Source organism: Podarcis gaigeae (assembly GCF_964106915.1).
Source record: "Podarcis gaigeae genome assembly, chromosome: 5".
NCBI lineage: Eukaryota > Metazoa > Chordata > Lepidosauria > Squamata > Lacertidae > Podarcis > Podarcis gaigeae.
The window spans coordinates 49,770,671-49,914,849 of record NC_139681.1 but is presented as its reverse complement, the minus strand read 5'-3'; the positions used below and the strand labels follow the sequence as shown (position 1 = coordinate 49,914,849).

At 41.6% G+C, this 144,179-nt stretch overlaps 2 protein-coding genes across 12 annotated transcripts; one reads left to right on the top strand and one right to left on the bottom strand.

The window, feature by feature from the left end:
* Positions 1–23,237: 23,237 nt before the first annotated feature.
* ENO4 (enolase 4) lies at positions 23,238–50,190 on the top strand. Of its 7 annotated transcripts, none has more exons than XM_083741373.1 (14): positions 23,252–23,817; positions 25,573–25,701; positions 29,633–29,823; positions 30,755–30,897; positions 34,545–34,714; positions 35,346–35,477; positions 38,713–38,778; positions 39,573–39,629; positions 42,280–42,447; positions 42,726–42,851; positions 45,839–46,028; positions 46,803–46,870; positions 47,878–47,995; positions 49,655–50,190. In XM_083741373.1, the coding sequence occupies exons 1-14, from the start codon at positions 23,626–23,628 to the stop codon at positions 49,765–49,767; spliced, it is 1,863 nt and encodes a 620-aa protein (XP_083597499.1). In that variant the 5' UTR covers positions 23,252–23,625; the 3' UTR covers positions 49,768–50,190. The 7 variants fall into 7 exon arrangements, 6 of the variants coding, with proteins under 6 accessions (XP_083597501.1, XP_083597499.1, XP_083597502.1 ...); XM_083741377.1 differs by lacking the exon at positions 23,252–23,817 and adding an exon at positions 23,930–24,078; XM_083741374.1 differs by lacking the exon at positions 23,252–23,817 and adding an exon at positions 23,930–24,139.
* Positions 50,191–51,023: 833 nt separating this feature from the next.
* SHTN1 (shootin 1) lies at positions 51,024–120,224 on the bottom strand. Of its 5 annotated transcripts, none has more exons than XM_083741380.1 (17): positions 120,091–120,224; positions 112,664–112,716; positions 106,569–106,629; positions 97,762–97,856; positions 90,931–91,099; positions 89,903–90,000; positions 88,585–88,666; positions 87,005–87,099; positions 83,001–83,147; positions 79,265–79,418; positions 76,264–76,369; positions 71,300–71,382; positions 69,966–70,072; positions 69,068–69,121; positions 66,776–66,896; positions 65,935–66,106; positions 51,024–57,196 (listed from the first exon to the last, which is right to left on the bottom strand). In XM_083741380.1, exons 1-17 carry the CDS (start codon positions 120,146–120,148, stop codon positions 56,992–56,994), a joined length of 1,860 nt encoding a protein of 619 aa, XP_083597506.1. In that variant the 5' UTR covers positions 120,149–120,224; the 3' UTR covers positions 51,024–56,991. The 5 variants fall into 5 exon arrangements, with proteins under 5 accessions (XP_083597506.1, XP_083597510.1, XP_083597507.1 ...); XM_083741384.1 differs by lacking the exon at positions 120,091–120,224 and adding an exon at positions 119,722–119,815; XM_083741381.1 differs by lacking the exon at positions 120,091–120,224 and adding an exon at positions 119,529–119,626.
* Positions 120,225–144,179: the final 23,955 nt, after the last annotated feature.

Below are 144,179 nucleotides of genomic sequence, written 5' to 3'. Positions count from 1 at the left end.
TTAAGATCAGTTCTTCAGCTAGCATCCAGGAAAGGGTGAAACATTTAGAACTCCAACGCTCCAATGTTCACATCCTCCCAAAAGTTTCAAGAAGAAATTATGAAACAGATTTTTCTAAGCTGACCTTTAGGTGGATCTTTTTATGAATAATTAATTAGGAAAAAGGAATCTCGTCTTTACATCAGTGCTGTGTTTTTAATTACCGTATTTTTTTCATCTATAAGACGCCCCCATGTATAAGACGCCCCCTATTTTGGGGGACTCTGATTTAAGAAAATGGGGGGATATGGCCCCCGTGTAAAAGACGCCCCCAAATTTTGGACATTATTTTTGGTCTTATACACGGAAAAATACGGTACAGGTTCTTCATTACAAGGATTGGTTTTATCAAACCAAAACGAAATATCTGGCTCCTACAGCCTTTCTTTTATGCTAACTAATGGGAGGCGTAGAGAAATATTTCCTGCACCTACTCACAGTAACATTGTTTTAACATGGCCATTTCTCCTAAGCCACTGCTATAAAAGCCATTGCTATATAAAAAAGTAAAGGTGAGATAAAACAAAATGATCTTGCAACCCAAGCCACTGTATTCTGAAGCAGAAGGCAGCTTTGTGTTCATCAAGGTTAGTGCCTGGACTCAGAGTGGGGGTGTGGGGGTGGAATTGGGCTCTCAGCACAAGACCCCGCTAAAAGGACGTAATTTCTTCTCTCAGCTGGAAACCAAGTGTTAACTGCTTGGACCCCACCCTCTAAAAAAAGCCCTCTGCTCCGCTGCTCTCAGTGATTCTGCAAGCCTCACCCTGCAGGGAACACTACCACCCATCTGTTTCTACCCTGAGCCTGGGAAAATTCTGGTTCTTTATCCCCAATGCATGCATCCCACCACCCTTTGCTTGAGTGGCAGGCTGTGGTCTCAGACATTCTAATTGATCTTTTGGCAGCAGTATACTGTAATTTGTATGGAAATGTGCATGTGTCAGCTCAGGCTGTCTTGCAGTGGACTGTGCACAGTCGTATCGTTTAAGAAGAGCACTTCCTGATCCATAATTTTCTCTGTGTAATTTGCACCTCTGCTTTACAGGCACACGAAGGACATTTCTATATACACACACAGAGGTGATGGGCTGTCAAAACATGAAGCTTTTGAGAATATTCTATATTGACTCAAACTCGGAGCACTTAACAACCCTCCTTCAAGCAGAATAAATGAGTTGTAGGCTGTTTCCTACCTAGGCTGATGTAGTAACTGAATTTGCATATGTTGCTCTTTGTGCCTTGCACTAATTCAAAGTAAATGGCCAGAGATATGTGCATTATGTTATGTGCAAGAACATCATTTTTTAGTGGGATTTAGATAGTTGTGGGGCATTCTACTCAAGGCATAGCATTTAAAGGTCTGGATTCTGACTCATCTGCAAGCTGTAGCTCAGCCTAGACTTTAATGTCCTGAATATTGTGATACCAGTGTGTTTTTTCCCTACTTGTGATTGCCCTTTCAGCTCAATCTTTGTAGATCTAAATTCATTTAGAAAATGGCTTTTATTCCATATTTATATCTGCACCAAGTACTGAAAAATTTAACTAATAAAGGATTGCAGTTTAGAAAACAGGAAAAGGAGAAGAGAAAATAAAATAAAATAATAAAATAAAATAAAATAATAAAATAAAATAAAATAATAAAATGGCTTTATGATGAAAGGGACACATTTCACATAGTACAACATTGTTAATCACTTCATACTTTCCCTCTGTTAGCCTGCTGATCTTTCTTTCATTGTGTCTCCTCGGTGAAATTGCGTGTTCATTTCTCCACTTCTGCGGTTTTTTTTGCACGTAGGTGGGTCAGCGTTATGAGCCTATCACATATTGATGGAGGAGGGAACTGAATTGTTCTTAGCCATTTAAAACTGCATAACTATTTAAGAGGGAGGGAGGGAGCAATAGTGTGAGAAAGTGTGCCACACTGAGGATGAAGGGACGGGGTGGATATGCCACAAATACAATCCTCTAGAGCAGTGTGGCCCCCCAGCCATTATTTGACTCCAGCGCCCATGAGTTCCAGTCAGCTTGGACAATGGTAAGAGATGATGGGAACTGTAGTGCAGCAACTTCTGGAAGGCTACAGGTTCTCTGCCTCTGCTCAAGGGCCTTGAATGTGGCACATGTGATATACAGTATATCTATATTTTAAAGTGTGGGATGATTTTTTTTTAATGCTTTTGTGGCATCTAATTGAAGAGGCACCACCACCACAGATGCTTTCATCCAGTACGGGCCTACCATCCAAGGCCTGTGAGAGGGAAGGGTGCATTGTCCATGACCAAGATGGGTGGTAGCATGTGTGTAGCCAGTATTTTTGTTAGTGGGGGGGGGGAGGACTTGGTTGGTGGAGCAGAAGCAACGTGATTGGTCAGTTAGTTAAGTATTTCTATTGCTTTACTTGATCTGGGGGGGGGGGCAGCTGCCCCCCTGGCTACGCCCATGGGTGGTAGATCATAGAAAATACATTGGAGTGGTTTCAGCCATAAGCTATAAGTAGCAACAAATGTGGTTATGTTTCCTAGCTATCTCTGGCCCCCCAAAGGGAAGTCTGCTGTGTATACAAAGCTAAAGCACTCCTGATTGAATTGTAAATGGCAGTTGCCTCGGAAATCTGATTTTAGGCTACCATTTTCAAGAGCAGTGAAGCAAAATTTAAACTCCATCCACCTGCCGTTTAGATTTGTTATTCCTATTTTACGGGGTATTCTACAAGTACTGTGCTTTTTTCTTTACTTTTCTTTTCTTGTGACTGTAATGGCTTAAACTCTGGTGCATTTAGGTCTCGCAGATGATTGACAGGGATTTGTTAAGGATCTTGACGTAAGAGGTAAACAATGAGAAAAGCCCATTGCCCACCTAGTTTTGCTGAAAGCTATTTAATGTGTGTTCCTATGCAACAAAAATTAAGTGTCTGTGTAGGTGTTCCTTGTTTTTACAAGCTCTACTCATCAGTTGTTATAAGATAAAAAAAAAACCCACCACAATTTTCACCCTCAGTAAATGCTTCCTTTTGGAGAGAAAAAAACCCACTGGAAAAGCATAATTCATCTGCCCACTTACAGCCTCTATTTTCTTCCTGGCAGTGAAGCATCTTTGACTGTGATTGTTGTTTTCCCTTTAAAGAAGCCAATGTTGAACAAGTGACAGATAAGACAATTTCCTACCTTCCCGTGACCATACAGATCAATTGTTCATTTAAACTGAAGCTGGATTTTGTAGAAAGAGGGGAGGGAGAGACCCTACAAAGCAGCCAATGCATTGCAGTGAGGATTCTGCTTGGCAAATTATCCTTCTAAACCCGGAACATTTAATGGGTGCTCTCATTAAACCAGCAGGGAGTTTAAAGGCAGCTTTAGTTCTCACGTACATACTGTATGTGGTGGTTGTGAGGTTGTTTTTTTAAAAGCATTCAGTGATTTCCCCCCTTGCGCTGAATCATTTTATTTTCTCTGCAATCTTTCGAAACTGTTTGGAAATATTGTGCATCTTTAGCTGGGAATAATAGAATAGAAAAGAAATGCATTCCTGCAGAATGCTGTAAATCTTTCTGAGGATAAAAATCTATGGAGATAGGGGAGGTGAACATGGTCTAGTTAATGCTGTGCTGTGACCCAACGTATTTTCACTCTTCTTACACTTGTTCGTATGTTTTTGTAAGTGAACACCGTGTGTATACAACAAATACAGGTATGCTGAATTCTCATAGGATCATCTTGCAAAATGTACATGTCAGGTAAAAAATGTTTCATTGAAATCTGTCCCCGTCCCAAAATGAGCTAGCAGAGGCACTTACTTGTAAGTAAGAAAGAGATCCTTCTTCAGATAGGTAACAGTATGGGCCCAGCAGAAAACACAGGGCTCAGGAGCCTTAGTTCAGGAGTTCAAGAGCAGGGCAAGAAGTTCAGAACCAGATGGAAGCAATGAAGATATCCCAACAGGTTTCCATGCCCCACTCACCAAGCTGTTAAAGGCGAGAAGTGACCTGCTGACTCATGAGGTTTGTGGTAATGTCAGGATTGCTGATGCATGCTCAGTCAGGATGGGTGGGTCATTGCTCACCTGTGAAGGCATTGCTTGATTCAAGGCAACAAGATTGCACCCTCCTGTTCAGGCTCCTGTTCAGTCACTACTGCCTCCTGCTCCCACCTCCATGGCCCTCCACTGAGGCTCTCTGCTCTGCAAGAAGGGAGGGAGGGAGGGAGGCAGCACCCCTGCTCCCCCTTCCAAAGCTGCTGATGTCAGGTTGGAAAATGGTGATCCCTGTTCCTTCCCATAATTCTCCCTCCCCCTCCAGTGTTGGAACCTGGCTCAGTGTTGGAACCATTTGAACATTATAGGTATATCGAGCCATCTGTTACACTTGATTAGACTCTGCTATTCTTCAGCATAGCTGCTCTGAGCTTCAGTGAGAATCTTCCACACCGAATATGCCAACTAGTGAGCATGGCTGGGGCAGGCTTTGCAGCCAAGGAAACTCTGAACACTCCACGGATTTTTGCTGCTCAGATGGCATTGCTGGATGGGGGCCTAAAAGTCGGTGTGGCAATCAGTATTGTCACTCTGTCCAGGTGCTTGTGAAATGCAAAGTTATAGGACAAACCGGGCCTTTATTTTTGGATGCAGTTTCCTTTTGAACGATGGAGGGCTGGGCTGGTAGAGGGTATTTGATAAGTGCAGGCATGACTAACAATATTAGCTTTGGTTTCTAATGTGGCTTAAACACAGCTCATGGGGTGGCTGGGCTCTGCCACCTTCCATGTTCATTCATCTCATCTGGCTTCAGATTCACAATGTGAAGTGGGTGGCTCTGCATTGTTTCTGCCCCAACGCCTCTGGATTTATTAGCAAAGGAAGAGGATTGCTGCTAATGACCTCCCAGGGGGGGGGGGGGGGAGGGAAACTCCTGATTTAGCGAAGGCCATTCTTGACCTTGACACAAGATGGGACAGGCAAGGGGAAGGACTCAAAATAGAGCAAATAAAAGAAAGGGAGATCAAACAAGAGCTTGAGGCTGGCCACATCCCCTCACCCCCCATTCAGCTAACACCTGGCTCAGTTAGAAAACATGACCGGTCCAACCTTCCCCTTGCAGCCAATTGAAGCTGTCATCTCCCAGCTTGTCACCCGCTGTATCTGGAGGCCCCCAGGCTACCCCAAGAGCTCTAATTAGGCCGAAATAGTCCTTCTGCAACTGACCTGCTAAGACCTTTGGCAAAGCATTTAACATCATTAGTTAACATTTTTTTCTTTTTCTTTTTTCTTTTTTTAAAAGTGTGAATGTAAATGAACAGCCAGAGTATTTCAATAGGGAATGTCAGTGGCATCGTCCCCCACACCACCTCACACAGGCATAATTTTTTCATGAATAGTTTGCTTGTACTCACAAAAGTTGGGGGAGCAGGGACAGCGGGATGTGTGTGCAGCAGAGAGGGATCCACCAGCCGATCCAGACACATGCAGAGCAAAAGCAAGGCCAGACATGATAACCTTCCTGCCCTTTGGAGATGAAAGGAGAGGGGTGGGAATCAACAGTAACTTAAAAGATAGCACCACTCCTTCTGCGAAGTCAAAACCAGTGTTTTCCCAAGAGTTAAGTCTGTTCATCACACATGGAATTACATGTGGAGGGACAGGGAGGGAGAATAGGAGTTAGTGCAGTTTTTACGTCAGTATCTGCTGTAGCATGTGTAAATACTTGAAGGATGACCATGAAGTAAACATATTGAACTCTGCACCTGTGTAAACATGTTATACATATGCAGTGCTTTTTTTCTAAAAAAAAAAATGTTTTGTGCTACTCTCATTTTAACTCAAGAAAATCACCATTTTATAGTTCAAATCAGGGAAAATAAATACAGTAAATCGACAAAAGTACAAAGATTCACAAAATTTTTAGGGGTATGTGTACCCCTGCCTACCCCCAGAAAAAAGCACTGCACATATGCCTCCAAAATAGATGGCCAAGGCTGCACTTGAACTACTGTTGATGTAGTTCATGCACAGGTTCATGTCAGTATCTGTTTCTTAACTTGTATCATTTGGGTCCAAAGGGGAGATTCTTATAATTCTACTTTTCCCCTGCAGGTATTTTGATGAGTCATGCAGAAGACATGTCAGGATGTGTACATATTTTTAGTGTGGAAATGTGTAGAAATGAGCCTGCAAGGTACAACCAGAAAATTACCCTGCACCATTTCTAGTCCTTACACATCTAACAACTACGCTCATGCTTGCTATGCCTATGATATATCGCAGTAAGAGCTGGCGCAGTCTGCATTCTGCTAGTCATGATGGCTATATTCTGTCTTCATTTTTGGAGGTAGTAACCTCTGAATATCAGCTGCTGGGAAGCACATGCAGGGAGATTACCACATGTACTCTGGTCCCACTTGCAGGTTTTCCATGGCCATCTAGTTGGTCACTGTGAGAACAGGATGATACACTGGATATAGGCCTTTGGCCTGATCCAAGAGGGCTCTCTTGATCATCCCTATTCACTTTCCTTCAAAAAAGTGAGCACCCAATATATTCATTTTCTCTCCAGATCCCTTGGGTTGTTTGGACAGATTTTCAAGGGAACATTAAGAGTGCCATTCATTCATATTAATTGCCCAAAATTGGAAAAATCAAAACACCCCAGCAATTAGAGATTGGCAAATAAAATTATTTGAATTTGTTGAACTAGCAAAAATGACACAAAAAATCAGAAACCAAAAAAGTACAAAGTTTATTAGCGACTGGAGTAAATTTATGATATATATTGAAGGGAATTATAGAAACCTAAAAACTATAGCAGGTTCGATATAGCTCTTACGATGTGTAAATCATTAACAATTATCAGCTGCAGGAGAAAGAAATTATTTACACTAAGAAGCCTGAAATCGGGAGGGATGGAGGTCAATAGGTGTGTAGAGGAATGATGTAAGCATTCAAAGATATAAAGATTTAAGTGTGAAGACAAATTACTGTAACGGTGTTACAAACTGTTATTTTTATGTTATGTTCGGATATTTTTTTCTTTTTTTGTAACTGTTGATTTGTTTTCCCTTTTGGTTATTTAAGTGAAACTCAATAAAAAGAAATAAAAAAAATAAAATAAGAGTGCCATTCATTCATTCAAACAGGCATTTAATCTTCAATTAAAAATCCCTGGTGCAACTACAAAAAACCCCCAGTGCAACTAACAACTAACATATGGGAAACAGTTGTATTAAAAAGAAATTTCCAAACAATCCTCTCAAACAAAACATCACCATCATAACTAACTGAACAACGAAACCTAACAAACCTGGTCTATCACCCAGAAATTGAAGTGTCTCAGAAAGTGTTTTGGGAAACAACAGCAGTTCCATAAGTGTCCAACAGAGATGGACCAGAACATCTCCCACAGCCTTTGGACCACTTGTGAGAAGGTCCCTCCATGACAATGGGCTATAGCCTTCCAGGATGGAAGAAGTGGGGCTGTGGGGGGCTAGAATCCTCTGTGTGATTGGAGGTGTGACACTGAACATTCCCGGGGATGATCTGGCAAAAAAGACTGTCATTGCAGGCAATGCTAATTTGTAAAGAAGGGGAAGAGGTGCAACTTGTTTTCTAGGAACCAAAAGACAACTGAAGTGTCTTCCTCGCTGTGCCTTGGGAGCAGAGCTGAGGTCATGGAGGGTGAGAGAGCCCCCAACTAGCCTAAGGGGGAACTGTGTCCTCTCCTCATGCAAATTCAGAATGTAGTGTTGATTGTGTCCCCATCCCATGGGATTATCAGTAATGTTCCACACAAAATTGTAACCTAATGGGGCAATGATCTAAAAATATGGTTACTGGCTGATTGAAGAAATTTTAGTTGATTAATCATAGAATTGTAGAATTTGAAGGGACTCTAAGGGTCATCTAGTCCAACCCCCTGCAATGCAGAAGTCTTCAGCTAAAGCATCCATGACAGATGGCTGTCCAACCTTTGCTTAAAAACCCCCAAAGCAGGAGAGTCCACAACCTATTAGTTGATTAATTCATTAGCCAATTGATCAAATCTGCATAAGTTTGCATAATAAGACTATAAATTCAACACTTCTAAAGAAAAATGTGGTTTCTTTGTTTTCAAATGATGTTGTGTTACAGCAAACTTTGTCATATAAGAGCCATGTCTTCATCAGTTCATGGGAGGAGCTGCTTTTAATACAGTTGGTAAGTACTTGTCCTAAAAATAATAATATCCACCACTTAGGAAATTGGGTGTTTTTTGTTTTTCAAATTTTTTTATTGGGTTTTCACAAAATTAAGAAACAGTTTCGTTTCAATGCAAATCATTTTAACGGTTTTCCAAATCAAAGTTCTTAAAATCTTAACTTAATCCCTTAACATCAGTCAATCTTCCCATTTAGCATTAAACATAATAATTCCTCACATTGCTTATTTAAATCCTAGGCCTAGTTGGTAATTGCAAGCTTTTTCCAAATATTTTAACTTTATGTATTTAGCTAAATAGTCATTAAATTTCTTCCATTCTTCCTGATACTCCTCCTCATTTTGATCGCGGACTCTTCCGGTCAAGGCGGCTAGCTCCAAAAAGTCCATCATCTTCACCTGCCATTCTTTTACAGAAATTGGATGTTTTTTGATATAATTGATGAACTTGCTAAATATTTCAGTCCTAAGGAAAATACTTTTAAAAATGTCTTGGCATGTCACTCACACCGGAATCTTAATTTTCCCAGCCATTAACCAAAGTATTCAGTAGCAGGTGCTTATATAGATGTGTCTTAAAAAGATAATGCCTGCAAATCTCTGCTTTCAAGATAATCCAAAGAAGGCTTGTTGTGTCTGTGCTTTGCAAACTGGGTAAATAAAAGGGATGCCTTATTTTGACTCTGCATGCAAATGACTGGCTGACAGAGATAACATTCCCATTGGCCTTCCCAGGGGGGAATTGTCAACAGAAATTCTGCAAGATACACTTAGGGGTGATGATTGGAGGGTGGGGTAACCATGGAGAATATAAGAAGCCCATCATAAAGGAGCATTTAGTGCTTTAAAGCTAAATACCTCAAGCATTTAAAGCAAAGAAGAAAAAACAGTGAAGGGAAGCCAGTAACCTTAAGCACAGAGTACTTGGGAAGTCAATGGTGCTCAGGTGCCTAACCCCTTTCCCATCACAGACCCGTCCCAACCCAGCCATTTAGGGGGCAGCCCTCCAGCTGGGAAGCTCATTGAAAAGCTCTGGCTCCCTGCCTTGCTTTAGCACATTTGCGCAAGAGCCTCCCACTGTGGCCACAATGGGCTCTGGGAGAGATGAATCAAACCTGTCAACAGCTGCAGGAGGTAAGCCTGCAGCATTGTCTTAAAGGGCCAGCCTTGTTAAACGCAACCCTAAGCACTATGGCTCAGGCACCTGCTAACAAGATGAAGCTCCCTCATCTTCCCCACACGGTGGGCATATCTTGTCTTTGTGTAATGATTTAGCCTGATCGGCTTTCCTTCCTTTCACTGCTGCAGATAAAGGGGAAGGGAGACAGGGCTGCTCCAATGACCAGATAAAGCAATTCCCTGTGAAACATTGCTTTGCAACAACTGTTCCTGGAAATGTCGCAGTGACTGGGAAGCTCTTAGGGCAGTTCAAGAGCAAGGTTGCTTAAAAAAAGATGTTTCTGCATATGGATGATATGTCTCCTTTGTGCATTTGCCGGGAATAACAGTGAAGTTGTTTTCAGCTTTCCCTGAGCATTCCCTCCGCAAATCAGGAATTTCCATAGGATATAAAGACAAGAATTTTAAGGAAAGAATTTAAGGAAGGGGAAATCATCATCATCATCATCATTATTCTGCTACCAGGAAATAAGTCCTACTAAACACAGTGGGACTTGCTTATGAGAAAACGTGTAGAATCAAACTGTTAATGTACATTAATGCTGCTTAATTCAGGGTACATGAATCCTGGAAGAAGACCATGGCTGCAATCTTGTGCATATTTACTGGGGTGTAAGTCTCATTGCACTCAGTGGGACTTTAGCGTATACACACGTAGGATTGAAGTTACATTGCCAGATTCAGGAATGGAAGCAACCGGTGTAGTGGAACAGGAACTAGGAACCAGGAGACCAGGGTTCAAATCCCCATTCAGATATGAAGCTTGTTGGGTGGCCTTGGGCCAGTCATTCACTCTCAGCCTAACCTACCTTACAGGGTTGTTGTGGGGATTAATGAGGAGGGGGAGAAGAAGCATGTATGCTGCCTTGAGCTCCTTGGGAAAAAAGTGGGACACAAATGCAATATATATATCTAAATAAACAAAGCATCCTAACCAGGATTGTAAGCTTTAGGCTGCAATCCTAGCCACTGAATTAGCTATTCCCTTCAATTTCAAGATTTAACATGCATACACAGTCAAGGAGATTTTTGGTATTGGTGCCCGCTTATAGAACTCTGTCCTAGGGATGGAGAATACACTGGTTCAGTTCACATTTAAAGGCAAAGCTCTAAGCGAACCGAAACACAGCTGTCCTTCAAAATGAGCACTTCTCTGAAAAGTACAGTGCGGTTCTCCAGCCAAGCGAGGTGCACAAAAATGCATATACCAGGGTAAAATGTGCACGTACATGGTGAACGTAGCATACAAAAATGCATGCCCCTCGGAAAAACAGTATGCAAAACTGATTATATATATGTGTGTGTGTGTGTGTGTGTGTGTGTGTAATATATATATGAAATATCACGCATATATAGGAAGTATCCTGCCTGGTGCCTGTACCTGACATCCAAAGACAACCAGAGTCTGTCAACACCATCCCCTGCCTCCATATCAAACATTTGGGTCTGCAAGGTTCTACTTTCAGTTTTCCAGTGCCCAGGAGTTATGCTACACTGAGCATTGTGGGAAATGAAAATAGCCGCTCCCAGCCATCCTGGGCGCCCTTCTGCCAGTGTCAGGTAAAAATGAAGTGACCTTTAATGGTAGGTTAAGAGGCCACGCCAGTGGGTAATCTGGACAAGGACTTCACTCTCTCTCTTAAGCAAGACAGAACAGCTACAGGAAACTCTTGATCTCACTCAGATACACCTACGCACAGCACCACCTAGTGACTAAGCTGTATGATGGCATTATCCACATAGTGCTCATTAGTGTGAGCAGAGGCATAAGAGGGCACTTTGCTCAGGGTCACCTTAAAGCTTGAGCAAGCCCTGGGATACAACAGAGAAAAACTTGGAAAAGAGCAAACAGAAATTTCAGATACTGCTTGCTGCTCTGCACTATCAAGATCCTATGAAGTCCTCCCTGCCCGTCACTTGGTGGCAGCACTGACACACAAGACGCCAAAATCCCACAGCAAATCTCCAGTTTTACAGAGATTTGCTCAGTAGCTATAGGCAACCACCATTTCCTGAGGAATATTATGTGAGCCAACAAGTTATTCAAATCAAATTTCATCTTGTTAATAGCTAATTATTACACCACAGGTGTGAAAAAGAACAGAATTGGCGAGAGCTACCATTTCATGCCTAACCTTTCTTCAGACTGAAGAGATTTTGCAAAAAAACAACAACCCAAAAACTGAAACAAAACACCAACTTAGCTGTTGCAATTTTAAACAGGATTCCCAGCTCAATATTTGTTTATTTAAAAATGAAAAACATTATACAATAGCAGTAACATTTACTCTACAAAGAGGGGTTGTTCTTTTAACAGAGGGGAAATGCTAGAATATCTGCAGAAATGTCTGAGCATTCAGAATATTGGTTGATTCCCTGCTGGGATTTTTAATATTTCATATATTTAGCTCTGACTTCTTACTTTTGACAGCTGGGTTCAGAGGGCACAAGAGCTTTGCAACAGAGGAAACATGAATGGCATTGGGATTAGCTTGATTTTTGTGTGTGCAGCTGGCTTGCTAATGGGTTTAGATCACGAGTGGAGAATCAGCGGCCCAGAAGTCCTATGCAGACCAACTCCATCCAGACATCCAGACTCCCACTCTTTCCCCCTGAGAATAGCTTCCTTTTCTGCACTGTGTTTCAAAGATGGTTAGAGATGTGGCTGCCAATGTCCCCCAAAAAGGAGAAGGGGTTCAAGGAAGAAATAGAGTGGTGGGAGGGGGAAAATCAGAAACGGGCAGAACCAAAACATAAGGAAAATTGTGGCAGGGGGAGGGGAACTCACTGCAAGCGATCAGTTCCAATCTGTGTTAATGAAGGGGGCAAAAAAGGGGAGAGCTAAAATGTTTAAAGAGGTGTGGAGTCGGGAAGAGAAAGGGGGAGGGAGAGAGAGAGATGCCAGCACTATGAAATCGCATAATGCTGAAAATTATACTCATCTTTGGCTCTGTCTGTGTCTTTTTGCTCTCCCCACCACAGAGATACAACCCCAAACAATTCCTCCTGAGGGAATGTAGATTGCAACTGGGAGCGAGGAGTCTCCTTCACCACAGTTTGCATTATGAACTCCAGTTTGTGCGTTTGGATTTTGGTTTTATGGTTTTTACTTTTGGTATCTTGGGATTTATTTATTTTTTAAAAATTCAGTGTATAAATAATAATAAGTCTTCCTTCCTGCTCTTGAAGTCTTCACCTCTGAGATGCATGGCCTGCTCTAGAAAAGAAAAGTCGCATAAACATCCTCTTTGCAATGTTCATGTTGGCTCCATGGAATTGGCTAAGCCAATTATTTCATGTACGGCAGTGTACATGCTTGTCCCCACTTCATGTTATCTGTGATGTAGATTAGGCCGAGAGAAAGTGGCCTTAGGTAAGCATTTTGGTTGACTGAGAATTTTGAATTTGTGTCTCCTTAATCCTTTCCTTTAAAAAGCTCAAAGTGGCTAATAATACATTAAAACAAAAACAAAAGCACTAAAAAGCAGCAGAATGCAAAAAGATACAAAGCCATTGTTACAACAAGGAGACTCCCCCCCCCCCCCGCAATAAAGACACTTCACTGCTGTTCACCTCTTGAACCTAAGGACTAAGATACAAAACCTCTCGGACCACTTGGAGCAACTCTGTTGGACAACTCAGAGCAGGTACAATGGTGGCAGAAAATAAAACATCATCACTGTTACCACAGAACAATGTTTTAAGATGTTCAGCAGCATATGTTTGATTGAATTCGTCACTAGACTTTCTGCCACAGTCTAGTTGTCACCCTTGCCATATTGTTGCTGCCACACCCTTGGACCACCAAGGAGCTAGCATAGCATGAACAGGAAAAGGATGTTCAGGAGTGATCCTATTAAGTGCCTGAGTTGTTTCCTTATTTCAGAGGTCAACCAGGGCTTCAACAGGGTTGTAAATTGAGTGACAGAAAAAACCCCCAAGATTCATCATGAAACCATCTGGATTCATCAATCTTCTGGAATGGACCATCTTAATGGGACCACTATCTCAGCAGACACTGGTAATTTCAAACCAAATCAGGTAAGAATCTGACATGAGGAAAGAACTATACTAAAGGTTATATCCAATGAAGTTGCCCTGTTAGTTTAAGGACTTAAGTGGGTCTACTCTGAGGATGACTAACAATGGATAGCATCTCCTGATAGTTGCTCATTTTCCATCATTCTTTGTTGTCTGTCAATTTTGGCATATGCCAAGAGGGGGAATAAAGGGCAAAGACAAGTTAAATTCCTTTGATATTTAGTGTTGGGAGTTTTTTGTTTGTTTTTTAGGTTTTTTTACTATAGCAATATATTCACTTGTCATGTTCTTTTCTTCCCTTCTTGTATGTAACCATTTCCTAGAATTGCATAAAATGTTACTTAAACTTTTCACATGAACTCTCTGTGTATTGGGAGTTCAAGCAAAGGCCAGTTTGTTCCAAAAATAGACAGCAGTGGCAGCTTATTGACACCAGCTCCTTCTCTTCAGATGTGTTAGGATTGGGGGTTGTTTTTGTTATTTTTACCTTTCATGTAAAATGTCTCTCCAGAGCCCTAGTCATTTCCACTCCTATCACACTGCTAAAATTGAAGTAGATACCTATTTTTTTGTCCCAAGTTACCTAATGACCTGCGATAGTGAAGTTATTGTTTCTTTGCCAAATTTCCTCTATATAAAGTATACAAATATTATACAATATAATAAATCAGCAGTGCATCTGTTTTTCCCCCCAGTGTGGAATTTTCAACTACAGAAGAAACAAGGTGCTTTTTAAAGTGGATTACCTCTTCAGTTAGTGATAGTTGCAATGCCAAAACTACTAATGGACAACAAATTCAAAACAAATTTGATTGCAGCTATAGAGAGTGAAGCTAGTTACTAATACAATTGTTATAGTCACTATAAATATTGAATTAAACAACACGTCATAGTTGTAGTCATCGAAGAACACAATATCTATCTCAGCTTTTTTATATATTAAAAAATACAGTCTTTGTTGTTTAGTCGTTTAGTCGTGTCCGACTCTTCGTGACCCCATGGACCAGAGCATGCCAGGCACCCCTGTCTTCCACTGCCTCCCGCAGCTTGGTCAGACTCATGTTTGTCACTTCAAGAACACTGTCCAACATCTCATCCTCTGTCGTCCCCTTCTCCTTGTGCCCTCCATCTTTCCCAACATCAGGGTCTTTTCCAGGGAGTCTTCTCTTCTCATGAGGTGGCCAAAGTATTGGAGCCTCAGCTTCACGATCTGTCCTTCCAGTGAGCACCCAGGGCCAATTTCCTTAAGAATGGATGCGTTTGATCTTCTTGCAGTCCATGGGACTCTCAAGAGTCTCCTCCAGCACCATAATTCAAAAGCATCAATTCTTCGGCGATCAGCCTTCTTTATGGTCCAGCTCTCACTTCCATACATTACTACTGAGAAAACCATGGCTTTAACTATACGGACCTTTGTTGGCAAGGTGACGTCTCTGCTTTTTAAGATGCTGTCTAAGTTTGCCATCACCTTTCTCCCAAGGAGCAGGCGTCTTTTAATTTTGTGACTGCTGTCACCAACTCCATGGACAAAGGCAACAGGCAATACAGTCTTTATTTTCCTTAAAAGTTAAAGAAAATAAGGGAATATTATACCCCAGATGGGCGGGGTATAAATAAATCACTATTATTACCGTATTATTATTATTATTTAACTGTCATATTTTAAAATATTTACTGTGAGGATGCCAATACAGATAACTTCCCAGTAAACCTCTCCATTTGTTTAAATGAAACATTTATTTTTTCCCTTATTATTTGGGGAATAGAAAAAACACTGAGACATTAACACCATGCAAAATTAACATCATATGCTTTTTAAAAAAGTTTTGTTCACTGAGTCAAATATGCTAAATCATATCTCAACTGAGTTAGGATATCAGAATATCTTTAGATTCAAAATGTTCCAGAAAACCAACATTTCCCAGCGGAAGTAATAGTCTATTGGAGATCTTAGGACTTGTATCAAGTCCCATGCCAGTCACCAATTTCAATATTATCATAGTTGGGTTACAATAAGCACAACTCCTAGGTGTGTCTTCTCAGAAGCAAGCTCTGCTGAGTTCTGTGGGGCTTTGTCCCAGGTAAGTGAATGATGAATTGCAGCCTACCATTATTTTAAATGGCTATTCAAACCTTTAGAATATATATTAACATCATCTGGTTCCAAAACCACAGTACGAATAATTCAGGATGCAAAATATTTTATTGTCTTTACCTTAATGTAGCATGAGTTCACTTGAAAAAAACAGTGTGGATTTTGCCAAACACCCACATTCGTTACTGCTTGTATCTTAATATTTCATCATAGCATTGTCAAAAAGTTTTGTCATTCTATTAAGCTAAACTTGATCTTCCATTTTGAAATTGTGATTAAATTATGAGTTTTGCATAGGCATAGCAATAGCTGATATAGAAACAAACACACATGCACAAAATGTAGATTTTGTGCTTATAGTCTGCAAGCCCATTAACGCAACAAATGACAACATTGCCAAGAGAGTCATTATAGTCTATTGTGTCAATGATCCTTGAACTAATAAGTCTTTAAGTAAGCCTTGACATGATAGCTTACAACAGCTCCTTCATAATGTCAGTACAATAGAATCCTAGTGAGACCTGAGATCAATCTCTTACTATGTAAATAACCTATATTGTACAGCACATACGAATGTACACACTACAGTCTCCAAATGGATTAGGGGGAAATTGCTACTGGTTTCCCATAAGCTAAGAAGTTCGTGATGGGAGTTGTACTGAACACTAAGCAATTATGTTTGAGTTTTTTTGTATCCCAGAGTATTAATCCAGCTAGAAGGCCATCTCATATTCTTTAAATACCCCTTATTCCTGATAACATTTTATGGAGAAATGCTATGAAGAATCAAAGTTAAAACCATCCCCATGTTATAAATTTTATGTAGTCATCATTTTTAAAAAGAACACTAAAGGCAACAGCACAGGTATGACTACTCTGTAGCTGGTGAGCCTTGAGCTGTTTCTGTGCAGTTTAAGTGCAACTTCATTTTCTTGAGAAAACAAATCAAAATGCTGCTGTCTAGGTATTAGTCATACAGTAAGAGGTTACACCTTTTCCTCAAACACATGCAGGCATCAAAGGGGAAGAGAGCAGTAGTGCAGTCCCCCAGCCTGCAGATTATTGGATTTTCCAGACCAGTTTGGCTGGAAGGGAAGAAACTGAACTGACTAGAGAACATCAAATGGTGTCAGGGACTGGTTGGACACAGAGGAATGATGGGGGGAATGGGACCAGCTGGGGAATACTAAAGGGAAGAAGGCTCAGAGCCTGGGGAATGGTGGTGGGATGACAGTGAGTGGTCAGAGGGAGAAGACTGGAAATAGAAGGTGTCGGAAGCTGAAGAGGTAACAGGGCTTAGTGAGCAGGGAGAGTCTGTGGCAGAGAGAAGTCTAGAAGAAGAAGCAGGAGAGTGGGATGAGGGAAGTCAAGAGGCAGAAATGAGTGAAGAGGCACATATGGTTTCCCCTCCTGCAGTGACAAGCTGCCCATGTCTCCCAGAACCAGGAGAGACATGAAGATGGCAGAGGAGAAATTAGTGTCACACGTGTGCAGTCTCACATTGCTTGGCTGCCCCATTATAAGAAATGTAACTTTGAAATGAAATTCCCAATGGGAAGCATAACAGTTCCTTCCAAACTGCAATTCAATGTGAATTCCATATAATTGGAATTGGGGATCTAGCAGGAATTTAAGGATAACCCAATTTAGAGGAAATGAAACTAACCAAAGTTTGAGACAGTCACTTTATCTGGACACATATGGAACTGAAAGTGTTGTCGCAGGAGACTTTCCCACAATTTAGCCAGATCTCATGGGATGTAGAAATACACTGCAATCACAATCGCACGGCCTTTAAGGAATGTCTTTTCAATTTAGAAACTTCTTTGGTGAATACAGAGACACGAGGAGGGATTAACTCCCTGGAGAGATACTGTGATATTTCAGAAAGGATGTGAAAGGAAAAGAAAATGATTCAGTGAAGATTTTTCTTCATTACTTCCCAGCCCACCAAAGTGAGCACACAATGAGGGAGGTTCACAAACATTGATTTTAGATCTGAGGAAGTATACAGCTAACAGCATTTTAAGTGTATCCATTTTCAGTTAGTTCAACAACATTACGAATGAAAAAAGAAACAAAGTGAAAGTTTTTATGGGAAATTGCAGGCTAAAAGTGATCATTTAGATTGTGAAATGTTTCTTTTCATGAAAAGTAAAGGGTTTTTAAATACAGAAGTAAAGTCAGGTGGGCCTTTTGCTTGCTTTATCCTTCCTAGACATTTTGCAAGCTGTAATCTGTGTCCCTTTCAGGATGGTAATCTTCAGCAATTTTGTTGCTCAAAGAGTCTTTTTTTGATCCTAAGAGGTACTTGCTAGAAAATTTATAGCAATAAAGATCATAACCAACCTTTGAGAAGTCTTGAGAAACAGTACATTCTGTGTTCAAAAATAAAAAAGGCCGTACACATCTCTAACCAAACTATGCCTAAAGCTTTCTGCAATAAGCAGTTTATACAAAAAAGAGCAGTTTAAAGCTTGCTTATGAATATTGTCAAGCTTCATAAATAAGTATAACCCTGGATTTTTCTGTAGCCCTTCTTGTATGCAACAATAAATAGTCCTTACGAAGTTATTCCCATTTTATAGATGGAAATGTTTAAAATGGCAGAAGTTCAAGTAAATGGTCTAAGGAAGGCAATGCATCAAGGTTCAATGACAACACAGAAGAAAGAACTAACCATTTTCATATGAAAACATTACAGTGCCTAATTTATTGTGATGTGTATAAACAGCTGCAAATGTTCAAATACAGATATAGCATACCTCTTTGCACAGTTGAACCAAAGAGCAAATGTAGAAAGGGACATAGTAAAACAAATTACATATTATGGCTGTGTTTGAACATTGTAGTAAACCATGACTTATCATGATGAGAATGAACCACAGAAAGCCTTGGGTTTAAGTGTATTCCCCTCCTTATGCCTCTGTGGGTATCTGCAAATAGTTCTGTTTTTGATTAACTGCAGTTCATCATTTCATCTCAACCTGACAAACAAATAAATCTGTTTATTCTTAACTTGCAGCACTGAAGTGACCTCCCCGGGGTACAAGCCTGGGCAGTGTGATGGAGGGCCTGGGCTGCCCAGATGACAAGAACCTTGGCCTCATTGATGTGGCTCAAAGGAAAGCAGAGCAGTGTGTTTGGCACCACCTTGGCTGCAGGAATTGCCAGAAGGAGACGTACAAGGCACCATCCAACCCTTTGAGGGACTTCTCTTCAGATTTGTGTAGGGTTTACCATATTTTTTGCCCTATAGGATGCACCGGCCCATAGGACGCACCTAGATTGGGGGGGGGGATAAAGGAAAAAAATTATTCCCCCCCCAGGCGTGGGGCTGGGGCGGGGAAAGCCCGAGCTTCCCCCTCCCCCAGCCCCCAGAACGCGACCCAGAGCATGCCGAAGCTGTGTGTAGCTTTGGCATTGCTCTGGGAGCTTGCAGGGCTGGGGGAGGGGGAAGCCCGAGCTTCCCCCTTCCCAAGCCCCCAGAACGGGACCCAGAGTGATGCTGAAGCTGCGTGCAGCTTTGACATCCCTCTGGGAGCTTGCAGGGCTGGAGGAGGGGGAAGCCCTCCGCCAGCCTTCTAAGTAAGTCGGGGGACAGCGGGAAAGGCGCGCTGCGCCTCCCCGCTGTCCCCCAGCTTGTGGGGCTTGCAGTGGGGCTCTCCTGAAGTCTGGAGAGCGAGAGGGGTCGGTGCGCACTGACCCCTCTCGCTCTCCAGGCTTCAGCGAAAGCCTGCATTCGCCCCATAGGACGCACACACATTTCCCCTTCATTTTTGGAGGGGAAAAAGTGTGTCCTATAGGGCGAAAAATACGGTACTTCTTAGCCTTTTCTTCTCCCAAAAGAGACTGCAAGACAGTGGAGGTTTAGGATCACAGTTTTCCTTCTCCTAGATGTGCTACTTTCTCAGGTTGACAAGCCCTTACAGCACTTGCAGAAACTGCCTTCTTGACTGTTGGACCCACTATTGATCTCATCTACTCAATCTGCCACTTCACATTCAAGGGAAGTCCCTAGCTCTTTGAAGGTTTGAGACCCATTGGCTACTCTGACCTTGTTTAGCCAGTCAAAGCTATTCCTGATGTGGCCACTGTCGCATGCTGACAGCTTCTAGGAGCCACAGGTGAGAGCTGAGTGCAGGGTGGAGATCAAAGGTAGATAAACTACTCCAGAAGGAGCACAGTGTGTCTCCCACCTCTCCCAACATCCCTTATTAACTATGGTTTGTTTAAAATAGGCCAAATTCAAACCATGATTTATGAAGTGAGCTTATCAAAACTGGAAGTGAAAGCTTCTGATCTTTTTGTAGCTCTGCTAGAGGAGAGCGAGGAGCAAATGAGTCCAAGACTCACAGCAGTTTGTATAATAAACTATGGTTTGTCATGATGTGTGAATGAAGCCAGATCCTATTGTGGGAAATTTTCTTTCTTAATAGGCATCTGTCCAACTAATCCAACTGTCGCATGGATCACTGTGGCCAGATCAGGGGCTCAGTTAGTGCCTGCGCCTTCTGTCAAGAGTTTGGGTGTAACCTTTGACGCCTCCCTTTCTATGGAGAGCAGGTTGCAGCCACAGCAAAGATGGCATTTTCCCATCTCTGCTGTATTAAGCAGTTGGTCCCTTATCTTTCTCGCCCTGATCTGGCCACAGTGATCCATGCGACAGTCACCTCCAGGCTTGATTATTGTAACTCGCTCTACGCGGGGCTGCCCTTGAAACTGACCCAGAAACTCCAGCGGGTGCAGAATGCTGTGGCAAGGCTCCTTATGGGGTCCTTGCCGTGGGATCACATTCATCCAGTGCTTTACCAGCTGCACTGGCTCTCGGTGGAGTACAGGGTCAGGTTTAAGGGGCTTTAAAGCCCTATGTGGCCTAGGACCCTCATACCTCTCCTGGTACGCCCCGCAGAGGACCTTAAGGTCCATAAAAAACACTTTGGAGGTCCCGAGCCTCAAGGAGGTTAGATTGGTCTCAACTAGCGCTAGGGCCTTTTCAGCACTGGCCCCGACTTGGTGGAACACTCTGTCACAAGAGACCAGGGCCCTGCGGGATTTGACATCTTTCCACAGGGAAGATGGAGCTGTTCCACCTGACCTTCGCCTTAGACTCACTCTGACACCTTATATGGGATTTGGTATATAAATTTTCCCTTGGCTTTTTTGCTGGCCCATGTAGTACCAGCATGGATAGCTGGCTCGGGTGAATATCTGGTGTTTCCTCCCTTTATGGTCTTGATTTATGGGCTACTACAAAAATAAGGCTGCATTTTAAGCTGTATTTTAAGTCATATTTTAATTAGCTGTTTTTCCCCCCTTGTTTTTTTCTATTACGTTTTATTGTAATTTATATTTGGTGTTAGCCACCCTGAGCCCGACCCTGGCTGGGGAGTGCGGGGTATAAATAAAAATGTATTAATAATAATAATAATAATAATAATAATAATAATAATCTGATCCTTTCTTTGGGAAATTGGAGTGGGCCACTTATCATTTTTGGAAGCTGAGCTGCAGGAGGGCTTTCATGATACAAGTGAACCACTTCTTCTGTTTTCAAACTTTTTTTTAAGACAAAACACCATCCCTGCATAAAAGGGCATATTAGGAGGTATGACGAAACCCAAAGGTTTTGCAGAAGGACAAAAAATATTTAGGAAAAAGCCAAAGGTGAAAAACCTCCAAAATACCAAAAAAACCCCCAAAAACATTCAGTAGCTATGGGATGCTGACCGGGGGGGCGGAGGAATGGAAAACCAGCAGAAGTGAAATGGAATGGAGTTTCATGAAGGCAGGTATGGTTGGCTGCTGCTCAGCACATGTGAGTGACTCAACCAGAACAGGAGGGGTTTGCTTCTGCTTCTCTCTTACCCTCTGGATGGCCTAGTGGGGAAACATGTGGCTTGTGGTGCTGTGCAAAGACAAGAGGAACAAACAAGAGCAAGGCCTCTGCCAGCTTTTTTGACATCTCTCGGGGTGACGAGGCTGGATACGATGGCACTGCTGAGTTAATGGCAGTAAAAGCCGTTGCCTATTCTGGTTTTTACTTTAGTCTCAGCAGCATGGAGAATTAAGCCCACTGAGCCTAATCAAGGCTGTTTCACCACCCAAAGGGAAAGCACAGGAGACAAAGAGAGGTCAAGCTGAGACTGCTCCTGTCTTGGACCACCTTTCCTTGTGGAAACTGCAGCAAGGACCATAGGGCTCACTGAGCCGCCTCTGAGTGGCTGTGTCACCCAAAGGAAGAGAGCAGGTAAGAAGCCTTGCGGGACCAGCTGGCACCTGTCTGGCTTGCTCAGTGTCTCTAAATGAGTGACAGGGAGCCTGTGGTCTTGCAGATATCAGTGGGGAGTCCATTCCCATGAGCCTCAGGCTGCATGGCTAATGGTGAGGAATGACAGAACAGCTTGTGTGACAGCAGCTGCAGGTGGCTGTATCACTGGCTGAGCAGCTGACATGGGTAGCACATGCAGGTACTGGGAAATTCCCCCCATTAAGGATTCCCTTATTCAGGTTGAAAACTGCAATGGCTTAGCTGCTGGTAATAAACAATGCTGCCCAATACCAGGTATGTTAGGCTGGCCAGCAGCAGAAGCAAGCAAGGTAACAGCTAGAGGGGATGCAGTAAAACCAGAAAATTCATGGGTGGAAGATGATGTCATGTCTACAAGGCCCCTTGCACTTGGGATGCAGTATCCTCCTCTGAAAGGAGCTCTGTAGCACACGTGTCCATGTAGGAGGCCCCTTGAAAGGACATCAGGAAGCTCTCCCATATAATAATAATAATAATAATAATAATAATAATAATAAAAATAAAAAATTTTATTTATATCCCGCCCTCCCCAGCCGAAGCTGGGCTCAAAATAATCCAACATTCTAAAAACATTCATTATAAAATTAATTAAAATCAAATTGATGGCAACCATTAAGCAAATTTCTGTGCAGATTGCCAGAGGAGGGGGTCAGGCTGCGCCCTGACCAAAGGCCTGGTGGAACAGCTCTGTCTTGCAGGCCCTGCGGAAAGATGTCAGGTCCCGCAGGGCCCTAGTCTCTTGTGACAGAGAGTTCCACCAGATTGGAGCCGCGGCCGAGAAAGCCCTGGCTCTAGTTGAGGCCAGCCTAACCTCTCTGTGCCCTCTGCAATGCTGGAAAAGATTTCAACAGGCAAAGACACACTTGTGTGCTGCGGTGATAGCAGAAACAGCCAAAGAATGTCCAGAGCTGGGTGCAGAGCTCTTAACTGCCATTTTGTCTGCCGCTCCCCTATCACCCCCAAGTCCAAGTGGGGCTCCATTGGTACAGCAATGCCTGGCAGTGCCTGGAATGAAAGGAAGAAGGCATGGGCTGCAAGCACTGATGAAAGAAGGCATGAGTCCCAGACAAATCAGCACTGAGGCAAGGGAGGGAAAATAGGGCTAAATAAGGGAAACAAGTGTTTTTGGGTTTTTTTAAGTTAGGAAAAACAACACAGGAGCAAGCAAAGGGAAAAGCGACACACATACGAAAACAGAATCAGAGGCAAAATCAGCAGTTGAAAAATTGGTCAAAAGGCCACAGAATTGGTTGGGGGGGCCCAAAATGCAATCACAAGCCTGAGCAGAATGACAGGAGGGTCTCTCTCTCTCTCTCTCTCTCTCTCTCTCTCTCTCTCTCTCACACACACACACACACACACACACACACACATGCGCACAGAGGTGTCTGTCCCAGGTGAAGACAGGGAACCGGCTGAGCTGACAAAGACTCGACTGCGCTTCCCGCCTTTGGGCACCAGGTGGCGCTACAACCCGCCCTGTCCCAAGTTTATTCAATCTCCAGCGGAACCTAATCAGCCGGCGCTGCGCCCGAGACGTTAACAGCGCTCAGCAGGAACCTCCTCGTCGTCGCCCTCCCTCAGAAGTCGGGGCTGACGGATTCCGAATGGGCTCTGCTAAACTGTTCGGCACAGGACCGAAGCCCGAAGGAAAGAACTTGAGGAGAGGAGAAACGGGAGGAAAGCGATCCCGCGAGAACACGGTAATCTCGGGGCGGGAGGCGCGCGTGCCCCGTCTCCTAGCAACGGAGCCTCGGCGCTTCTACGGGAAGACATGGAGTATTGCGGGAACCGGGCTGCGGGCGAGCAGCAGCAGCAGCAGCAGCAGCAGCAGCGGCGGTTCACCATTACTGATCTCAAACACCAGGCTGCGGAGTATTACCGCAGCAACGAAGTGCCGCAGCGCCTGGAGGAGGTGCTCAACGCCATGTTCTACCAGCGCCCAGAAGACTTCTACGGGCACCTGGTAAGCCGGACCCCCGTGTAACGGCACCCCCTCTTGCGCATGCGCCTTTGGCTCCAACCGGAGGACGGTGCGATGTGTGCCTGGTGCGCACGCGCACCGGGAGTGTGGAGGTGGGGGGAAGACGCCTTAGGTGTGGGACCGGCTGGGTGGGAGTGCAGAACTCCCAATGACCTTAATGCATGTCGTGTGTTGCTGCTGTGTGCATCTGCATGGTAGTATTTTGGCTCTTTACAGGGAGAGCTTCTCCATGACATTTCCGAGGCAAGCCCCACTGAGCTGCTGTGTGTCCCCATTCAATCCAACGAGAGTTACTCCTAGCAAAGTGGGTACCGTATATAGAGGTTGTAAATTTACTGTTTAAGTAAACGACAACCGAGAGTCTTGACAGCACCTTAAACACCAACATATTTATTTCATGGATTAAAATCTGCATCATCAAATGTGAAGAGTGCACTCTGGTACATGAAAACCCGTGCCATAATAAATTTGTTAGCAGAGCAATCCTATGCAGGTCAACATAGAAGTAAATTGGGCAGGGAATGGTTAGCATAACCCTGAATTCTCGGCATGTAAAAGGCTTTGATTCTTACTAATGTACATAATTTTCTCTCAACTAGCAACACTGAGAACCTGGTTCTAGCTTTTCTTATTCTGGCCTCTCAGTGTGGATGACTGGCACTTGGTACATCAGAATTAACTGTAAGATTATTAAAATGATTTAATAAATAACTCTTAAAATAGGAACTGACCTGTATTTTGTCTTCTATTTTTTCTGCTCCTACAGCCCTCCAATAAACTTACATTGCTACATATCAGTATAATTTGTATTGTTACCTGCATTATGATGAGCAAGGCACACTTAGGAGGTAGAAGGGTTCTCATCCTGTACAATATGGAAGGCTATTGTAAAGAGGACGTTCATGAGATTCATGCCACATAACTGTATAGGTTGGCAGAGTATACTTACATGGTGTATAATCTTATGTACTTCTTCTGAACAACATACTGTAGCATATACAGTAAATGTCATGATCTGCCTTAGTTTCCCATTGGTAAAATGGTAATCTTATGACATAATCTCAGTGTTGATTCAGATGTTAATAAGACAAGGGTTATAATGCACTAAGCCCACTAGAAAATGTGATTTAAATGATTGGTAATAAAAGAGGGAACTAGAAAATGCGAACATATCTTTTTATGATACCATATGTCATTGGAAGCAGAAATAGTATTATATGTCATAGCAAGCTCACATTTGGGCAGGCTACCAAGACCTCTGAAATTCAACCACCAGTACAAAACACCATAGTGCCTTTTGGAGTACTTCCTGATAGATCATTTCTCCTGATTGCCAGGCAGTATGCCCTATACTAGCATGTGCCAGGGAAAATGCTGGTCCCTGTATTACTTCTTGCAAAGGGCAGGCTAGGATCCTGTAAAATCAATGCCAGTGGCACAATCCAAGAACTTATTGTGATCCATCCTTGATTTCATCACAGATGAACAGGTATCATTACAGTTTACCATACTCCAGAAGATTTAGTGAAAGCCAAGAGGGTACCATTAGGATTTTAAAAAGAAAGGAGATAATATTGTTAGTAATAGGTATGATCCCAAGCCATGGGTGCAGGAACTACTAAATGAGCAGTCTGATAAATGTCAGGGAAAAGTTTCACTGCAGAGACTGTGTACTAGGAGAATAGAAATCTCATTTTAAATATATGGGAAATAATTGCTATAATTGTTATCTTCCAGGCAAACTACTTCTCTGAATTATCAAAGCCTCCAGTGATAACCAAATTAGTTGGGAAAAAGGTGCTTGATGGGATCGGTCGGCCAACGTTAGAAGTGGAAGTGTCATGCCGAGTTAGGAACTGTGTCAAGGTATGAACTGTTACGTGCTTAATTCTCTATTTGATCCAGAGATATCTGACTGCCAGACTGAGGGCTGCAACCTGCAAATAACATTGTCTGTGAGCTTATATGGACACTGGTCAACTCCTGCCAATTTTGCCTCAATATGATGAAACCAAAAGGCCCAAAGTAGGTTTGATGTTAAAATGTGTCAAGGCATTTAACATATCTAAGTGTTTTCCCCCTTAACTAGCTGCTGTGTGTTATGTGTGTGTCAGGATTCGAACCATGGTGCTTCGAGAAGGGTTTCCAATACTTCTTTTATTCCTTGATGAAAATCCCCCCTTATGCTATTAATGTGAACAGAATCTAATTAATGTGTCCTAGGGCTGGTAGCAATTCTCGTGAAACGTTTCTTCAGGACCACTGCATGGTAGAAAGTGGTAATGTTTCCTTTCCCTGTGCACCATGATCCTGAGTGTAAAAAAAGTTTAGGGGCAAATTAGACATCATACTATCACCCTTTTGAAATTTGGAAGGGTCTTGTCTGCTGTGACTTTTTATAAAATGTCTTCACTAGGGTTGAGGGATAAGGATAAGGATGAGACACCCAACAGTGAAGTAAACACAGGGCTGGCCCAAGGCATTTTGCTGTCTGAGGTGAAGCAGAAAATGGCATGCCCCTGGGAATTGTGGTTTGTTAAGAGTGCTGGGTTAGGGCATGGGCAGGGAATATTAGGCTCAGAGACCAAATGCAGCCCTCTAGGCCTTTCTGTTGAGATCCAGGCCAGTCCTCTTCAGTCCTGCTTTGCATCCTCTTTGAGGTGTTTTTGTGTGTGTGTTTGTTTGTTTTGGTTAACTGAAATGTGTTTTTGGATGGACAGAAGGTGCTGTGGTTGTGGGATAGGGTTCACTGCACCCCCCTTTCTTACCCCCTCAAAGCCCACTGCCTCTTTCCATTCTGCTGTCTGACCTCTGCCTTGCCTTTGAACCATGACTTACTAGCTCTTGCAAAGCTGGGAGCTTGTCCATCAGGAGGCAGGTGCGCATGCAGCGTGGCACTTGAGCAGGACTCTGTGGGTTAGTGGCTTGATAGATTTACGGAAAAGAAGACGTCAAAAAAACAAAACACGTCTCCCACCTGGTGCTCAGCCATCTTGTTGTTGCAACCATCCTCTGCTACCACTTGTTTGTCTGCAAGCCCCCTCCATAGAGGCTGGCCCCTTTCACTGTCCTCGGAGCTTGCTTACCGGTAACCTCCTCTGGCTGATATCCAGACAGACCATAGGCGACATTTTCCCAAGCGTGGGTAAAATGCACAACCCCTCCCTCCTGCTACCGCAGGGGAAAGAAAATAAGTCAGAATTCTATTTACATGATGTTTATTTCTGACATTACAGCACTAGAGAAAAACATGTCCTTTCAGTTCAGTTCTTCTAGCAAGTCTGACAAACTTCCTGAGCATGCACAGTCGGAAGGTTTAAAGTTACACTCTTCACAAAGACTTATCCAGCCTGTGAACGTCCTGGGAAATTCTTCTTTCCCACAGATAGGCGCATCATGTGATGTCAACAATCTGGCTGTTTGCAGCTGTGATGTTTCCATATACTGACAGTGAAATGGGGAAGAGAAGTGCTGTGGTGAAGCAAGGGGGACTAAATGCAAATGGATAACGGGTGGGAGGAGAGGGAAACGGGAATGCCAGAAACAAGGGAGGGTGAACTAGAGAAGGAAAGAGCAGGGAAGGAGAGGGAAAGCAGGGAAGCCAGAAAACAAGTATGATCTGGAGAATGAAAGTGTGGGGTGGGGGACTTTTCTGCATTCCTGAAGAAATTGCTCCATGGAGGAAGCTGGGAGGTGTGGACTGTACCTTGATGCAAATTTGCCACCCCTCAGAGAGTGCCACTTGAGATCATGGGAGGGGTAGCCCCAAGTTTACACTTCCATGAGTACATACCCCTCACATTGGGTAACAGAAATGGATTGAATGGAAGAATGAAACCACCCAGTATTTCTATGTTTTTGCTCTTGAAAAATGTATATTAAGGTGTATTCAATATTAAGGTATATTCAATAGAGAATCAAAGGATAAATAACTGTTAGATGGATTTGTAGCTGGTTGATTGACCGAACCAAAAGAGCACTCATTAATGGTTCCTCGTCACCCTGGAAAAAAGTGACAAGTGGGGTGCCGCAGGGTTCTGTCTTGGGGCCGTTGTTGTTCAGCATCTTTATAAACAACTGATGAAGAAATTGGTTGGGGGGAAGAATCATAGGCATAGCCGGGGGGGCAGCTGCCCCTCTATAATCCTCAAAAATTATTGAAAAGCATAAAAAATACTCAATTAACTGCCCCCTAACTAAAGCTTGGGGGACGCGGGTGGCGCTGTGGGTAAAACCTCAGCGCCTAGGACTTGCCGATTGCATGGTCAGCGGTTCGAATCCCCGCGGTGGGGTGAGCTCCCGTCGTTCGGTCCCAGCTCCTGACCACCTAGCAGTTCGAAAGCTCCCTTAAGTGCAAGTAGATAAATAGGTACCGCTGTATAGCAGGAAGGTAAACGGCGTTTCCGTGTGCTGCTCTGGTGCCGGTTCGCCGGAGCAGCTTCGTCACGCTGACCACGTGACCCGGAAGTGTCTGCGGACAGCGCTTGCTCCCAGCCTCTAGAGTGAGATGAGCGCACAACCCTAGAGTCTGTCAAGACTGGCCTGTACGGGCAGGGGTACCTTTACCTTTTAACTAAAGCTTGCCCCCTGTAATGCCTTCTTTTAGGGGGAATTTTAGCCATGATCTCACCAAAAAAGCTCAGTAACTTTTTGGGACCCCCATAACAAAAAATGTGGCTATGCCCATGGGGGGGTGCTAATCAAATCTGCAGATGACACCAAACTGGGAGGGGTAGCTAATGCCACAGAAGATAGAATCAGGATTCAAAATGATTTTAACAGATTGGAGAACTGGGTCTAAACTAACAAAATGAATTTCAGTAGGGACAAATGTAAGGTTCTGCACTTAGCCAGAAAGAACCAGATGCACAAATAAATATAAGATGGGGGACACTTGGCTTACTAGTAGTACATGTGAAAAGGATCTTGGGGTCTTAGTGGACCACCACCAATAGTGTGATGCAGCAATAGAAGTATAGTATCCAGATCAAGGGAAGTAATAGTACTGTTCTCTTCTGCCTCGGTCACACCACACCTAGAATTCTGGGCACCACAAGGGATATTGACAAGCTGGAACATGTGCAGAGGAGGGTAACTAATATGATCATGCGTCTGGAAACCAAGCCTTATGAGGAATGGTTGAAGGAGCTGGGTATGTTTAGCCTGAAAAAGAGGAGAGTGAGAGGAGATATGATAGCCATCTTCAACTATCTAAAGAGCTGTCACATGGAAGAGGAAACAAGCTTGTTTTCTGATGCTCTGGATTGTAGGACTCGAACCAATGGCTTCAAATTACAATAAAGGAGATTCCAACTTAACATCAGGAAGAGCTTTTGGACAGTAGGAGCTGTTTGACAGTGGAGCGGTCTCCCTTGGGAGGTTGTGAACTCTTCTTCATTGGAGGTTTCTAAGCAGAGGTTGGATGTCTATGGATGCTTTAGTTGAGATTCCTGTATTGCAGGGGGTTGGAATAATACTGTAATATAACCTAGAGGCATTTGCATTATTCAGAAGTTCATATAAACAGTGTAGTTTACATCGTCAAAGAAGCATATGGACTAAACAAAATTGAAATGAAAGGAGCTGTGAAGAATTCTACTCTAGCAATAAAATTCTTTTAAATACCTTGTCAAAAGATTTGATATGTGGAGTTTATAACATTTGACAGTGAAAGTGATAACCCTCTCCATACATCGAAAATAAAGCTTAAATAAACCTTTAGCACAAAATGATTTCAATGTAGTGTTTATTATGTGAAATTTCAATGGTGAATCTATTTTTAAATGCTGTTCTGCAGAGGATTTGTTCCAGCATGATCTCTTCTCATGCTGAAATTCTTGAAAATGCTTCACCAGAAGCAATTGATGCTGATGAAAGGGAAAGAGAGGAATCTATAAAGATAGCAATTGAATGGATAAATGAATCACTGAATGAAATGTTCATAGGCCTTCAACCTACTGACCAGCATAAAGCTGATGAACTTCTAGGGTAAGTTTCACATATTTATTCTGCATGTTATATAGCAATTCTTTTCTTTTGAAAATCCATTATGTTGCACTTACAAGACTGTAATTTAGGCTGCAATTCTATACTTGAGAGTAAGCCCTTTTGGACTCAGTGGAACTTACTTTTGAGCAGACTTGTATTGGATTGTACTTGTGCTTACCAGCATGTGGCATACTTGAGGATTTGAAATGGCTGTGCTTCAACCATAACAGTCTGGTGGTCTGGAGGCAGATTATGATTGAGTTTAAGCTTAGTCTGTAAATAAAATTATCATCTACCTTGGAGGATACCAGCCTGGAACCCATGAAAAACTTTACTGTGTCAGAGCCTGTTGCCATTTTATTTTAAATAAAAAAGTAAGTCTCTGAGCCCTCCTAGAAAGTTAAGCAAAATGTGCAGGTACCCTTCTAAGCAATTCTAGTGAAATGATCACTCATGGGCTAAAACCACTGATAGGTAGGAGTAAAATCAGAGCTGTGATAGATGAGTTGCTTGGACACCAGGCAATGGGAATACCTTGGGTCCGAAAGAGTTGCTGTTTCCCTTTCATGTCCTTTATCTTCTTCTGCCTTATTTTCTAGTAGTCCTTAGAATCTCCATAGTTTTCCCTTCCTTTTTACCTAGCAACCAGGAAACATCTTCCCCTTGGTGGGTTTCTCTGAGTTCATGTACTCCCTAGAAGTTATTTTCTGCAAATATAACTACACAGTAAGTGTGAGTGGGGAGGTTAAAGACCCCCCCCCCGGCAAATACAAAATACCTCTCTAATTTTGTGTTATGTGTTTTATCAGAAATGTATTACTATTTATAGAAGTGAAGGTAACAAATTTCAGTGTACCCTGACTTGCATGTGTCAAGAAGTTTCTTGAAGTACTAAAGCAACCAGCGGTTACTGCGCTTCCTTTTATTACAGTGAATATTTTGCAAAGAAAGCAGAAGCAGATGAAGAAAGAAGGGAAGCTGAAAAGGAGAAAGAGAAAGAAATCCAGGAAGCAGAGGCTTCTGGTGCTTCAGCTGCTCCAGCTCCTTCTGGAAAAAAAAAGCCTAACAAAGCAGGTTATAGAATAGACCTTGTATCTATAAAGTAGATAGCATCCCGTTCCATTTAGCAAATGGGTATCATGGCTCTCAGGCTTGTATCCAATGAAGTTGCCCCGTTCTTACAACTTCTGGTTGTGTAATGGAACTTCCCCTCCGTCTTCTCTTCCTACATGCCCCTTGCACACCCACCCACCCACCCACCCTTTCTCTGGAGGGTTGGCGGAACTCCCAGAACAGATTTGGGAGGCCACCTGGGGAGGAGAGCATGATGAAGTTATATTTGGCAAGTAGGAGTCCTTTCTGGGATAAAGACCCACATTTACTTTCTTACCTAAACTTGTGGAAGGGAAGGGTAGTTCAAAGCATGCTTCTGCTATCACATTTTTATGAAATGTTATCAATGTTGCATTTTTATTGTTTTTGAGTAAGCCACTTATTATTATAGGAAGGGGTATAAAATGTTATACATAAATAAATAAATGAAACTTTTGCACATATCCCGTTATGCTTTCCTGGATTCTCCACCCTTCAACATATCCCCATATCACTCTGCATACTGGACTTAATGATCCCAAGTAAAGTCATGGCAGTTGTAGATTGAGGTGTGGGTGGGTGGCTTGCTTGCCATTGTTGCTATGTGATGCTTCAAAATGGGAATCACACAGGCAAAACAAAAGAAAAAGATTGGGAAACACTTGATCTGGATACCTAGCTCTCTTTTCTTGGGCAATGCCTTATCTGAGTATCAGACTGCATTATTTGTCTTGACATGTGAATATGCACTCCATTGTCTCATGTTGATTTGTTAATTTTATTAGGAATCAGTTTAATAGAGGGACATGGAACAGCACACCTGCTGTGAAGTTTATGTTTGTTTAATGGGATCTGGCAGGGCAGGAAAACAGCACAGTGGAAGGGGGCTAGGGTGTCTCCTAGCCACACCCTTTGGCTTTAAATTGAACTGCTAGCTGATCTAGTTGCCAGCCAGGGCCATGCCACTTGTTATCTGTAACGTTCAGTAACGTTCCACTAATGGAAACAACATCCAGATCATACTGATCCTTAAGAGCAAGAGTCTTAAGGATGCAACACCCATTGACTGTTTAACTCGAGGGAAATGTGTCGAATGTTTCTCCTCTTATTGGCTTTTTGCATAATTGCAGTGACCTGTTCATGATAAGAAGAAAATGTTCTTTTTTGTATACTCTTTAACATTTTGTATCTTTCATGATTCTCGCAGTGCTTTTTTGTCTGACAGTACTCACCAGTATGGAGTACCATCACCCCTTTTGTAGCAGCTCATGACAGCCATTTTATGCCAGCATCCATGGCATTTTTATGAAGATTATGAGTACTGGCACCCCATTTTGTACCAAAAACACTGCTCAGAGTTAAATTTGCTTAAAAGTAGTACTGTAGCAGAAGTTTGTATTGCTGCATTTGCCTCACTGATAATTTTAATTGCCATTCTTGATTTCTTAGAAAATATAACAAAATCATTTTTACTTTTCTGGGAGAAAATATTTAATTACTGGAATTTCAGTAGTCTCAATAGAAGCCGTTATAGAGAAGTTGAACTTCTGAAGAGTAGGCTTTGTCATTTGATGGAGAATAAAGGTGATTTTTGAGAAATTTTGGAGAACAGCCTGTTGCTTCAAGCCTGACACCTCACTCATAATGCACTCATTGCTGTGCATTCCAGACCTAAGGAAGATCAAATATATGATGTGCTTCAAATATATGATGTGCTTCAAACACTTAAGTTGGGTGTCTGCATAGAGTTCCATAGCTGCACTTGACAGCTTTCATGTTCTGCTGTTCGAAAGTTCTGTTAAGTGCTTGGATTAAAAGGTCAGGTTTTCAAAGGCACTCGGCACCTACAACTAGTGCTGGATTTTCAAAAGATGCCAGCTCCTATTTTAGATTCAAAGCAAGCCATTGGATGATAAGAATTTGAGGACTTGAGGACATAAATGTCACAGTGGGAGTTTATGGTTGCTAAGCTCTGTGCTTCAAAAATCCAGCCATTATTAAGGTGTCCAAGTGAGAGCCAAGTAATTTTCAAAATCTACTCTGGATTCTTAAGTTTTGTGCATATAAAACGCTCTTTGGAAAGTCTGGATCTAAGGGTGCTGGTAGATGAAGGGCATAATAATAAGCAATGGAAGAGAAAAGGAAATAAAAGAGAAGGGTTCTATCTGAGACTGAAACAAGCCTTCATTGCAGAGGTCAACATATCAGATTATTATGTCTAATAACAGATGTGATTTAAGCCTAAAGGTTAGGTGTGACAGCATGGGTTATAGCCTGCATCATGAGAGGGAAAGAAGGCAAGCCAACCAGCCAAACCAACCCCACCTTCCTCTCACCATTGCCACTGTGGATGACGTTTATTCTTCTCTGACTCCCTGACTAAACAACAGCTTCAACTTTCTGTTGGACCACTTTAAGCGGTCCAGCTCCTGTCTACATTGGGAGGAGTGGTATTTAATTAATTGGTTTATAAACTGCTCCTATATTCAGTAGTGTGGAAATGGTGTAGAGAAATAAATATAAAGCAGATAAAAAAACATAAATTTTATTTATTGAAAACTGCAGACATATACTAATTTGGGACGGGCTGGGCGAAAAGTTTTTGACATGACAACATGGAGGCTTGTTTCCCATCTGTGGAAGATGAATTCCAGACAACTGGTGCCACAGTTCTCAGAGCATGTGCCTAAGTCACAGCATGGTTTACATGCTTTGCTATAAACACCAACAGATCTCTATTCCCAGATCTAAGTCTCCAGCATGGGATGTAGGGGGGAGAGGTGGTTTCTTAGATGCAGAACTGCACTGGCAATTACCGTTTCCACAGCTGTTGTATTCTGGGTCAAAGCACGTGTCTGCGGAGCACACATAAGCCTGCCCTGTTCTGCCCCCATTCCTCCCTCTTCTGGGTGCAAAAGACCTGTGCGTCGGTGAGTGCTAATTGGACATGCGTAAATGGTCTCCACCTGTATAGGGATTCTTATACCAGTAGCAAAGTCGTGAATCTAGCTTGGTAGCAAATTGGCAGGGGTGAGTTGAATAACAAGGTCTCAGACCAAATTCCCTGCTCCCGAATAAGCTATGCTTTAATTAAAGGTATCAAGTTAAACACTTTTGGGGGAAATTATTTTAGAAAAAAAGTTAATTTTACAGTTTAATTCAAGCCCCCTTTCTTTCTTGCAACTCTTCAACTTTTATATGGAATATTTTAACTACCCCCTCCCATTGAGGACAAGAGTCTTGGTTAGGTTTCTGTTTCTCCTTAATTACCAGGTTCCCGTGCAAAACTTCCCGAACTAGTATCCCTTGCATGTTTCACCTTCCTGCAATTTTTTGAACCCTATATACACGAGTTTTCAACATAAAGGGCAACCAATTTACAGTCTAATTACAAACAAAATGCTGTTCCATCACAACAGGAGATTAGAAGAAGTGTCTTAATATAAGGGGTTAAGATGGCAGTCCTCAAAACACCTATCTCTGGAGCAGTGTATTTGACGCCAATAGAATTGATCTAGAATAAGAAGTCCAGATTCTTTGTTTTAATTGACTTCATAGCCATATTTTACTTAACTCTATGATGTTGATATTGTCAATAGAAAACTATAAACATGTTTTTGTTTTCTCAGCAAAGAAGTTGTCTGTGCTGGAGAAGCCAATCCCTCCTGCAGAACCCACGGAACCTGTAGTTATGGGTAGCATGGCTATTGGGTGTACATCTCTTGCTTTTGCAAAGACTGCTGCGACTCTTCGTGACATGCCTTTGTACTTACATATCGCTTTGCTAAAACACGATCAGGTACTTGTCTGGATTTTAGCATCCAGAATTCTCACTCAAGATAGGAATAAGAAGTAATCCAGACATACGTGCAGCCTAAGTTCTGCAGAACCTTTTGCTCAATGTTGATGTGGTTTGTATTGCAACCATATTCTAGTACATTTATTATACAAGTATGGCTTAGCTCTGTGCTCTTTCTTCCACCAGAATCCATAGTAATGGCCATAATGAATCTGGCAGATATCTCTGTGCTAGAGCCAGGGCTTAGTCATCACCTGGTGTATTGCTGTGCAAATTTGTGCCCTTGGTCACTAACATGCAAGTGTCATGTTTTGTGACATAGCAATTAATTCCTTTTGTTTTAATTCTAAAGGCATCCAGGTAGTCGATGCTGCCCCATGCTTAGTGTGCTCTTACTTAATTTAATGGGGGGGGGTGCTGTTGACCAGCAAGTAAGCCCCCCAGGGAACTGCATGGGATGGGATGGCATGTAAATGCCGAAATTAAGTAAATAAATAATATGGAGCAATCAAGCTGCATCTACAGTTCCAGCAGTCCATAGTATTTGGGGGCATATGTAATCATTTTTCTGTTCCGGATAATTTTCAAATTGAAGCCTAAAATAGTTCCCACATGACTTTTTCCACTTTAGGAATCGCCTAAAGAACTGGCTTTGCCACTTCCAATGGCAACAGTTTTGAGTTGTGGAAAATCATCACCTGGAAAACTGAATCTATTGAAAGAAGTGATGGTTATACCTCCACACTGGTTACCAGTTAAACAGGTACCATGTGCAACTGTTTTCCCTTTTGTTTATAATAAAACACAATATTAAAAAGCACTTGGCCATATTTTAATCAACCTGTAAGAAGTTAATTGCTTTTTTATGGCATAATCCAACTTCCCGTTCTCTACGCTTATACCTGCTGTCTTCAATTGGAGTAAGAGTGAACAGGGTGTAGGATTGAAGCCTTACTGCCTCACTACTTGTTACAATCGTGGCATAATTTCTGATGATGTGGGGTTACACATATTAAATACCAGGCATTAGGTGGGAAGAGGGCATTGTCCTCAGGAATAAAGTATGTGGTTTCAGTCTACTCTCTCCAGTTGTGATAAAGGTGAAAATCATCCACTCCATGTGGCAATTAGCACAAGGTAAAAGTCGCATTGGTGTCTCTGTGCTTGGTGGTATTATTATTACTATTATTATTATTATTATTATTATATGATTGCTAAACACATCATTAATGTAACATGTTATTAGGCCCTTAAACATAACAAAACATTTCTGAATAAATAAAAAAAAATTGTGCAGTAGCACCTTAGAGACCAACTAAGTTTGTTCTGGGTATAAGCTTTTGTGTGCGTGCACACTTTTTCAGATACCTCATGTGCATGTACACAAAAGCTTATCCCCAGAATAAACCTACCGTATTTTTCGCCCTATAGGGCGCACTGGCCCATAGGACGCACCTCGGGGTTTTTTTTGGGGGGGGAAATGAATATATATAAAAAAATCCCCCCCCCCAGCTGCAGGGCTGAGGCAGGGGAAGCCCAAGCTTCCCTCGACCCCAGCCCCCAGAACAGGCTGCTATCCGCAAGCCTTGCAAGCCTGGCGGCAACTCCCGCCGGGCTCGCAAGGCTTGTGGACACCTGCGTCAAGCACGGGGCGCCCTCCGGAGGGCGCCCCGTGCTTCGGGCTGCAGGCTGCCGCCCGCAAGCCTTGTGAGCCTGCGGGAACTCCCGCCGGGCTTGCAAGGCTTGCGGATAGCTTCCTGAAGCCTGGAGAGTGAGAGGGGTTGGTGCGCACTGACGCCTCTCGCTCTCCAGGCTTCAGCGAAAGCCTGCATTCGCCCCATAGGACGCACACACATTTCCCCTTCATTTTTGGAGGGGAAAAGGTGCGTCCTATAGGGCGAAAAATACGGTAGTTGGTCTCTAAGGTGCTACTGGACAAATACTTTTTTATTTATTTCGACTGCATCAGACCAACACGGCTACCTCACTGAATCGAAAGTTGGTTATAAGTATATGGAGGAAACATGCATATGGAAGTGTGTAATAAATGGCTGTGCTTTTAATGCACAAGACCCATTCATTTACAGCTGAGAAGTTGCCCGTGGATGTGTCTCTTGTGGAACAATGGAAAGATATAGCAGCGTTCTGTGTTATAGTAGGCATTTCATTTTCACAAAATGAGACATCACATTCATATAGAACGAATGAGTTATTCTCCTGAAAGGTCATTATTATGATGACTCTAAATACCTTGAAGATAAGTTTTTAAATTTCACTTTCATAGATTAATGTTTTTGTCAAATCACCTTCCCAGGCAACTTTTGTTCAATCCCACCTCACTCCTCTCAGATTAAGGATGTATAATGGTACACTCATGGATAGAACAACTGAGAGCAATGAAGTGGGTGAGATGGGAAAGAGATTTAATTAGATATGGTAATCTTCTTTTGAATCAGGTGGGAATTGGCAGAGATCCCCAATTACCAGTTCCTAAATGGGGAAAAATGGTTAAAGCAAATGTTTCATTCCATTTCACATCATGTGTGTGAACAAAATTAACTCAGGTATAATTGCATGTTGGCACAGCTGATGATAATCTTGTATCCTCTTCAAAATCAAGGCACAACTCAAGGTCTTGTGAACCACACTGAGATCTTTTGATGAAGGGTGGTATATAAATCTAATCAATAATAATAATAATAATAATAATAATAATAATAATAATAATGTTAAAGACAAGACCATTTTTCAAGGACATGGATCTTGAATGATAATACCTGAATAAAGCAGTATTATTTCAGAAGTTAGTAGGTGCCTGGCTAGTACTTTTTGCTGGTTGTAGTCCTGATACCCTGCCTACCATGCAAGGTGTTCTTTATGCTCATACTTGCTTTCCCTCCTGCTAATACCTGGATTTACCTACTTGGCAGGATTTAAGATACTCTTAATACACTCAGAACATTGCCACTGGTGTTGCAGTTTCTCCAAAACTTCTCATTCAACTTGGAACATGTCTATTAAAGTGAATATCTGCAGTTTAATGAGCATACTAGTAACTGATCAGAAGGGCGGTAGTTCGAATCCCTGCAATGGAGTAGCTCCCGTTGCTCGGTCCCTGTTCCTGCCAACCTAGCAGTTCGAAAGCACGTCAAAGTGCAAGTAGATAAATAGGTACCACTCCGGCGGGAAGCTAAACGGCGTTTCCATGCGCTGCTCTGGTTCACCAGAAGCGGCTTAGTCATGCTGGCCATGTGACCCGGAAGCTGTACGCCGGCTCCCTCGGCCATTAAAGCGAGATGAGCGCCGCAACCCCAGAGTTGGTCACGACTGGACCTAACAGTCAGGGGTCCCTTTACCTAGTAACTTTTGGGAAAGGTCACTTGTTTTCAGAATGTAATTGTTGTGAGCCTGGCTACTTTGGGACGGGTGGCAGTTGCTGTCAGAGGAAGAGGAGAGTGCAAGCATGTCAACAGCATGGAGTGGACCAAGGGGCGTGATGCCGCGAGCTCCATTGCCCCTGGCTCCCTGTCAAGCCTGTACAAACAGGGAAGGAATCCCTAGCAATGGGGGAAGGCATCAACCAGTCAGGAGGGGCGGTTGGACAGCTGGAGGAGTCAGAGGGTCTGACCTCTGACCTCTCACAGAGAACTCAGTGCTGCCTGCACCACTGGGAACAGGCCCATGCCCCATTTGGAGAAGTGTGTGCCACCAGTCTCATTGGGAGAGAGGCTTGTGTTGCAAGTGACCATGTCTCACTTTTAGAAACTGGTAGAGGGCTGTGCCCCCCCTTTAAAGACTTCTTAGCTTTCATTCACTCATGAACTTTTAGGACTGCCTTTGGTGATCTGCAACTGTAGTGTGGCCTAAATTGCTGTAAGCCTTGAATAAAGCTTACTTACACACATACTGTCACTGAGTTTGGGATGGGAGCCAGGGCAATTACTTTTAATAGGGGAAAAATTGTGGTTCTGTGGGATTTTTTTATTTTTATTTTGCAGGGTGTAGAAAGATGTGTGGATATTCAGAGAGAAGTAATGAAGTTGCTGAGTCAAACTACTAACATGGTAAGATAAGTTATAAATTAATCATTTTTGTATTTTCAGGAGTGTGTGTGTGTTTATGTATATGTTTATGGGTATGTTTGTGTGCATATATACCTTGCTTTACAGAAGGTATACACAAGTTCAGTCTGTTGCCCTGGTTGACAAGTTAACTTTTCAAGTAAAAGCCACCAGAAGTAAATCAAACCCATTATCTTTTTATACAGTATGGCAATCATTTATTTCATTTATGCACCAGGAAGACCAAACAAGAAAGCCACCTCAAACTCATGGAGAGACCCATTTAATTAGGGACTCAAGTTACTATTGTGTCTGTTTTTCACATTTCTATGCAGGTGCCAGGTTGTCTATTAATTTTTTTTCAATAGAATGAATGATTAGCTGCTTTTGCATTGGCTTAAGGTTCACGTTTATTTATTGACACATATCTGTTATTGCTTTGACAAATACAACCTCTCCAGATGCCCTTAGGATGTGGTGTACTATTATATATGTCATTTATATTTCATGTGCCTAAATTCTGAAAAAAAGTCATTAATGGGCTTCATTTTGTTTGCTGCAAATCTGTTCAAAATCAGGGAGGTTTATTCATAGTGATGTTTTGGATATCTGTTGTCAGTTTGCAATAAATACATTCTGTTTCAAACTCTGTGTTCTGTACTATACCCAACCTTTATCTTGGATAGTATCTTTGAACCTGTTACAGTATTTAAAAGATGGCTAATTTTTTTGTTACTATTTTTCCTGAATATATAATGTTGGTGTTTCTAAACATTTTTTTAAAACCTTTGTAACAGCCTAGTTCTGTGGGAGAAGGTAAAAAGACTTCACGGGATGCTGCAAAAAAAGCTCCGGTAAGAAAAAATAACAATACAGTTTTCAACTTGAGGAGTGGATTATTGCAGAAAACAGTTGTTAGAATCATAAGGTGATAGGTTTATTAGCAAGTGTGATGGCCCTTGATGTATTGAGACTTGTGTACCATTATTTGTTGGGAGGGATTTATATTATACTATATTGTGAATAGAACAGAAGATTGCTTTCCATCAATCAGCCTTTCTGACATAATTATATCAACCATTAGAAGCTCAGGTTTGTAGGAATTCCTACTGCACTTCACACTGATTGAAGAAGGAAATGGAGGCACACACTGTCTCTTAAACCTGGAACCAATGTTACTCCTGTGATGATGGCAGCATAGTGCTCAAATAAGTCATGCTGGTTTTGTCTCTAGATCCTGTTACTTGGATCTGTATCAGTCCACGGGTTGCGATTTCCTAGGTATTCTAGTGACTCAAAATCCACTGCCTATGAGCTAGGTTCAGTCATGTGTTCAAAAGCAGAATATGAAACCATCCAGTACCGGTAAGAGTTACTTATTATTGATAGCCAAATTGGAAGCCCAATTTGGATAGGAATGATTTTTTAAAAATTATTTCTCATAAGAGCATTCCTAAAACAACCAATTCAATAAAAATATCGTAGTGATGCACACTACAATAATTAAAACATCATAAAATTTTAAAAAGCATAAAATGTAGAACATGTTTATTGTATTTTGTTAATTAGACTGGGAGTTAGCAATGCCCCTGTGAGGATGCATGTATGAACAAATATGGGTTATGTAGGTTGGATGGTGAGGAGCGGATGCTCTCCAGGATAGGGAGAGAAGAGCAGGGAAATTTAAGTGGAAATTTTTACGTGTACAATTGCATTTTAAAAATGTTTTCTCTGTAATACTCTTAGATTTAATGTTTAATAAATGATTACATTAAATGGATGTATTTTTATTTAAACCGTTGCTAAAAACCATTTTTATAAGGTAAGAGAGGAAACTAAATAAATATTGTGTGAAAAATGTAGTGTGAAAAATAAAAATATACAGGATCATATTTAACATTGGTTCTGCTCTGAGTTAGACCCACTGAAATGAATGAACATGACTAACTTAGCACTATTAATTCCAGTGGGTCTACTCTAAGTAGCACTTACTTGCACATAACTGATAATTACATAGACTTTTCTTACAACAACAACAACAACAACAACAACAATAAAATTTTAATTTATACCCCGCCCTCCCCGGCCAGAACCAGGCTCAGGGCAGCTAACACCAATAAAATTACAATAAAACGTAATAGGAAAGAAAACAACAACAACAAAAATAATTAAAATACGGGTTAAAATACAATTTAAAATGCAGCCTCATTTTAGTAGTAGCCCATAAATCAAAACCATAAGGGGAGGGAAACATAAGGGTCAGACTGAGTCCAAACCAAAGGCCAGGTGGAACAGCTCTGCCGATCAGGCCCTGAGGAAAGGTGTCAAGTCCCGCAGGGCCCTGGTCTCTTGTGACAGAGCATTCCATCAAGTCGGGGCCAGTACTGAAAAGGCCCTGGCCCTAGCTGAGACCAATCTAACCACCTTGCGGCTCGGAACCTCCAGAGTGTGTGGGGCATACCAGGGGCATACCAGGGGCATACCAGGAGAGGCGGTCCCGTGGGTACGAGGGTCCTAGGCCGCATAGGGCTTTAAAGGTAAAAACCAGCACCTTAAACCTGACCCTGTACTCCACCGGGAGCCAGTGCAACTGGTAAACCACTGGATGAATGTGATCCTGTGGCAAGGACTCCGTAAGGAGCCTTGCCACGGCATTCTGCACCTGCTGGAGTTTCTGGGTCAGCTTCAAGGGCAGCCCTGCATAGAACTGTTTTAGTAGGATTGGGGGATGAGACAAATAATCATGCATATAATTGCAGCCTTTTGGGTTGATATGCGTAGGATTTTACAACACCTGGTGTTGGTAGGATTCTGCCAACACCTTCAGCATTACATTGTTTGCATTCTAGGGCCAAGATGGCTTCTGTTTCTGTTGTCATTGGCACAAATTGCCCACTTTTAAATTGACTTAAGTGGAAGAGTTCGGCACATGGTTAAATCTCTCCAACTGAATCAGATTAATTATGCTTCATTTTAAGTGAATCATGTCCATTACTTTTGTTTCATATTTTATTAAACTTCATAGGAATATTGCATCATTTGGAAGCAACAGAGTTGTTTCATCCTGTTTCTTTTGTTTAATTGCCTAAGGACTACAATATATTTCTATTTTCTCCCTTTTCAACTTTGTGGAAGTATGTCAAATCTGAATGTATGAAACAGCATGCTTGGAAATAGTATTGTTATCTCTATGTGTCCTCTGTTCATAGAAACTGGGAACATTAGCCAGGCCATCTGCAAGAAACTGGTTGCCTTCATGTAGATGCTGATAATTTATATACAGTTGATGCACATACAAAATAATAATCCAGTTATAAACTGAATTATAAAATAGCTATACAGGGAGAGAATATCCTATCTGGTTAGGTTGTAGGACAGTATGGTACCTACCCGGTATATAATGCAGCAGGGGATGGGCTTGGGGGTCTTATTCGGAGATTGGCAGAACACTTCTTGTACATGGCTATATGAAATTAATACCAGTGTTTTTAAATTCATTTACAGTCTCCTGTTCTTAAAAAGATGTCTCACTTAGGCTGCCTGGTAACAGGGTTTGAAAGTCTTGAACAACCTCTGGCTTTGATCCAGTCTGCTTGTACACACCTTTCCTTGGAACTAGGAATAGATGTATACTTGGGAATAAATTGTGCTGCTCATGAACTAATCGACTGTGTAAGCATTAATTTTTTGTATCTTTATTTTCAACATTCTTTTGTCTTTTTCAGTACCTCTTCCTCTCTCCCCAAAAGGGATCTATCAAGGGGGTGGGCTCTGTAAAGGGAAGGAAGTCTATCAACAGATTTCATTCATGCAAAAGACCAGTGGCTTCTTTGCGGCACCTCAATGTTTCTAATTATCGTACTTTATTCCTATCATTATCTATTAAAAAAGAAAAGTGGGCACCTTCAACTCTGATAGTGATTTTTACCTTTCAGTATTTTTAATTTTAGTCTAAGGGAAAATATGAAGTGATACTTGGAACGTTCAAGAGCCCTGATGAAATGGTGGATGTGTATGTGGACCTAATTCGTAAATTCCCATCTATTATGACATTAATAGATCCACTGAGGAAAGAGGTAGGAGCTTTTTCTCTCTTTGTTTTGGTATTTTTATCACTGTCCTTGAGGAGAACCCAACAATAAAAGAAACACATAAAACGTGCTTAAACTTTGGGAGGGGTATGTTTTATAGAAAAGAGGAAGTCATAGAGGAAAGAAAATTTCACTGAGCTTCATTCCTCAGCATTGTGGCCCCAATCCAGTTAAAGTTAGACACACTCAGTGGCGTAGCGTGGGTTGTCAGCACCCGGGGCAAGGCAAGTAATTTGTGCTCCCTAACCCGTGGATTTGCACCCCCTAACCCATGGATTTGCGCTCCCTAACCCTAACCCCCAGATGTTGCGCCCGGTGCGGCCGGCCCCCCCTGCACCCCCCACGCTACGCCACTGGACACACTTCAGTCCTACTGAAATCAATGTGACAGAATTTTGACTAAGATGACAATCCTGTATCGGGATATGTCTGAGTAGACAAGAACAGGATTTTGTTGTAACTTAAGCTCCATTATAATGCTTAATTCCCATTGATATCAAACTATAGATGGCTGAGGGCCTGTTTGTATGAAATGTATGAGATGCATGCATCATATTAGTCTCATTTTCAGAGGATTGCAAAATACAGCAGCACAATTAATTAGGACGAGCATATTTGCCACATTTCTGTGTTCAACTATTTGATATTTTAACTCTATATATTGTTAACTTGTGTTTTGTTGTAAACTACCTTAGAAGGATTTGTATCCTGAAAAGAGGGCTATAAGTGACTATAATAAATAAATACATTAAAGTAAAAATCAGTGGCAATGCCATTACCTTGAATTAAGTCTATCTCAGTAGACTTAAGACATTTAATAGATATATGCTTATAGATACAAGTCTCGTTCTCTACCAGCTGAGCTATCCCAGGTCACATGACAACACAGATTGCCATCACAGCCCAATTGGCCAAAGAATTGGCAAGCAGTTTAGAGCCTCAAAGTTTTAAATTTGTGATATTGATCCTCGATTGGACTGTCAGACAGTCTAGTTGCCAGCTAACTGCTATAAAATAGGATAAATGCTTTCATATCTGAGCAAGACTGAACTCCCCAATATAACTGCCTCCAGTCCCCTCTTAATGCAGGCCATTAAAATCCAGACAAAACTAAGAGGTCTTACAATAGTTCTGGGAAGACAATCAGGCTGTGATTTTGGCAAGTCTCCAAAAGGAGAGAATTCTGTAATTGTGGAGCAGCCATTAAGAAGCGGTACATGCCCATGGCATACAGATCGTATACTGAGAAAATGTTTTGTCAGTCTTTCTCAGAAATCATAGTGGAGACATACGAGAGAGGATGGAAATACATATCTTGCTGCTTTATAATTACTAGCAAAATATTGGTAAAATATACTAGTTTCCGTTGTAGAGGTATGGATAAGGAAATGTTGGCAGACAAAGCATAATGGATAACATTGATTTCCTTTAGACCTAAATGAGACGGGAAAATTCACTCTATTGATTTCTTTTAAAAAATCAGCCTTCTGTTGCAAACTGCAATAGGAATAAAACTGTAACACATAAATATAAACACATTTACTTTTTTTTTATAAAAAAGGATAAAGTGTTGTGAAGTACATTGGGGGGAAATGTGAAACAGGAAACATTACATATGGTTAAATATATAACTATTAATTCTGCTTTACTGTCATATAAAAATGCATTGTTTTAAAATAAATTGTTCTCTTTTGTGTATAAAAAAATGTAACAAGAACAAATTTAAATATAGGGAAGATGGCAGGGTTTTTTTTTTCCTATTAGGAACAAAGATGACTATGGCTTTACCACATTCATCTGTTTACTTGATGCCTCTCTGGGTATTGAAAAGGAAAGGAAAATAAATGGCTAAATAAATAGCACAATATAGTCCTGTGAGCTTCCAGTACCACAAAGAATGTTGATGGCTTAGAGATAAACTACCTTTCTTATTGTCTGAAGAGGGAATTCAGAGTTTACATTGAATGCCAGAGACTGCCTTTGCTGCTACCTTTGTTGGATGGGAACACGCTGTTGCTCAGTAATAGCTATGCTAAAGTCTGTAGGCAGCTTCCCATACACCTTCCAGCCAAGTGGGAAAGGGAAAAGAAAAGGTCCAACGCAGAAATGGGGACCGCTTTTCAGCCCGAGAGCTGCATGTCCCCGTGGGCAACCTTCCAGGGACTGTGTGCCAAGGGTGAACAGGGTCAAAAGTGGGGGAAGCAATGACTTAACATTTGTATGGTTGGGTCCGTATCAGTCTGACAAAATTCAGTGGTTTATATGCACAGCACACATATACACACTTTCCATCCTCAGACCTGCAAGAAACATCAGAGTTAAAGAATACATTTCAGCAAAACAAGATCCCTCAAGGGCACAGAGCAGGGCCAGTGGGGGGCAGGGTCTGGCCTGTAAAGAGGGTGTGTGACTTTTGGAGAACCCTCACATCCCACTTTCCTGTATAGCAATCAAATATATGGCAGTTGTTATAATTATTTCATTCACGAAGTGATTTGCAATATAATAAAAACATAGAGAAAACAGTTACATGTTTAAATCATGTTTAAGATACACACACACCGAGTATATATATTTATAGTTTAAAACAAAAACAGCACGTACTCAATTCAAACCCACTACGAACTGGGATAAATATCTGATTAGAAGGGTTGACTGTTCACCAATTGGCTGGTGCTGATGGGAATTGAACTCCAGCAACATCTGGAGGGTCCCTTGTTGGCTGTCCCAGCTATATGAAGTAGCGAGGGAAGAATGGGAACCCAAAAATGCATATTTTGGGTTCCTATTCCAAGCAGGTTAGAGCCTTGGACAGAAGCACTTCTGTAGGGTTGCAGGTATTAGTTGTGGGGGCCCATTTGTCTTCTCTAAAACAGCACATACTGAAGTTTATACTGAAAATACAGAGTATCCATCTGGTTTCTGGCATTAACTTCTGAAATTCTTAATCCGTTATTTTGCTATTTGTATAGGACTGCCAGCAGTGGATCACATTACGCAACACGTTGGGATCTAAATGCTATATTTTTGCAGAAGAATTGTGCAAGAGTGTATCTAAACTTATGGAGAACCACAACACACCAAAATGCAGTGGTCTCGTCCTAAAATATACCAATGAAGCTAAAATTTCTGACCTCTGTAAAATAACTCAGCTTTTAGATGGTGAGGAAAGAACAGAATTAAAATGAAGTATACACTATAGGTTTGCCTATACGATCTGTAAAAGGATGTAACATGTTATACTTAAATACAGTAATTGACAGTGTTAGAAATGCTTATTAGACATAATTGGCTCTCATCATGGCACAACAATAGAGTTGTGGGCTCATGTTCAAAATATATTAAATGAATTCTTGGAATACAGTTCCGCTCAAAGTGCTGTATAGAGCCAGGGTAACAGGGCGTATCTCTCATATGAATCGTTTCTGTTGTATATTTCTATGGACATTTTACAAGTTTTCAAAATGTAACAAAGCTGCTAAAATATATGAACTCTAAGCTTCAGAATTTAATTTATACTAGCTAGAGAAGTGGTTTCCCCCCTTTCTTCTTTAATCTGCAGCTATATTTTGTATAAGTTTAGATTAAATTAAATGCCTCAGTGCCTCACTTTTGTCTTGAATATGCTACCAAAATGATATGTTCAGTCATTAGTAGTTGTAGAAAGTGACAGAGCAAGTATTTCAGCTGTTATACAGAATGCCCACAATCCAACACCGAGTTAAATGAGTTCAAGCCCTTTTAAATAAGTGAGCTTAAGTTATCAAAACTCAAATGGCTTATGAACCATGGATTTAACAGAACAAGAGAAGACATAGAAAAAAGAAGAAAAAAACTATTGTAATAGCCAAAGGCAAACAATGGAAAACAGATAGTATTTTGGCCGGATAGAGAAATGAAGAAACAAAAAGCACTTTTCATTTCCATCCTATACAGGTCGAAAGCGCATTTCCATTTTAGGCAGTCCAGATGGAGAGACTTCTGATGACAGTCTTGTAGACCTGGCAAGTAAAGTAGCGAAAGCTGTTCAATTGCTCAAATACTGCTTTTTATCTTGACGTGGCCCACAGTAGAAATGTTGTCTGTAGTTGAAACACAGGTAACCTTTTAGAAAATTGGCTTTTTTGAGAGTCTCGCCTTTTAAAGAGAGTTAATCTTTGAACTATAGGGGGGGGGGAGATGCACAACAGTGGGCAATGGTAGCACAGTGAAAATATGTATTGTCTCTTGCTGACATTTTAAGGAAAAGTTAAGCAAATTATTCAAAACATAGAGCACTGACAGTATTTCTTGAATAACAGGTCTTAATGGACTCAGGCTAGTCTCTTTGTGTTAAAGCATAATTGCATAGAGGATGTCACTAAAAATTGGCCACTTATTTAAAATTAATGTGTGAATTTTAGTCCACCCCTCTCCCAGTCACCCTACCCTGCCTCCTGCTGTCTCCTGAGCTTCCAATTCCCTTCCTTTCAGCACTATACTGTTTTCTTGACTCTCAGCTCAATGTGGTTTCCCTTTCCTCTTCTCTGGCTTGGATAGCTCTTTCTCCCTACCTATCCCACCAATGCTAGAGCTTGCATGAAATTCCCTCCTAGCAGAGTTTTTCCTTTGACTCATCGTAGCCAAGGTATTTGTTAAAATGCCATGCCTGACTCTTACTCTATGACCTTACAGTCCAGTCAATGACATGTTTACATGAAGGTCATGGGGTTTACATGTAGGAAGCAGAAAATTAACCAGAAGCCAAATTTTAGCACAGCATTACAAAGCAAAGGACATTTTCAGTACACACTCACTGTCCTGTGGAATAAGTGCTCTGGCCATGCATATGGCAGTGTTACAAACACAAGCATAAATGCTGAATTGTAGGCCTCCACATAGAGATGGGAAATATGAATGTTACATAATCGAAGTCTGCTTCTAAGGCACCCAAGTTATGTAAATAGCAGGAAAGGGGATTCATTTTCCCCCTCAACACAGGAGGTTTAAAATGGTAATTTTTTTGTTTAAGGCTGTTGGACTGAGAACTAGGTTCATCAAGTTGGGAGGTCTTTCACGTGGCGAGAGGGTCGCCAAATACAACCGTCTTCTTGCAATAGAGGAAGAACTCGGCAAGAATGGAAGACTTGGTAAAAAAAAAACCCTTTCTTACATTGTTTTTGGTGTTTAATGAATAAGAATACAAAGATTGGAAAAGGAGTGATTGAAAACACTCTGCAGGAGGGAAGGAGAATCAAAAGACTATAAATAAGCACTTGCAGAAAACAGGATGACATTTGCCACAAAGTACATTGTCCTTATAATGAGTTGTCTGTTTACCTGAATGTTAAAATAAGACATCCTTTAGGCACAGCCTACAACAAGCTTTTCATGAGCAGAATTAATTGGTTGGAATCTTCAAGGCCAGTGGAGAACTTTTTTAATGTTATTGGGATTTTTTTTGTTCACACAGAATTTTAGCTGGAGGCAGGCATGTTGCAGATGATGCTTTGAAAATTGTTCTGTAGCATTCCATATAAAGATGCAGAAATATAGCTGTGTGAAAAAGCTACATGGCAACTTCATATTGAATATCAGATGTGGTGGCAGTCCTGGTAAGGGACCTGCTTGGAGATTGGTCAAAGGCTTTGCACCCAGAGGTTCCAGGTTCAATCTGTGGCATGTCTGACTAAAAGGAGATAGCACGTACAGTCATACCTCGGGTTGAATGTACTTCAGGTTGAGCGCTTTCGGGTTGCGCTCCACGGCAATCCGGAAGTAACGGAGCACTTACTTCCGGGTTTTGCCTCTTGTGCATGTGCAGACGCTCAAAATGACGTCACGCACATCCGCAGAAGCGGAAAAACGCGACTCACAGATGCGCCATTGTGTCTTAGGTTCCATTCAGGATGCGAACGGGGCTCCGGAACAGATCCGATTCGCATCCCGAGGTACCACTGTAATGGGAAAGGTCTTTTCCTGAGACCCTGGAAAGAGCAGTTGCATGGACAAATGATCGGGCACGGTGTACGACAGCTTCCTATGTTCCAGTTCATTCTGCCAGTGGCATCAACCCAAATGAAAACAGTATTTCCTTGTATATTTCCCATGGCATGTCATTGAAATTTTATACTTGTCAGCTGTTCCCTAGGCTGTGCAAAATCTATGGGCACAATCCCTATGCAGGAATCCCCAAATGGCATAGCCGAGGCCTGGTATCCCCGCTTTCTTTCTTCGTGCATACACACAGATACAGGCACTGTGCCAAGCCATTACAGGGAATGAGTGTATGTGCGCATAACTCCATAGCCTCTCTTATAAGCTAAGGAACATGAGTTTGAAGTTCACATTCCTTCAGCAGAGTGAGGAGGGCTGGATGAATAAACAAGGAGTACATAATGCTTCCCATCTCCTAGATTGACCTGAAACAACTTGGATGTCGCCTGTTTAAATGCACGTATGCAAAGAACTATGCTGTATTCACAGATTCACAGATGTAGTAGAATAGAATTGTTTACGAATGGAATAACAGTCCATGCTTCTACAGAGTCGGTGTAGTGTATTTGCTACGAGTGTGAGCTGTGAGGCAAGAAGACCTGGCATTACACTGCACATGACTTAACAGCACAATTCTACATCTGTACTCCTAGTTAAGTATGTCCAGGATCCCAGCCATACCAGTTTAATCTCCATAGGTACATGCCTGCTAAAGTTAAGCACTTTTAAATCACATTGCTTTTGCTGAAAGACTTTTGTAAATATATGCTTTTTTAAAAAAAAATACTCAAGACACAAATATTCCATTTCAGGTGACAGAGAGGATCATGAATTTGTTGATTATACTGAAGAGGAAGAAGAAGAGGAGGAGGAAGAACTTGAGTCTACTGATATTACTGCAAGGACAGAGCGCTCTGCTACATAGAAAGTGATGTTTCAGACTTGGCGTTTTTTGGCCCAGAACTGACCCCTGAATTCTTCATTTTGAGGCCAACAACATGTTCCTACAGGACTACCACAATGGGGCAACAGTTGGCATGACACAGTCAGTCCTTTGGTTTTATTTTCCTTTAAAATGTTTATATTTCTGCTATGCATCCTTTAACACAGCTTAATGGGAATTTACCATATGGAATAACAGTTGTTTGTTCTATAAAGATATGACAGCACTCTGTTTGAATCGGGGAAACAGTGTAGGACAGAAGGACCACAGAATCCATGAGTAATGCATGCTTTACTAGTCTGTTACTCCATTTATGAATGTGTTTTTTTAATGCAGTGTTCACTTTTGAGTCCTTTTTTCCAAAGCATAATAATAATAATAATAAATTTAAAATGTTTGCCATAATTTTGTTTTAGGACATTAATTTTCACACACAATTTTAAAAATCACTTTGCCAAGCTGATTTTCCTTTCCATTAACAGTGTCAGCAGTCAAAGTACAATTCAGGTTTATATATCTCTGAAGTAAAATTCTCTGAAAGTTTGAATAGATCAGAGGTGAGGAAACTAACTCAGAGCTGAATGTGGCCACCCAAGCCTCTTTATTTGGCCTTTGAGACTCTTTCCAGGCCACATTCCTCACCAGTCCTGCTCTGTACTCTCCCTCAAGTGCTTTTGCCTGGCTTGACTATATATGCTTGAACTATAATGCCTTTTGCATGCCTGATGTGGCAGGAATATACCCTGTTGTACAAGGCAAAAGTCACATCCATTACTCTGCTCATTTTTGGCTCTAACTCCACCCACCACCACTGCCCATTGTCTGAAAAACATGTCCCAGCCCTGGAGTCTACAGTGGCCATTTTCAAATGCAGCTGTACAACCAAATGCAATGAGTAACCTTCTCAGCAAATGCTTCCCATTCAACAGAAGACCTCTGTCTTTGCACACAAAGAATGCATATTTTGATTTGACTCCTTCCATGGATATTAATTGGTATGATATAACCTGTATACAAAAGAGTTTCATTCATACATACATATGACCTTGACTGGGCTGGCTTTCATTACTGTCTGCGAGCCCCATGCTTTTTCTGGGGCTCTGTCTGTCATAATGACCCGTCTTTGGTTCCTGTATCTTACAGCCAGTCACCAGTTTTGCTACATGACAGACTAAAAACTGATGTAACAGGCCACCCCTGTCTTAAAGCTGGAAAGAACAACAAAATGCCACAATATCTGGGAAAAAAGTCAAAAACCTTTTTTAATAAGCAGCATTAAAAAGATAAATAATTTATATCATAGTATAACAAATAATTTAACTAGAAAGAAATACATTTTTCAATTTTTTGCATATTCTCCTGTAAGAATTCAAGGAAAAATACATTTAGAAATTGTCATATGAAATTCATTGTAATCAAACTGATACAGTATCTAAGTGCAAAAGCAATTAGTAGGAAACAAAACCTACTGAAGGGCAAGTTCATGGAAAGCAAATGGACATGTTTCCCCATATTTATGAAACAGTTAACTGATTAGATCGATCCCATTATTTGTTTAACAAACATGCAAAATAAAAATAAAAATTACGCACACTGTTACCACACTAACAATGCAATCCTAAATGTATCTACTTAGGGCAGGTCTCGACCAATACATTTTGCTGCCTGAGGCAGTGCAAGCAAATTGTGCACCTTTGGTCATGGTGCAGATGTACCTTAGGCTGGTCAAGTTACTTTGACATCTGAGAAAATCCCACAACCATCTCTTCCTGGGAGTAAAAACACAATAATAAATTAAATAATTATTTGCTGCCCTCTCATGGCATCCAAAATCTGCCAGAGACTGCTGCTTCACTGTGCCTAATGGCAGGGCTGGCCCTGACTCGGACAGTGGGGCTTTATCCCAAGGAAGTGTGTAAGGATTATAGCTTTTAATGATTTTGCTTTTCAGGAGATAAGCATTGAACAACTACTATAAAGCCAAGCTAACAAACCAAACACATTCATCATTTAATCCTAATTACTGATCATTGTCTCCTATCGTTAAAATCTCACAGTGCATTCAAGAACATTACTACCCAATTTCAAACTAACATTAAATTGCTCAAGTGTTTTTTGTTTTTTTAAAGGAGAAAGTCCTGACTGCACCCGTTCACTGTAGTGTAAAAAGTATGTTGATTTTGGAAACGTGAAAACTGTGTAAAAAACGCATTTGTCACTGTCTTCACTGGGAAATGAGTGATGCCATAATTGTCCTATGTAAGCTATTTCACCTAGTTAAAAAAAACCCCAACAACAACAACCCCATGATGTTTTGACAGGTTATTGTTTTCAGGTGTCATTTTACAATAGAATAAAAGAAGCCTGATGCTGATTCACTGAAGAACTGCAACATATATAGCAGGCACGTCCAATTCCCAAGAGACTGCGATATACTCCTAGTATTTTAAAAAAAAACAACTGGCAGTGATCTACCCATTGTCATGGGAGGGAGGAGGAGTGTGCATGGGATGGGTGGGTGGGAGAGGGTGGGTGGGTTTCCCAAAGTTGTTGAGCTTTTTTGGGGGGAGGATTGCAGAGCTGTTGAGCTTTTGGGGATGATCTCGCAATCTACCAGGATCAGCCAGGGATGTACCGGTAGATCATGATCTACTGGTTGGACACGCCTGATATATAGGCTGGTGCTTTGTGGCCATGTACATGTTGGTTTACAAGTAAATATTCTTTAAGCAGAACAGCACATGCAAATGTTTATTAATGGAGAATTAATGGAATTAATGGAGAAAGGAATTTGGGTGGTCTCCATATGAGATTCTATTACTCTGCTCTTAAGCCTTTTAAAACAGACAGAAGCTGCTACCTATACTTGATCCTAGATACTATACCTACATTTATTAAATATGGAGCCACAAGAGAAGGTCAGCTCAATACAAGATTTCTATAGACTTGGTCTTGTGAAATGATTCAGCTGCCTGCAGCTCCATGTACATGTTACTCATGCGTAAGGCATACTCTAGTACAGACCAGAGCATTTTTAAGAACTGTGCATTGAGTGTGGTTGTCAGTACAAACATACATAATTTTATTTGTATGCTGCCTTTCCACAGTTCTGACCATACTCAAGGCGCCTTACAACATGAAAAAATGTAACAAAAGGAGTAATAAACAATAAAGAAAATATTAAAATGTACAAGCAGGACAAACACTTTTCACATAAATCACAGGATCTAAAATAGGACCACAGCAACAACTCTCCCCAACAAAACCCCCAAAACAGCACCCCAGCCACAGTCTGCACAGGAAGAGCAACACGCCCCCTTGTCTGTAAGGCTTTGTGTATTTTGGACACTTGGCTGTTTGGGCGTCCTAACTGCATGGAGGCCCTACACATGAGGAGGTGCTTGGGCGTTGGCCTTCTTTTACCAACAACCACACTTTATGTGTGGTTGTTAAAAATAAAGCTGGCTTTAAAAAAAATGCTCTGGTCCATATGCATGTATTCTCTACACGTGAGTAACATGCACACAGGGTTTGCACAGCCTGGCAGAACAGTCAAGAAATGACATACTGGTAGACTGAATGTTTAGTTGAAAAAACAGTTGGGGAAAGGCTTCTTTCCTCAAGAGATGCCTCAAAATGGTCAAATATACTAATTTCTGATCGCTGTAGAAACCCAAAATGTGCAAAGTGCTGATAAAAACAATAATGGAATACTCAGCAATTAGCAACCAAAGTCCCATTAGAGGAGCACCACCGAGAGCTGGAGGCATGTTCTAGATGTGCCTCCACATGGCATTCTTCCTGGGTTATTGATAAACAAAGAAGTTGAAGTGTGTCACAGCTGCACATGGTTGACAGTAAATTAGAAACATGCATGGAAGTAGACATTTCAGTGAAGTGCATGCAGGCAACAGAAATGCTGAGCCCTTATTTGAAAGAGCAGAACGTTTAAGGCAGCACTCATGGCTAAGACTGCAAGAAACTGTAGGCTATCCTCTTGCCACAGGCAGCAAAACCATGACCACCACTTTTCTCCTATGCAGCACAGAGGTGTTAGTGAAGATCACAGCTACTTTAAAATGCCACATAAACTGGCACACTTACTATGATGCCCACAGCTTTCCAGGGAAGAGGCCATGGCTGCATAATGAGAGCTAAGTACTGGTTAACGTAAGTTGTGTGGAGACACAACATGGTCTAAACTCTCAGGAAGGACCATGAATTTTCTGGGTGGTGAAATGATACTCTGACTATAGAAAGGTTTTTAGTTTTCCTAAGTTTATCTAACTCCATTAACACCTTGCCTGGTGTGCCACAAGGCCTAGTTGGACAACAACATCTGTCTTATCCAGAAAGATGACTGGTTTGTTTTTATTGAGTGTACAGACAAAAATATTTGCTTGGGGGTTTAGAGCAGTTTAGCAGCTACTGTATGTATTTTAGATGCTTTTGTTTAATACAATTTGCCTCTCATTTCCAGGTATAAGATAACTGGCAAACTACTTCTGGTAGATGCAATGCACTTAATTCTACAATATTTGTATGCAGGAAACTACAAACCTATAATAGGAGTAAGATTTTGAACATTATGGATATAGGAACTATAAGAACTGAAAGATGCAATGAATCTGGGTTTCTTAACAATGTTCAATGTCCATCTGTTAACTATGATTTTGATTCATAAGTGAAAACTATGACACTCAGGATTTTAGCCAGCTTCTGCCCATGGCCAAAAAGTGCCTTACGTAGTATGAGTACCACTGGTGAAACCATGGTGGAAGGTCAGATTTGCCTTCCTTGTCTTAGAACTGGGGTGCTGCTTTAGTCTGCCTCCCTGAGCAAGTATTTATTTTATTTCATCCAGGAAGACAGATGAAGCCAGGTGGGGACAGAATTAAGCAACAAAATGGCAACCAAGCAGAAGTTGCATGAAACTGCATCCATATGAAACAGCATCCGTATGGTCAGTTCTTTGCATGAGCCAGCTCACTATGCTGCCTGTCTTAAAATGGCACGAAACATCCCTGGCAGATGGTTCTTGTAGAAATTACGGTCTACGTGGTGAACCACCACACATAAAGAGCCCTCTGCGTGGAGCAGCTTCCAAGCAAAATCAGACCATTTTATGTTAAGGCATAAAAATGAATTCCAGGTTCCCTCTGCAGTGAAAATGGAACCAGGATTAATGACAGGTTTGGTGCTAAGTATGAAGCTTGCAGAAGCATGAAGAAAGAGTGGCTGGGGAAACCCAGCCAGGTGGGCAGGGCATAAATAATAAAATAATTATTATTATTATTATTATTATTATTATTATTATTATTATTTATTAAATATCAGTTGAAAGGAAATTAGGTGAGAAATTAAGCCATTTATATAGATAGCAGTGCAAAACCTAGCTGGATTGTATGATGTCTGAACAGGTAGATTATTTTAAAGGAAACAGGCCTCATTTACTTTTTTCCCATAAGGAATTCAGTGGCATTGAAAGCCATGCCTTGGAAGCATCAGCTTGCTATTGCCAACTTCTCTGACTGATCCTGCCAACAGCAAAACAATACTCAAGGGGACACTGCTGACAAGATCCTGTTATAAGGCAGAACTACTGAGTTTTTGCTTTTCAAAAGTATCTAAGTACAGTTGTTATGGGTAAGATGGATAAAATAGTCCTTATATAAAATTCGTTTGGGCTACTGAGGTATAGCTATGTGGGTATGAATCCATTGGGGACTTTTCCTGTAGAAGCCTCTTTGAAACGAAAGGAAATTGCATAAACTCTTGTGCATTTTTTTAAGGCTGTTATTCTGTAGCCACCTACCTAGGAGTAAAGCCCAATGAATCAATGGAAAAACTTATGAGTAGACATGCACAGAATTGCATTGTTGAATGACTGAAAATGGTGCCCTAATTAGGGAACAGCTTTAAAAATAACTAATTTTAGTACAGAACTTTTAAAAAGCACCATTGGCATTCCCCATGAAACAGGAGGAGGAATGTGTCTTTTATGATGATATCTCCTACAACATATTTGTATATAACCTAATAACCAAGAGAATCTACCTTTTCTTTAAAAAATTGTGCCTCTTCGGCATATGCAGATATATGCAAACAGTGATCTATTAAAAGCAATACAATTAATTAACAGTGCAGTTCTAAACATTTGTGCTCAGTTCTACTATTTTTAATGGGACTTACAGCCTAGTGAATGCACAAGACTGTAGCTGAAGACCCTTTTAATCAGGTGGTAGCTCAAAATTTCTTAAGTCTTGCAGAGAAGTCCCCAGTACATTTGGGAGAAGCCTTTTGGCTGCACATACATCCTCAATGAACAACATCAAAATGCGGCTCAACACCCTGGCTTGTTCCAAATCTGTTAACCAGATCTGTTAATTAAGGAAAGACTTCCTGGTTGGTTGGATTGCTTGTGTGAAGAGACTACATAGATGGCCAAAAGGCTCACTTATATCTTTTCTTATTAAGGTGAGTTATGTTCAACCTTCATTTTCTAAAACTGATTTGTGGCTGCATCTATCAGTAGAAGTGCATTTCTGTGATTACCTAAATAAAGCTCAATCTATCAGTTTTGGTGAGCTTTCAGTCCTAAACAAGGCATCAATATAAAATAATATCAAAATAAATTTTGATGTACTGCATAATTTAAGAAAAACCCCCAATACGATAATTCAGTAAAAACTTCCCTGCTGCTACAGGAGAAAGTCAAATTGTATATAACTTAAGGTCATTTCAATAAACAATTATGGTTACATGATTAGAAACTAGGAGGAGTTGCATTCAGTTAAGCACTACTCCAAGTAGTCCCATTGAAATTAATAGACTAAGTTACTTATACCTATTAATTTCAATGTGTAGAATTCCAGGCTGCACTATGGAAATTGTTCCAGTGCAAGCATTTTTGCTTGCCAGATGGAATGATCTCCCCTTGTGCTGTTCTTGGGGTTTCCTGACCTGAGCAGATTTGGGGAGGTAGCAGGGGGCACACAGCGGGAGAAGTTCTTGTGCTAGCGAGACTTGTTGCATTGGTTTTTGCTACTGCAACAACTTAGCTGAATCCAACCCAAAGGATCTACTCTGAGTACAACTAAATTGGATACAACCCTACAGAATTAAGCCCTCCCCAGTACACACAAATGAAACAACTGACGCTCACTGAAAGGAACTTCCAGAAGTTAATGCCTTTTAGCACATCAATTAGCAATGAGAGCTGTCTGTCTCTTTTGTTTTCCCAACGCTAGCATCTTTATGAAGCTGTTGACCTTTTCCTTCAGTCCCCTTGTCTTGATTCAGATGTCCAGGCGTGTGCTCTTTGGTTTTCTCAGGATTCAGTAGTACCATGGATTCTGCTTCCTTTTCTGTACCAGCAGCCTTATTTTTAAGCCCCATGTTGGTTGATGACCTGGAAGCACAAAGCAACATGTAAATATAGGAACAAATCATTAACATACTAACTGGCTTGCATCCCAACTTCAAAAGCACTAAGTACAGATTATTTGGCTATTTTGAGGGCAGAATATGGTAGCTGCCAAGAAGCTATAAGTATTGGAAAGAACAAGAAGAATCCTTTGGGGAGAACGAAATTGATGTGATTGGCCCAATTATTATTGGAGCAGTTTGGGCAATTGTTCAGGAAGGAAGGTAACTCAGCAAGGGCAAGGTGAAATAGAAATGCTGCCATTTCAACTGCTTTGTATTTGATTTGACGGGAAAGCTGTAAAGCCCTACAGTTTTAAAGAAAGAAAGCCAGATCACAGAAATAACAAATTGTCATCCTTGCAGAATTTTATGTTCAGGTGCCAGATTTCTTCAGCAATAAATTGCTACTTTAGAACAGCAAAACCTTGTTCTTCCTCTGTGATCTTCATACTTCAAATTATATACACCACAATCACACCAAACACTGGAACTTGAGACTAACTAATTCAGAACCTGGCTCTAGCCGATCCATTTGGCAAGTCCATTTGGTCATTATTCAAATCCCAAAGTCTTATTTTATGCAGATTCTGACTGGTGCTTATTTTGGTTTTTTGCTGAAAGTTGAACAGGTCCCCCCCCCCCAACATCACCGTGAATAAAACTTTGGAAGTGACAAACAACAAGAAGAGTTATTTTAGAAAATGCTACCTCTGAAAAGCTGATTGCCCCAACACTATCAAAATGGTCAAAGCCATAAATGCCAAGGTCTTTAAAAAAATAAATCACTTTAGAGGTAACCATCTTTCAAAATCTCAACAGCTGGACTATTTAACACAATCTGGTGAATCAGAGTATAATTCTTCATTGGGATCTCCACAGGGGGCCTGCATTAGTGGATGGCAGCAATCCAACGGCTGATGCACTGCCAAAGAGTGTGAAGCCTGTGTCATTTACAATAATAAAAAAGGATAACAGAGCAATCATATTTATCACCTTTGAGGACAGAAAAATGGGAGATTAAAGTCTGTCACTATAACACAGTTTAATGGCAAAACCCAGTGATTATGTACTAGCACAAAATAAGAAATTGCCGCTCAGGGTTCCTTTGGTGCATCTCCGCCCCCAAGTCCCCTTTTTACACAACTGCTGTTATTTACGGTGCAATATTATTGTTAAAAACCATAAAATCTCTCTCAAGTGTTTACTGCTGACTTACCATACTGTATCCTGAGCTGAAATATGGCACAGCTTAACGACACAGTGCAAAACAGATTTTTGAATTCTGTATAAAAGAGTACAATCCGCTCAGCTGTATTGTAACTGTCAGTGGTACTTTATTGTTCTGAACACAATTTATACAGGAGCAGATCATAGTGGGATTGCACTCAGCCCTTACTTCAGACCAGAGAAATCTCAGCGGCATTGGTGAAACTTTGCTCTTCTGCTCTGGAATAAGTTTCAGTTGAAATGAAACTGATTTTTAAAAATGCTATCTGTGCAGACTATTTTTGTGGGGAGGGCAGTTGGGAGGAGAAAAAATAAGTCTGCGCTGTACTGCCATGAAGGATCACTCAGGCATTTTTTTACCTATAAACCAGTTTGTATGGCATAGTGTTTAACTAGTACTTGTAAAGGCAGATATGAAGTGACGGAGAGTCTTAACTTCTAGCTCTGTGCAAACTCTATTGATAACACGGTTCTGAAAGTCAATATGCAAATTAATAGTTGTGCAGGAAGAAAGCAAACTTTTTTTGAAGAAAGGTTGGATATAGTCTCCTGTTTATGTAATGGCAGCAGCACTCAGTCCAGATTTTAAACATCAGCTAAATACTATTAACCTTTGAATTAAGAACTAAAGACATAATTAAAAAGATAAACAGTAACAGCTTGGGGTTTTATTGTGTAAGCTCACACAAACATTCTAATAATAACTGCTATCAGTCAAGAATTTCAAACACCTGCTGCCACTCTCAGTGCAAGGACTTATACATCACAAAAGATAACACAAATCATTAAACGTGAAAAGGAAAAGTGATAGGACAGTACTCCGCATGAGCGTCAGGGTTATAGGTCACCTGTTCACCATTTTCATGCAAACAAAAAGTATTAATCCAAACAGCAAACACAACAGCATAAGCTAAGGAATATGTGTGCCTTAGATTTTTTGATCTCCCATTGAAACTTGATTTATTTAGGTATTTTTATACAGCCTTTCATGTGGCATCCCATCATACTCAAATCCTCTTGGTTTTGATGCAGCATTTGCTTCACTACAATCTGAAACCTTAAAAAAATGAAACGATTCTCCAAAATACATACCAGTCTGACAAATGGCCTTTATAATTTGTAGAAGTAATGGAAACACTGTCATATCTTGCTGTAGAGTCTAGAGCAACATTCTCTATCTGAAGTTTATGGGATATCTCCATTGAATGTAAAGCCTCCAGACTGCATTAATTCCAATCCTACAAAGGGAACTAGAAACTAATTTGTCACCTTGGAATTATTAAAACACATTGCTCCTGGTGAATATGAATCATGCATCTGAGCCATGGAAGACCACTATCAGTGACTCCCTCAAAGACCTCCTCCCTAAAAGACCTCCATGATTGGACAGGGGCATTGGGGATCAGGAAGTCCTTGAGGCACCCTGGACCCAAACTGTTAATGGCCTTGTAATCTGGTCTGGTGGCATACTGGCAACCAGTGCAGACTTTTGAGTACTGGAACTATGTGCTGGTCATAGTCTGTCCCCACCAGCAGTCTAGCCACAACATTTTGCACCAACTAGACCCCCTGGGTCAGACCCATAGAGTTCTATCCTTAGTACTAATTACAAACCATCAGGGTATTACTGTTTGAAGTAACAGGCTCCTGGGTTACCTGGGAGTGATCTCATTGAGCAGTACTTATACAACACATTAGATACATAAACAAAATACTAAGCAGAAATGCTAAGGGCTCCTGCAGCATAGAAAGGTGGATATGAATGGGGACACAACATTGGAGACCTTGTGCTAGATCTCATTTTTAAGAAATATTCTTAGGGTTTCTTCTAGCCATTATATGACATGCAATAAAAAGCAGTTAGAAGATGCTGAAACTGCTCAGTTTTCAAGCATGTTTCTGATGTATCTATGCACCCTTCTTTCGCCATCCACAAGGCATCAATCTTTTAAGGAAGAAGATTCTCAACTTCCAGCACATCCTGTTGTTCTTTCCAGTTTGTTGTTAAAGCTTAATTGCCCATGCACAAACTGCACACAGAAAACCTTTGTAGTTGACTCTCTCTAAGGCTGAGCTGCTTCCTGCAGTGCCAGTAGACAATTCAGTGGTGCTAAGATTACAGCTGAGGGAAAGAGAAAATCCTTTAATTGTATAAAATCATCAGATTAAACCTTACCCAATATGTGGCTTCTTCTGTTAACCGAGTCCTCTACTACATGGAAATGTTTACTAAGTGCAGAGAATGTACTAAGTAAAAGGAAGGGGGTAGGGGGAAGGTTGGAAGAGCAAGATACAGCAACTTTCCCGCCCATGTACATACACCACAGGAACGTCAGGAACTGTTCCACACTGAACAAAATTAGCACCTAGTTTCTCTGAAGAAACTGCCTAAATGAAACTCCTGCTGTGTTTAATTTTGCAGAGAACAATTGGATTAGGTCTCACGTATTATACACAACCTAGCCTCTATCCACTGGTATTTTCTCTTGGTCTTTCATCCCTAAACCACTTCCACTGCAACTTGAGTTGAGCATGGGAGCTGGGTTCAAATGTACAGCGGACTTTAATGATAAATTCTTAATACTGACAGCAAACCTCATGCAAAGCTTATCTTAAGCTGCAAAATTCAATCTTGTGTATGAATGAAAAAATAGCTAAGTAACTATTCAAGCCAATACAATTCTCCCTAAGATGTTCTGTGACTGTTTTCTGATTTCTTTCTTTCTTTTTAAAAGTATTTCACTTTCTGTGACTTTGAGTTAGTGGACAGTGGACTGTAAATAAATGATATTGGATATCTGAACATATAAGACTAGCAGACTTACTTTACTTTTAAATTCTAAAAATTGAATTTATTTATTTTGAAATATTCATTTATTTTGAAATAGTGCCAACCTTGGCACTATTGCAAAAGAGTGTGTGTGGTTTAACAGATCTCTTCCTTTATTGACTTGCATGTCACCTTGTTATGAAACAGATACATGTTCCAGTGCCCATCTCCCTCAAGTCTTGCCTCCTTCTTTTGCATCCTCCATCAACCAACTTTGTTCTCCCCTCAAAATATGCAATTTACTTACGTAAGCTTTCTCTCTAACCTAAATGAAAGCCTAATGGAAAGGTAGGGTGGTCAGTACAAAAGGAGGGCTTCATTCAGTGTTCTCAGCATGTAGGTGGAAACACATTGTGGCCAAAAGACCAAAAGAGAAACCATGGATTTGCAGCGGTTAAGCTGTAAGCAAGCAGAATTGGACAAGACTGTTTGGCTGCTTATGAGGCGTGAAAGTTAAGGCACCTAAACTTGCAGTGCTCATGCTTTGGGATGCATAAATCAACTGGGAAATGTCTTAACTCTTCTCTTCAAATGCAAACTGTATTTTTTAGCCTTCTTTTTCTAATTTAACAACAACCAGGATAACCACCAGTTTCTTCCAGGCCGTCAAAATCAGTGCAAAAGCATTACAAGTTTTTTTAGGCACTGAAAAATAGAGCAAATTGCAAGAACACTAAATAAATGAGCTGTTGGAGGAATACAATGACACGGCACATGATTTGTTCATTCCTGTTGTTGCTTACAAAGCAGTTGACAATTTCTGAAATGCCTCCCCCCCCCCCAAGGCTTTGAAGTAATATGATGACAGCAACATGCAACAACACTAATCTGGTCTTTCTTGGAAAAACACCCAGGAGAAGATCGTACAAGCTGTTGGGACAACAGACCAAGTACTCTTACAATATTTGTTACAATGAACGCTAAATCTGTTCTGGCGCAACTTTAACCCACTGTCCTTCTCACAGAAGTAGTAGTAATAAAAGTTGTTTGACTTCACCACAGCCTTTCTGAAATTATAGCATGCTGCTCTTTAATCAACTCCATGTTGCAATTCCATGCTGTAACATATTAATCCAACTGCTCTTCTTTGGCTTAAGTATACATAAGTGGGCACAAATTTGCCATTAAACATGGTAGTTCCTTTAGCCTTTGTTTCTCCTTTGTATATTCTAGTCACAATGAATTAGAAATAAGACTTCTGAAGTTTATATCTAACAGCCAAACTATATGCTATGTTAAACACACTGGCCTGTTTAAACTGGTCAGCTTCATAAACCAAGGAAATGATTATCTCAAACCAGCCCATAGTTTAAAAAATAAATAAATAGTTTTTAAAATTATTTTTAAAAAGCAGCTGCAGTGCAATCTGATAACAATCAGGACTGTGGAGACAGGGACACACTGCCACTGGTTCAAATTTTTATCAGGATCACAGTCCAAGGAGGAAGGGTGAAAATAAAATCTCTCCCATCTCACTACAGTCTGATCATCCCCACACAGTAGTGTAGCTAGCCGGGGGGTGGGGGTGGTCCACTGGGTGCCACGGGGGTCTGTAGTGCCACGGGGGTCTGTACTGTGCGTTGGGGGTTGGGATTCTGGGCAGCAAGGGAGCTTGAGGGCAGCGGAGCCACTTCCCATCCCTGAAATCAGCGTCTGCCCTAAAAAAAAACCTGAGCAACAATGGTCTGTTGCTACGCCACTGCCCCCACACCACTGCTATTTGAAGAATCATGGAACACCAAACTATGTGTTCAGTGTAATGCGGAATCTCTCCCTTGTCCTCACGTCACAAAGCTTGACTCATGTTTTGTCAGAATGGTTCTGTCATCCTACTACCGTGCTTATTTGCTATATATCATTGTGTGCTCTCTCTCTCTCTCCCCCTGGGACGTATGGGGTCTTAGGGGAGCAGTAGTACCTCTGGTGGGGGACATGTTGTGCTCCTTTTGGGGAAGTCTTTCCACCTTTGGCCCCCACCCTGCACACAGCTCTCACCTGTGGCTCCTAGAAGCTGTCAGCATTTGAAAGTGGCCACACCCTGGGAACAACTTCGACTGGCCAGCTAAACCAGGTGAGAGTAGCTGATGGGTCTCAAACCCTTGGTGGGTTAGGGACTTCTCCTGCTTGCAATGACAAGCTCTGCAGATTGAGTGGGTGACACCAGAGGCATAATCCATCGTCTTGCAAGGTAGATGGATGTCAACAAGGTAGATGGATGTCAACAATTTCTCTTCGCCACTCTTTAAAAAGTGCCACAGAGTTTTGTACAATTATACACGCCAACAATGTTAGCACCTCTGCAACAGACTGTTTCTAATGTGTATCTATAAATATAAATTAGACTGCAATTCTTTAAAATACTGATCAGTGTCTTCTTGTTCTGGCAACACCTAAGTGGCCCTTGTAGCAGTTGCTCTTTGTAGCCCCCACAGAAGGGTACTCCCCTAGTTAGCAGTAGATTCTGAAAGGCTGCTCAGATTGCCCCAGGTAAACATTGCCAAATGGACCCACAATTCAGCAGTTTCATAAATTGGCCATTGTCTACTGGCTGCATGATTAGGTCACACCAATACTACATTGCCTCTACAAAGCCAGTGACACTTGTTTTATTTTTTAAGCATATAATTTTAAATAAGAAGGTGTCCTTTTTGGTTGTTGCTGAATAGGCAAGCTGCATAATCAACAGAGTTTCATGTATGCTTTTACAGCTCCTAACAACTATGACAGTCGATACAAGATCCTTTTCATGGTCAATTCATCACGCATTCTGGGAGACCTTGGGCCCCGCAATTATTTCATTTCCTTCCTTGCAAATGCAATTTCCACTTAGTTTACTAGAATAAAAGGTAGACAAAAAAGGTAGCAAGAGTAAGTAGAATCTTCTGATTAACATTATCCATCCAAAGCAGTGGAAATCCACAGATGAACAAAGCCGTAGTTCACAGAAAAACAACAACTCATCCCTGAACTAAATTGCCTTTGTGTTTCACTAGTGGCTCACAAATGCAACAATAATGATGTCAAATTAAACACATTTAATCGGAAAGATAGAAACTCGGTAATCTTTTATCAGGGATGTGTGAATGAGAAGAAACAAAATACAACTGGAGAGAGCTATTTCCTTTCAAAACATACTTTAAAAAACACACATTTAAAACAGAATGAAATGAAAACCATAAAAGCAAGAGAAATAAGAAATAAGGTTTTTAGCCTGTTTTTACGAATGATAAAGGAAGCACACAAAAATAGGCGTGAATTGAATTTCCACTTCATTTGCTGAGATTTACCCCTTTGAACTATGAGATGCAGTTGTTTGAGAATAGGTGTTCCTTTTTCAACTGATAGAACAGGAAATCAGAGGTTTAATTAACCATGATTATAACATTTTGCTGATCTGATTTGTCTCACCTATTTCCTTTTTTCCTCTTTAAGTAATAAACTGCCTGACATCCTGGAAAGAGGACCAAACGGAAAGCATCAGAGAAGTTTATAGAAAGCTGGGGATTGTTATAAAACAAACTGACCCTCGACCGGATCTGTCTAAAGTGTGCATTTCTGAAGCAGGATTAACTCTTTGATGATTAAACAGCACTTTGAAAGAAAATGTACAGTCAGGTAATACCTTGGGCAAACCAAACTGCGGATTTATTCAGCCAAACAGATGGAAGCTTCAAAGCTCTTGATCACAACACCTCCAGGTAGCTCAGAATTCTGTTTACCGCTGATTAAAAGTTGCATTGCCAGCTGCATCTTAGGCTAAGAAAATACACATATTCCTGGCAAAATTGAATATGCTGCTGAGATATATTGTCTAATTAGTTAATGGCTAATTTGCAGTAGTATAATTCAGTTATTCAGGACTCTGGCAACCCAAGAACTGCAGCTGACATTTAAATGGGAACATGTATACATCCCAAACACTGAAAAATGAAATACAAATAAGAGACAGCATATTATGACATTTAATGATATAAAGAGCGATATTTCAGTTTTCCATCTTCACAGAGAGTAATGCCCAAAGCCTTTGTTATCTCAAGTAGATTAAACTTAGGGCATTAACTAGAAGGCTCTAAGATCCAGCACTGGAATAATTTTTCATGCTCCCAGTTTCCACAGCTGAGATATGCAAGTGCAGTGGTGCCTCGCAAGACGAAAATAATTCGTTCCGCGAGTCTCTTCGTCTAGCGGTTTTTTCGTCTTGCGAAGCACGGCCATTAGCGGCTTGGCAGATTAGCACTACTAGCGGCTTAGAAAAAGGGGGGGGAGGGAAAAAAACTCGCAAGAACTCGCAAGACGTTTTCGTCTTGCGAAGCAAGCCCATAGGGAAATTCGTCTTGCGAAGCACCTCAAAAACGGAAAACTCTTTCGTGTAGCGAGTTTTTCGTCTTGAGAGGCATTCGTCTTGCGGGGCACCACTGTGCTTCAGTCTACTTTGGTGCAGAAATCATGCAAGTGAATATGAGCAGTAATCACAATCTTTTTTAAAAATGCAAATGTTATTTTCTGCATTGTGCTTGGAAGTCATAGTTTTATACCTGCTGTGTCATACACGTCTAGATCTTCTTGCAATGTCAACCCCTATTTTTGAATGGAGGGGTTTTGAAAGACCTAATGACTTTTGATCTCATTGCAAGGGGAATCATCAACAAACATAAACTACTTACTGAATGTCGGAACTTGTGCTTTCAACCAATTTGTGACACTTTTCATCTGACCCCAAAGAACTGGGACCAAGTTCTGCTGCCAGAGTTTTCTTGTTCAATCCAGACTGTGTTTCAATGGAACCCAACACTGGCATAGATTTGGATTCAGAAGAAGCCAATATTCCAATTGGATCTAAAACCCAAAGAATACAGCATCTGCATTATTAAATTACATTATTATACACTTATAGAGTGGCATTGTGCCAAAGCATTAATTAGTCCAGATCAATTTTGATCACTATATGCACCACTTTCTATTGAAGATTGTGCCACTTAAGACACACACACACACACACACACACACCCCTTTTCAAGGTTTTCTTCCCTGATGTATCATCTGGATGTGCTCACTTTGGAAAATAATTAGCATTTTATTTGTATGTACAACTGCTTTTGGAACAATGAATAAGGTTTTCTTATTTCCTATGAGTCTGAAATCATATTCCTGATGTACAAGCTTATATGATAACTATCAGTTATTGTTCCTATGATACACAGGAGTTAATTTACGAACCTATTGGAAAGAAAGCATATCGGTGGAAAGGATCACAATGGCTTTAGTGTCAGTGTCTGAACTTCAGAGCAGAAGGTTGCCTAGAATGGCTTTACTGAACAATGCTGGGGATGTTAGAGTGCAGCTCTTATGAGACCATAGATCAGCCAGGAAAGCAATCAGAGCTCACTCAATTAATGAGGACTGAAATGTTAAAGGTTTCAAAAGGAAGGCAATTAGACCTTTGGAACAGCATTGAAGAGATAACATAATTCAGTTGCAGGATCAGAAAATATCTTGGTAACTTACTGCTATTATCTTGATCGGTTGTCACCTTCCTGAGCCGCAAAATTCTTTCTAATTCTGTTTCATTACTATCTGCCTCAAGGGATTTTAGGCTTCTTGAACTTGCAGATGTATTCATTGTTTCCTAAAATAAAATATATCAGTAAAATGTTCGGCCATGTGGCAGTCAACAGAAGATGCCATAACCATACATCAAAATTTGCTGGAAAGCATGTAATCCTGACTTGGTTACAAAAAATTATTCGTACATGGGGCTGCCCTTGAAGACTACATAAAAAGTCCAGTTGGCTCAGAATATAGTAGCCTGATTATTGACTGGAACTGGTCACTTGGAACTTATCTCAACAGCATTAATAATAATAATAATAATAATAATAATAATAATAATAATAATAAATTCACTGACTCCGTTTGTTTCTATGTACAATTCAAGATGATGCTTTCAACCTATGAGCGGCTTGGCACCAGGATATACTGTTGCATACTGGTGACACTTTGCCCCAATTCTCCTAATGACCACCGCCAGCAGCTTCATATAGACATCAAATAACACTGGAGGCAAAATTGTGCAGTGTCCCCCAGAGATCAACTAACAGAGTGTTAAGGCACACTCACCTAATGCTACTTTCTGGAACCGACCCTGTAAGCAGAAGTGAAAGCACCATAAAACAGTGCCCTCAGCTGCTGATTCATAGAGACAGTCCAAGATTTTACAATGATCAATGGCATCAGCAGCCACCAACAGATTCAGCAGAATCATCAGGGTTACACACCCTTGTTCCTCTCTTGAAGGAGGTCCTCTATCAGGAATACAAAGGCTAATTCTGGTCTGAGCCCAGGGGTGGAATGGGTCAAGATAATCAGCTTCATCCACAAGCATCTGTAACTGAATCCCTACCACCATCTCAATCACCTTGCCTAACAAAGGTCTATTGGTAACTGGGCAGCAGCTGGAATAAACCTCTGAGTCCAGGGTTGTTTTTTTCAGGAATGGCCATATCACTGCTTCCTTTAAGGAAGTAGAAACCACTCTATCACACAATGAAGTGTGATCTACCCAGTTAACCTTCCATGGCAGGCACCAACCAGCCAATGGGCATGTGTTGAGAGCATGTATTAAGCCACACAACTGCAAATTCTTCAAACACCTTTTAGAGTTAGTCTCCTTCCCCATGGAACTGGTGCAGGGCCAATACTAAACTGCATTTTCCTAGCCTGCACATGTAAAACCTCAATTGTGCTCATGCTTCTCTTGACTATTGGGAAGAAAATGGAAAATGCAACACATTAATTCTTGGCACATCTTTCAAGCAAAACAGCACTTAATTCCCAATGTTTCCTTCAATTAACTTAAATCCTGCATTTTGTTAGTATTCTGAATTTAACAGAGGAGGCATATTATTAACACGTAACTCCTTGGTATTGTGCTCATGCTACAGATCTAGTAGCAAAGGAAATAAAGTAAGGTGTTTTACATCAAGCTTGAAATGGAACAAATTAATATCACTTTGTTTACAACAATTATACGGAGACCTACACAAAATGCATAATTAGCACAGTAACAATATGCATATAAGGATTTAGCTTTACACCTCCCAACCTTATTTTTCCTGTCTCACTGTGCTAATGACTAGCCTGGCGAATGCACTAGAAGTTGGTTTTATCGAGTGTTCCTTTTACTTTTCATAGTGAAGCGGTTTGCATGGAACCAGTTAGATCTATTAGAGCAGGTACTAAGATTCAGCTGAAATTAGGCAGGCGTAAATCTGTCAATTTCAGTTTCTCATTTTCCCAATCTTAAATTAGGTTCTCCACATTTCCATATTACTTTGTGATTTTTAAAAAAGGTCTCCTCGGCATGTAAGTGCCAATTTCTCCTAATGTACACATTTTTGCATACAATTTCCCCTGATATAGTGCATTTTAAATGTTATTTTCACACATGTATGCATTATATACACATTTTACCCTAGTATATTAATTTTTATACTCATTGCTTGGCTGGATAACTGCACTGTAAAATTTGGAGAAACACAAAATTTGAATGATGGGCATGTTTCAGAAAGTGAGAATTAGGTGGGTTCACCATTAAATGTGATCTGATCTGAATTTCTTCCCCATCCCTAGCTGAAATCTTTGAAATGTCACATGAGCTTGCATAATTAAGTAAGAAAAAGAAAACATAATTCTGAACATCTGTCTACATCCGCCCATCTTCTTTCCCTTGGGGCACTTTTCAGCAATAACACAAGGACACAAAGTATAATACAAAGTTGTTTTCTCTCTTTTTCTTACCAGAATTCCCTTTAACTCTTTCATTGCACTCTCAGAGGGTTTGGGTACTTCTGGCTGTAAATGAAAACAAAACACCCATCTAGGTAATGTGATTTTGCAGACGTTGACTAAAGCACTTAAGACGTGCAAAAGAGGAAAACTGGAGGCAAGGCTATTGGAAGAGGGTTTTCACCACAAAGAAATACACTAGACTATGCTAGCTTCCCAGTAGGTGGGTTCCTGTTGCCTACTAGGAGGGAGTGGGGTGGGGTGGAAGGGAAGTTGCTGTGGTGCAAACATGCTGACCAGGAGCACTGAATTGGCTCTGCTGGTGCGTTTACACAACACTGACCTCCCCCCACCTCAGTAAGCAGCAGTGACCTACCTTGCAGGAAGCTAGCGCAGAAATTTGATCTCGCCCAGTGACTGCTTCTGAATGAAGTAATAGAAATCAGATGAACCTTAATAGTAGAAAATGGTTTGGGAAACTTTCAAAAAAGTTATTATTTTGCCATCTGCCTGGGTCATCTCCCCTTGAAAGGGGAATCATAACTTAGCTGCATTAACTCTGCAATCCAGGTTGGAGTGTCTCAGTGGCTGTTACCCTCCTTTCCTCCTGCCCAACATAATCAACCCCATTCCTTCTGACAGATTATGGCAAGCTCTTGCTTTCACAGGCGTTAGCTAGGGGTCAGTTTGAAGAGATTGTTGGGAGAGTGAGCCTGCCCCTCTGATTACTTTTTAGCAACCTACAGTTTATCTATCAATAGGCAGGGATGATGAGAGTTGTAGTCCAACAATATTTCGGGACTTTAGGTTGAAGCACACTGCACTAGAGGAGCTTCAGGACACTTCTATTCTCCTGGAACAGAGCATGTATTTTATAATAACACAGTTTTACACGCAAGTGTTAACAAACCTTTGTCTTAGAACGGTTGGTCTGATTAACAGGTCTAAGGTGAACCCCCTTTTTAATTCTATCCATCATTTCTTCAACAGCTTGTCTCTTCAGGTCTGATACTTCTCCTGTTGCAAAACAACAAAAAAGTCAAATTATTTTCTTTCAGGAGGTTCCTTCCTTTCATTGTAAATTGAGGAAAACAAAGAGCCAGAAAGAGCCTTCCTGACTCACACTGCTTAAGAATATTGATTTCCAAACCGTACTAAAGAAGTTATAAGGCTAGAATTAAGGATGGGATTTGGAAGGGAAATGGTTATTTTATTATTATTATTTTAATATATTTCATATTACTTTGCCACTTTGCCAGCTCATATTAGGTGCTCATGCTACTACTCACTCAATGCTTTGACTTGCTACCAAGTTAACCTGGAATTCTACTAGCAGTTTTTGATTTACAAAAATAAGGTGGGTCCAAAAAATATACATCTCAAGTGTCAAATGCAAAGGTGAACAGGTGGCACCTTCAGCAATTACTGAAAGCTGTATAATGAAGGTGTCAGATACACCTCTGTGGGGAAGGAGTTCTACAGATTAGGGGCTGCCACAGTGAAGACTGTGGAGATGGTGGTTCAGAACCTGAAGACACACAGCTACTCCCCTAAATTGGCTCCCTGCTGCACACATTTGCCCTCCAACAGGCGGAAGGCCACGGGAGATGGGCACTGGGATATGGATGGAGCTAGTGTACACAATCCTGATCTCCTCCTCATTGCTTGAATGACTGAAAAGGGCTAAAGATGGTTCTTACAATTCAAGAACATAGGAGCATAATAGCCCTGCTGGATCACGCTAGTGGTCCATCTAGCCCAGGCACCCCAAACTCAGCCTTCCAGATGTTTTGGGACAACAACTCCCATCATCCCTAGCTAACAGGACCAATGGTCAGGGATGATGGGAATTGTAGTCGCACATCTGGAGGGCCACGTTTGGGGATGCCTGATCTAGCCCATCATCCCATTCTCACAGTGGCCAATCAGATTTCAGCAGGACCCGAGCATGGGAGCACTCTTCTCTCCTATGGTTTGTAGCAACTGGTATGCAGAAGCATTACTACCTGGGATCATGTAGACAGAGCATAGTCATCATGGCTAGCAGCCATTGATAACCTTATCCTCCATGAATTTGCCGAGTCCTGTTTTAAACCCATCCAAGATGGTGGCCATCACTACCTCTAATGCAAAAAGGTTCCATAGTTCCGATGATGAACTGTGTGAAGTGAAATGAAAAGCTCAGATATCACCTTATTGCACTAGGAACAAGGTTCATTTTGCTGGGAAGAATATGTGCTGTACCTGAGCCTTGCTGAGATGCCTTTTCTTTCTTCGCCATGCTGCTATTTGCATGAGACTTCTTACGAATCATTGACATCAGCGACCTTTCACAAAGTAAAGATGGAAGACAGTCACTCAAGCTTTCTCTTGAACCTGACACCTGCACTTTCAGAACCAACTTAGCACGCTTAGTTGCCCGTAGTCCCATTTGACGAGAAGGCATAACAAACACATGCAGGATCGGGGCCTGTTCCTATGACATGCATTGTGGAAGGAGCTGGCATTAACCGACAAACAGCTAAGCTTTCTAATTGACATGAGTGTTCAAACACTTCCAGGCAGAGGCAGAAATGTCACACCTCCTTAAAAAAAAAGATTTAAAAAATACACCAAACGTATTATTTGTTATACGATTGCTGTTGACAAAGCATAGTGCAAAACACTCAAGATCTGAATATTAAAAGGTAACATGGCACCGTGACATGTGTGACAAAATAAAGCCTTCTCACACAATAAAAAATTGAAGGGTTAGGAACGTTAACATAACGCATTACACTCCAGAGAACAATGCCACCCAGCAGGGAGCCTCTATATTGTCCCTTCGTTTCGACAGTATGTATTTGCTGGAATAGGGCTACTGGTAAACAAACAAAATGAGAACAGAAAATAAAAACCCTCACATTATCTATGCTTTTGGTTCAATCTGCAAGGCATGATATTAATCTTAAACAGGCGCTGCCAAGTCAATATTTGACCAAATATGAGAGGTTTGCTGTCATTCCTTCCTCCTTTCCTTTTACTTTAATACCAAAAGCTTTCAACATGCCTTAAAGGGGGGAATAGGGGGAGCTGTTGTTATTATTATGTGTCTGTACCTGGATGTCTTGAGCACCTTTTAAAATGCTAAATGGCAGGCAAATGAATAAATCAATCCAGTGATCTTTGAAACAGCCACCACAATTGCCTGCAATGTTTGGAGGATAAGCACATTTGAGAACGGCAAGAACACTTCCAAAGCATAAAGGCTAACCTGCATGACAGGTTGCATGCTGATTAAATTGAAATTGACCAATTTTCATTCTCTGTGTTAAAAAGGATCAAAGTGTGCCCCAACCATATTTTATCCTTTCTGAAGTATGCCAGTGGCAATAGTGCAATGTCTATTACAAGTATAATGGACAGAAAGGATGCCTATCCCTGTCTCTCTTAAAAGGAATCTAGATGCATTTATCTATTTTAATTTATTTATTTTCCATTCTCCCTCCATGAGATCAGAGAAGTTGATGGTATAACAACAAACACACACACACACACACTATAAAATATGAACAAACTGAGAAAAGAGTGAGGACATGTGGGGCCGCCACAGAAAAAGCCCTTTCACACACTATCAGCGTATGAATCACTGAAGAGGCAGTTGGAAGATCTGAATTCTTGGGCAGGATTGTACAAAACAAGTTGGTTCTTCAAGTACCGTGGTTCCAAACATATATGTACATGCATATGGGCCTCTTTTTATTCTTTTAAAGTAAGCCCATCCCACACACTGGTGGAGGAAGAGGTGTGCAGGGGGAGCGCCCCGTCCCTGGCAGTGCGATCCTGGTGGGGTGTCATCGCAGCTGCTCCCTGCCCGTGCTGGGTGCCACGCCCCTACGGGCGGCACACCACGCCCCCAGGATGCACGCAAGCCCTGCCTCTGCCTGCTCTCCGCCCCCTGGTGCCGGAGCATGAAGCTCCACCATTGATCCCACAGAAACAAAAACAAAAGCAACATAACCAAAACTTTAACACATTGACAAGGCAACAGAAGAGGAGAGGTACATGAGCAAAAGGCTGTTTGGTCTGCAGGAGGGCTTTGCCACCTAAAACTTTCTATCATGTAAAGAAACAACTGCAATTAACTGGATAACTCCTGTTTCTTTGGCCAATCATGTTATCATAGCAAATGATAGCAATTGATGGGGTGTTGCATTGACAACAGGACATTACTCAATTTGTTTAATGGATCACTTAAAAAAAATTCCTTTATTGTGAGTAAACAATTTTACAATCTCCTAATTTAACACCTTTACAAAAACAAATTTACAATTTGTTAATTTAACACCTTGAAATGGTGTAATTGGTGTGATTTTTATATATATATATACTGGACTTATTAATAAGACTTAGCTGACCCAATACTTTATGGAAGGAGAAAGAATAAACAGAATTCCTTTCAGCTTACCCCCACCCCCATAAAGACAGCCACTTGACCTGTGAATAGAGACTTATTAGAGACTAAAAATGAAAACACAAACGCCAGTGTTAACCTCAAAAGAATTAAAGGACATTGTTTTGTGTAGAAATGAGATGGCTTGTATATCAGCTACATGAAAGTTCAGAATGATTTAAAAGACCAGCATGAAGATGCATATAAAAGAATTGCTAAATAAGGTAGATGGTTGGAGGAACACAAGACTAAGTCTAGGGTGTGGGGAGGGAGTAAAAGAGAAAATATTTTTCCCATTAAACACTTAATAACTTCTTTATTAGTATGTAATATACTAGAATCAAAGTATATATACTAGAATCAAAGTATATAAAGCTAGAATCAAAGCCCTTTCCAACTTCAATCTCACTACCAGGAACCAGACAAGAGTTAAGGGTTAATTAAGTTTTACGTTAATAGTTTAATCAGTGTGTCCAGCAGACTATCTGATGGAAATATAGCTACTATTCTGAGATATTAGTAACTGTGCTCATCAAATGTAAGAAAGCATGCAAAAAATCTTCCATAATCTGTTATCAATTTTAGATCTGGAATGCTTTAGGTTACACAAAAAATAATAATAATAACTAATAATAACTCCATCATTCTGCCTGGTCCAGCACCAAGCGCCTTCTGGCGGTTCCCTCATTGTGAAAAGTGAAGTTACAGGGGACCAGGCAGAGGGCCTTCTCGGTAGTGGCGTCCACCCTGTGAAACACCCTCCCATCATATGTCCAAAAGATAAACAACTATATGACTTTTAGAAGACATCTGAAGGCGGGGGGACATTTTAATGTTTGATGTTTTATTGTGTTTTATATTTTTCTGGAAGCCACCCAGAGAGGCTGGGGCAACCCAGTCAGATGGGCAGCATATAAACAACAACAACAATTTCATTATGTATATCCCACCCGTCTGGCTTGGTTTCCTTACAGCATATATAAAAACACAATAAAACATAAAACATGAAAAAACAGAATATCTTAAACAGACAATAAATAGCTTTAGAATGATGATTTAAGATATCATTCATTCAGTTGTTGAAAACGCGAACCTACAGTGTGCCTTCATCTAGGCTTTAGATCATGTGTGAATATTATTCTGCATTAAGCACTTCATAGATTTAAAACGGATTATACTCCTGCCTGGTTTTGGAATACCACAGAAAGGCTTTTAAGAGATACAGTACTGAGCACACTGGGAGCATGGCATGCAAAGAATCAACGGAGTAGCAGTTCTCTTCAAATAGACCTAAATTGCACTGGAAGTAAATAAAGCAGTTGGGCTGAGTAAAAAGATTAAGCAAATCACATGAGGCAAAAGGAAGGTGGAAACAGGAGGCTTACAAAACAGGGCTATTTGGGAGTTCATGTGACTGAATTGGATGCTTTATGGCAGGCTAGATTTCCATTAAAACTGCACATATTTAAGTTACACATTGATACATGCATTGAAAACCACACTTGTTCAGAAAGTTTGGAACAATAAATTGCAAGGAAGCATTCATCCTTACAATTTTTCCCCTATGTTATAATGTCTGTTCTTGCTGAATGCTAAGCACACGCAGCTAACAATTACTATGTTTTAATGGGTTTGGATTCATGCAATGTCCTAGGACCCCTGTAAACCATCTGCCATAATTTTGTTTTGAGACAAAGAGAATAACTCCAGACTTCTTAATGGCAGTGCATGGCTGATTCCTGAGATCACCTGCATATGGGCAGTGGGATATACTGCTAGTAGATTGGATGATTAATATAATTATAGAATTTTAGAGTTAGAAGGGACCTTGGAGGTCATTTAATCCAACTTCCTGTTATAATGCAGGATCTTTGAAAGATGGTTGCCCAGCCTCTGACCAAACACCTCCAGCAAAGAGCTCACCAACTCCCAAAGCAGACAGGTATTAACAGCCTGATTGTCCTGGAGAATGGGTTATGCAACAGGTTAAAATTGTAGAAATTACATATGAACTGATTATATGTATTTGAATTTGGTTTCATCCAGTCACCCAACCTGTTTTTCTTCCTAGGAGGCAAAAGTGCATGTTTATCCTCAATATGCTTATAATTAACTCCTAAAACAGGGGTCGGCAAGGTTTACCTTACCTGGGCCGGATCACTCCCACGGAGATTGTGGGTCGGAATGGTGCAGCGCCGGAAATCGTGTCTGTGCATGTCTGCGATGCCAGAAATTGCTTCTGCGCATGCCCAGACGCCGAAAATCACACCTGTGCAGAAGCGATTTTGGGCATCTGCGCATGCACAAAAGCAATTTCTGAAGCCGTGGAAGAGACCTGTGCCGGGTTACCGCAGCGCGCCAGGACTCGGTTCAGTTCTGGGGCGGTTCGTTGGCTGGTTAAACAGCCTCCATGGGCTGCTTCCGGCCCATGGGCCACACGTTGCCGACCCCTGTCCTAAAATCATATACTTCTGACTAGGAGCAGTGGGCAGAGAGGATCACAGCAATGCAGCAGTAGCACTGCTGCCACTTACCAGAAGGGAAAGGGAGAGGAGAGAGGTGGTGAGGAGCATGGCACTGTGAGGGCACACCCGTGGAGACAATCTAGTTCCCCCGCCACTCACCTGCACAGCTCTGACCTCCCTGCCACGGGGTAAGTGGTTGCAATGTCACTATCAGGAGGCCAGGGCTGTAATGCAACCCCTTCATCCTGGCCACTCCTGCTTCTGTCTAAGCAAACAGTGTTAAGAATCAGTAAGTATATAATTTTACTTACCTTATTGGATTTGGAGGTGGAGGAGGAAGAGGAGGAGGAGGAGGAGGAGGTGGTGGTGGTGGTATAACATTTTCTGATTGGTGTATTCTTTTTTGAAGCTCTTCAACTGCACAGAAACAAAATTGAGTCCTCAGCTAAAATGCTCCTCTATCCGTGTGTATTTAAATGATGCATGCAGAGGGTTGGCAAAATAAAAAGCAAGTCCTATAAAATGCAAATGGATTAACAGTCCAATGGACTATCTGAAACCCCAGATACAGCTTGTCAGAATCAATTAGGTACTGAGAGTCAGTAAGTAAGTATCCTATACAGAAATAAGTTCACATTGTAAAAAAAAAACACCCCAAAACCCCAACCCCTGCATTTTGGAGATTTTATTAAAATATCTAGGATGAAGATATCACTGCCTCTCTCTTCTATCACTGTCTGTTTTCTTATTATCTTAGTATTTTTGTGAGGAGAAAATGTCATCACGCTGCCATTTGTGTGGCTGTCAACAGGCGACCATGCAAACTGTGTATAGCATGATAGCAAGTGGACCGATAGCAAGAAAAGCAAGCAGACGACTCAACTGAGCAGGATGGCAGAGCAAGTCGATGAGTGAGCAGGCAGCCAGGTGGCCCAGGCAAGTCTTCCCACGTTCCCTGTTTTACCACTGCCACCTGCCTGTTTGCTCAAGTGGCTGGGTCCAGGCAGGCTTTCACACGCTCCCTGTCATTGTCACACACACACACACACACACACACACACACACACACACACACCACAGTTCACCCCAAACTCCCCCCTCACAGCTTGCCCCCAAATCCAAGAGCCCACTGCCATTTGCACTGGAGAGGGGAATGAGGAGGACGAAGTCTTTCCCTTCTTTGCCCTGCACTGCCACCCACTTCCTCCTGTAGGTGGGCATGGACACAAGCAGGGACAGCAGTTCCTAGTGCTATCCTAATGAGGAAGCAATAATTTTTTTATTCAAGTATGAGAGGAAATGCAATGGCTGTTGCCGTCATGTGCCAGACTTTTGCTCCTGAAGGTAAAGAAGCTGTCTGCTTAGTTTTTGGGGAGAAAACACCTCTCTGACCATAGCAGTCCCTAAATATATAGTCTGTGGTTTCCCTTTTGCATGTTCAATGTTTATGGAGTGTTGGAGTAACAATTAGGAGGGATGAAAAGATCTAGATCCAGGTCCTTTGCAAATAAAGGATCACTGAAGTCAAATGAAAATGTATGGATTCCATAGAAGCAGCATTTCTCTCTTTTTTCTGAGTTCATGGGTCCAACTTAATAGTGTCCTTTTCGGCTGGTCTCTGTTGCTAAACTTGGAAGATAAATCTAGGACACACAATTGCATGCTGGGAAAAGCAACCAGCTTTGGCTCTTAAAACTAAATGTTTTTGTACTGATAACTGGTTTTCTTTACTCGTATTTCATAATACGTAGCTCTGGTGGGCATGCTACCACTTTGAAATCCCTGAAGAATCATTAGTGGCTTCTTCCTTCTTACTTTTTGATACAGTAAACAACCATTATTTTTATCGTTCAGATAATAGCTGAATGTGGCAGCCATTAAAGGACGCCATCAAGTTGAAATGTAGTCAATACATATACTCAGGTAATTTATTTCGTGTCCTATAGTGGTCCCTGAGTGGGTTCCCTTGGTAATTTCCATAGGTTTTCCAGTCACTTTACAAGGCTGTGATTAATTTAACACACAACACTGTAAAACAGTTTTAGGACCTTGCACAAAGGCATTAGTATGTTTTTCTTTTGACATTTTCCATCCACGTAATCCAGCTGCTTTAGGATAGTTAAACAGTACTTCCCCTGCTGGTAACTGTATTTTGAATTTATTAAGAAATGGCAATCTTAGATAAAGAGTAGTAAATTACAGTTTTTAGCATTTAATAGGTACGATGCTGTAAGCTGGTCAGGCACCATCCTGGCAAATAAGTCTTTGGTAACAACTAAATTACAGTAGTTTATCCATACTGTATGCATTCTAAGTGGTTTTGTCAGTGCTCCTGATGTCTTGCTTTAGCCTATAAACTGGACAAATAATAGCCAGCAAGTCAGACAGTTTCTACAGTCAGATAGTGAGGGGTAAATGTTTTGCCTGATGTGCAGGGAATTAGCCACGCAGCTCCCATGGATTTTAGCCATTAACACCCATGGGAGTTGCAAAGCTAATTCCTTCTGCATAGCCTTCGACACAGCATTTACTTTTTAAAATGTCAGTCGCACAAGGGCACATAACGTGTTGTTGCTTCCCAACTCTCACTGCAAAGCGCTAAATCATTTCTTGGAATATACTAATAACTTCTGCAACTAGAATGTCGTGAGGATATTTTTTCTAATCCCTATGTGACTTCTGCATTTGGAAGAAAGAATACCAACTGAGTGAATACAAAAGGGTTAGACAACGTGACGTGATGCAACTTAAGTCCTGCTGGTTTGAATGGGGAATAAGTGCACCTAGCTAAGGCTGCAATCCAAACTCACTCACCCCTGCCTGTGGAGCAACTACATCCACAACCCAGCCACGCACGGTGGCCATAGAGAAAGTGGTGGGAGAACAACCAAGCCCTGCACAAGCTCCAGACTGATGCACTGATAGGGTGCAGATCAAGTCCAGTGCTGGCCAAGTTCCTCACTGCCCTTAGAACACCCTGTTTAGGGACTTTCCAATGGCGGGGATATCACCAACAGGCCTCTCTACCCCTCAGCCAGGTGAAATGAGTAGTGGGATGCTTCCACTCAATCCAAAACACACACAGAGAGACAGCCTGGTGTATGGGGCAGTTGGATTGCTTTCTTTTGTAAACATACATTACAAAACACATATTTATGAAGTTCTAGTCACAAATAAAGCTTGAAAACTCCGAGCACTGATTATCATGAAACAACATGGTTATGTCTTAACTGGAGTTCACATTTAATTCTATATGTTTTACATCCATCGTACTATGCTTGAATATGGTATCAAATTTATTCAATATTTTACCTGAATGCTTTAGGTTTTTAACTTTTTCTTCAGCACTCTGGTATTTTTCCTCTAATTCCTTTTTATCTTCTTCTAAAAGTTCTAGCTGCTGTTTAAGGGATTTGATTTCCTTATTCAAGACTTCGCTAGCTAATTGTTCCTCCAGTTCTTCAACCTGTTATGGACAAATACAAAATTGCAATGAAAATCAACACCTTGTTTTGTCCCACCCACCAACTTAACAAAGAAGCACACCCAACCAAGTCAAGCTAATGATTCCCCAGAACCCAAAAAATTATCTGGCAGTAGAAAAACTGGGATCCTGACAATATGTAATAGGAATACAGCCGAACCTTGGATCCTGAGCGCCTTGGTATTCAGATGTTTTGGCTCCTGAACGCCACAAACCCGGAAGTGAGTGTTCCGTTTTGCTAATGTTCTTTGGAACATGAATGTCTGACGGGGCTTCCGATTGGCTGCAGGAGCTTCCTGCAGCCAATCAGAAGCTGTGCTTTGGTTTCCAAACATTCTGGAAGTTGAATGGACTTCCGGAACGGATTCCATTCGACTTCTGAGGTACAACCATACTCTAAAAGTTGTTATTCAAACCCAGTGCTTAATGGTTCAAGGTTTAAAAAACATGCTCGAAATGTGGAAGCATTTGTAGCATTTATGGATGTACTGGGTTGTTTGTTTGTTTGATAAATCTGTTCTACTCCAGAATTTCCAAGTTTTATAATGCAATCCTAAGAGTGGTCAGGGGAGAGTGGAATCCATGACTGCATCCTAAGTCTTCCAAGGGCAGATAAACGGAGGAAGAGAACTGACATTTTTTTCTTCCATTTCACGCCAACTCCAGGCTTAGAGTAATCATTAATCATAGAGTAGACACATGGAACTCGACAGACTTGAGGAGGCACCCCCAAACCCAGCCCTCCAGATGTTTTGGAACTACAACTCCCATCAACCATAGTCCCAAAACATCTGGAGGGCTGAGTTTGGGGGTACCTGGACTTGAGAAACTCAAGTTCATTGATTTTAGCAGGTCTGCTCTTAGTATGACTTAGTTGGATATTACTCTGTTTTGAAGCTACAGTCTGAACTATTGTACAGTGGTACCTCGGGTTAAGTACTTAATTCGTTCCGGAGGTCCGTACTTAACCTGAATCTGTTGTTAACCTGAAGCACCACTTTAGCTAATGGGGTCTCCTGCTGCTGCCGTGCCGCCGGAGCATGATTTCTGTTTTCATCCTGAAGCAAAGTTCTTAACCTGAAGCACTATTTCTGGATCAGCGGAGTCTGTAACCTGAAGTGTATGTAACCCGAGGTACCACTGTATACTCCACTCTTGTGGCTACAGCATTGGGCATAACTACTACTGAAAACCATGTCACAAGCCAGATTTTATACCTGCAGCATGGTTAATTTCCTGAGATGCCTGACAGTTGCTTAAAATCAGAAAATCCATTCATCTAGCCCAATGTTGGCACAAGCAGTTAATCAAAATATATGAAGAACAGGACAAAAATCTCCCCCTTGGAGAGCCATGAAGATCTCATAATTTGGTTTGTATTCAACTAGAATGTTGTTTTGTCAATTATTATTTTACAAAACACTTCAATTCTGGAGTGCCTAAATGTTTTAAAGAGGATTTAAAAGAGGGGAGCGTACACCTTCTTACATGGTTTTATTTTTATCTCAAGCAATAAAACACTAATGTAAGTTATTAAACGGTTGCCTTTGTTAAATGTTATTATTTGCACACTCTTTCTTTAACCCCTGCTGTTTGCAATGGGTGAATTATAGAATAGTCAAGTTGAAGGGCTGAGACACGGTAAAATAAAGACCTCTCTGCCCCTGTACACAATTTGAACAAATTTGGAAAACAATCCTTTCCCAGAATCTGGGAATTACTCCCAATGTATAAATACACAAACATGTGTGCATTATGTTTTTGAAGCAATCGCTGCTTTCTTTTTAACTATTCCTAAAAACTGGGGGAAATAACATGGGTTCAATTTTAACTATTATCCAAACAACTTAGTAATTGCTTCCAGTACTGTAGATTGCTAAAATATCCACCAAATTCAAACCAATAGAAATCCAAATAATTCATCTCCAGAATATTCCAAATACTTCATGTGTGTATCACCTACTTTGTATATGTAGCTTGTTAGCCTGCTTTCTTTCATCAGGACTTAAAAGACAAGGGAACACACTTCCTGTTTATTTGAAGAGATACTCAGAAGCTCCCTCCTCCTTTTAAAGGCCACAGTGTGGTGTCTCAGTGGTCTGCTTTACTTGTTATGCTAGGCCAATCTCTGCCTTAGACAACTGTCTGAGCATGTGGGGCTTCTGGAGAAGAGCTCATGGCCCAGTTCTTTTTACTACTGCACCGTGCCAACCTGCATCAAAAATTGCTCTTAGTTACAGTACCTGATTAGTCTGGAGAGAGCTTAACTATGACTCTGGGTTTTGAGTACATACTAAGGAAAACCTCTGACTTATGGTCCATCCATACTTGTCCCATGATTTCAAGTCACAGGTCCAAGACATTCTTCTTTTTAGCAGCCACTTTCCTTGGGAGAACCCGCTGTTTACTGCTAAATCGGAACAAATGTCAGTTGAGCTTTTTGTGGATTGTTCTGAGTCAGCAGGAAAAAATGGATTTCCCTGGGGAAAGCAATGGGACAAATAAAAGCACTTGGACCCATGACTTGAAATTACAGTACAAATGGCAGTGTGGATGGGTCCTTAGCTTGCTGCAGCAGCAGCAAAAAAAAAAGGGGGGGGACCAGGGAGTTTACAAAACAATTACAAGCTCCTCTCTGGAGACCCAGACATTCTCATTAAGCCAAAGAATCACAGAATTGTAGATTTGGAAGGGACCCAAACGTCTAGTCCAACCTCCAGACAGTCCCGGTCTTCCAGCCCCAGAACGGCTGGCTTAGCCCCTTCAGCACCCACTTTGGAAGGATGGTCAGAACCTTCCCCCAATTATTTGTGATGCTGTTACACTGTTAAAGCTTCACTGTGCAGTCCATAATCTCACTAACAATGTCTTGGTGCAGAAGGGGATAGATATTTCACGCTGATTTAGACAACTTTTTAGTTGGATGACCACTTTTAGTATTTCATATTTGTAATGTTTTATTGGCTTTTTAATGCATTTGAAATTTTATTATTGTAAATTGCTTCAGGACCCCTCTGGATGTGTGAAGTGGTATGTCAATGGGATAACCTAAACTAAATTAAACCAACTTGATAACTTACAATCAGAAGTGGCTGGCAAGGTGGGTCGGAGCCACTACCCTAGCTTCCTGACAGGTGGGTCACTGTTGCTTACTGGGAGGAAGAAACTGAGGAGTTGGGGAAAGGGAACCATGCTGCGAACACACTAGCAGGGGTGCTGGATTGCCTTAGTTCAGGCATTCCCAAACTCGGCCCTCCAGATGATTTGGGACTACAGTTCCCATCATCCCTGACCACTGGTCCTGTTAGCTAGGGCTGATGGGAGTTATAGTCCTAAAACATCTGGAGGGCTGAGTTTGGGGATGCCTGGCTTAGTTGGTGTATTTGCACTGCACTGACCTCCCCACTGCCTCACCTCTCCCCTTCTCCCTCCCATTAAGCAACAGTGGCCCAAAGCTCTGTCCCACTCAGTGAGCTACTTCTGCTTACTATATATTCTTCAGTTTGGGAAGACAGGTGTCAGAAACAAAGCCACACCACAGTCACTGAAAAGTACAGTGCTTACCTTTTGCCGGTGTTGCAGCCTCTCTTCCTCCAGTATTTGATTCAGCTTGGCATTTTCATCCAGAGCTTTCAAAAGCTGTTCATCAGGGCCAGCATTTTGCAGGAGAAGCTGACTTTGTCGCTTCAGTGTTTTTTGTTCAATAAACATCTACCAACATGACCAAATTGCAAATTAGATCATTTGCCCAGCATTTATTCAAACCCAGATATATGGGAAATTGGTTATCTAACATCCAGATGGAGCAGGCATCAGGAAAATCTACAAGCACACACTAGAATCTTGTCACCTCCTCTATCTAGGAAACGTTCAGGATCTCAGCAGGTCAATGCTAAGAGCAAATGACTAGACTGTTCCCTAAAGCCTGCCTAGTCTTCTATTAGATTCGCTCCAAAGGAAAAAGGCATTATTTTACAATGGTGGAAAAGCTGGAACAGAAGCTTCCTATTCCTCTTAGGAATCTTTATGGAACTGTCTAATTTCAGATCTGTCCCCCACCCACCCCCAAACACTGCCCCATATTTTTTTTTAATATAGTTTTGAATGGCTTGTTTCTGGGCACAGAGAAGTCAGGGGCGTAGCTAGCTGCTCCGGCACCCAGAGCGGCAGGGCGAGCTGCCCACTGGTCTGCACAGGAATATGTGAAGGACGTTTGGGTGATCAGGTATAGATAAATGAAGTTCAGATTACCGTAGATTCCGGCGTATTAGATGACTTTTGAACCCCGGAAAATCTTCTCCAAAGTCAGGGGTTGTCTTATACGCTGGGTATGGTTGTGGCAGGTGGCGGCGGCTGGCTTGGAATGGCGACGGGCAGAAGGATGGTAAGAGCCGCCCCCCCCCCATCCCTGGCCACCTCCCGAAGCAGCAGCAACTGTGGCAGCCTCCCCTTCCCGCGGCGAGGTGGTGCGCAGCATTGGCCGGGACTTGCCGGCCCTGCCACCATGGGACCGTCAGATTCCCGTAGGGAGGGAGGGAGCCGGGAGGGAGGGAATTCCACCCATCAAACGCCTCACCACGAGCTGCTGCTGCTGCTGCTGCGACGGCAGAGGCAACGGAGGGGTGCGCTCTCTGTCCCTGGCGGCGCTTGGCGGGCGGCCAAACTCTATAATTTAACAGCAAAAGTTGGGGGGTCGTCTTATAAGCCCAGTCGCCTAATACACCGGAATCTACGGTAGTTGGGACATGTGCTGTACTGAAATATTATTTCAAATTAATCTTTTATATTTAAAAGATGGTGTCTCTCTATTTGAGCACTCATAACAAAATCCATAACAATTTCCTTTCGTTCCTTATGCTGAAGTTGCTTTCCTACTTCATTAAGACTCCTTCTTAATGAACAACAGATGTAAGACTAAGCCAGGTATCAGAAGGTGAGGGATTTTTAAAAGAATCTATATGAAAGACAATCTTGCCTATTTCTGCACAAGGTAGGATCTTCTGTTTACTTTTTCTTTCCATAAAGTAATTATTTAAAAATGACTAAGAAATTCATTTGTAGTGCAGCAAAAGCAGAAATGTGTTTTAGGATTGCTGTATTAGAAACAGAATGCCACATTATTTCTTGTCGAAATTCCATGCTGTTTGTTTACCAGCACAGTAAATAACCACAGCATGGTGGCTGACAAGATTCTTACTATCCATTATATAACTTATTAACACATCATTAAACAAAAACGGAAACGAAATCAAATATCTGGACACTTGCTTGTTTTTACAAACAGCCCATGCACCACTTGAACTGACTATATTTCCAAATCTACTGAAATATGACCAGTGCTCTCTGCCCTTTGTCAATCACCTGTCTGCAAATGAGGTAAAATATGGCTGAGTGGTAGATTTTGGCATTTACTGGCTTACACCCTTCAACCTAACAGGTGTTTCAACACTGTCATGATGGATAGTGCTGATCACAGTTCCATAGACAAGGACCTACACTGAAACTAGTTCACGTGAAAAATGTAGTGAAAGAAATAAACACAGAAAGAACAGTGTTGTATGCCAGGTCACCAGGTCATGTGACCAAGCTGAACGGGCTTAGGATGCAGCCTAAATTCCTCTTTTCTGGTCCTGCCCCCAAGAACACCCCTTTTTTGGAACTTACACTGGCCTCAAGACAGGCAGCTGTGGCTTACCTGGCTAAGCCAGAATGAGCAAGATACACTGATGTATTTTCGGCTGAGTCACAATTGGGGACTTAAAGACAGCTGAGACTAAAATCAGCTGATTGAGCAGGAGATCAACTGCATTCTAAGCTTCTCAACCCAGCAGATCTTGCCATATGATTGGCCCCATAGTATGACAAATATTAGATTCCTTTACAATGGAATTCCTTGGCACTCTCCCTCCAATAAGCTGAATCTTCCATTATACTCTGCAGGTGACAGGTTTCAGATTCTAAGGCTAATGTATTTGTCCCCTGACCTCACCCAATTCCTGTATATGACAACTGAAGCTATGGGGTGTTACATTAATTATAGTCATATAGCAAGTCCCCTTGCTCCCACCCTTTGTGAACTAGGCTATACATAAGAATCTTTTCATAAGTGCAGGTTTTTCAATCCATTTAGAGACACGTCACATATTAATGGAAGAGTTATTACAAAATAACCCAAAGGCCATTAATGCATCTAAATGAGAGTTATTGTGGAGCTCGTCACTAAAAAAAGCCCATTGATATCTCTGAATCAATAGCATGCAATCTCATGAGAGGAGCAACATTCTTATACAAGGAGGTCATGGCTGTCGGAAATTATAAGCGTTTTCCTCTACTGTTGAGGGGGGTGGAGGAAGCAGATAACAGCATTTGACCTTTTGTATGCAAATGTTCAATACTCGATTTTAAATACAATGTCTGCCAAGTGTTGCACAATGACAAGGGCATCCTAAGTAACCAAGATAAGTAAAGGCATTGCACTTTAAAAATAACTGTATTATGCACATATTAAATTGTGTATGGAACCTTTATTACTTACACATAGGCAGTCAAATTGAGCAAAATGATAGGCAGGTCAATGGAACTTTCCTAGCTCCCAACCCACATACACCCTCAGTGTCAGGCTGCACCAGATATCGGATATTTTCCCCATTCTGTTGTTTTCCTCTATTTCTTTGCATCCCCGGGGTTTTTGCCAACCCCACATGCAGAATCAAACCTGAGACCTGCTGCATGTAAGCCATAACAGAGTTATGGCCCCTCCCTGAAGCAAAAACTGAGTGCATTTTACAGATTAGGACCCCAACCCACAACCCAGAGAGCATATAGTATATACCACATGAAGCCCCAGCTTTACAGATAAGCCACATTCAAAGCTGACAGATAAGCCACATGGCAAACTTCATAACTGGCCTCCAATTTAACACAATAATTTGTTTCCTGCAAGCCCTCGTGCATACCTAAAAGCATGCACTACACGAAAGGACACCAAAGTGTCACAGAAATATGGTCAAGGCCACAGATGCACTCTAGTCCAATTCTGGGACTAGACACTCTTAAAATGAGCATGATAAATGTACACCCTTCTGCAGAGTGGAAAGAAGACAGTATTTATTTATAAATAAACAGAAGCCGCTATGGAGTAAATGGCCCTTTACTTCAGAAAACCTGTATCAAGCTAAAATATACAATTGGGTAGACATACAATCTACAAATACTACAGTTGTGGCATATATATGAACCTTGACAGATTGACTGGACACATACATACAAATGGTCTTAACTGATTTTAATGTTGTATTCTTACATTAAAAAAAATTATTCTGTAAAATATTGACCATTATTGCAAAGGACAAATAATAATAACAAAAATTCCCCCAACTGATGACCATTGTGTCTTGGCTTTTGTTTACTTATGAATACATCCCTCTCCCACCTTATTCTAGACTGTTTATGTGCTGCACATATTTAATGTCTGTGGCATATATAACCTTCATTCCTTTCTTCGGTCATTTTTAAAAATCCATGTTTCAAAACCTGATTTGATCTGTGGATTCTGTTGGCTTACATACCTCCTGTGCAAAGGATTCCGCTCTCTGCCTCAGATCTTTCTCCAATTCAAAGTTTACTTGCAGCTCTTCATATTCTTCTACTGCCAGTACAGACACTATTTAAAGCACAAAAAAGACAAAACAAATCCAAACACACCACAACACATAACAACACACAAAGATGAACAACAAATTAGGAAGCAAAATAAAAATGACCATCAGCTGCAAGCCATTGCAATTCACATACAAAGTGCATCAAATATATAAACTTCAAAATGACATGTTGTATCATGCCATGAAACAAGATTACACAAGATTTATGGTTGCATGCCACCATAAAAGCTTTAGCTGCAATACTGCATTGGTGGATAAATAATCCCAGAACTGTAGTGCAGTGGGGTGGAAGACTGGCTTCTGTGCAAATAGCTTCGCTGGGGGGAAGGAAACATGTCTTGCCTTTTTCCCAAAACAATGATTTGTTGTTGTTATTTATTAGAAATATTTATAATCTGCCTTTCACCCAAGCCAGATAAACACAATCTAAGCCCAATCTAAACAAAATAGCATTGTGGGCTGGCCTCACTCACCTGATTGGTAGCATCACTGCTGCTTATTGGAAGGTAGATGGGGAGGGGCAAAAAGGCATTGAGACAATAAGGAGAGGGCGTCCTAACCAGTTCCAGGTTTGGCCCACTGCAGGTCATTAGGACTGAGTTTTGCAGCTAGGCCTGATTCTTGGTTTGCAATATTCTGGCAGTGCAGATCAGGTGCATAATTCTGGCCGTGACCAGCAAATCTCTTTTAAATCTTCCTCACTGTCACAGCTTTCCTTATGAAATGCAAGTTGAAAATGGGTTGCCTCTTGGCAGTTTCTAATGCATATTGCAAGGGGCCTTTTCATGGTGCTTTGATTCTTTTGGCTCTGGCGAGGGAGTGCTTCCAAGCACACAGTGGATTTACTGAGTATATAAATTTTGAAATTCTATGCCATTATTCTGAAAACTGACTCTTAGAGCTGAAGTATGTTGCGAAATCAGGGCTTGTGAGCAGTCATTAAGAGATTTTGAAGAGCTGATTGTTACTACTTTCAAGTCCCGGTTGAGCTGTGTGGGCAGAACAATACGAAAGAGCCTGCACAATATCTGTGCACATTCTGGGTAATTTTAGCCAGCAGGCTTGGCCCCAATTTCATGAACCTGTGTTTTGCAATCAACTTGTGGGGCTGCGAGTTATATATTGATAATGTTTAGTAATGGAGAAACCTGTTCTATAGGTAAGAACGTAAGAAGAGTCTGTTGGATCAGCCTTGCTCCCCTGATTCTGGCTTTTATTTTATTTACTTACAATAATTTATAAACTAATTACTTTTTTAAAAATCCTAAGCAGTGTACATAAAAAGAATATACAACAATTATAAATAATATTCAAATAAAACCAGGAATACTTTTTTAAAAAGAGTACACAAAACTAGATGATATGTTTTCTGATTTGGGCCTTGCTGCATCTATATAGGAGAGGAACTGCAGTAACAAGGCTCTCCAAATGGCAGTGCTGAGAAAGCAAACTGGAGGAGATGAGGACTATGAAGCAAACATACGTACTTCGGTTACATTTTTCCAACACCTTCTGCTGCTTCTGAACTTCATCTGTCAAGACTGCATTTTCTTCCTTGACTTTATTTACCTGCATAGTAGGGGGAGACATAGAATCATAGAACTGAAATGTTGGGAGGCACCACAGGGGTCATCTAGCTCAACCCCCTACAATACAGGAAATATTTTGCCCAACATGGAGCTTGAACCCACAACCCTGAGATTAAGAGTCTCATGCTCTACTGACTGAGCATAAAACATAACAGAGATCATCAGGAAAACAAAAACACTTAATGATTTACATGGTATGAGACTTGGCTGTAACTCAACCAATATGCTAAAACTGGTATTTCATTTAGGTATTGGCCTGTACAGAGTTCTTCCCTGTTCTTTTCTGCTCTTGCTGATGTGCCTGTAAGAAGTTTTTGCTCATAATTTTTCTAGCTAACCGAGAAATCTTAAGTTACTCTGACACGTGCCTTGGTTTCAAAGGAATTTACTTTTTAATATGTTTGCTCAGCATACCAACCAAAGCTGCAAAGAAACAGCTAGAATACCTTAAAGTGCTTTACTGAATAATAACCGAGAGCTGAGAAGTAGCAATAAGTACTTCATACACAGCAAGGAGATTTTAAAGCCCTTGTATACAAGGATGTAGAATCTTAGCTAGCAAGATCGCTTGTGGGAGATGGAGGGGGCAGGAGTCTAATAGACACACAGCTAAGTCTCTCTCTGGCTGCAGATTTGTACAGGGTAATACAATAGCATCAAACAGTAATGAGGGGGTTGCTGATCTCCACTTTGGTGAAGTTAAGAGTGCTTTTGAGTCATACTTTCTGCCTTCATCTCCTCTTATGGATTTTGGAGGCCAGCTGATGGTTGCGATACAAAGCTCCAAAATCCTGACACTGGACCCGAGAAAAAGCTGGTTGGGAGAGGTTACCCCTCCCAAACTACCATAAAAGCCCCAGTGTTCTGCCCTAGTGTGGGACTACACTGGAGTCTGGTTAGGTTGTAATATCAGGGCAATCCATCTGAGTGCACAAACACTCAGATGCTGATACAAATTATTGTTTACCACAATCCTTTTTCTAGGATCCAATAGACAATGATTCGTCGAAAGGAAAATAGATAGATTTGAGAGGGGAAGCGGACAACGGAAAGTCTCCCACCCTTAAAAAAAAAGAAGCAGTTAACAATCCTGATGAACCTGTGGGATTAGGTATTATCCAATTAACTTCACAGTGGACAGTCATAAACCAAAAACTAGGCACAAAAAGTCAACGTCACATTCACCAACTCTCTGCTTTCCTGACACAATACTTACATCCACAATTTCTTCTGCTAATTTGCTCCTCAGGTTTTCCAGCTCAATGGCTAAGGCCTTCTTTTCCTCCTGAAGAGATATAATTTGATCCCGCAGATCTACATTTTCAAGAGCGGTGGTGGGAAGAGTTCGTTTTTCATTTGAGACAAAAACACACACAATAAGCACACAAAGACAGACACCGGCAGGAAAAGCTGAAGAATCGGTCATCAATAGGTTCTTAAATTATTAAGAAGGCAGGTGCTTTACATGCAGATACCATTACAAGTTTGCCTTGTCTGGTACTTTGTCTTAGTTTGATTTTCATTGCAGAGACATCATAGTCTGAAAAGCCAGAAATTCAGAGGCTGTAATGCTTCTGAATACTAGTTGCTGGGAACCACAGGAGGGGAGAGCACTCTTGTGCCCGGATCCTGCTTGCAGGGTTCCCACAGGCATCTGGCTGGCTTCTGAGAGAAGATGATGCTAAACTAATTGGCCATTGGCCTGATGAAGCAGGCTCTCAACTGTTTTGAGTTCAGTTCTGCAGTGCACAATGCATCTCTCAGCCTGCCTTAGAGACCAGGGGTCCCTTAGAAAGGGCTGCAGTTCTCAGTGGTAAAGCCCATGCTTTGAAGGCAAAAGGTCATAGGTTCAATCCCTGGCGTGTTCAGGTATGGCTGCAAAAGATTCCTGTCTGAAATCCCAAAAAGCTGCTGCCAGAGTATTATTATATAAAAACATAAAATACTTGAAATAATAATAATAATAATAATAATAATAATAATAATAATAATAATAATAATGGATCAGTGGCTGACTCAGTAAAAGCCAGCTTTGGACCCACTCCAAAATAAGAGCCCATGAATGATGAAAATTTCATCTCTGTCCAGGCCCTATTGGTTGGTTTCATATCCTACTGGATGCCCGTTAGCTGCATCTAAAATCTCTTATACAACTAGACAAACATTTACTCATTACAGTACAACTCAACTTGATTCATGCTCGCTTTTTGAAAAGGCACCCCACCCTAATTCAGAAGCACCCACCTTTTATCATCTGCTGGCAAAGCACCGAGTCACATGCGCCTGGACTACCTTCCGTATCTGTGGACGATTCTTCATCATCAATGTTTATTTCTTCAGTGATTATATCCGGCCCCAGTTTTGCCATGTACAACATGCTGATTCTTTTCAGAGTCTTGTTTTCTTTGTTCAGCTACAAAATTCCAAGCACATACTCTGTTGCTTAAAACAAAAAAAGCCCTTTCTCTTTCCTTTCTTAAGTGAAATAGAACATGTCAGTCATCCGAAGGCCACCAAGCATAAATGATACGAATCTGAAACACTCGCTGAGATGGGACTGTGTCAAGCAAGCGTTTCAGAAAGAAAGAAAAATCAGCTTCTGGTGGCTGGAGTAGAGTGGGATGTTCAGACTTCAGAAGCAGAGCAATGGGTTGTATCCAACAGTTGCCTTTGTCCAACAAAAAGTTACTCCAGAGGAAGTGAACCTCTAGATCAGGGCTGGGGAACCTGGTGCCCACCAGATGTTGTTGCACTCCAACTCCCATCAATTCCACCTATCATGGCCATGGTCAGGAATTTGTAGTTCAGCAATGTGTGGCAGGCCAAAGGTTGCCCAGCCCTGCTCTAGATGCTACCTAGCTTTTCTTAAACTCTGGAGTGGGCCATTTTGGGGAATGGACAATGTCCTCCACCCAGCAGGTAAGATCAGAGGGGCAGAGGCAGGCCTCATGGAACACACCTCTCTATCCTCTATATTCATAATGCTGCTCTCCCGACCTCACAGTACCTGCCACCAGAGGCAACTGCCCCATCATATCTAATGGTAGGGCTGCCCTGCCTCTGCATTGTTTTTAAGTGTGGTTGTCTAGTAAGCATCTTGATTCAAGATTAAATGGCTTACCTGACTTAAACCACAGAAAGCTGCACTGATTCTCTGAATTTCAAAGAATTTTTTTGCAGAAATAGGGGTGGGGTGGGGGTTAGGAGAAAAAGAGAGCGTTTTCATAAAGAGTCTGAAAAATCAATTTTGAAAGGAGGTCAGCAGAACAAGAGAGAGAACAGAAAGACTATGCTAGACAATCACTATGCTTATTTTAGCACTCTCCATTCCTTTCATTTCTACTGTTTTTGCCCCTGAATGTACATTTTCATTAACAGAAGGAAAGTGTTCACAGCAGCCATGATTATTCTAGATCAGCAATGGAAGAGGTTTTATAAATATGGAGTCAAGTTCCAAAGTCTAATAAAACCAAAAGAGCAGAAATTGACAAGGTTATCCTACTCATTTGCACATTGGGAGCCCTTATAATATGCCATGCTTTTGTCATATTCTGAAATATGCACTGCACTAAAACACTACATACTAGCATGGCCAAGCCTTACAAATGAGGACATTGTTCACTTAGGGCAACCCTGAAAAAACCTGCTAAAATCATAGCAGGCAGTCTCCATGATCTATGCAAGATAGAAACAATATCATAATCCTGCAACTTGGTGTGGAGGAGGCTCAGTGGCTTGCATAGCTCCCCCCCCCCAAATTATTCTGTATTACAAGATGTGTAAGAGGCTGCCATAGACCTAATAATGCAGAAAGCATGCATAATAAAAATCAGTGCAGGTGCAGAGAATAGGCTGATGGACAGGTCCCTCCCCATCCACTTCTGAAAAATCTGAAAAGTTTCAAAGCATTCCTGAAGACATAACAACTACCCTGCTCCTAGCTGTACCCCATGTGACACTGGAAACCCTTGAATTGTGAAATGTAGGCACAATTTCTGCCACACACATGGAGAGCGTTATAGCAGCAAGCATGGCCTTGCCCAAATTGATTGGTAAACTCTCCCAAACTTGCATGATCTCTGTCTGTAGCAGGCAGGGGTTACATTAGCTTTGATTTCTTGGACAGGTCCTCACATAATAGTGATTGATTGCTTAGGGTGGGGGAGAGACTGGCAGCCTCCGGTTTCTTGAAACACAGTATATAGCTGGATCTGGTTTTGTAGCTAGGGCTGGGTGAATCAGTTTCATTCAGGTTGGAAGGTGATGGGGAGACAAGGGAAAGAGTGGCAGCAAAAAGAGAAAGGAGCTGCAGAAAGAGAGAAAAAGAGATGACAGAAAACAAAAATGTTGGTGCTGACCTTTAAATCCCTAAACAGCCTCAGTCTTGTATACCTGAAGAAGTGCCTCCACCCCCCATCGTGAAGCCCAGACACTGAGGCCCAGCTCTGAGGGCCTTCTGGTGGTTCCCTCATTGTGAGTAGTGAAGTTACAGGGAACCAGGCAGAGGGCCTTCTCAGTTTGACATGTAATATTTGATGTTTTATTGAGTTTTTATATTTTGCTGGAAACTGCCTGGAGTGGCTGGGGCAACCTAGTCAGATGGCATAATAATAATAATAATAATAATAATAATAATAATAATAATAAGTAAATAAATAAAAATAAAAATAAATAATACATGAGTGACCTAGCCCACCTTTTGCTCAGTCCCTACCCATTTTTTGCTCATTGCTATATGTGGTTCCTTACTGCTGTTCCACAAGGGAATGCAGCCCTTGGCAGGAAAAAAAGCTTGCCTGTCTCTGTAGTATAGTGTAAAGGTAAAGGGACCCCTGACCATTAGGTCCAGTCGTGACCGACTCTGGGGTTGCAGCGCTCATCTCACTTTATTGGCCGAGGGAGCCGGCGTCTGTCTGCAGACAGCTTCCGGGTCATGTGGCCAGCATGACTAAGCCGCTTCTGGCGAACCACAGCAGCGCACAGAAACACTGTTTACCTTCCCGCCGGAGCGGTACCTATTTATCTACTTACACTTTGACGTGCTTTTGAACTGCTAGGTTGGCAGGAGCAGGGACCGAACAATGGGAGCTCACCCCGTCGCAGGGATTCAAACCACCGACCTTCTGATCGGCAAGTCCTAGGCTCTGTGGTTTAACCCACAGCGCCACCCGCGTCCCTGTAGTATAGTGTAGAGGATATATAAAATAGATAGCTGAACAAGTGCAATTATTGTTAGGATATTTTATGCAGCCGATGCTGCTAGTGTGATTAGTGTAAGTCAAATGAGATGTCTAAGAAGAGTGTGGGAACGGAAGACTGTCTTATCTCTTCTGTCTGAGCGTGTTATTGTAACTGTGGTTTCACTTTTGCAGTATGCAACAGTTGCTCTGCCAGAGCTTGGAGAACACAGACGTGATTATGGATTGTCTGTATAGAATGTAAATAAAATGTAGTTTAGATCTATGGATGTTTCTTTCTTCTTGCTGTATGATGCTAGAAGACTTGTGTGCACTTTTCATATGAAAAGTGTCGCAGAGAGGGACTCTGGAGATGAAGGGACATGCCATTCTAGAGACGTGCCTACCAGGATCCTCTATTCAAGCATAAGAAGAGTCCTTCTGGAACAGGCCACTGCCCCATCTAATACTACATCCTGTTCTTAGTGGCCAACGAGATGCCCATGCAAAGCCTGCAAGCAGGACCTGAGTGCAACAGCACTCTTTACTGGTCTCTGACCATAATAATAAATTATTACAACAGCACTTTTCCTCCTGCAGCTACAAGCAAATAGTATTCAGAAGCAAACTCCATCAGTCTAGAACAGAGCTTTCCAAACTTTTCCTATTGTTGACACACTTTTTATACCAGAGGTTAAGCCAACCCATTTCCAGCCCTGGGAGGAGTGAAGGAGTGTTCGTACAAAACACCTACACACTGCAGCCAACACAGAGTTTGGAAAGCTCTGGTCTAGAACATGGCCATCAGGGTCAGTAGCAACTGACAGCCTTATCCTCCATGGATTTGTCTAAATCTCTTTTAAACTCATCAAAGCAAGGCAGCCAAGCAATGTAAAGCTATACAGGCAATCAACTAAAATAAAATGAATCTATCTTACAAAGTTATGGACCACATGATCCATAACAGGTGGCATTCACCATTCCTTTTGTGTTTGTTCTGTCTGTATGATAAAAAATGGAACCACCCCCATTGGGAGATGCACAAGGTCACAACACAAGGACAGCTTGCAGATCTGACCATGGGAGATGTCCAACTTTTATTCTGAATTATATCAAGAATCACCAAGGGGACACAAGGCACTTGTGCTTTCTCATAACCTCCCCTGTCCAACATTTATAATAGCAAAAAGTCATCCAGACTCCACTTGTCCTGCTGTTTTCCCCTCAGGAAGCTCAGCCTTTACCGCTGAAATGTCAATCTGGTTTTCTGCAGATTGACATTTGCTCTGATTCAGCACTAAAGAGCAGAGGAAAGCAGAGGACAAGCAGAAAACCACTTGGACCCATTCTTTCTAGGCACGGGGGAAAGTGGAAGCATGAATGAGCCCTAAGACACAAGATCTTCTTTTCCTGGTAAGGGACACCACATAGTAAGAAGAGATCACCACTCTTGTCCTTAAACACAAATCCTCAACCTAGATGTTTGAAAGAGGGAGATCTTCCCAGTCACCCTGCACTGCTAGTTCCTCTAAGTGTGTTTCACTCCTAAAAATCTAGACAGAAAATGTGAGAAACCCTTCCAGGGTTGGTCGAAGAGTGAGTCAGCTTTGACATAGCAAACCAAAGAGGAAGGTGCTAGTCTCTTAGCTGTCAGAGTGTGTCACTCCATGCAAAGAATGGAAAGAAAGGATAGTTACAGTCATAAATTCATTTTCTTAGTTATATGTTGATTGACTATATTATGAATCCTAATGTAGTATCATTATGCAAACAATTAAGTTAATATATCCAGAAAGTACATTGCTAATGAATCTGAATTAAAAAAGATTTCCTACTGGTGGGATTTCTGCTACATCTGAGGAAGTACTTTGAGATTTTTCGGGGGGGGGGCATGCACAAATGCACACAGACTAGCCAGCATTGCTAATGAAATTTGGCTCAAAATTGCCACAATCCATTTTCTGATTATGAAGTGGCTCAGATGTGTTATTCACAACCGTATGTGTGTGTGTGTGTGTGTGTGTGTGTGTGTGTGTATCCATGAAGAGATAAAAACATTCTGTAATAATAATAATGCACTTCTGATGAGATGGAATATAGAAAATTATATACTTGGTAAATTCATCAACCTAGATGCAATCAACAAGGCAGTACAGGTCACCTTTTGCTTGCTCCACGGTTTGCTTTCATAAACAATCACCTGAAATGTAATACTCTGGCTGACTTTTCCATTTGATTCACACACTGAAATGCTCATTATTCTTTCATGTCGCAGACACTCAGGACATTTCTAAACTTGTTTATCAGTTAACCCAGATGCATAAAATGGTATGTGGGAAGTAGTGGTGAAGGGAGGCAGAATAAAAAAGTAAACATTCAATGAATTATCCTTTTTTGCTTTGTTTTTTTAAAAGCTTGAAAACCCAGTCAAGCAAATCTATCTTTAGCGGACTGCACATATTGAGCAAATAAAATACTAAGACACATATTGCATTGCTTGAAAGAAAGAAAGCAAAAAATCCTTTATTACGTCCAAAAGTATAAACAGTCAACTTCCCATCCTCTCCCCGCTTCCTGGCTCAAGCAAACAAATTCAGGGCTGTTTCATAAAGTTCTTTTTTATCAGAAATAATATAAAACTCAAGATTGTCACATATCATGACTGCACACACGTATTTGGACCCTGACAACTCCCCTGCATATGTATATGCGACAAAACAGAAGCATCTATAATCATAATATGACTATTTTTCATTAAGTTGCGGGCCACATTCTACATTGGAGTGCTTTCCATGTAGGATTTTTGTCATGCACTGAATCTGTCTGAGGGCGCATCCTTCAGAACTGAAAAGTATGGAACTGATTGCACATATATACTGGGGTGTCAGGTTGGGAGGGGCTGGGCACACCCTTCCTGGGTGCAAGACATACTGGCTGCATCCACACACCTGTTTATTCCATTTCCCTGACATTTCCCTAACTGTAAATTCCCATATTACAATTGAGCCTTCACACAATGTAAAAGCCACTACTGGAAAACTAATGGCACCCATTTAGTGCTTGATTCTGTGTTACTTGGTTCCAGGGGGAAAAACACAAATCATTTGCAGCCAGAAACCCAGAAAATTGAGGGAGTCAGGTGACATAATTTGGGGTGGTATACTGGCATACAGTTCTTTTCTGTTGGTCTCATGGGGGAATTGTGCAGGAACAGACACTTACCTGCGCAGAAAGGGTGGGGGAGTAGTGACACAGAATGAAATTTAGCACAACATCCTGGTGTCTTGGTTAAAAAGCCACAGTTCCATAATGCTATAGGTACTGCAGTGTGAAAGGAAAACATATGTCTGAATGTGCTTGTCTGGACATGGCTTCTTACACTTCTTTGGGCAATTGATGTACACTGTTAGGTTGTTTTCATAACTGCACCCTCTCCTAAGTACTATGCAAAAAATAATAATTTTTAACAGTATATTTTTAAAAGGAAGGGAACGGAAATGGACAGAAGCAGTAGCACTTTAGTCAGGGGATCTAACACAATAACTTACACATTTGAATGTGCCCACAATGCATATTAACTCAGATATTAAACCTCACTCTTCATGAGCCTCAGTGCCAAGTAGCAGTACACAGGATCTCAACATTAGAGAGCAATCCTTTGCGTATTTACTGGGGGGGGGGGGGTCAGGAATCATTCTGTTCCTAAATAAGTGTGTAAAGGATTGTGGTTTCAGTCTCCTCTGCTGACCTTACAGCTTCTCGGGCCTTCCAAGTGGACTACAAAGGATCAGCATCATTGTTATGCGACCTAAGCTTACCAGCCAAAGATGAATCATTGTTTCATAAACCCTCAGATTAGGTGTTCCACACAGAGGAAAAATAAAATATATATTCTTACCTTAGTAGCCAGAGCTTCTGCACTTTCACGGCATGTCTTCTCAATTTCAAGGTGGCTCTGTATGCAGCTCACTTCCTCAATGACCATGTGAGAAACTAAAGCATAAGGGGAAAATATTTGATTCACACAGTGTTTAATGAGTCAAGCCTTCCCTCACTCTGATTTTTATTTTACTCAGATCATTCATCCTATGATTATGAAAATCTAATTCAACTTCCGCATCAACTACTTCTTTAAAGCTAACACTTTATCCATATTAAGCAAAACATATATATAAAAGGACCAGATGTTTACGAATGCTTTAAAAAAAGAACTAAACATTAAGGTCAAAAATAATACATAGTATTTCCAAAGTTTTGAATACAAGGAGAAACAGGATTCCCATCTGATCCTATGGCTGTTTGATCAGACTGGCTCGGAAGGAAGGCCCACTGTTTTAATGGGACTTATTACCGAGAGAGAGCACTGGATTGCAGTCTGAAATTCCTAACAGAACCTACTAAACATTAACTCTTCTTTCCCAGTGCTTCACCTCTCCCCAAAGTGCATCCTGTATTATTTCTAGTCCTTCTACTTTACCTCTACTTCTGCATGCTTGCCTTCATCCTCCCTGCCCAAAATCACCACCCCTTCAAAACTCATGCCTTCCATTCTTATAACAATCACATTTTCTTACTTACCTCTTCCCACTTCCTATAGCTTATATTACAGCAAACACAAAAATAATTTCAAACTAATTTTTATCATCCTAATTGTTGTTGTTATGATTACATTTATATCCCAACTTTCCTCCAAGCACTCAAAACTGGCACACATGCTTCTCCCCCACGCCAATTTTATCATCACAACAACCCTGTGAGGTCGATTAGGCGGAGAGACAGTGATGAGGCCCAAGCTACATGGCCGAGTTGGGATTTGAACCCGTGTCTCCTGGGTCCCTGTCGAACCACTACCCCGCAGTAGGAATTGGAAGGGCGGGGAAAACAATTATTTTCTATAAATAATAATAATAATTTATAATAATAATTTATTATTTATACCCTGCCCATCTGGCTGAGTTTCCCCAGCCACTCTGGGCGGCTCCCAATCAAGTGTTAAAAATCAAGTCGGTTTTACATATTAAAAACTTCCCTGAACAGAGCTGCCTTAACATGTCTTCTGAATGTCAGGTAGTTTTTTTATTTCTTTGACATCTGATGGGAGGGCGTTCCACAGGGCGGGCGCCACTACCGAGAAGGCCCTCTGTCTGGTTCCCTGTAGCCTCACTTCTCGCAATGAGGGAACCAGCAGAAGGCCCTCAGCGCTGCATCTCGGTATCCAGGCTGAACGATGGGGGTGGAGGCGCTCCTTCAGGTATACAGGATAAATAAAGGTTTTAAAATACATTTTTAGCTTTCTATATATTTTTTTCAAAGCTTAATATTTCCTAAAGCCTAAACTCTGTCCCAAACGGCTTAATTCCAGTCCCCAAAGCTGGCTGCAAGGTGCAACAGAATTTTCAAGATGCAAAGATTCAGGGGTGACACTGGTGAGAGTGGACTCTCTTCCTTCATAAGAACATAACATAGGAGGCTGCCTTACACTGAATCAGACCATTGGCCCATCTAGCTCAGTAATGTTTACATTGAGCCTGCTGAGGTTTCAGGCAGGGTTCTCTCTAGGAGTGGCCAGTGGCACAGAGCGGGTGGGCTGTGTTGCCCTCCCAGCATCTCAACACTGCTGCTTACCAAGAGAGATGGGGGGGGGGTGAGGTGTGGCTGCTATGCAGCCAACCAAAACTCCTGCCACTAAGCACTGCACCACACTGAGCTCCCCACCCCTCACTCCGTCCATAAGTAGCAGCGACAGTGTTGGGATGCCAGGAAAGGAATGGAAAGAGAGCTGCTACTGGTTCTCTTCCAGCCTTACTTGGAGATTGAAGCTTTGGCATAGAAGGTCACACATGACTATTCTTCAGAAGCACCCATATTTCTGGCCAGACTGCTGGATCTGTAACCTGACTTCCCATTACTATCTATGATATTTTACACATATTTGATAAAATTGCTTAAGTTATTTTGAAGCATTAAAGATAACCTTTCTAAGTGCCTTTAAGAATTCTTTAACTCTTCGGTGAAATTTTGTTTCCAAATTTATTGCAAGCTGCCATGAGCATTTTTAAAATGGAAAGTTGGGTATAAATATTTAAACAAACAACTGCCGTCACCGCCATCCAATTTACATCGCAATAAGGAGTTCCACCGGGTGGTACCGTATTTTTCCGTGTATAAGACGATGCTTTTTTCTTTAAAAAAAAAAATTGACAAAAATTGGGTGTCGGCTTATACACAGATAATGAATGCAGAGGGGGGGATGTACCATTAATGGCAGCAGCAAGCAGGAGATTGGGCAGGCGATTGGCGGTTGTGGAAAGTGGGTGGGCTGTTGGTGGCAGCAACTGGGCAGACAATTGGTGGCTGTGGTGAGGTGTGCGATAGGCAGTGGCTGTGGCAAGCGATTGGCAGTGGTGGGAAGGCGGGTGAGCGATTGGCGATAGTGACCTCCCTCAACCCCCCAAAAAGCTAAACAATTTAATTTCTTAATTTTGGGTTTAAAAAATAGGGGTTGTCTTATACACGGGTGCATCTTATACATGGAAAAATACGGTATTTAACTTTAAAAATGTGCAAGCAGAACAGTTTATGTACTAGAGCTTTCACCCTCTCCTTGTCCTGCGGCATCCCCAAATCCGCTTGGGAAGGTTGTGGAAACCCCGCAGAACAGATTTAGGGGGCATGCATTAGGTTGAATGCAACTCACTGCATTTAGTAGTACCTATTCCCAAGTAGGAATGCATTAGATTGCCCTTGTATATGCCCAAGGGCAGAGCTATAACCTTGACATCTCCGCCTTGAATACAGAAGTCTCACTGTCTCATCTTCCAAACCAAATGAGAAAACTTCAGAATAAAAGCAGCCTCCAGTTGTAGGACAGTTACCCAACTGCATATAAATGATATTGTTATGAAGTTGTGAATATCACAAGTCCTGTTTTCATGTCTTGCTTACGGGTTTCCCACAGGGTCACCAGCCTGATCCTGCAGTGCTCTTCTTATGTGTACTGTCTATCATTATGGGATACTAGAGTTGATGTGTTTTCTTCCCACTCTATTCCACCATGGTCAGACCACACCTGGAGTAGTGTGTCCAATTCTGGGCACCACAATTTAAGAAGCACAGTTTTATGATTCTTTCACACATGAATACAAGCCTTTTGGGGCTTTATTGGTGGTGGTGGGGAAACAGTGCTGTGAGCGATGGCTCGAAAATGAATAAGAAGCCAATGGCTTTCTCCCTCGTTTGCTATAATTGTTATTTATGTTTCGTGTTCTGTCAGCATCTGGCACTGTACCACCAGAGAGATGAAAGAAAACAGCCTTAACCGAAGGAGATATACATAGACACACCGCAAGAGCCTAGATGTGTTGTTATAGCTGGGCCTAGAAAACCAACACATGGCAGTAGTTTCCCATGTAGATGAGGTAGAAACACAGAGACACCAAGGGAAATACTCAGCCCTGGGATCCAATAATCAAAAGAACACAGAAGCCCTGTACTTTAAGAGGTTTATCTTCTATTAGGTCAACCCAGGCTACCTATTTGGCAGCGTGTCATAAGCCAAGAACAGGGGTAAGCACTGCATGCGCTGCAGACATACTGTCAGAAAATGGAATGAGTTGAGCAAAGCGTGGGGAAATGCCGCAAATAATCTCTGCCACATGCTGCAATGGAAGGCAAGAATAATAAAACAAATGGTCATCAGCCAACCTCTATTAGGCCACAATCCTACGCCCACTTACTTGGGAGGAAGCTCCTCTGAGCTCAGTGCAAATCACTTCTGAATATAGAAGTGATCATATAGGATCAGGCTGCATGGAAAACCAACTTCAATGTCCTAGAAATCTAAAGATGTTGAGCCAAGAAAGCAAAGCTCATAGGCTGGATCCTGCTAAAGAAGGTATTTTGTAGTCTTCTACCACATCAACCTGGCACGTTACAATTTTCTAAGTGTACACAAAACAGGTTTTACATGTACAATTCAATGTGTAAAATGTAAATTTGGAAATGTGGGAAAAATCCAACACTGTGTGAGCTGGCTTCTGCACCCCCAGTTTCTGGGAGCTGCACTAGGGAGAAGAGGAAAGGGAAGTCCCATTGTGCAAGCAGATGTTCGTTTTGTCCATACATAGACGCCACTGAATTTCACCCAGCGTGTATTATGCAGATACACAGACCAGGTAGTTCAGGTTTGGTACCCGGCTGCATTCCAACCTGAAGAATCACAACAAACAGAAAAAATAAGCTATTGCTAATGTGTCACCGAGTTGTGACATCTGTCTAATCCACTGTCAAAAGAAAAGAAAGAATGATTACATGGCATTTGTCCAAAAAACTGCTTTGTTGTTTCATAAAGTTAGCCAAGAAAGTTCTGATTCCTTTTACATTAAATGGTAGGAGTAGTGCATTAAAAAAAAGAGTCACTTTACATTAATGGTAGGAGGTGAAAATTAACTAGATTTTTCATGTAAAATATAAAGGGTTGTTTTTTTTTAAGACCTCATGGTTCATTTAAAGATTAGTTAACCTGCAATTATGATTAAATTCCAAAGGTAAAATGTATCTGAACACACACACACATATATATACACACCCATACATACACCCCCCTTCCTAAGACTGTCCAAAGTTCTTATTATGCTGATATTAAAATTCATAAAGCAACACTAAGTGGCCAAAAACCTCTCCAACCTCAACATTTTTTCAGGGGTAATAATAATATGCAGCAAATGCAGGCCAACCAAAAACCACTTAACTAATTAGTAGTTGCAGTCGCCGAGAAAACATGAATCAACACTGTTATTACAAGTGGCACATTTGAGTGGCATCTAATTATGACTTGATGAGCGTGATACTTGCATTATCAACATTACTACCGCATCCCATCAGGGACTAAAAGCCGCTGATGGCATTGACTGCAAGAAACTCCCCCTCAATGGCACTGCAGCACCCAACAATCTCCTTGGCAGGGGCACCCTCACTAAATGACATGTTAAGCGTAATTACTGGCCGACATTGTAAATAAACAGGATTGGAAGTGAAAATTGTACCAAGTGCATAAGACACAATCTGACACATTGGAAGTGGCAGCCTTAATTGAGAGTTTCTTTGACTGCTCAAGATCATTTCAACTGCATTTCTCGGAGGACAGTGATTATAACTGTGGAGACAGACGGCATAATGGTATCAGCACTGCTGACAGAGCAGTGAATTAAATTGTATCTGCTGTTGTGTGAAAGCCTTGATGAGAAGTACAGATCCTTAGTGGTCTTATCATTATCACACAATGGTCATGTTGTCATCAACCTTTCTGGCTCCAATTGAAAAGAAATGATTGTGTGTTGAAGCTTCCCCCCCCTACCACCACCTCCTATCTCTTCTGCTGAATAGAACCAATTTTCAGAGAGCTATGAAATCACGCTATAGGGCCTAAAATGCAGCTGCTTGGCATACAGACTGGGCCCCATTAAACAGGAATCACGCACAATATGTGTTTATGCCGGGAGAACAAATAGAAGCTGAGCGCAGGCCAAGTTTATTCACAGACACAAAGCCCGTGTAGCTCTTCATCAATATAATTGCCTTTTATATTGTCGTTTAAATAATGGGCTCCATTATTGCTGTAAAATCCTAATATTCCTGGCATTTTATCGCTATGTTTACAAGGTATGAGTTTTTCCCCCCCTTTCTTTTTTTTTTTTTTAAGGGAGGGGGTGAAGCACATGAAAAGGAAGATAAAGGAAAACCCACGGCATTTTACAAGAGCAAATATTACTTTCAAATTTTAAGACTCCACTCCTTGACATTTTCTGCCAGGCTCTTGAATTCCCAGTATCACTAGCACATATTAACAAGTCACAAGGTGTCTGTGTGTGTCTGCCCTATTCCTTCCACTTCTTTTCACAGGAATTTGACTTCTTAGGCCTTTCTCCCCCTCAACATATAGCCACTCCACCAGATTATTTCAAAACAGCTTAAAGTTTAGGACTATTTCACTGGAGGTTTTTCTACTGCATTTATGAACCGATGCAAACCCCAGCCGTGTAAATTTCTTTGTCATCTATGTATGAGGTGCAGGTTCTTTCTTTTAACCCTCTATTGCTAATGCCTAATACTGCAACAAAACATACTATGGTGACAGAGACCTAACATAACAGGCTGCAATACTGTTGTCATCTCCTCTCTTGAGAAGCTATTCACGGGAGGGCTTTCCACTCCCATTAGCTGTGCTTTGTTACCTCCAGACACCACATGGCATCAATAGAACCATTATCACACAAGAGGGAAAACTGGATATTTGGTGGAGGGGGTGGGGGGGTGGAGACTTGTTAGCATATTTATTCCTTGCGCCAGTGGGAGACATCATCATACCCACTTTAAATTTGGTTATGTAGATGTGCTTGATCCTTCATAAAGAAGTCAGCAGCCTGAACCTTAGACAGTAAAGCAAACAAGCCTTCTCCACTATATTGAATTTGGGTCCCCACCCCATTTCCCACCACAGAGATATTCAAAGGAAGAGTTCCACACAGCCGTCACAGCCAGTTCCAATTAGAATCCTCCATATGTGGGCAAGAATAGCAAAAGCACACATGAATAAACGTAAAATGTAAATAAAAGAAGGCAAGGGCAGAGATTTCTTTTCCTTGCAATTCTTTGAACTAAGGAAGATGTTCTCTGTCTATCAGCCCCTGGCTAGCATTCTGAGTATTCCAAAAATTAAAAAATAATAATACTTCAGCAGTTGACAAATGTTGAAAGTAAGGAGGCAAAAGCTGGCATTTAGTGTATTCGTTTCAAGCAATTTTACTTATAAAAGAATAAGTCTTTTGGAGAACAAATACTCCTGCCACTTTTCAACCCAAGTAATGCTATCCAAATGGAAGTATTTAAAGGAATATTTCATTCCCCTGAACAGATAAGAAAGAAAAGAAAAGAAAAGAAAGAGGAAGGAAGGAAGGAAGATAGATAGATAGATAGATAGATAGATTGCAATAAGACAGTAAACAGAAGTGATTCTTTGACCAGAAAATGTAAATGGAACTGGTGATGCTTTCACCATGTCAGAACTGAAATGTAGGTTTTCTATGACGTTGCAAGTGCCTAGAAAACATATTGACATATGCTTTTGGCGTTACATCACAAAAACAGTGTTTATTGTTTTCAAAAGTCTGCAAAACAGGCAGAAATTCCTCATCGCTGCATCTTTGTGACAGGGAGAACTATACCACTTGAATGTCTGCCTACTTTTAACACATTTGTGCCCTACGATAACTTTTTTTTTAAAAACAACAATATGCAGCTTGCTTCCTATTTATTTTGAACGAAGTAAATGATGCTTTCAAAGCTCTACAATTACCTTTAAAACTTATACAATAAAATCTTTCTCATAACTGCAGTTCCATCAACTTATGATTCTCATGAGGCATTTAAGCAGGGGAGGGTTGGCAGAATCCCTGCTAGGAAAAACTTTGTGCCTAATGTGCCAGAAAAGGTCATCCTTGTCAAGCTTTATCTTCCACATTTTTTGTGGGTAGAAAGAAAGGATAATTTCAAGGAACTGCCATAAAACTGCCTCTCAACCTGTCTCAGCTTTTGCTTTCATTCCTACACATTTTCGTGGCGGTTCAACATCTGGAAAATTGTACCAGCTACAATAGGGAAATGGAAATCCCACAAGAGGACTATTAGGACTATTTAATGTAGTATTTTGAGGAGGGAAAGAATATGATGCCAAGTGGGGAGAAAGTGACCCCCTTTCTCGAGGTCTCTCAAAGGAATTGTGGGACACAAAGGGGTCTTACAATAGGCTTCAGAGAAGGCAGAAGTAGGCAAGTCTATCCCACTGCTGCTACCCCTCACTAAAACCCAGCCCAAGGCAATGAGAATATTAGCATTGCCCATTCCTGAGCATGTCCTTAAAGAAGCAGAGATGGTAATGCAAACCAAAAACAAAGATCACCTCCTCCAAGTTACCCATTCCTTTGTGGGGCCAAGCCATAGGAGCCAACTCCTAGGGGCCAAGGTCACTTTGGCCTGCTCAGCAAAATATTTGAGGGGCTGCCCCCCCTTCCGTTTGATGGGCATTGCCATTCAAATGGTGTGCGTGAACTGTTTCATGTGATCAATTATGTGCAGCAGGGCTTACCACCTCTCCCCCTCCCAAAATGTATTTTACGTTGGCACTCCTGGGCCAAGCATATTACACCTAGTCAGTACCACACTACTTACTGGTTTGCTCAATCCACAAGGACTTAAGAGCAGCCTTGTTCAAAGATTTAAATCTCCCAGTTGAGAGATCGACTGGGTACCCGATTAACTTTTTATTAGGGGACAAGTAAGGAGAAAAGTTTGCAGGGATGGTAAGCTGAATTCCTCAGGGGAGCAAACTCTTATCTGACAGAATGTCTGATTTTAATAATCATTCTGTGTAATGTATTTTACTCTGTTTAATTGAACTACTGTTAGTAGTAGTATTTTTGTACATTATTATTACTAATCTTCACTCTCTTTTTAAATTTCAATTTATCTTTTATCTTTTTTCTTTCCTTACTAAATCTGAAAATGAAAAAATAATTTTTAAAAACCTGTGAGGATAAAACCCCAGAGTAACTGAATTACTGTACAGATTTCCAAAAGTTAGATCTGAGTCACAACACAACATAAATCTGTTAGCAAAGAACCCTTATTCCTTTGGAAAACACGACTTACTTTTCTGAATCTCTTCCAACTGCTTGACTGCTTCATCTCTCTGCTGCTTGATTTTGTCACACTGCCGGAAGATACAATGGCATTTTCAGAATTTAAATAATTAAATCATCTTCCACAATCAACAGAAAGCAAAACAACGATCAGGAATTAGGGTAAAGCTAAAAGAGCAGATTTAACTTAAAACTAAATTTTAAAGAAAGGCAAATGGTAATTTGGAGCCAATTCCTGCTTTTGGTTTTTAAACTCCCGTCAAGGTTCAAATGACAAGATTCATAAGCTGCACCATCAATTGCGGAGAGGACATGCAAGTTAAAATGGACAGGTTTCCACTAAAGATGTTATTAGCAGCTCAGACTACCTTGATATTTCCCAACTTAACGTTCCACCTTAATATTACAGCTTCAACAGCTCTTATCTCAGAGGAAATTCCTTTCCCACAGCTAGTGTAAGTGGAGTAAGGAAAGCCACTTATGAAGAAGCACTAAGCCGGTTGGATCCTCCCTCCTAACAAATGTCAAGTGGAAGGATCTGATCCTGCATGGTGCTGGTCACTTTTTCTTGAGCAGCTTCCTTTATGTGCAGGGAAATCACTCGTGAAGGAGGATCAGCATGGTGATGTGCATCCAAACCTTTTCAAAAAGTTTTTAATGCACACCCCCTCAACTGTTGTGCAGAAGAATCCAGGGTGGGATGTGTAGCCCTGATTCAGGGCCACAAAGCACGCCAAGGGGATTCTTGTACAGCCCTTAAAAAGCATATTCTTCCACTGCTCTAGGGCTTGTTTATACAATCACAGATGCTCAGACTCATCAAACTTGGATGGTTAAGAATTGCTGCTACAAGCCTTCCTTGCCCACAGAGACAAATTCTTGGGTGAGTCAGTCCTCCTCCCTCTACACCCATCTCTGGTAACTTGTAATCACAAAGTATTACACCCACCTTAGCGTGCCATGGCCCTGCTTTCATTTTCTTTCAAAGTTCAACTAATCCATTGAATGGGTAAACAAAGCAGGCAGTAGAGACCTATCCTCACCTTCTATGTGCATATATACTGAACAAGTGAAAGAGGAAGGGGACCAGCCTACTGGCCCTACTCCTGACTTCTACATGTGTCAGAAGTCCCATGCTCACCTTCTGACAAATGCACAGAGGACAGGGCAGGACCAGCAACATGATCTGCTTCCCCTACACATATATGGTATGTGCACATACAAGAGATGCTAAGGGTTAAAAGTCAAGCAAGATGTGATGCAGGAGATCTGTGATCAGGCTCTCTTGTTTCTTTTAAGTTATAAGCAGCTATGGGGGGGGGGCGCTGAACTGGATCAAGGCCATTCTGCAGGTAAAACACCTTGCCACGTGCAAGTTTCCACAATATAAATCAAACTACTTACCGTATTTGCCTTACAGGGGGGAAATGCACCAGAAAAACAACAGCTTTTGTTTGGTGTGTGCGCAGGGGGAGAAGCTGATTGGAATACTAGTGTGGAGAAATGTCTATCCTCTCTCCACAATGCAACTTCCAAGTTTGATTGAACCATGCTCATATCTCCTTTTACCTTTATTTGTTTGTTTGTTTGTTTGTTTGTTTATTAACAAAGGATTCCTGACCCTGCTTGCTCTGCTCACCAACTCTGCCAACTCACCATCTCCTTTGCCAGTGCCCTTTTCCATAACCTGGCCAACCCCTCCTCCCTTTACACAACATTCACCCCCTCGCAGCTCTCACAAACCTCCCTATCCCTTCCAAAGGAAAGGAAAGGGAGGGGCTTCACAGAGAAGTTTGTCAAACGGTTATTTGAAGCACCTCCTCCCCTTCCATTAAACCTCACTGCAGCTGTGTTTAATGAAAGGGGCAGGTACTTCAGAGAGCAGTTTGGCAAACGACTTTCTGAACTTCCTCCCCTTCTCCGTTAAACAGATCACCTGGGAGGCTTACAATTTTAAACACACACACTAATTAAACTAAAAATCAGTTAATAGACATCAGTAGCCATTCTTTTGACACATGCCATCAACTATGCACATTTAAGGGAATAACAACAAGCAATGATGAAGCCATACAAATTTCCTTGGGTGGGGAGTTCCAAAAGTGTGGGGCCACTACTGAAAAGGCCCTGCCCCTAGCACCCACAAGCCTCATAGTTCTTACTGGCAGGCCAGTGAAAGACAACCTGGAAAATGACAGATCTCCCATATTACATCTAATTTGTGCTCTGCAGCTTTTCAAGGCATTGTTATAGAAAGGTAACTGTCATAGAAAGACTTGAGTTTGGAAAACGTTAGCTGTTATTTCAACCTAGCAAAATCCAAATTCTACTCAAATTTCAGGACTGCAGCCTGCATATCCATTCATTGAAATAAAGCAAAATGATAAGCAACTGTAGAATTAAAATGTCTCATTGAAAAACCAGATATGCCTGCCACAACAATGGGGTTGCCTACCATGTTTTTTAATATATTAAAAAAGAAACCCTTTATGTCTTAGAATGCTAATGAATGGTCAAGGACAGCAGTTCTGGAGGTGCCAGCTGCCCCTGCCTCCAAAGTAGTATTCTTTTCTCTAATCTTAACACACGAAAACATCCACAAAAAGATAAACCCTCTTAGGGTATGGAAGAGAAGACGAAATATTCATGCCAGTGGTTCACATTGATCAGACTCAGAGGCTTGCTGCAAATCAATAGTATGTTGTATTTACTTTATGGGAAGAAGACTGTGAGTGGAAATACTGTAAAGAAAAGGAACCAGTGCAAATGTATAGCTTTATAGCAACAGAAACTGGTTGTTTCCATGAACAAAAACATGCAATGTGCAAAAAAAAAAAAAAGTTCAGAAATATGGATTAGAGATAACCAATGACTTATTAGTCTGACTCTCTTAAAATTTGTCTCAGTGCAGATGTTAATGCCACTGTTTTCTTGTTAATGCCACTGTTTCATTGTTAAAAGATCAGGAGCTAGTCACAATCATGTCCATTCACTTCCCAAGCCCTGCAACATGAATTTCCTCCAACGTTCCCTTATCAGGTTCCGTCTCTGCTAGGGAGTGCAAATCTGCATCAATTTCAAAATCTGATTCAGATAGCAATTCTGGTTAGTGTTGATGATCGTTAGTCTTGATGATGCAGGGGTGTACTGCAGTCTACAAGAAGTTGTTTTGAGCTGGAAAGTGGGGAGAGGACTACACAACACTGTAGCCTCCTCTCATAGTTTTATCTGCGGCATTACCGATGGAATTAGTACACTAGTCTAGGGTAGCTCCTTACTGCCAAAAAAATTCATCACACAAAAGGCCTTTGAATGTGCTAATTTATATTTACAGGTGCAAATTTGTAATTCAAACAGAAATATAGTGCATTCTGTCCAGGTGCCAACTGATAATGGACAACTTCAAGGCCCTCTCCCTTCTTGTAGAGCTTATCTTAAACTGGACCAGGACTGGATGACCCTTCAGATGATGGCCTCCTGCAAAGAGAAGAATGTCTCCTGACAGCCCTTCAAACCCTGCAGTAAACCAAGGCTTATGGTTTGTTGCTCCCAGCTCCATGAAGGGTGGAGTGACACAGGAACAATTCAACAGTGTGCTTGAGCAAAGTGCTTATTGGTGGTAAGCCAAGGTTTATGGCTTATCATGGCATGTAAACAGAGTACAGATTATGAATTAGGAAGCTGCGATGACAAAACCCACAACCCTGGAAAGCCCCAACTACAATGCATCAGTAAAGGCAAGGGGGAGCACAGCAAGATCCACCTACTGGCATTGTTGGTCAAACGATGGTTCATTTAGAAGATTAATTGCCCACCTTTCAGTACAAGTTTCACAACACAATAAAGGCAATCACAAAAACAGTAAATGGAAAAACCCAACAGCAGCAATAAAAGCCTCAATAGTATCAAGTCACATTAACTTAAAGCCTGTTTAAAAAGAAAGAAAAATATTTAAACTGATCTAAAAAAGACGAGCTCTCAAAATCTGTCCTCACCTGTCACAACTTTGGGAGACCACAGGGGAAACATGCTTTATGGGTGTTAATATTCTGATGGCCCATCAAGTACTGGATCTCGAAAGGCAATAGAGTACGTATGGGAGAAGATGCTTCCTCAAGGATACCAGACCTAAACCAGTGCCATTCTTGACATGTCTACTCACTTAAGTTCCATTAAGCTCAACAAAGCTCATTACCAATAAAGTGGGTATAGGATCACAGCTTAAAAGAAATAGCACTTCACATTTAGACTACAAACCAGGGATGCTCAACCAGTGGCCAAATCCCTCTTGTCTAAGAAGGGATGTGGTTGACGAATCAAGAGAATATGATAAAACGTGATTGTGGACATTATCTTGGCATGGACATCTACCAGAAATACTCCCAAGCTGCCAACCAGCCCCTTCTGGGTGAGTGTGATCCTATTTAGGACAGGCATTTCCATCACTCCCCAGGCATTGGGACCACTCACCATGAGCTATTTCTTCATCCTGTCCAAATTAAGCTTCTATTTATTCACAGTCATCCAATCCACAGGCAACTTTAGACCATCTTTTAGGAATGGAATGTTGGAGGCTGCCTTATACTCATTCAGATTAATGGCCCATCCAGTTCAGTACTGTCTACATTGACTGAAGGTTGCTCTGCAACATTTCAAGACTGGAGTCTTTCCCAGCCTACCTGTAGATGCCGGGGATCTTCTGCATACAAAGGAGATGTTCTCCCAATGAGGTAAAGACCTTCCCACTAAATTAGACCAGGGCACTGGGTTCAGATGGAGGGGAGGAATGGTGATGGGAGTCATTCCACATAATTCACTGTTTCACTTGCTGTAGTAACCACCATGAGCACTAGGTTTCTATCCATTTCTTTGTGTGTGAGGGTAGGGAGGGGTTTGCAAGAAACCTGATATTTGTTTTTGCTTTGCACCTCTAACAGGCAGGAGAACAAAATGATTGCAGTGTGTGCTCCGGCTTGCAAACTGCATCCAGGCCAGGATTAGGATAGGAATCATGATCTAAGAGGCACATTGTGGTGGTGGTGACAGTCTGAAATTACTGTGTAAATAAGGAAGTAGTTTTGTTACTGGTTTCTGCTGAAAACTTGCATGAGAAATTTTCTTATCTGAACTAAATACGGGCAATGTCAACTATAGCTAACTACAACGAGAATTCTCTTATATCAACATATCAAGTTTGGCAGTTCTCATTCTATGGCTGCAATCCAAGATACACTTACCTGGGAGAAAGTCCCACTGAACTTAATGGGGCTTACTTCTAAGTAGACGTTTATGGCCTTGTTATCCACTGGGACATACATATACAGTATGACTATACACTGTGCCACTGCTGGGAGCTGTTGGTTGGCATTGGCTCATGACAGGGCCTTCTAAGTGGTGGCTCCCTGAAGAGGTACATCTGTCTTCCTCATTACTGACTTTTAAGAGGAATTTATAAGCATTCCTGTTTAGCTAGGTATTTGATGACTGAACAACACTGAATCTGGCAAAAGGAAATCATTGACTGAGAGAATGTGAATGCTTTAAAATAATATTTTAAACTGTTTTTAGAACTTTTTAAATAATATTGTTTTAGTGCTGCTGCTCTGGGCTCCTTTTGTGGAAGGCAGGTACATACCTTGGGTTACAGAAGCTTCAGGTTGCGTGCTTTCGGGTTGCGCACCGCGCCAAACCTGGAAGTACCGGAATGGGTTACTTCCAGGTTTTGGCACTCACGCATGCGCAGAAGCGCTAAATTGCGCTTTGCGCATGTAAAAGCGCCAAATCGCAACTCGTGCACAGACGCGGCGCTGCGGGTTGCAAATGTGCCTCCCGCACGGATCACGTTTGCAACCCGAGCGTCCATTGTATAAATCAAATAAGTAAATAAAGGACAAAATTACTAAGCAAATTGGTGATACACAGATATACATACCAGTAATTTCCACCATCACAGTGGTACCAAAGTACTACTATGGTTATGGAAGTTGCTGCAAATACTCCCTCATATGGATAAAATATTTGTAAGGAGAAATGCTGATTGTGCCAAGGTCCATCAAAATCAATAGTTACAATAATATTTCATATCACATGAAAACAAGTACAAACCTCTTCTTTTGTTTTCTTATTTTCTGCTCTTAGATCTTCATATTCACCAATAGCTACAAAAACAAGATGCATAAAAAGTTATCTTGGTGGTGCTCTTCATAGACATCTCATTAACTTTCACACATCCATAAACTTTACAGCTGCAAACATCATGTTGCAAGTCTATAATAAAGATCACTTTGCTTACTGGAATAACACATAGCATTTATACAGGACTTTATTTTTTTTAAATAAATATTTATTAAAGTTTTTTGATACAAATGCACAAATAATAAACAACATTGCTTATATCAAAACGTGGTTTCATCACTTCTTTGGACTCCCTCACGTCTCCCGCTCCCACTTACATCGTTAAAAAGTTTTTCCAAGCAAATTATCAACTTGTTTACAATCTTGTATCCACTCATTTAAATACAATCTAGCAATTCTCCAAAAGGTTTGTGTTTTCTTTAACCTCACTTATAATCAAATTCAAATCTAATTTAGTGGTGGCCAATTATTTATAATCTAGCATCCTTCTTAACATTCAAACAAATTACAATGTTTTTGTAAGTACATCTTAAATTTCTTCCAGTCTTCCTCAATCCTCTCTTCTCCCAGGTCTCGGATTCTGCCAGTCATCTCGGCCAGTTGCATATAGTCCATCAGCTGCATCTGCCACTCTTCCAGTGTGGGTAGATCTTGCGTTTTCCAGTTCTTGGCGATAAGTATCCTTGCTGCCGTTGTTGCGTACAGAAAAAATGTTCGGTCCTTCTTTAGCACCTTCTGGCCGACAATACCCAGAAGGAAGGCCTCTGGTTTCTTAGTGAAGGTATACTTAAATACCTTTTTCAACTCATTATATATCATTTCCCAGAAGGCCTTCACTTTAGGGCAAGTCCACCAGAGATGAAAGAATGTTCCTTCATTTTCCTTACATTTCCAACATTTATTGTCAGACGAATGGTATATTTTGGCAAGTTTAACTGGGGTCATGTACCACCTATACATCATTTTCATTACATTTTCCTTCAGAGCATTACATGCGGTGAAGTTCAGCCCAGTGGTCCACAGCCTTTCCCAGTCCTCAAACATAATGTTATGCCCAATGTCCTGTGCCCATTTTATCATAGCCGATTTAACCGTTTCGTCTTGCGTATTCCATTTTAACAGCAAGTTATACATTCTAGATAGTACCTTAGTCTTTGGTTCTAGCAATTCTGTTTCCAATTTCGATTTCTCCACCTGGAACCCTAACTTTCTGTCATTTTTAAAAACTTCTTTAATCTGAGCGTAATGTAACCAGTCTCGCACTTTATCCTTCATTTTCTCCAAACTCTGCAATTTCCAATTGTCTCCATCTTTTTCTAATATTTCCCAATATTTTGGCCATTTGGCCTCCATATTGGGTCTTTTTCGGGCCTTAGCTTCCAGAGGCGAAAGCCACCTCGGAGTCTTGTTTTCCAATAAGTCTTTGTATTTTATCCAGACATTAAATACTGCTTTCCTGACAATATGGTTCTTAAAGGCCTTATTGATCTTAACTTTGTCATACCATAAGTATGCATGCCAACCAAAAGCATTGTTAAAACCTTCCAAGTCCAACACATCAGTGTCTTCAAGAAGTAGCCAGTCTTTTAGCCAGCAGAAAGCTGCGGCTTCATAGTACAGTTTATACAGGACTTTAAATGAGTGTTCAGGTAATATCACAGAATCATCACAGACATTATCTGAGCAATTAAAAGACATTTAGGATGATATATATCCAGGCATTTTGTTACTCGTGCAGAATATACCCTTTATTTAGAAATTTTGCATTACTGAACTCATGTTCTCTCACAATCAAACTAGCTGGTATAATCACATCATGAGTGAAGTTAGATCTTCAGTAACTGCAACACCTATGGTGTTTTGACTTTATAGCTTCAACTTAATTTTAATTACTGATTTCTAATTTTCCCCACAAGGTGTGCATAGCGGTGCATAACTGTAGGATGGTTCACACAACATCACACACACAGTCACAGTTATGACAGTATACATATAACTTTGATATTGTTACCACAAACAAAATGCTTTTTAGCAGGTTCAGTTCACACGTCCAGCTGCAAGTCATGTGCTTATTTATTATAACATTTATAAGCTGCCCTTTAAAATGTTCCCAGGAGAGCTTTACATCAACAACAAAATTACAGAAACACTAAAACTAATAACAAATAAAAACAGCATTTAAAAGCAATCTTGCATAGAAATTGCAAGTATCTATTTATTTAGTTATTATATTTATTTGTTATCTCATACAATAGGTCTCTGGGCAACATACAACGCTAATATCTAAAACAAGAAGTAAAACCATAAAAAATACAAACAATTCAGCCAATATTCAAGTCAAGGGAAAAATATCAAACAATTTAATCATACAAAAGGAGCAAAAACACCCAGACACAACCTAAAACCAGGTAATCCCTATCAGTTTAGAAGACCCTAAATTAAATAATATTGAGATTACGTTTTTAAAAGATGTTTAAAGAATAGAAAAGTCTTTGCCAGGCATGTGTAATTCTAGCACTATAGAGGCACTATGAACCCAATGAGTGATGCCCGACTGTGGGTCTACTCTGATCACGACACACAACTGGGTATCACTCTGTGATCTGCTTTTATATTAAAAAGTGAGTCAGACTTTAACCTGCTGCTTAGCAAATTATGTGGAGACATTTTCCATGAAAGATTAACCAGTTGTCACGGAGCCCAAGATGATTCCTGTACCATGCCTTCTGCCCAGCTTTAAACTGTTCCTTCTGACAATGTCTCGTCTACAACACATTCAGAACATCTATTAATTATTGATGCACTTTCTAAAGTATTTATAAAGGTAACCTTAGTGTGAGGCGAAAATTCAGAAGTTCTGGAAGTATAAAAGGCTAACAGAAGTGCTAGACTTCACGGACTCAGGCTGCAAGCCTATGCAGATTCTTAGAATTAAAAAGGTACAGGGACCCCTGACCATTAGGTCCAGTCATAGACGACTCCAGGGATGCGACGCTCATCTCGCTTTATTGGCCGAAGGAACCGGCGTACAGCTTCCGGGTCATGTGGCCAGCATGACTAAGCCGCTTCTGGCGAACCAGAGCAGCACACAGAAACGCCATTTACCTTCCCGCCGGAGTGGTACCTATTTATCTACTTGCACTTTGACATGCTTTCAAACTGCTAGGTTGGCAGGAGCAGGGACCGAGCAACGGGAGATCACCCCGTCACAGGGATTTGAACCGCCGACTTTCTGATTGGCAAGCCCGAGTCGGACACGACTAAACGACTAAACAACAACAAAAGGCTCTGTGGTTTAGACCACAGCGCCACCCGCGTTAAATCCTCTTGAATTCAATGGGGTTGACTTCTGAGAAGACGTGCCTAGGAGTCTGTGGCTAGAGTACAAATAGCCTCTTAGGTCTTTGTTTTTTTTAAAAAAGGAGTGAGGTAGCTTCAGCCTTGTGAGGCCTAGAAGCTACAAGGTCTCATTCATCTGTGTTTTAAATTTATAAAGCATTAAGTGCCTATACAGGATCTGCTGGGGCACGCACAAAGTAATCTGGGTTAACAGATCCAAAGAATATACTGCTATTTACACAATAAGTTGCCACGCACAGTTAGATTCAGGTTTAACTAGTCCAACATTCTTTGTAAGAATCCCAGCAACCAAATAAGTACTAGGAGACCCACCAGAAACAAGACATTTCTTTATAGGGGGAAACAAGGGCTAATCTTATTTATTTATTTATTTATTTACTTACATACATGTATACACTGTTTATTGTAAAAAACAAAACAAAAAAGTCAAATGGTTTACAAAAAGATAAAGCAAAACAAAAATATAACCACACTTAAAAGCATACAAAAGTTATAATACTAAAACAGCATCAACTTTCTAAGCATCTGGGTAGGCTTGGCCTACACCGTCCTATAAGGCTAGCAAACGCAGCTACAAGTGTCCATGCCATTTAGGTATTCCCAAATCAGCAGTCAGGTTTTGATTTGCCTGAACAGGCATCATGCTGACACTAACTGCTCAAGTGCTCTCACTTTGCTCCTCCTAGTAAAAGCAGTGTGCACAAATCAGGAAGCTTTGTGTTCATAATTATGTCAATCACAGATTGTGGTTTGTTGCTCCCTAAAACACAAACTTCCATAAGCCTGCAGCAAACCACAGTTTAGGATATAGACAGGAAGCAATAAACCATGGTTCATACGCAATATAAAGTCAAGGTTTCCTGATTGATTTACCACCAGCGTGCTGCTCATTCATGGTATGCCAGTGACATACTGTCTCTGAACATAAACGTTCCAAATAGTCATTGAGACAAATAGCCTGTGGTTTATCTTCTATCAACCATTAATTTATTCTCCGTGAATTTATGACTCGCATCCTCCATCTCCCTGAAATCAAAAGGACCTGGGAACTAAACTCTAATAGTCAGAAGTATCCAGTCAACAGTCAGAAGTATCCAGCACACAAAAGGCGGCTAGATACTTGGCTACTTCTATATTCACAACTGTCTTTAAAAAAAATAAAAATGGAAAAACCAACATTCAGGGGATGCATGTCAGCAGTAAATGTGGCCAGCTGATGTGTGAACACGTAGAAATATGTGATAATGACTGGAGCTGAGGGGACATTGGATGACTCCAAAGTTTAAAGGGAGGGTAGGTTTTCCACATTCTATCCTGGTTATGATTTCCTCCACTGAGATTTTCTGGTAAGTGTAAAATACTGTAATACAGCAAGTGTTTGATAATGTTTTCCTGCCACTCCCTATACAGTGGTACCTCAGGTTACAAACACTTCGGGTTACAGACTCTGCTAACCTGGAAGTAGTACCTCGGGTTAAGAACTTTGCCCCAGGATAAGAACAGAAATTGTGCAGTGGCAGCACGGCGGTGGCGGGAGGCCCCATTAGCTAAAGTGGTACCTCAGATTAAGAATGGTTTCAGGTTAAGAATAGCCCTCCAGAACAAATTAAGTTCATAACCAGAGGTACCACCGTACCTTAGGGCCACATTCACACTATTCATTTGACACATTATGATACCACCTTAAACATTCATGGCTTCCTTCAAAGAATAATGAGAGCTGCTGTTAGCAGGCTTGCCCTCCCAGAACCTTCCAGAGTAGTTTAACAATCCTTCTTCCCATGGAATTCTGAGAATGGTTGCTCCATGAGGGGAAGAGGGCTCTCCTTAACAAACTGTAGCTCCCATAACTTGTTGCGGGAAATCATGACTGTTCAAAGTGGTATCATAGTACAGTGGTACCTCAGGTTACAAACACTTTGGGTTACAGACTCCGCTAACCCGGAAGTAGTACCTCGGGTTAAGAACTTTACCTCAGGATGAGAACAGAAATTGCACGGCCGCACAGCAGCAGCAGGAAGCCCCATTCGCTAAAGTGGTACCTCAGGTTAAGAACGGTTTCAGGTTCAGAACGGACCTCCGGAACGAATTAAGTTCGTAACCAGAGGTACCACTGTATTTCAAACCTATGACGTCAATTTGGCCTAGAACAGTAACTCTATTCAGACATTCTATGATCACTGCATTGAGTGGGAGAGCAGGCACCCAAATATCCCCTGCGAGCCCTACCTTGTGATATCCGTACACTGGGGGAATGCCTGAAAAGGCAAGCCTGCTCTTTCACCTCATGATTTCCAACCATGTTCTGAATGACTATTCTGTAGACATGCATGGCTTCCCTTTTCAAACTTTCCCCAAATGCATGAACAGCAGAAGGGGGAAGGCAGTAGGAAATGTGACCGTAGGTAAGATCCTGCTCTCCACAAAATATAAAATTGTGTGATTTTGAATGTCTGCAACCTTGGAGAGCTGCTGTCAACCACAGTAGTCAATACTGAACTAGATGGGCCAACAGTCTGACTCCCTATGAGGTCAAATGCCAACACCGAAAACCTTCAGATGCCACAAGCTGCCCAGGGTGTCCCATCAGCATGCACAGAACTGACAGGAGGCTGGTAACATGGCTTGAAGTTTAAAACAAGCTGAAAACTAGAGCTGACACTGCCTGAATAGGCAATGGAAGAATAGATGGAAGAAGCAGGGATGCATGCTGACCACCACCCAATTCTACTAGATGATATATATTTTAAACATTCCCCTTTCTCCAAGGACCTCATATAGTTCCATGCACATAGCCAAGGGGGTAGGGAGGGGCAGCTACTCCCCTAAATCAATAAAAATACATAGCAAACTGGGGTTCTGGCCCCGCTAACAAAAGGCCCGCCCCCCACAACAAAAATCCTGGCTACGCCCATGTGCAGTTCCCTTCTCTTATTCTCACAACAACCCTGTGAGGTAGCTCATGCAGCAAGAGCATTAGCTGGCAGTTAGCCACCCCATGAGTTTCATCACTGAATGGGGATTTAGAAATCTGGGATTCCCTAGTCCTAGCCTAGTACTATAACCACTACTCCATGCTTCCTTTAGTCAAATTTTAACCAGCAGCAGGCATGTATTTAAAAGTTGCCTTCCTATATGAGCATCAGCTCTCTGCTCAATTAGTGGGGAGACTCCCTAGTCTGAATCATTTTGCGCTTTGCTGCGGGGAACGTAAAAACACCAGACGAACGTTTTCTTGGAACCCTTCCAACTGGGAAAAAGGGATTGTTTCACTTTGGGGAATAAGGCTCTTTCGTAAGGGGGAGGGGACGTACAAAGCCAGGCACGTGCCACGGATTTCATCACCCCTTGCGCCCAAACCCACAAATCGTCTTTTCCTCTTGCAGCGCCAGGTGGATAAGAAAACAATAAGCCTTTGCAGCCGATGGGAGGAGGTGGCGCAAGCCGATTAAATAATCAAACCCGCCCGATTTACCCGGCAACCGAGGAGAGGGGATTGCCAACATTTTCCTGCAGGGAGAAACAAGGAGGCAAACGGGAAATCTTCCGGATCCGGTTGGGGTGTGTGTGTAAGGAGCGGGTGGGAGAGCTGCCTCCAGGCCTCGGGGTTCAGAGACGCCAGCCCTATTAGCAAGCGCTTCCCCGCGGAGGGGGACCCATTTCCCTACCAGCTCCAATGCGGGGCGGATTCGGTTGCCGGAGCTCACGAGCGAGGAGCGCGCGCGCCCGTGCGGCGTCCCCTCCCCTCGCCCCCGCCACCCTGCGTCTCGCCGTCTGGCTGCTGCCTTTGACAGTGGGCGGCGGGGCGTCCCTGGTCCAGGGCAGCACAGCGCGGCGCGACCTTCCGCCCACAGAGGGGGTCCTCGCTAGGCGGGCGGCCAAAGCGCCGCTCAGGTCGCCCGGGTGCTTTTTGTTTTGGCAGCGGCGCGCCAGCCGCTCCCCGAGCCTCTTGCGGCTTCGCGCCCAGGCGCTGCAGGAGGAGCGGCCGGCCGGTGCAATGGGCCCCCCGGTCCTCGCCCTCGTCCTGCGCGGCTTACCTTGGTCTTTGAGGCCGCCGAGCAGCTCCAACTGCCTCGCCGCCTCGGAGCCGCTCATGCTGCCGGGCCGCCCGAGAGCGTCTGGCTCGGCACCCGGAAACGCCACCCGAGCGCGTCAGGCAGGCGCCGCTTTCACCTGCGAGCGCCGAGAGGGGCGGAGAGGCTGGCCGCGTGCGCTCGGGCAGAGCCCTCGAGCGGCTGTCGCTGCTGCCGCTTTTGCACATGCCCGGCCTTCTGGCGGCCGCTTTCGCCCCGTTCGTATAGGGCAGGAGGGAAGTCAGGGTTTTTTTGGGTTGTTTTTTTTTTAAGGAAGCGAGAGAGAAAGTTTGCTTCCCCCAGAACAACAAACAAGTCATGGACATGTAGTGATCATGCCCAGACCATTTCTGTTATGGCTCTATCCTCGCCATTACTCCTGTTTTGGGAATGAATGAGCTTTCATCTTTTACATCCCTTGCAAAATATTTGCCACGCACTGTTCCCAGTGGTGTTTGCAAGGTCCCAGTGGAATGAAATTGGATGAGCCCAGTTAAACAAAGGAAGGGCAGGGAGTTCATGGACACAGTGTGTGGTGAAATCTTACTATCATTTCAAAGGAAAAGACACGATCCGTTCCAGGGTGCTGTTCGCATCCTGAAAAGTCCGTAATAAGAGCGACACATTTGCCGCATTTTTAACCTGAAAAAACGCAACATGATGCGTTCGCAAGAAGAGGTATGACTGTATGTGCATGCCCAGGTACTCTACTCAACTAACTAGCAGCAGCTGTGTTCTGCACTAGGTACAGCTTCCAGGCAACCTCAAGGGAAGCCCCAAATTAAGTGCATAAGTTTTTCATGAGATTGTTATCAGCAGGAGTCACAGTAGCCAAGCTATCCCTGATCAGGAAAGCATATAGTTGGAATATCAATCTAAGTTGATAACAGGCACCCCTCAAACCTGGGAGCCACTTACCTACAAAGTCTTCATCTTATCAGGAGTCCATCTCACCTGTGGGCTCCATCCAGCACACCACTGCATCCAAGCATCAGTTCAAATGAGCTATGGCCTCTACCCATTTAGATATAACAGAGAAGCAGACCTGGTTGTCATCAACATGATACCTCATTCCACCTCCCCACAAACGATGGCCAGCATACAGGAGATATGCACATAGCCCCACCCAATGTGTTGAACCTGGCCCCATACATAGGAATGGAACCACTGGAAAACAAATAAAAGGGAGGATAACATGGTCAACAGTATCAAAAGCCATTGAGATATCAAACAAGCAGAAAATGGTCGCACTACCACTCCCTGGACACACATGCAGTCAACTCCCCACTCCCAGCTGGCACAAATAAGCCATGGTGGGCGAGGTTCAAAAGAGCATGTATTGGGCCGGTTTTTATATCCATCACTTAATACTAAACAATAACCCCAAAATAAACCTGCAAACATCTTGGCTGTACATGAAAATTTGTAGTGTATTATAGGCAGTGCTCGCATACCCCTAAGCATTTTGTGAATCTTTGTACAGTGGTACCTCTGGTTACGTACTTAATTCGTTCCGGAGGTCCGTTCTTAACCTGAAACTGTTCTTAACCTGAAGCACCACTTTAGCTAATGGGGCCTCCCGCTGCCGCCGTGCCACCAGAGAACGATTTCTGTTTTCATCCTGAAGCAAAGTTCTTAACCCAAGGTACTATTTCTGGGTCAGCGGAGTCTGTAACCTGAAGTGTATGTAACGTGAAGCGTATGTAACCCGAGGTACCACTGTACTTTCTCCATTTACTGTATTTATTTTTCTTGATTTGAACCATAAAATGGTGATTTTCTTGAGTAAAAACGAGAGTACCCCTAAACATTTTTAAAGAAAAAAAGCACTGATTACAGGACATAAATAAGATCATGGTAATGTATATTGTAGGTATGGAATGCAAAAAAGAATTTTAAATGGTAGATTTACACAAATGAACTGACATATTTCATTGCAAACCTTTTGCACTAAACACCACCTACAGGTCTACCAAACATACATTAAAGGCTATATATATTAACCAGCCCTCCTCTATGCAGACAATAAGCTCACAGAAATCTTTTCCTCCTCACCCGTTATCACAGGAAAAGAAGCTGCCACCATGTTCCTGGTTGTGGGGGAATTTAATACAGGACTTTGGCAAGTTTTAGGCCCAATTCTGATCCAAAGCATTTTTACTCAAACATAAAAATGGGAGTGGGCAGGGTTGACTGGGGCTGTTCGGGACTTCAGTGAGATTTAAGTAGCCTTAATGGGACAAACAGTGTGTGCTTGCTTCAGGGGGATCATAGGTGGGGGATGTAAAGGTGGGGTGATGTTTACTGATAGACTCTAAGATGTACTAGTGAGATACAGCCTTTTTTAAAAAGAAGGGGTGGTAGTAAGTTAAATACTATATGGCACATATAAGAGGCAAAGGCATTCAAGATTACTGAGTGGCTGACTCATCAGAAGGTCAAATCATGACTTGTCATGACCTATTCAGCTCGTGGCATGACATCTTACAACTTCAGGATGAAACGGCAGACTACCAATTAGTCAACATATGAAAGCAACCCACAGAGCTAGCATTACAAATTCCAATAAAGATTTTTTTTAAAAAAAAATATACTAGGCAACAGCATCAAATTGTTACGTGTTCTGGCACAAAGGCATCTGAACTTTTCCAGGTCTGTCCATTTAAGTATTATTTTAGCAGTAACTAATTGAGCAGAACATCTTGGGGGTGAGGCTGTCACTGCTGCACATTTGTGTAGCAATCTTTTCAAGTTTGCAAAATGATTTACTATCTTTCTTGTATTCATTGCAAACCTCTGATTTAGGGAAATACCCCCATTTAACAGAGCGGGAGAGGGTTTAGAGGGAAATGAAGGGTCATATGCCTAGGATTCAGGGATCCAGCTCTCTTCCTAATGGGGCATACACTGCTTTTCACATCTGTAAGTCCCATCATGTTCAGTGAGGCTTAAAAAGAGTGGGACTTGCATCTGAGTAAACGTGCTCATTGCACTATGGATCACATATATAGAACAAATAGGGACTGGAAAAGATTGCACAAACAATCCTCTCAGGCCTGTAATTCCGCATGTGTGAATACTAAACTGCGCTAGTTAAGGGAGAAAATCATTTAAAAAATAAACATTGAGGAACAAACAGCAATAAAAGGCAAGCTTCATATACAGGAGTTAAAGTAATTTGCAGCACATTTTACTGAGTTATCTGTTGTATTGATCTTCAGCACTGGAGACAAACTGAATTGATGATGTTTAAACAACACTGTCTGTTGAAGAATCAATATGTAGCAGCATGGTATCTATCTCTTTTCATTCAGAGGCATTACAGGGCTGTGATTCAATCTATGAGGTGTTTCAAAGCACAAGCTTATGTATGTCTACTCAGAAGTAAGTTCTACTGAATCCAATGGAGCTTATTCCCACATAACTGCACATAGCTTTAAAATATGTTCTTATCCAAAAACATATTTATTCTATGACTGGTAATTTTTGAACAGTAATGCATAATCTGCATTTTAACATATTCATTTTACTACTGTGGTGGAGAGGAATGTGGTTCAGAAATGCGGAAGAGAGGTCACCCCCTTGCCTGTTTGTTCAAAAACTAGATTATTTCTGAAATAAATCACAACTTGCAATGCTCATGTATACTTCTACACAGCATAAGCACAGATCTTGTGTTTCTACCATGTCAGAATTAGTATAACATGTACATATCTTCCGGGCCGTTGAAGGAAGCATAATATATATTTATATGTAAATGGGTATTTGTGTGTCCCTTACACACACACACACACACACACACACACACACACACACATCCTTGTACAAGAATCATTAGATTTCCTGAGTGGACTTGTTTTCATAGCCAAATTCCTAAAGAGAGAGACAACAAGCAAGGTTCAGGCTGCCTTTTCTTTCCACATGTGTATCATTCTGCATTTTGGTATTCTGTCACTCTTAAGCCAGTTTTCTCCAAGATCAGCTCCAGCTTTGAGGGTGGAGCCCCTCTGGTGGTAGCAGTGGTGGGCAGCACTCTGAGCAGCTGGGTCCACCTGTTTTTATTTCCCAATAATGCCCTGGAGGGACATGTGAGTAGTTTGAATTATTATTGTTATTAAATTTTATATACTGCCCATCATCTGAAGAACACAGGGCCATTTCCAGTATAAAAACACAAAATATATAACACAAGAACAAGATGATCAAGGATTTGGAAACCAAGCCTTATGAAGAACAGTTGAGAGAATTGGTTATGTTTAGTCTGGTAAAGAGGAGACTGAGAGGAGATGCAACAGTCATCTTCAAATATCTAAAGGACTGAAACATGGAAAACTGAGCAAGCAGCAGTGGAGGAAGCTGCTCAGGTGCCTGGGGCGGAGTGCCCAGGGGCAGGGCAAGCTGCCCATAGGGGCGGGGCATACGGCAGAGCCTCCGGAGTCTGCCTGCCTCCTCCCATTCAGCTGCCCTACAGCTGGGAGGGGAGGCAGCAGGCAGACCGTTTGGGCAGCACAGAGCCTGTGCATGCCCAAGCCACTGCATCTCTCCCAGGAGAGACGTATGGCTCGGGTGCGCTGCAGGCCCCGCAGTGAGTGCCGACTGGCATTTTGTCACCCCCCCTCAGTGGTGACACCTGGGGCAGCCTGCACCCACCGCACCCCCCTTTCTCTGCCCCTGGGAGCAAGCTTGTTTTCTCCTGCTTTGAAGGGTGGGACCTGAACCAATGGCTTCAAGTTCAAGAAAGGAGATTGTGACTAAACAGCAGGAAGGATTTTCTGACAGTAAGAGTTGTTTGACAAGGGATTGGACTCCCATGAGAGGTGGTGGGCTCTCCTTCGTCTGAGGTTTTTAAGCAGAGGTTGGATGATCAACTGTCTTGGATGCTTTAGCTGAGATTCCTGGATTGCAAGGGGTTGGACTAGGTGATCCTGCGGATCCCTCCCAACTCTACAATTCTATGATTCTATAACAGCAACCAATAACCCCACTCTCAGACACATTTAAAGGGCCATAGATCATTTAATAAGCCAAGAAAGAACTGTCATGTAGTACAGTAGTGTTATTCCAGCATACTAGCTAGAGAACCAAAGTTTAATACACATAAACTGAAATACCCTGATTACTAGAGAAGTCATGAGACTCTCTTTCTCTTTTTCTACATCATCTACACTCCTCAGCCTGTCACCCAAGACACCCAAATAAAGCATCTGAAAATGTGACAGTTTTGTATGTAACAGTTAAAATCTTTTGCACAAAGTTTCAGCAGTATGTGGTGCCTTCCAGATGTTTGACTACAACTCCTATCGCCAAAGATCATCTGACTTAAACCTTAATGGAGGCCAATGGTCCAACAGACATCAAACTGTATCATTTATTAATTCAGTCCATGGGGTGGTCTAAGTGCAGGATTTGAGACATTGCACAACAAGTTGGATGAGTGCAGAGCATTTATCATTTGTATAGCAGGTCAATCCCATAGGCATCTATGTAGGTGTAAGGAAATATAATTGCAGAGACAAACAAACCTTCATACAAAATGCCATAAAGAATTAATGGCAATAAATCATTGAGTCTATAATTAACATCATGAATAAGTTTAAAATGCAGCCCATATTTGCTCTCATATATTATTACAGAGTTGCTAACGGATGCAAATTTCCTATCAAATCAGCCAGGACCAAATAATAGCTCTAGTATAATATATGAGAATAAGTGTCAGCTGTATATCTATCCACATTGAAAACTAACTAATCAAAACACATTCATAACCAAATACCTTCTATGATTAAAGTAGCAGAATCTAATGACGATGAATCCCTTTTAAACTTTACTATTTGATTAGCAGCATTAACGTGATTTTTCGCAAGCCGGCCACTCCCACTCTGGCGGATTTTGCCTGTCTAGGCAAAGAAATTACAACCTTGATGAGAAGATAAATTAGGGGGGAAAGCCCAGAATAAAGACATAATGTAATGTTTTAAAACACATTGTTCCGAGGCAATTAACGATACCGTCTGTGTACAGCTATGAATGGCGGGTGTCACAAGAGGCTTCTAGAATAGCTGCTTCTCCTAGAAGTTACATAAGAAATTTGAAGGTGGTGGTTTGCTTATTGATTTGTACCCAACCTTTCCTCTAAGGATTTGTGGGACCATGAGCAGGCAGCAATATAAATTCATCTATGTGTGTCACCAGCATTTCTATAATACAAGGTGATGGACGTGCCAAGGAAATAACAGAACAGCACAAGAAGCCTTTTATTACAATAACCTTGGCAAAGCTGATCTATTTCTGAATGACAGCATTTTAAACACTACATCTCTGCAACAGAAGAGCCAGTGTCCATGTTCAGCCTTTGTACCAAGATAAAGGCTAGCAAGTTGGACTCCACATTTTCAAGCGCTGCGGTGGTTTTACAGATTTTCTTTCCTAGAATGGTACAAAAATACAGTAACATATAGTCCTTTTCAAAGCCAAAAACCAATAAAACACAATAAACATGTCCATATGCTGCCAGCAAGACTGAATTCTTTATCCTCAAGTAGTGAGAGCTAAATCCGACATTATAGCATCTCAGATATTATGACAAACTATTGTAACCAGAGTATATTGCAGAGAACTTGGGGGTTGCACATTCTCTATCCCCTTCCGCTTTACTGTTGGAGCATACACAGGCTGCCTGCTAATTCTCACCTAAATAGTATCTCCTTATTCACATTAGCATCACACAGGAAGTATGAGGCTAGTTCTGATATACTGATATCATGAGAATGTAAGAAAATCTTGCTAGATCAGACAAAAGCCCATCAACTTCAACATCCTGCTTTCACAATGGCCAGCCAGATACCTGTGGGATACTCACAAGCAGGATCTGAGCACAAGAGCAGTCTCCCCTCCTGTGGTTTCCAGTAACTGGTATTCCAAAGCATTGTTGTTGTTTAGTCATTTAGTCGTGTCCGACTCTTCGTGACCCCATGGACCAGAGCACGCCAGGCACTCCTGTCTTCCACTGCCTCCCGCAGTTTACTCAAACTCATGCTGGTAGCTTCGAGAACACTGTCCAACCATCTCGTCCTCTGCCATCCCCTTCTCATTGTGCCCTCAATCTTCCCCAACACCAGGGTCTCTTCCAGGGAGTCTTCTCTTCTCATGAGGTGGCCAAAGTATTGGAGCCTCAGCTTCAGGATCTGTCCTTCCAGTGAGCACTTAGGGCTGATTTCCTTCAGAATGGATAGGTTTGATCTTCTTGCAGTCCATGGGACTCTTAAGAGTCTCCCCCAGCACCATAATTCAAAAGCATCAATTCTTTGGCGATCAGCCTTCTTTATGGTCCAGCTATTGTGGAGGCCGAGCATGGCTATCATGGCTATCCTTCTCAGAAACCTCACTGGTCATATGTGCCCCTTGGGGAAAAAATTCTGCCTCAAAATCTGGAAAGAAGACCACCTTCCTAAATTATTTATTTATTTCACAAAATTTATACACCACTTTGTTGTAAAAAAAATCCACAACAGCTCAAAATGGTTTACAAACAGATAAACCAATAAAATCAAGAAAAATTAGAATACTTTAAAACATGGGTAGGCAAACTAAGGCCCGGGGGCCAGATTTTGGCCCAATCGCCTTCTCAATCCGGCCCGCAGACGGTCTGGGAATCAGCGTGTTTTACATGGGTAGAATGTGCCCTTTAATTTAAAATGCATATGTGGGTTAGTTGTGGGGCATAGGTCTGAGGGACAGTGGACCGGCCCCCTGCTGAAAAAGTTTGCTGAGCCCTGCTTTAAAACATACAGAAATTTGTAACACTTAAACATTAAAATTCATGTCAGCACTTCTAGGCATCTGGGTAGGCTTGCCTAAACAAGGATGCTTTTTGCAGGCACAAAAATTTAAACACCATCTTGCTAAAAAAAATTGCAGCCTGTAAACTGAATTTCCCCCAGGAAACATTCAGCCAGGGGGGCGGGGCGGGTATAATTGTTATACGGTAAAGGAAGAGTCAATGTATCCTTCATTCAATGAATATATATTCATTTATTTTTTTGCAACATCTCCCAAAAAATAAAGTTTATGAAGTTTTTGAACTATTTTAGGGAAATTTGCAAAAAAATCAAGACATCCTACAATGAATCCTGGATATGTCTGGGAAGACATGGATATATGACAGCCCTACCTTAAGAGGACCTCTTCTTTTGGAATTGTCAGTCTTCTGCCAGGCAATTTTGAGCCAACTATATGACATCATCATCATCATCATCATTATTAATTTAATTTATATACCACCCTACAATATATAAAATAAAAATAAAAGAAATAACCCAATAATACACCCCCCCAAAAGAGCCACATTTTAAAAGGGTATGGAATGTTGATCAGGTCAACCAAAGACCTGGTTGAAAAGGAACGTTTTTGCCTAAAGGTGCATAATGAAGGCGCCAGGCGAACGTCCCTGGGGAGAGCATTCCACAGACAGGGAGCCACTGCAGAGAAGGCCTGTTCTCGTGTTGCCACCCTCTGGAGCTCTTGAGGAGAAGACACACGGAGGAGAGCCTCAGAAGATGATCTCAGGGTCCGGGTAGGTTCATTCCTTGAGGTATTGCGGTCCTGAGCCATTTAAGAACATAAGACATAAGAACATGCACTTTGAATCTTGATCTAAAACAGGAATTCTCTTGTGCTTCGGAAGCTGTCCAGCCTATTAAATATGGTGACTTGGTGGGTGCCTTCCTTAAAGTTTCTCTTTTGTATCCATCCTGGCAACTACATTTCTTACCTGAGCTGCTGACCTGTGTCATAATTTCATGTGTGAACCCCTTTGTGTTCATGCTCTCTGTTGAACATTGTTGAATGGTGATAGAAGTCTTAAAGCTATACTGGCAAAACGATGATGGTGGTGATGATGATTATGATGATGTCATAGTCATTCATAGAAATACAAAGATGCAGACTATAAGTCTGAGCAAAAGCCTTCATCCCTGAGAAATAATGATGCTAAATGGTGACAAATTCTCCATTCCTGGGAAATTCATTGTTGAAAAGGTAGGGCATGTAACATATTCTAAATTTGCCCCTTTTTACAGTTATGCCAGATAGATTTAGTGTTTTCAGTTTGTGCCCTTTTGCCAGGAAATAAGCCCAGTTGAAGACAGTTGGGATTTTGAGTGACCTTTCATTGGATTACACTGTTCAGCACTTAGGGGTTGTATGCAGGAACTTTAAAAGCATACTATGTGGTGGTACCTGTAACTGCTTGAGAAGGTATCCAGGTGATTACGTCCAGCATCATCACTCCTCCTCTTAGAGCAGTGTTTCCCAACCTTGTGCCTCCAGATGTTTTTGGCCTACAACTCCCATCATCCCTAGCTAGCAAGACCAGTGGTCAGGGATGATGGGAGTTGTAGGCCAAAAACATCTGGAGGCACAAGGTTGGGAAACACTGTCTTAGAGCATAGGCCTGTGAATGACACAGAGTTAAGTTGAGTCTTATTCCCCATCAAGTGTGTCTTGAATTACAGTCTTGGATATAGGGGAAGACAAAGGGATGGTACTAAACACACAGCCAGAAAATATAGGTGACTGTCTGCTTATGGCACGTGATAAGCATTAAAGCAATTAGAGCAGCCTTTCTCAACCTTAGGTCCCCAGACGTTGTTGGACTAGAACTCCCATCATCCCCCAACCACTGGTCATGCTAGCTAGGGATGATGGAACCTGTAGTCCAACAACATATGGGGAACTAACGTTGAGAAAAGCTGAGCTAGAGTGTGGCTCCTGTTTGTCTGAATCAGATATATACAAGGTATGTGTGCATGTCATTTATATATCTTAAGGAGCTATGGAAGTCATCCTATAAGATACAGTATATCTTATGATTTCGTGCTGATTGTATGTATATTGTTTAATATATATATCTTCTCATTGGATTGTACTTTTATTTTGCTGATGGTACGGTATAAAAAGTTCGCAAATAAATAAATAAATAAATAAAATTTTAAGGGCGTACTCCCAGACTTGGTGTGAATAATTGCTCCCTAGGAAATCTGGGAGTGAGAAATAATGCAGGAAAGAAAAGTAAGTCTGAGTAAGTCTGCCCCACTTCTTGCCTGGCCTGGGGAAAGCTGGTAGGATATTGGAAGTGGGGTAGATCCACCACTTTTCATACTCCCTGGCCCCACCTGGGATTGTGTTGTAGGCCTAATTGAATTCAGCTGCACAGCAGGTCTTCTGGAATTCAATGAGCGAATCATTGGATGACTCAGTACTGTACATTTCTGGCTCATGTCGGTTTCACAATTGTTCATCTGTAAGTTTGTTCCATTCCATTTCTGCATTTATCTGCTTAATTTTTTTTTAACTGTATGAAAATTTGCACCATTAAATATCTATTTAATGATATATTTTATCATAAAATATATGTTTTCTTACATATTGTATCTCATTGTATGTATTTTTAAATGCATTTTGTCCCAGAATGGACATTTCTAACCTTTTCTGGTGCATTTTTTGAGCTGAGAATGGTAGTACAAAATTAAGAGGACTGCGAAATCTGAAGACTAATTATGTACTGATCTGTACATTAGGATGAAGTGTGAATAATGTCCACTTCCACTGGAATTCAAAGAAAACTGAATGCCTAATGCATCCCTACTTCAAAGCATACATGGATAGAATAAGGATTCACTTATTATATTGTGATGAGCTGCTGTTGTTGTTGTTTAGTCGTTTAGTCGTGTCCGGCTCTTCGTGACCCCATGGACCAGAGCACGCCAGGCACTTCTGTCTTCCACTGCCTCCCGCAGTTTGGTCAAACTCATGTTGGTAGCTTCGAGAACACTGTCCAACCATCTCACCCTCTGTTGTCCCCTTCTCCTTGTGCCCTCAATCTTTCCCAACATCAGGGTCTTTGTAGTTATGTAACACTATATAGTAAATTCAATTTCACAGAGGCAGATACAGATTTGCACATTGGTCAAGGTCTGTTTGGTATTCTTTACTGTTTTGCCATATACCATCCATTATGCCAGCACTTCGTCTTGATCTTTATGATGCAGCTTGTTAACATTTGTTCCTGCTCATTATGTAGTTTCCATAAGAATGCTAGATTATACCACTATATTAATTTGCTGTTGTTTTTTTAAAAAGAAATTCTAAGCAAAGCCACTGGCCTGCCTTCAAAATAAATACTCTACAATGGCAGCTTTCTTTTGAATATTTATGACTTTGATGACCTTTGCACATTGCCTTGCAGTGCTTACTACTCTTACTCCCTTTGTGTCAGAGACAATGGGAAATTTATTTGTGTGGCTGCTTTTAATATAGAATTAGGCCACCTGGAATGAAACACGCAAGTTTCACCCATTTCTTGCCACCACCACTCTTTCGAATTACAGATTTTGTAATAATATTGAAAGTGAATGACTTCTGCTGCACAACCTTCACCCTGTAAAATTGCTAAATATAACATCATAACTTCACACACAATAAAATAAATAAATGTCAGGGGCAGTTGCCGGAAGCAGGTCAGTAATAACTCACACAGTGTCCCTGAAGTTAACTCTATATTCAAAGAAACAAACAGCTTAGGAGGACAGGCCTAGTGAGCACAGCAACTCTTCTTGGTAGATCTTGTTCCAATGAGGCAGTTGTAAGGACTGAAGGTCCCTGCCTTCCCACAACTCTCTAAGTGTCCTCCGTCCCTGGGTCCTTCCCAAGCAATCTGAGACTCTATCGACACATCTGTTTCTGCTTCACCCTCTTCATAGCTCTGTGGGTTCTGGGAGACCAGAGGGAGAGAAGCTGGTCACATCAGGATGGCTTCTTCAGTTGCTTACCTCATCTTTGTCTCTTGCCTCCTTTCCAGCCTCTGCTTCTGCCTCTGATTCTAGACTGCTGTCAGTTACAGCTTCTTCCTGCTCACTAAATCCTGTTACCTCTTCAGCTTCCAACACCTCTTCTACCCAGTCTGCTCCCTCTTCTCCCCCTGACCACTCACTAAACCACCACCAATCCCATGGCTCTGAGTCTTCTTCCCATGGAGGTTCTCCAAGCTGGTGGTGCCTCCCAACTCCTCTGCATCCAGCCAGTCTATGACAATAACTTGGGAAAGCTTCTAAGGTGTCTCTAGTTTCAGAGTCTGACTAGCTCAGTTACCATACCGTTGAATGCCACCCCAATCTCCGAGCAAGATTCCAGGGGTTCCATATGCTTACCCAGGGTTCGTGTTTAATTTAGGAATGAGGCACAGAGGAGACTACGGTGTCTTTATGTTTTATGGTTTATTTACACATATATACAACCTGAGCCTACAATGGAGGTGTTTGTAGCATTAACACCTGAAAAAGGTCATGTTTCTCCATAGCGGCAGCCTTGGATTCAAACAGAAATCAAATATTGCTCAGACTCTCTCTCCAGCTTGCTGCTTTGCTTCTGACGCACATCATTGCAGCTCAACTCTAAACCCTGGCTTCATCCTTTCAACTAACTGTGAAGGCCACACCCATTTGCCATCTCACACAGACATCCTTTCCTTTGTTTCCCTTAATTGCCCATCAGACTATCACCTCAACACAGGAAGCTTGGCTTATTTTAACACTTGTTGGATCCACAGGTTAGAAGGATTTCACATATAGCCTACTTCTTCTCCCCAAAACTCATAACAATACTTTCACCAGAATGCTTCTAGATACAGCTGTTCTCCCTCTGAAAGACTGAGTTCACAGCTTGGGGGGGGGGGGTGCCTTCCTGGATCCTTTGCTATCTGTGGTAATACAAGTGGTAGTAGTTAATAGGAGTCCATTCATCCAGATCAAACTACTGCAACACATTCTGTGTGGCGCTGCCTTTGAAAATGGTTTGGAAGCTTCAGCTGGGGCTGAAGTCTCAGTAGTCTCAGTGTTTATAGGGTCTAAACATCCATACCATATCACCCACCTATTCACTTCCAGGCCCAATTCAAAGTGCTGGCAATTTAAAGCCTTGGCAGGTTTTTAAGGGTCCAGACTCCTTGTGCCAGCACCCATAAAAAGCTGTCAGGCTATTATGAGCAACTACAGAGTTGGTGTTCATGTGCCCTCCAGGAAGGAAGGTTAGATTGGTGGCCATGAAAGGCAGGTCCTTTTAGGTGATGGTCCCAAAATTGTGTAATTTCTTCCCCAGGAAATACAATTGGTTCTTCCTTGTTTTTGGATAGACCTTAATAACAATTTGTTATTGCCTCTGATAAAGGAGGCAGATCATGCTTCCACTCTCACTTAGTCATCCGTTTTAGGGCTCATCCACATTTCTGCTTGTTCTGCCACCTTCCCCCCGGAAAACTCACTCTTTAACTCTGAATCGGAGCAAACGTCCATCAGTTTTTCCATGGGGAAAGTAGCAGGGCAAATGGAAAACCATTCAGACTCGTGTTTTCTAGGCACAGAAAGTGTGGACGAGTCCACAGTCTGCTCAGTGGTTTGTTGAAAAGGATATGATGATACAGCGTTTTATTGTAATATTGTATATACTTTCTGATGATTTTAATCAGAGATGGCTCAAAGTGCCAGAAGGAGAAGTACTTTTGTGGGGGAAATGGTATTTGCTCTGCAATGTTGACAAGAATTGCAAATCAGGACAAGTCTATATGTGGAGACAGAACTACTGCCTATTTTGATTAATTTGTTGTGTATGGAGGAGGTCCTAGACTTGTGTAGGCATTTGAAATGAGCATGTCCTCCCAAATGGTATCTTCAATTAAATTAAATGTGTGCATCATCATGAAGTAATAGCTTTGCAATTTGGGGTACTCCTTGATCAGTCTTTGACACTAGAGGCACAAGTGACTCCTGTGGCTAGGAGTTCCCTCTTCCAGTTTCATCTTTGGCTGTTCCAGCACTAGGATAGCCTGAATACAGTGATCCATGCATTGGTAATTTCAGTACTTGATGAAACTCTTTGGGTTGTTTCCATGCCTCTGAGATTCAGTTCAGGCCTTTAGCAAGGACCAGACTTTTAGTGTGGTAGGCTACCCTGTGGAACAGCTCGCCAACAAAAGTTCAGCAGGAATCATCCCAGCTTTCTTTTTGACATATTTTTGAAACTGTATTGTGCAGGCACACCTTTAGAATTTGAATTTTTTTACCAACCAGGTTTATTGACATGTTACTGGTGTTGTGGTTTTTTTTTAACCAGTGGTGTTATGGTTGTTTTATGGTTTTTGGCTGCACACCACCTTTCCAAATATTTAAATAAAGAAGTGGTTGGCAGCACAGGGATGCAGGTACTACATGAGCAATTTTCATAACTTTCGATAACCAAATGAATTGCAAAAACCAATCAGAAAAGGATTGTTAAGTGATAGCTTACGCTTGTCCATTGGCACATTTCAGCTTCCGGCAGGCAAAGTTGCAGTACAGTATCTATAAAGAGCAAGGTTGTTATATCAATAGTTACTGAAATACAACAATTACAAAGCATGAATTATCGATGGATATGAGTGGCAGTGGAATGTAATTAGCATATGGTTTAAATTAGTACATTGGGATGGATTGAGACTAGACAACAACAGTAGTATTTATTAAATAAATGCCATATTAGTAATGACAGTCCGTTGTGTTTGGTGGAATGTCTACATTCTGTTAGGCGCTGAATGGCACCCTGATGACAGGCTCATTAGAGAGGCAATGACCAAATAGAGATCAATCTTCTTCAGGGTCAGGGTTAAGTGAGGTCAGTAGCTTTCACTCCCCGTGTCCTTGTGATTCATATTCCAAGGTTGAACATAACAGTATAGTCATCATGACTTGCCTATAGCACATGAAACAAAGAGAGTTCAAACTATAGCTATGGGACCAGCTGTTCTATTGTGCTAAGGGAACGAACACACACAAAAATTTGTGTGCAGCTTGATCAACATACTAACTTAATGGTCATTGATGGTCAGTTGATGTTCCTGAAATAAATGCTGGCAACATTTTCCTGCTGGGAAAAGAGGAGGAGCTAAAACTAGTGTGTCCAGAACAGCTGAAAGGAACAGAGCGAGAAACAAAGTTTGAGTTCCCAGTGCAGTTAGGTAAGATGGGCGATGGAGTTGCCACAACTATGACGTAGTACACTTGAGAGCATGCATAGAAAGGAAGGTGAGAGGGGCAAGGGCGCCAAATAAATAATTAGGGTGCCATATTACTCAAGTCCACCCCTGCTAAGCCAACCAGAAGACATGAGGTTGTAGTGTGACATAAACATTCCTTCACTGCTAGGATTTCTGAATAAACAATGGAATGTTCTTCCCCTCTTCTTGCCCGCTCCCTTGCACTCTCTAAATCTGTTCTAGCCCTCTGGAGCTGATTTAGGGAATGTGTGGGGCACCTGCAGGGGAAGGAAGGGGAAAGTGCAAGTGGAAATCTTTGCACTGATGGGATACTGTTCTTGAACACCATTTCAGTGCATTTCAATGCATTTACAGTGATTTTCACCGAGCACAAGGAAAATGGCTCACGCCACGGTCCTGATTCTGACCTTCCCCCTACACAGAGAGAGAGCTGGTGCTGCTACAGTGATAATGAGAAAAAATACATTAAATGCACACACATTTAATGTATCATCTAGTTTTGCGTCAATATAATATTGATCTAGCAAAGCATCATTCCTTTCATAGTAGTTCTCAAATGTAATAAATGCACCACTCTTCTGTGCTATCAATTCAGCTTACAGAGTCTGTGTAGTCACAGTACAATATAGTTGGTTGTCTAATAAGCTGGGTTAGGCTTTTATTTGTTTTTATATAGGTAAATCACTTCCACCCTCCATTAATGGAAACAAAAAGGGGGTAAATATTAAAGGATTTACAGTGTGCACAAAAGCAAAATGTATACTAATAACAGTAATAATAATATTAGTAGTAGTAATGAAGTAAGTGAAAAGACCTATAAAAACAGAATGATGAAAATGGCATTCAGAAATCCATTAGCAAGGGGCTATGATGCTTCAGAGCTCAGGGAAAGTATTTTAAATGTAAGCAAAGACCTTTGCGTTCAAAATCCTTAATGAAGATTTTTTAAAAAGACTAAAAGCTACTGTAAAATCTTGAAATAAGGCTAACACCTTGATTCATAATGGACTGCAAGTCAATACTGTTGTTCTTAGTTACATTACTGCAGACTACCATTATCAGAGTCCACAGTACTCTATGCCTTCAGCTCATTTACTTTCTAGCATGCTCTTTTTCAACCAGGCTTGCTCCATTATTTAATTTATTTGTCTGTGCTAGCTCTATGTAACAAAAGGATAAACAGCAGTGCCACTGGCTTTATTTGCCTTTTGCATAGGAGGAGAAATAAGATTTGGGCACAGTCCTCTCAATTTTGTTTGAATGCATTTCAATTCTGTTGGTCTGAATGGAACTTAAGAGGGGCGTAGGTTTATTTTGGTGCATACCAGTTTGCAAATATATTATGCCAAAAGCAACAAATTAGAAAGAAACTGGAGTTGTAATGAAACATGGGATACTAGCAGCCTTGTACCCAGTGTTGCTCAGGGATTCAAAGAAACCATAAAATCAGTGCAGTTTTTAAATTATTGGTTATGCAATTTTGAAAGATTTAGGCTACCATCTTGATTCAAAGTGGTGTCATCAAAACAGATGAAAACCCAGTCAGAAACTATCATGCAAAATCTGGATACACTGTCATTAAGCGGTGCCCAAATGCATAGCAAAGGGATAAATTTGCCAAAACATATAGTTGACTGGTGATCCACTATGTGGTCAGTTGGAGAAATTGAATCAAACACCCTGAACAACATTTGGCTGTTGCTGAAGCTGAAGGAAAGCTGTTTTGTCCATCACGTCCAGTATTATCTACTTTGACCTTCCAAGGCTCTCCAGGGTCTCAGGCAGAGGTCTTTAATGTCTTTGCCACCTGATAGTGGCACTGTGGTCTAAACCACAGAGCCTAGGGCTTGCCAATCAGAAGGTCAGCAGTTCAAATCCCCATGACGGGGTCAGCTCCCGTTGCTCAGTCCCAGCTCCTGCCAACCTAGTAGTTCGAAAGCACGTCAAAGTGCAAGTAGATAAATAAGAACCGCTCCAGCGGGAAGGTAAACAGTGTTTCCGTGTGCTGCTCTGGTTCACCAGAAGCAGCTTAGTCATGCTGGCCAGCTCCCTCGGCTTATAGAGCGAGATGAGCGCCGCAACCCCAGAGTCTTCTGCGACTAGACCTAACGATCAGGGGTACCTTTACCTTTACTCTAACTGAAGATAATGGAGATGGAGCCTTGGGCCTTCTTTACTCAAACATGTGCTCTACAATTGAGCAATATAGTGTCTTCCACCTAAAGGCAGAGATAGGGCATTTTCCCCTTGTGGAGAAATGTGTGGGAATGACTGAACGAGAATGGAGCACATAGCAGATCTCCTAGAAACCTGCTGATAATACCAGCTGCAAACAGAAAATGTTAAAGCAAGCATTGAGACTTCTCAAATACAGCTTAGAAGTGTCCTTAAAGCAATCTTGAAGGAAAGACTTGAGGCCAACTGAATGGGAATTCTTTTTGATCAGCAGCTACAAGGGTCAATGCTGATTCAGCTTCAGAACATCCAATCAGAAAGTGGCTGAGGATGAGTGCTGCTGCTGCTGCTGCTGTTACCTGTTTCACTGCCAAGATGGCTTTTATACCAGTGGTTGGCAACCTGAGTTGCCTGGCTTGGATAATACTGCAGAATTTACCCCTTGGGCAGCAGGTGAAATCCTGGAAAAAGGTTTGCACAAGGTCATTCATCTAGTTAGATCCACAGGTTAGAATGGCCTGCAGATCAATTTAAGAGCAGCAGGAAGCAGGAAAAGAACTCTTGAAAGAACACGCAGCAGATGTAAATAAGTTTGTGATGATTACAAGGAAAGGCAGGAAGCTCTGGCCAAGGGCCACTAAGAGGCTGATTAGTGTTGATTAAAGGAAAAATAGGTATATAAAAGGATAATTATTGGGTGCCAATATCAAGTTTGGGGCAAGTACTTTTTGGTGAGAGAACCCAACAGAAATTTAAAATCACAATATATGTAGTAAAGTGAAGCATGGAAATATAGGCTGTTAGATCTTTAAAACATATTCTTTCAAATGAGCTCCAAAATAGTCCCTTCTTCCTCCAGCATTGGAAGATAAAATGGTTTACTTACAAACTCTCCAAATGTCATGTTTATGTGCTTTTCCATACATTAGTCAGCAAAATTGCATAGACAGTAAAACTTATTCTGGTTCCAAAGTGGTGAAAGTACTAAGGCAGGGGTCAGCAACCTTTTGCAGCTGTGGGCCGGTCCACCGTCACTCAGACCATGTGGTAGGCCGGACTATATTTTGAAGAAAAAAAGAACAAATTTCTATACCCCACAAATAACCCAGAGATACATTTTAAATAAAAGGATACATTCTACTCATGTAAAAACATGCTGATTCCCGGACCATCTGCGGGCCGGATTGAGAAGGCGATTGGGCCACATTCGGCCCCCGGGCCTTAGGCTGCCTACCCCTGTACTAAGGCTTCCTCTCTTGACATCTCAGGAAAGTTGGCTGTGTTTTTAGACTCAGGTTGGGCTTGAATCAACCTTAGACCCATGTCTGCCAGGGAGAGCTGCTTTTGTGATGCTCACTCTGTTGTGGCTCATTCAGCTTCCAAACAAACTATGCACTTAAGAAAGAAAAGTCTACTACATTTTTAAAAGCTGCAATTTGATAATGCATTTGAAAGTGAACATGGTGTCCATGCCACCTTCAATTTTGTTATAATAAAGAATTTTCTAAAAAATAATAATAATACTGCTGTTTGCACTTCTAGATTTCTGTGCAAGGGACTCTGGGGAAATTTCTGGGTGTGTGTTTCCCCCCAATGTGCAAATCAATCTCAGATTTTTCTTACCTAATCCCCTGACTAGTGGGCACACTGGTGGAACAATTCTTCTGTTTCATCCAGAATGCTGTAAATGTATTGTTAAGTTGTTCAGTCACAGTCCAACATAGGTTTGAGTTGAGGCTCAAGATGCCAGAGGCAATTCTCAACAACACAATTTGCAAAGGTCTTCCTATAAACATAGGAAAGTATTATCTAAATGTCCTCCCTCTATTGTGTGGGCGGTAGTCCCTCCACTACCTGGCCTGGTCTCCTTGGCAACGCTTCCCCAGGTGGGATTGGACAACTGACTGAGGTAGGCGGAGACCTCCAGGTATCCCACCTGGGGGAAGGCGAAGCCAAGCCTGTGTTGATGGAGCCGCTCCAGATCCAGGGGCTGCGCGTGTCCACGCAAAGGGTGCCCCCTGTTTTGTGTGGAGAGCAGTCATTATCTAAATGTCATCAGTTGATAGTTGCTGTCACAACTGACCATCTGCTGAGGTGAAGCTGCAGGTTGCTTGCATTTTTTTTTGCAATTGAAGCCAAAATGACCACAAAAGCAGCAGCTGTAAGTATTGCTTAACATGAACCTTGCAAATAGGCATCAGAAAAAACAAAATAGTTTTGATGCGTCACAAGAAAGGTTCTAACAAAAAAATACATTATTTTTTTAAGGTTCATAAAGTGCTTTATAAACCTGTGGGGTATTTTTCACTACTATTACATTTGTAGTGATGTTAAGAAACTGACAAAATACTGTTTTTTCATCTTTGGTGCTCAGTTTGTAGCAGGAAATTGAAAGAACAACATTTTGGATAAGTAGCTGTAGATATGAAGACTAATGAATAAATTAAATGGCATTTTGTAGGGTTACTGAAAAACTGAAAAACCATACACCTAAGGTGTCAGGGAAAAGGCAGGATATAATCATATTATAATAATAGCCCCCACTGCAATGGTGCTAGATTTGATTCCAAAAATATGTACATAAAACATCAAATCTTCACTAGATTTAGGAGGTGAGGCCCTAATACACCATTATGAAATACCTGGACGCTGGAGTTGCAGATGACTGACATAAAAGTTTTGTTACCCATGCACCCACCTTCTCCAGCATTGTGAGGCTACATTTGCTCTCAGCTCTACATAGAAGGTTAAAGGAAAATGTAGAAGGTATGATAAAAAGAAGCCAGTGAAAATGTGTGATAAAAAACCCCAGCTTGCTGGCCTACCAAATTCTATGCTGAGAAGTCTAATGTAGCAGCATACTTCAGCTGGGTCAGAATCAGTTGGGTACCATCTCAAGAGGCTCTATGAGCCACCAGAGTAAAATGATTGTTACCAGGTTCAAGAAGAGTTTTTCCCTCAGAACAGGCTCGTTTAGAGGGCTCCTGTGATGGAATCGCTGCTTCTCTAAATGAGCCATTGACTATCTCTGAGATCCAATTAGAGAGCAGCCAAGATTAGCAAGAATCAAGCATACATGTAGATGGTGTTACTCTCCAAGAAATCTGCCCACATCCTTGAGGGACAATATGAAAGTTATCCATCTCTGATCAGATTCTGTTCCAATAAGAATGGGCACAGTTTTTTTTCTGCAAGATATACAAAATGGTCACAGCAGGCCACCAGTTGCCTTAGGCAGATTGTACAGGGAAAGCTTGGAAAGCCTCTGCTAGATGACACTGAGCAGTTGCAATGGTGAAAAAGAATAAACTTTTTGGCCATCATTGCCACCACATAGTAGGCCCTCACATGATTTCTAGTCTGTGTTTGGTCAGATTTATCACAAGGCTTCAGCTGTTGCTGCTCTAGGAATCTTCCCTTTCATTTCATTCTCTCTAGCTCCTTATAAAACCAAGGAAGCAGCTGATGTCTGTGGATAGGGCAAGGATATTTATGAGAGACTATGTCACTAGCCCAGGTCATTTACCTACTCTAGAAGTCAACTAGGGCTCTGACAGAGCTGCCAGACTTATTAGTAGGAAAATCAAGAGACAGCAGAAATATTTGGATTCATAAGCTTTCAGGGACAGATTGAATTAATGGGTCCAGCAGCCACATGGATTATATATGATGCATAGGCACCATCTCTGGGGGAGGGGGCTGGTTGCCAAAGCACCCTCAAATTTTTCACTGTGGGTGCCTGGGGGAGCGGCCCAATGCGTCACAGGTGTGACATCACATGGCACGCTGAGGCCTGGCAGGGCTCATCGCAGCTGCAGGAGGGTCCGATGGGGCCCCATCACACTGTGTGACATCAGAAATATTTGAGACAGCGGAAATACAGTGGTACCTCGGGTTACATACGCTTCAGGTTACATACGCTTCAGGTTACAGACGCCGCTAACCCAGAAATAGTACCTCGGGTTAAAAACTTTGCTTCAGGATGAGAACAGAAATCGTGCTCCGGCGGCACGGTAGCAGCAGGAGGCCCCATTAGCTAAAGTGGTGCTTCAGATTAAGAACAGTTTCAGGTTAAGAATAGACCTCCGGAACGAATTAAGTACATAACCCGAGGTACCACTGTATTTGGATTCATAAGCTTTCAGGGACAGACGGAATTAATGGGTCCCCAATCTGCATGGACGATATCAGATGTCACCAAGAACTCAAATCAGAACAGATAATAATCTGTTCATGATCATTGGAGACAACTAACTAGCCAATTAAGTCAGGGGAGGGGCCCATGACACAATCTACATAAAGTTTGCATATGCTAATAGAGAGATAATAATCTAAGTTTTAAAAATGTGGGGAAGGGACAAATACCTGGGGCATGGACTCTCTGGACCACCCCCTAACACTGCTTCTGGTCCCACTGATTAACATCATTCTTACCTGAGTAGAACATCCAAACTAGTACAGGGGTACCTCGGGTTAAGTACTTAATTCGTTCCGGAGGTGGCACCTGGTCAGTAAGATGGAATGTCAAGAAACTATTTTAAGCAAGCTGGAACTGATGCTGCACCTGGAAACCCAGCAGGCAAAACTGAGAGAGGCCACCCCATTCTCCTAGGCCAGCCTAGATTGGATGTAACTCAGGCCAGATCGGTATCCCCACCCAGGAGTAAATCCTGGATGTAAGCAGTTTTACTATTCAACGACCTAAGTGCTAAGTGTAACAATAACTCGGTGCCTTCATACATCTGAGAAGTATGCTCTGTAGTCAATGTCTGCTCTCCTCAGCTGATTCTGTTAGGGGACCTAACAGAATGACACACCTCTCAGGGGTCCAGTGTGAAATTCAGAGAGAGTTCAGTCAGGGAATGGAATAGGTATTTGTTTTTTATCCTATGGAAATAATGCTTGGAAATAGCAAAACTGCTATAACTCCCCCCCCACTCCCCCCAAACCCTAGAGTGGTTTGTTTTAGTTTCTTGTTACATGTGATTTGAAAGATTTATGGGGTGTTTTGTTTTTCCAGGTAAACTGTTATTCTTGCAATTTAGCAATTATCTATACGTTCCTCAAACACTGTCTTGACCCGCTCCTGTGTTGCGCTTTAGGAAATTGTCTGATTGTGAAAGGCACTATTACACATTGAAGTGATTGCTGTTGTTTGTTGCTGTTAACACCCAGGCAAGAACCATCCTGGCAGGCAAACAACATCTCAGCTACTAAGTATTCATAATTTGCATATCAGCAATAAAAAGAGGGAAAGAAATGTAAACATATATTATCATTCAATAGGCTGTAATTTTAATTGCTTATAAATGTTATTAATTCTGATTGTGATTATCTGAATAGGTAATAAGGATAAAGGCTGTCAAATTAATTAAGTACATATTCATTATATTCAAGGTAGCTTCAGTTTCTTTTATTGCAAACACAATAAAAATACACAAATACAATTAACACTTAATCTGAACTCAGTAAGTTACATAATCATGTGACTCAGAAGAAAAGGAGGATACAACCTTGGCCTTTTACTTTTTACATGGGAAAACATTAATGATGCTGACATTGGAGACAATTAGACAGTGTCAGCCAATTGTTTTTAGTCAGCTTTCTCTCACATCTGTGGTGTCTACAAGCAAGAGCGGCCATTGTTTCTGCAGGCCGCTGTCGCGCTTTGGCTTTTTGTGCTAACCGTCAATCTCTTGGCGAATATCAAAGCTGTGAGGAAATTAGAACAGACCAGCATCACACTAAAGCTTAGCAGGGTGCATCCACTATGCTACTAATTAGGCAGTGGCCAACAAAGTAACCTGTCAATGCGTGCTTGCTATTTCCCACACACCTGCATTTCATACACTAATAAGCATACATTGATGGAAAGAAAGGGAGAACCGCTGAAGTGTGAAAAATGAACAAAACATAACAATGTTTCTATCCCCACCTAGACCACTGCCAATTACCGTTAAACATGAGGTAGAATCAACATGTCGGAAGGAACACAATACAGTATCTGAAACTAAAGTGAGGGACGGGAGGGGGGCAACCGAGCGAGGGAGTTGTGTGTGGTGCTGGTGGTGGTGGGAAGCCATGCATAGAGAACATTTCGTGTTTGCTCTAAAATATCTCACTGGAGTGGAGTTTGTAGTTATTTATAAAAATCCCGAGGTTGGAAACGATCATAATTACGGGGTTTCCCGTTTGCCTCGGCAGTTAGAAATTCTCACATCCTTAAAACAAATGACTAAATACCGCTAAGAATGTTTTGATCCGGGCTCACGCACTTATACTGGGCCAGCTCCTCAGCTGATATAAACTGGCTAAGTTCCATGGCATCAATGGAGCCAAGCTAATTGTCACCCATTGAAATCACAGCCTATTTTCATTCTTTTATGCCTTTTCCCTTCCATTGATTCCTGGTGTCTTTAAAACTTTCTCTTAGCACCATTTTTCATTACCTTTCTTTCTTTCTTTCTTTCTTTTTAAAAAAGAGACATAGGCAATAGGATCTGGTTCCTCTGATGATAATATTATATTCACATTCATATCTTCTTTTAAAGCCTGGTTTAATAGTGGGATACAAATATTTTTTCAGCATGTATGAAACAGCATTGCAGTTGTTATTGTTGATGCTGCTGTTCTAGTTATCTTCAGCATTATTGCTAACTGGAAGAAAATGCTTTAAAGCTACTAGATTGGAAGGATGCTCGCTGCAAATATGCAGATATAGTTTTCATCATAGCCTGCATAACATGGTACAAATTGTAAACCTCAGCAAATCAGCAGGGTTCTTTTTAAGCAATAA

What these genes read in the sequence shown, in the direction of transcription:
- ENO4 (XM_083741373.1), top strand. Translation starts at nt 23,626, where the DNA reads ATGGAGTATTGCGGGAACCGGGCTGCGGGCGAGCAGCAGCAGCAGCAG. An exon ending in TGAGTCAAACTACTAACATG is followed by an intron (nt 38,779 to 39,572) that starts GTAAGATAAGTT and finishes CCTTTGTAACAG; the next exon opens with CCTAGTTCTGTGGGAGAAGG. An exon ending in TAGATCCACTGAGGAAAGAG is followed by an intron (nt 42,852 to 45,838) that starts GTAGGAGCTTTT and finishes CTATTTGTATAG; the next exon opens with GACTGCCAGCAGTGGATCAC.
- SHTN1 (XM_083741380.1), bottom strand. Translation starts at nt 120,148, where the DNA reads ATGAGCGGCTCCGAGGCGGCGAGGCAGTTGGAGCTGCTCGGCGGCCTC. An exon ending in TTGCCAGCAGATGATAAAAG is followed by an intron (nt 90,001 to 90,930) that starts GTGGGTGCTTCT and finishes TTGAAAATGTAG; the next exon opens with ATCTGCGGGATCAAATTATA. An exon ending in AGCACAAGTTCCGACATTCA is followed by an intron (nt 57,197 to 65,934) that starts GTAAGTAGTTTA and finishes TTGTGCTTCCAG; the next exon opens with GTCATCAACCAACATGGGGC.